Raw genomic sequence first — 144,179 nt, 5'->3', positions numbered from 1 at the left:
GCACGTCCCTTCCTAAGAAGGGCCTAAGCAAATTGGGTAAGTAGAAAAACGGATGGATTCCCATCATTTTTTCCCCAATTCCAATCTTGAGCACTGGAAAAAAAAAAAAAAAAAAAAAAAAAAAAAAAAAAGCCTTTTCCTTTTGGCCAGTTGCTCTGGTAGAACTAAGCATTAGTATACATTCTCCGTAGAACTAAGCATTTATCCCGGGATGTTCAGTTTTTCGACACTGTATAAGCCTTCCTGCTCTCACTTCCCTCCGTTTTTCATTTCTTTTCCTCCTAAGACACCCGTGAAAAACTTAAGAAACCTCCTGGTCAATAACTTTCTTCAGACAGCGTCAATGATATCACAGCAACCCAGACTTATTTAACTTTTTCTTTAAAACAGCTAACACAGATTCTGTATCATTCTCACGCAGACCAGTCCCCAGCTTGATCATCTGAATTGAATTTGTTTTATATTAAACAGATTTTCTTATCATTTTTATTACAGCAGATGAAAAAAGCGCTCACTCTTTTGCTGGCTTTCCATCAGGCACCCTGATTCCCTGTCTTTATTTGCTTTCTGCAGAATTCTCCCATCTCTTTTGGTTCAAGTTCGACTGGCAAAACGCTTTTCACTGGTTACTACACTTAGCTGCTATACATCTTTGTTTCTTAAGATAACTGTTTTCATATTTTACAATAGAACGTTGCCATGATCTATTTTGTAAGGTCTAGAAAAAAGACCCCCCCTTCCCACAGCCCCCACCCCACCCAGAAAAAAAAAAAAAAAAAAAAAAAAGATGCTTAGTCCTTTAACATAAAATACTTATTCATTTGGCTGGATGGAGGAAGTTAAACACGGTTTATATTCTATCCATGTAGACTGCACTCAGGAAAAGTTTATGTAAAATTCTGCTGACAAATGCAGAATCCAGCTTGCCTGCTCTAGGAAGCGGAACAGACCCACAGCGGACACGAGAATGTACTGTCAGAACAATTAGGAAATAAAATCTATCGTGATCTAAGTTACTGACAACTGTCAAATTAATTCACTTTGTTCTTATTCAGCTTGGAGGAAACGGGCACAGAAATTACTCATTTACCCTAAGTACATCTCTGTCACCTTCTTCTCATCTCCAACATGATTCTCATTTTCAGATTGACCTCAGTGTCAACTGTGAGTCTATGTTAAGTGTCATGCACCAAGTGTCAGAGGCAACTGTGCTCTGACCAACACTACCCGTGCTGGACAAGCTATGGAGAGCAGAAGTATTTCTGTAGTGGTCCTAGGAGAACCCCAGTTCCTTCGGATGCAGCTCTTCTTAGAACACTAAGGAAAATCTATTCCTCAAAGGCTGCATCTCTGTTAGATGCTGGGATGGAGCAAGAATGTAGTTTTACAATAAAACTCCAGTAATCACATTTATTCCATCCAGTTGCAGTTTCACAGAGGATTAGTGCTACATGAATGAATGTTCTCTCTAAAGAAACAGAAATTAAAGATCTGTTTCAGGTGCAAGATCAATGTATTGCAACCCCGAAAGGGGATATAAAAACCCAAACTAATCACCTGTTCTTCGGATAGATTTGAATCAAAGTTTGCAGGCGTTTTTGTCCAATGGCTCCAAACGAATCTAGTCCAAAGCTCCTAGATGCTGGAACCACATGATGAATATGTAAGGCCTTTAGCCTTAGCTGCTTTGATCTACTGATCTTCTCCAATTGGACTACATTGCTTGTTGCTATACCTCCAAGGGAACACAACACAGTTTGGATAAATTCACAGTCTAGAAAGAGCTCCAGCAGGAACATGGGTCTCCCTTGCTACCATCATCACAGAAGGTGTGGCAGCCACAGGGCCACTTCATTCATTCACTCACAGAGCACCAATAACAAATACTCCTTGCTGTAATATTCATTTGTTGCAAAACTACATTCTTGCTCCATCTCCACACCTAATATAGATGCAGCCTTCGATGAATAGACTTTCTTCAGTGTTCCAGTAAAAGTCATTGCTTATTAAGTTTAACTGCCTTTGAAAAAATAATACTCGGAGGTCTGTACAATTGGCAGCACAGGGGTTGACCCATATATCATCAAGGGTCTGTCTGGAACGGTACGAGCTGGTAATAGTTTTGTTTCAGATGTGTTTCAGCTATGCCCATTGCCTACCACAGAAGCAGGAGAAAATGCCTCTTTACTGTTCTACATGTCCAACGCTCCATTTGAATTCTTCTTGAAGTTAGGGCTTCCAACAATCCAAACCAGATGCCCAGCCTCCCAATCTAATGCATGAGCAGAGGGGCTCTCTGAAACACCAGTACAGACTAGGTGAGAAATACCTTGAAAGCAGCCCTGTGGAGAAGGACGTGGGGGTACTGGTCGATGAGAAGCTCAACAGGAGCCAGCAATATGCACTTGCAACCCAGAAATCCAACTGTATCCTGGGCTGCATCAAAAGCAGAGTGGCCAGCAGGGCGAGAGAGGTGATTCTCCCCCTCTGCTCTGCCCTCCAGAGTCCGGGGGATGGAATAGCAGGGCTCCCAGCACAAGAGAGACCCGGACCTGCACTTGGTCCAGAGCAGAGCCACAAAAATGATCATCAGAGGTATGGAGTACCTCTCCTATGAAGACAGGCTGAGGATAGACTCAGGTAAGGAAGAGATTTTTACTGTGAGGGTGAGGAGACACTGGAAGAGGTCGCCCAAAGAAGCTGTGGATGCCCCATTCCTGGAAGTGTCCAAGGCTAGGACAGATGGGGCATTGAGCAACCTCGTCTGGTGGGAGGTGTTCCTGCCCATGGCAGGGGGGTTGGAACTTGATGATCTTTAAGATTCCTTCCATCCCAAACCGGTCTATGATTCTATATGCTAGGGAATAGCCCTTTGGCCAGTTTGCCTCAGATGTCCTGGCTGTGTTGCCTCCCAGCTTTTTTGCAACCACAGCCTCCTCACTGGCAGGGCAATGTGAAAAAAAAAATAAAAAAGCTGAGCACCTGTGCCAGGGACACCCAGGGAGGACACTGATACAGCCGGCCACACAGACAACCACAGACAAGGCGCTGCTTGCAACAGCACCCACACACAGGCCTCACGTAACACACAGGCACAGACAGCCGAGTCCCCTCCTGCCCTGGGGCTGGCAGAGACAGCAGGTCACTGCTGCAGGCACACACACGGCACTCTCGGGGTTCACAAGCACATACACACCCGCACACCTGGCCCTGAGAGTCCTTTCACATGCCCTCAGATTCCCCATGCCTCTGCCTGCTCCTCGTCCCCATGGGCCTCCCCTCCAGGTCTGCCACGGAGCTCCCCTAGCTAGGAGGGAGCTATGGGGACGTGGGCTGAGACACAGACTTCTGCCCTGGAAATGCGCGCAACTGGCAGCGATGAGCATCATGACGGGAAGCCACACTTAAGACAGCGCAGGCATAGCAATGGGAGCCTTGGAAAGAGCTCTCCTTTCAACCCACATTCCTCTTTCAAAGCAGAGATCCAGCTTATGCGTACTCAAGTCTAGGGTGGATGAAGTGACACAAGCAGTCTGTTTGGGAAGAGCCCCGGTGCTCTTTATTTTCCATTCAGGGGTGGAAAGCGGGAGAGCTTCCCAGCCCCTTTGCTCAGAGCTCCGCTGCTGCCGCCGTCGCCATTCCCAGCACCTTCCCCTCCACTGCGGTACCAGCATCTAGCGCTAGGGAGTCAAAAGAAAAAAGAGGATGAGCAGGTTGTGTACAGGCTGAACACAGAGAAATACTGCAGGCTTAGCTCGGGCCGTGCACGTAGGGGTCTGCTTCCCAGGAAGCTTCAAGGCTGCCGAGAAGTGAGACAGATGCCTCGTGCCCGAGCTCACGACAGGGTCCCCAGGGGTGCAGCTCACCAGCCTGGGGCTGGGTCAGGTGGAGCGGAGGACCCTGGGTATTCTGCACAGGTATTCCCCCTCAGGGCAAGGTGTCCTGGCGTCAGCGCTCTCCAAAGGAAGGACAGCCTCTCGGCTTTGGAAAGGGGAGAGGCAGCCATCCAGGGGACCCCTCTGTTTTCAGACAGGACTTTCACATCCCACATGGGAAAGCCTGTTCTGGGTGCCCAGCCGCTCCCCGTCAGGTGTCAGGGAGCTCCAGTCCCAAAGTCTCCAGAGTCTCCAAAGCCTGCGTCCGTCTCGGGAGGGGTGTCGGAGACGTGCCCTCTTTCTCCCAGTGCTGCCCCCAGGGGAAGGATGGGCCTTGCAGCAGCGGGAAGCACCATCCCTTTTTGGAGATACTTACCGGGGGAGCTGCTGCTGCTGCTGCTCTTGCCGCAGCCGGTTTGCCTCCGCAACATTTCTGAATACACTTTGTTGATGGCGATGCGGCTCCAACCTTTCCAAAACTTGGAGTGCTCGTGGGGAAAGGCGGCTGCAACAACAGGAGAAAGGGATCCCTCAGCCTCTGTCAGACACCCCTTCTGCCTCTCCCCTCATCCATGTTATACATTAGTTTTGGTAGAAATCATTCCCGACACATCGTGGGTAAGGTAGATCGAATTTCTATTTATTTGAGCAACTCAGCAAGCAGCGATAAGTAAAACAGCGCTGGGCGGCCGGGGAGTCTCCTGCTCCGCCAACGGCGCGCACCTAAGCCCGCCAGAGTCTCCATTTATAGCCTAGTAGTTCCGGGTTTAGTGGCACATCCTGGTGTCTTCTTACGACTGCGAGGCCTGTTGCTAGGGGGTCTTCGTCAGTCCTCTGGTGGTCGTGGGGATGAAGATCGTTGTCTTCCTCTGCGTCGGGGTCGTGACTTTGCTGCTGATATGTGTGTTCTCATGTGAGGGGGAATGCCATTTTGCCCTTTTTTGGAGCTGGTTTCTACTGCAATTGTTAACTTAACAGGAAATTCCTATACTTGTTTTTTTCCTTCAACAGGACATTGGGGGTATAAGCAGTTAACCATTGAAAACCTTCCCATCAGCAATATTTAATGAACAAACAAGGCTTTACCCATTACAATCCAGACCCTGCACCCATGCGGTGCCACGTGCACCCACCCTTTCAACCTGTGGTGAGTTTTAGGCCTTGGCGGTAACCAAGGTCATGCCCGCTTTAGGAGGAATCAAAGGGTGTCACAGGCAACCCCAGGACTCAGGGACCAGGCTCCTGGACATGTCCTGACATCACTCAAGAGCTACTCCAGTGCCCCACGACGGGAACGGAGCCGGCACACACTTACTCAGGCTGGAGTCTCTCCAGCTTGCCTGCTGCTCCCAACTCCTCTGCTGGGGCAGGGTTCTCAGCCTTCCTCCACCTCTTCCTGACCTTGCTCCTGGGCTGGGCTGGAGGATGGGGAGTCCGAGCATGTTGGCTGTTGAATCGCTGCAAGGAGAAGTCCCTCTCATCAAACAGGACTGGACGTACAGCTGCTCTTTCCCAGAGGACCTCTTGAAAGGACCCTGCAGCAGGACCTGCGAACCAGGCGACTCGGCGCTGCCAGCCCACGTCTGGCTGCTGCTTTTATCCCTCACTTTCTGCTGACAACCTCTCCCTCACAGGGAGGAGCAGCAAAAGCCCTGACCTGCGGCCTCGTGCCCGTCCTGCTCCCACCACCCTGGGACCTGCCGCCCTCGGAGCCCGGGCAGAGAGGATCGCCGCTGTTCTCAGCGGTGTTGATCACTGCCAGTACCTGGGGTATCTGTTGGTCCTCCCCCTCAGACCAGGCTTCCCATGCAGCCATGGCTGCCTGGGCTTGCTCTTGTAGCTTTTGGTACGTGGGCCATGAGCTGTCTGTTTGGTCCCACTGTGAAGACAGGTTCCAGACATCCTGGAGGAAAAAAACAAAAAAAACAAAAAAAACAACAAAACAAACACAACAGCAGACAGGATTGGTCTCAGCTGTCCCTCAGGCCTAACCCACACTCCTGCCCCCTCGCCTCAGCCGGTCTGTCAGCAGTGCTTCGACCCTCAAGGATGAGGGGCCCTGAAGCTAGGCCAGGCTCCTCAACTCGTGACAAACACAGCTGAACAGCCCGCGGTGACCAAAGCCCTCTGCCATCAACGACTCAGAAAGGCCTTGCTCCTTTTCCATGGCCCCTGGTCAAAATGAAGTGGCTCATGGCAACACGGGAGGCAGTAAGAGGCAGGGAAGGTGTGCGGGACGCCACCTTCCGTCTCCTGAGGAAGAGATGAAGGAGGTAACAAATGTGAAGACGAACGCATCCCAAGGGACCTGCTCGGGATCGCTCCACACAGAGGCTTTTGTACAGGCCCAAACAGCACAGTCATTGCAGCAAGGCAGAGCAGGTACCTGCAGCGCTCTCCTGGAGGCTTCAGGAGCAGGGAGCGCAGTGGTGGTGGACTTGGCTTGAGGAGCTGTTTCCTGCCTGTCTGCCTTCTTCGTCCCGGGGGAGCTGCCTGGACACGGGGGGAGCACGCTGCAAACAGACGCCGGGAGGAGGCTGCATGAGCCCAGGGAAATTCGGTCTCCAGTCCGCGCTCGCAAGCTGCGTCAGCCTCTGCAGCAGACGGCACTTCCGCAGCGAGCGGGCATATTGGACTGGCCGTGTTCACTTCAGCGGAGACAGAGAGAGCCAAACGCGAAGCTGTGGCACCACCTGCCTTCAGGAAGGCTCGGGATGCCCGTATCCAGGCCCTTTTTGGTGGAAGAAGGAGGGGAGCGGTGTCTTGTGCAAGGACAGGATCCGAGAGACACCATTATGGCCCACCCGGGCTTTACTTCAGCTTCTCCTCTGTGGCCCTGAAACACGGTGCGCTTATGGGTGGAAAACAGGTTATCGCTGGGGAGCCAGCGGAGCCATTGGAGAAAGCCGTCAGGTAAGGAGGCCAGTCATGCCATCTCCCTACCTCAGCACTCTCTTGTGCCTGCCACAACGTTTGGGATAGCGTTTGAAAAAAATGCCTGAAAGAAACTTTTCCATCTGGTATCACAGCTCCTTAGGCTGGAAGAAACAGCAGGGGAGATGGGGCCACGGCAATCCTAAGACACGGTGAGACATGTTAGAATGAAGGCAGGGGACGTTTGCTCCCACAGACAAGAAGATGGGCTCTGCTGCAATGTGGGGGGGCTCCTGAAGGGAGAAGAGCTTCTGCAACAAGGCTCTGCGTTCAGCTCCCCCAAGGATCGGGGCCCTGCTGGAAAATGAAGCTGGTGTGCCAGTCTCAGGCAAACGTGCTGCACGCTTGCCATCCGTTGAGAGAGCGGCCTCCGCTGGGACGTGTGTCAGGAGCCACCCTGCGGCTGGTGGGTCCAAAGGGGACATCTCTCCAGTGTGGCTGCAAGGGGCTCCTTCCTCCTTTCCCCCAGGGGTCTCACCTGGTAGAAGGCTTCTTCTCCACATCTTGCTGCCTTGTGCCTGGCTCCCAGCTTGTCAGGATGGGGAGGGAAAGCTACTTCCTCCTCTGCAGCAGGTTGCCAGGATGGCACTCTGAAACTAGGAAAGGAGGAAGCTCTTCCGAGCAGCTGCGTGGGCACTGCCTTTTAACCTGGTTCAAGTCAGCCAGCACGGGACAGGGACCACCCCCAGACAGCAGGGACCTGTTCCCTTACCTCTTCTGATCCTGCGCTCTCCTGCAGCTTCCTCCTGCGAGGTGGTGGAAACTTTGGCCTCCGGCCTTCTCCTCACAGTCAGATGAAACCTGGAAAACAAACGATGACACGGGCTTGAAGAAGGCTGGCCTCCTACCCGTTGCAGCTTGCTGGCAGTAATCCTCCTGGTGTCGCACAAGGCATGGCATCCCTTTTCCGTCATGTCCATGCATGGGGTTTGTTGTCAGTCTTCCCGCAGCACCACAGAAGGTAGCCTAAATTCCCCTCCACATGCAGGCAATTCTCTCTGACGGGAATCGCGGCAGCACGGGCACAAGAATGGCAGAATATGGAGGCTGTACAGTAACACTGCCAGGCTTTTTGCAGGGGCAAGCATCCAGACGCTCAGAAGAAACTCTCTTTGCTCGTGGAGAGAGCAGCTAAGGGGGCAAGCGTGGGGAAAGGCATTTGACTGGCCTGCCATGTTCGGGCTGGCCAATAGCAGTCAGATTGCTCACCCTTTGCTAGGATTCCCAAAGAAATGGAAGTAGCCCCCAAAACCTCACCAACTTACGCTGTGGAGCAGTGCAACCAGGCCCGCGGCGCTCTCCGGACGTTTGACGCAGTCTAGATAAGACTTCACGCACAGAAAACCATCTTCGCGTGGCAGAACTCCAATGTCCCTGACGGCAAAGGGGACGTGCTCCTTGTTCCTCACGAGGAAGCAGTACAAGAGGATGGTCTCTTGCACGCAGTTCTTCGCCACGTGCAGCGGGAAGGAGGTGGCTCGCGATAGCTGCACGTACTTCAGCGGCTCAATCTTGACACCATCTGCAAGGAGAAGCAACATCCTCAGCGACACGGCAAGCCCAAGTTGCTTGCAACATTCAGAACAAGTTCCCAGAGAAAGGGTCGCTAAGAGAAAGAGCTCCTGGGGCACGGTTTCTTTTGGGGGAACTCAAGCTGTACCCTGACCGTTGGAGACAATCCTCTACTTCTCCCAGGCCTTTCCAAAGAGCAGGGAGAACAAACCGTTCCGGACATGGGGCAGGAAGAGGGGGGCTGCTGCCTTCTCACCAGGGAGGAGCTCAGTGGGACAGTAGATCTCCTCCAGCCACAACTCATCGATGTCCAGCTGGAAGAAAGGTCTTCGAACCAAGAGCAGCCCTTCTTTGCCATGGAACTGCTCTCGGACAACACCAAAGGTCCCGAGTCCCGCAACCCAAACGCCCTGCACACAGAAAAGACAGAAAGGCCGATGAGGGAGTTCTTGAGAGACGGGAAAAGGGATGGCTGTCAGAGCAGGGGGACACTGCTCTGTGCCCTGCCCACTCCTGAGGGACAATGGGGCAAGGTGGGGCACTTTGGAAAGCTTTGCAAAAGAGCCGCATCCTCAGTTTCTTTCGTCTCCCCCCTCACAGCATTTGCCAACATCCCTTGGCTAGAGAAGCGCCCAGAGGTTTCCAGCACACGGATTAGACCTGGCACTGATTCCCAGCAATTGTCCTAGGCACGGACCCAGGATATTCCCCCCTCTCTCTGCTCGCCCTCCCCACTCAGACCGCAGGGAAGAGGGAAGCCCTAGGGTGTGCCAAACACCTGAGAGGCAGAGCACATCTGGCCTTGGTTTCTCTCCCAGCTGGCCAAGAAGCTGCTCCGGGCACCCTGGGCAGTCTCAGTGCACCGCCATGCTGCTCGGGCAGGGATTGCCTCATGCAGGGCCCACGACACCGGCCCACCTTATCCCGCTTCAGCTCTTTCGGAATGTAGTCGCATACAGCATCCCAGATAGCCTCAGTCCCTGGAAAGCAAGGAAAAGACACCTCAGGCTCCAGGCCAGCCAGCTCACAACCTCTTGGCAAGCACCTCACCCAGGCGATGACACATGCAGGCATACACAAGCACCCCAGAAAAACACCACGCACGCATTCCTGGGACATTCCTGAGAGGCCTGTGGGAGCTGCAGGCCACACCTAACAAATTTGACTAACAAATACTTCAGCCCCCCTTTTCTAGGCAGTCCGGTAAAGTCTATCTGCCAATACTCTCCAGGCGCCTGCCCCTCAGCAGTGGAGTTTTGCATGTTTATCGGATTATTTCTCCAACATATGTCACACCTTTCGGTGACCGACCTAATAGTCTCCACCATAGTCCTGCGTATAAATGACTTCTTTAAATGCTTTAGCAAATGTTCTGTTGCCCCAGCGCACAGCATTATGCTCCTCCTTCACTAGACCATTTGTAAGGGAAGAGGGTACCACTGCTGGACCTGATAGGTACCTACCTGTCGGGCACCACAGCCCTGCGCAGCTTCCACGGTGTCTCACGGGCAGGGGCCAACAATTTCTGAAAGACTGCCCTTGTACTTAAAAAGCAGCGGTCTTCGCTCAGGGGCTCTTCAGGCCGGGGATCGGGGTCCTCTCCGAGAATCGCTCGGTGCTGCCTGAGGTTCCGCCATCCCAGGAACCGTCGAGGCTCTCCCAGGAAACAGTCCTCGAGAAGAGCTCCGAGACCCCAGCCGGGGCTAAAGGGCCAGTCTCCCCCTGACTGGGGCTGCCCACGGCCTGTCCCCAGGCCAGGGGAACCGCCCCAAGGTACACAACACGCCACGGCACGACGCAGGGCCGGGCAGCGGCTGCCCTCACGCTGCCGGGGCTCTGGGAGCCACCCCTCACAGCCTCTGCCTCCCCTCAGTGCTTCCCGCTCCTCCCTCCCGCTCCTCCCTCAGGGCTCGCCTCTCCTCAGCCCGGGCTCCGATTGGCTGCCAGAGCCGCCAGGCAAACGGAGCCCCACCCCCTGCCGGCTGGCTGGGGCTCGCTGCCATGGCAACCGTGCAACCGCCTGACCAGGCAGGGCGGGCGCCGCCATCTTAGGAGTCGTGGGCGGGCTGGGGGCGTCTCGGGGCCTGAGGGGGGGACCTGGCCTGTGTGCCCGGGGCGCCCCTGCCCGCCCCTGCCCGCCCCTGCCTTTGCTCGCTCCCTGTGCCTCACCACCTCGTCTTCCCTTTTCTTTGCGGTGTCGAACGCCCGAGAAGCCCGACAGGCTCAGGAAGGCGGCCATTCAGTTGCACAAGAAGCAATAGGGCCGGATGCTCCTGGAATGCTACTTGTTGCAGCTTTGTGCCTGGGTATCACTGTGAGATCAGGCTAACAGGATGAAGGCTTTGTTCCTCGTCCCTTCTGTTGAGAGAGGGGTTTTGCCTCTCGGCAGAAGCTATCCCCAGGCTCTCGGCATATTTAAGCAAACTAAATGCAGCTACAGCCTCTTCTTTGTCTGAGACCGGATCGCAGCTGATGAGGAAGTAACGGGACCAGCAAACCCTTTCTGGCTGCAGCAGCTTGGGCCCGGCTGCCCTGGCCCTGGGGCAGGAGGAGCTGCCTGAAGACCCCCAGGGATGGCACGGAGGGGCTGCGGGCCTCCCGGGGGCTGTCTTGTGCCTTGGATGTCCCATCTGTGGGGCTGAGCCCTCTGTGCCCCCAGGAGCTGCTGTGCCCTTCAGAGGGGCTGGGGCTGTGGTGGCAGTGCCCAGAGCCCTGCAGCAGCCTGCTCCGGACACTGCCCTGGGGCCAGCCCGGCCTGAGCTGCTGGACTGCGCTGGGCAGAGGGCAGGGAGGTGGGCATGTTAGCGTTCATGAAAACACATAATCCACAAAGTGATTATACGAAGGTGCTTTATTAGGCGCCGCAAGTTAGGGGCAAGCCTGCCCAAATCTAACTTTGTCCGATTTGTTCACTCAGTTCTCTTTTATCTCCTAAAATATTACATATGCATTAGGTTTCACAACTCATCTATGCATATTCATTTCCTAGCTCCGCCTAGCCCCGCTTCGTATGCTAATTATCTTATCAGTCCTTCTGCGCTTGCGTATTACTCTCGGGTGGTCGTCGGGATGAAGTAAGATGTCTTATTGTTAGCGTTCATGAAAACACATAATCCACAAAGTGATTACATGAAGGTGCTTTATTAGGCGCCGGAAGTTAGGGGCAAGCCTGCCCAAATCTAACTTCGTTTGATTTGTTCTCTTAGCTCTCTTTTATCTCCTAAGATACTACATATGCATTAGGTTTCACAACTCATCTATGCATATTCATTTCCTAACTCCGCCTAGCCTCGCTTCGTATGCTAGTTATCTTATCAGTCCTTCTGCGCTTGCGTACTACTCTCTGGTGGTCGTCCGGGTGGTCGTCGGGATGAAGTAAGATGTCTTATCAGAGTTGAACTTTTTAACCTTTCCTTCTCACGCATGCTCTCTGAGCCCTTGGTCTCAGTCCAAACCGCAAGGTTGGTTTGATCCAGTTCCCAGGGTCCAAGAAGCCCCAGTTATCCAGATGTCTTGCAAATTGAGCATTCTTTTAATCCTCCTTACTCCTCATCATGAATTGGTGCATTCTCATGTTACCCTTGCACATATCTCATATGTACCCTTGCACCTTTCTTCCAAGCGCAGCCTCGGAACAGTACATCGCAAATGTAACATATTAAACAATATTGTATTATTTCTTCTTCTATTACTAACATTTCCCCCCTTTGAAAGCATTTCACTCCTTTCGAGGAGTGGTTTTCTGCTAGGGGAAATGACCCAGGTGTGAAGAAGTGTGTGTGCCAGGTGAGGGAGGGAACCCCAGGGATCCCTTCAGGCTGTTTCCCAGCAGGTTCCCCTGCAGCCCCAGGGCCATGGGCAGGGAGCCTGGTGGGGGGCAGAGCAAGGGAGGCCTTGGGCTGGGCCTCTGCTGCTGAGCTGGGCCGGGCTCCTGGGCCCAAGGGGAGCTCCTGGCAAGCGGGCAGCGCTGCAGAGAGCCAGCTCTGCCCAGGAGCAGCTCCTCTGCCCAGCGCAGCAGGGCTGGGGGCACTGCCTGCAGCTGGCACGGGTAGGGGAGAGAAGGGAGAGGGAGGTTACCAGCTGAGTGGAATATGAGAATACTGAGAGCTGAGAGGAGGAGAAATCTTCATAGCACATAACAGGGTAAGCCTCCTTCTGCAGTGCAGTGCACAGGAGTATCAGGGAAGATTTCCAGACCCAGAACTTCCCACAGAAGATCTGGCTGGTTGCACTTGGTATCTCTTTAGTGTGGAGAAGCACAAGCTCCATTGCTAAGGTTCCCTGCTGCAGGGTGAACGTGCAGGCCTCCGAGGGCTCCCTTGTTGCAGGCCAGCTGCAGGCTGTGAATCCTGGGGTGCAGGCAGGGGTGCCCGGGGCTGTGGTGCAGAGCAGGGTCCCTGCTGTGCCCCAGGGGCTGTGTGCCGGGGCAGGGCCTCTGCCGCCTGCCAGGCTCAGCACTCAGCCTGCCCGGGGAGCTGCCCAGGGCGCTGCGCGGAGAAGCTGCGGGTGGAAGGAGCCCCCCCGGCAGGGCAGGGTCCTGCTGCTGGCGGGAGGCTGCTGCCTGGGGCAGCCTGCTCACAGCTCCATTGTACGACAAGGGCATTTCCCAAGCAATTTTTTCTAAGCAAACAAGGTCAAAATAGGGATTTTCTGCCCTCTTTTCAATTGCCTACTCTACTGGACAGGAGGGGAAGCAGGAAGAAGTGGAAGAGGAGCTGTGAGTTTGAGCACATTGCTGAGACTCCTGAACTGTAACTCTGAGGATCAGTATGTTTGTGAGCTGCCCCAAATGTACCTTCAGCCTCTCCTCTTCATATTGAAAGCGACAGCATCAACTTTGCTGAACCCAGCAGGGCTTTCTGACAGGTCCTTTTGCACCTGCAAAGATGCACATGCACCTAGGCAGTCTCTTGCATACAGGCAGGTTTCTGAAGGGCAACGATTACTGCACACAGATTTGGTTGAGGCTGTGAGCAGAAACAGGAATAAGACATGAGACAGGGAAACAACTCCCAGAAATAAAACCTTCAGGCATCAGGGATATGATCAAGGAATGAGGGGAAAGTTAATCAGAAATCCTGTCAGAGGGAGAATTCATCAGAAAACTCCATATTTTTTCCATTCAGTGCAGACCCCTTCCTCTGAACATGCCCCCTTGCCTCCTCTCCCACCCAGAAAACCCTCTGCCCTCACGCCCATGGGTCCAAGGCATGGGGCATGTCTTCTGCAGCCAGAGCTCCAGCAGAGCAGAGGTGCATCTCTCCAGCCATGCGCCCATTTCCACCTGTGCTGCAACTGCAGAGGGGGTCAGCTGCCTGGGGGTCGTGGGCAATGCAGTTTTTGAGGCTGGGGATGTTAGCGTTCATGAAGACACATAATCCACAAAGTGATTATATGAAGGTGCTTTATTAGGCGCCGGAAGTTAGGGGCATGCCTGCCCAAATCTAACTTCGTCTGATTTGTTCTCTTAGTTCTCTTTTATCCCCTAAGATATTACATATGCATTAGGTTTCACAACTCATCTATGCATATTCATTTCCTAGCTCCGCCTAGCCTTGCTTCGTATGCTAGTTATCTTATCAGTCCTTCTGCGCTTGCGTATTACTCTCTGGTGGTCGTCCGGGTGGTCGTCGGGATGAAGTAAGATGTCTTCATCAGAGTTGAACTTTTTAACCTTTCCTTTTCACGCATGCTCTCTGAGCCCTCGGTCTCAGTCCAAACCGCAAGGTTGGTTTGATCCAGTTCCCAGGGTCCAAGAGGCCCCAGTTATCCAGATGTCTTGCAAACTGAGCGTTCTTTTAATCCTCCTTACTCCTCAGCATGAATTGGTGCATTCTCATGTTACCCTTGCACATATATTTTGTATCTTCCAAGCGCAGCCTCGGAACAGTACATCGCAAATGTAACATATTAAACAATATTGTATTATTTCTTCTTCTATTACTAACATTTCCCCCCTTTGAAAGCATTTCACTCCTTTCGAGGAGGGCAAATGCTTTCACTAACTAACTAAAATATTTTACACTCAGTGCTCACCAATAATATAATCACGGAAAATTACATCATTAAGAATCAAGGAAATTACAAAGATTAGGATTGTCACAACATTTCATAAGTCCACCACTTCTGCTTTATGTTACGTTCACCCTTCTGGTTGGGTTCACTTGATCTGAAACTGATCTTGTCTATTCGGTTTTCATTCCATTTCACCTCCTGGGTTCCTCAGATTCTTTCTCTGAAATCCAAAGTTGTTAGATGCCGGTGGAGGATATTGAGGATGTGGTTCCATTTGCCGAGCAATAGTTTGCATCACTGTCCGGTTCCAGGTTGTCTTCCTTAGAACCAGACTTTTCAGCATTATAAATGTTAACCAAATTAGTACCCCTACAATCACCAATATAATTATTGTCTCCAGTAAGGACTTAACCCAATTACTAATATTCCATCCACTAAAAATGTTATCCAACCAGCTTGTTGTCATATCTTTCTCTTCCTGTTCTGCATCTTGTTCCACTCGAGCCAGTTGTTCTATGTCATGTTCTACATCAATAGTCACATTTGGAATGTGGATGCAGCAATGATCAATACGATCTTTTAGAAATCCACATACTCCATGTTCCTTTAATAACAGTGTATCTAATGCTAATCGATTCTGTAGCACCATTTTAGCTGTAGCTTGTAGTTGGATATTAAGGTCTCTAAAGCCTTCTTTCGTGGCTCTCGTGCGCCTACTCACTTGTCCTGTAAGTTTATAAATCATTTCCCTATTTCGATAAGTAGCTACCTTTGCAAATAGAGATTCTAATGCCCAATTGAATTTTACTCCATCCGAGGGTTCATGCCATATATCTTCATCTGCCCCTTCTTCTAAACTTCTTTTTGCCCTACTAATTTGTAGGGTTTCCAACTTTCCCTTAAAAGGAGACTTTTTCCATATTGGACGCAGTGTGGGGAGGGAGTCCTAGAGTTATTTCTTTTACTTCCCCATCTATCGGTGGGTGTGTAGTCCAAGTTCCATTACTGGCTGCCCATACAAATTGTCCTGGACTTTGTATGGTACTATAGCTACAATCCACTGCGACTTGACTAGCCTGGCTATTTCTTTCCGAATTGTACTTAATTCCTCGGCAAGCACATCCTGCCCTAAGAGCTATCAATACCGGAAGTAAGTGCTCAACATCTTCATTATTGCTGTCGCAAGTATATTTCTTCTCACAAGTCCACCAAGCTACCTTTGTTGACTCTTGTCTACCACTCCTATCAACCCGGCTTACTGTATAAAACTGATCAGTTCCATTCTGCTTTCCCTGCCATTTAATACACCATGATGTATTCCCTCCATACTGGAATTTCTGCAATAAACTTACTGTCCAATCACTATCCCACCCTTTCATTCCTTTTGGCTTATTTTTCTCTTGACATTCCCAAACAATCTTTTCTCTAACTCCTTCTACTACACGTAGTTCGTCGTAATGACACTGTCCCACATTCTTAAATCTGCCTATCGTTATGAAATGATAGTTCTTCTTTTCACATTCAGACCTCGATGTTGGGGGGCTCAGTTTCCTGTAGTATTGTGTAACATTTATCCTCTCTAAAACTTTCACTTCTTTACATTGAATTGTTTCATTTCCTTTTACTTGGGGCAGTGGGAGGTGGTTATACCCCACTCAAGCGGGTCCCCTGTTGCTTTTGGAATGGGCATACAAGCAGTAATTCTATCAGTTCCTTTCATTATGGCAAAATCTTTAATCAATCCTACCAGTAAATTCTCTGATGGTTGCCTGTGTGGGATCTGTACCACTTGTGTCCATGGCACCTGGCCCTCTCTTTTTCTTCTAGATCCTTTTCAGTGGGCTACCAATATTCCTTTATCCAATTTCAGATATACCAATATTTCTCTTATCCCGTAATCTGTGCTATTTTCACGTGTTACCATGCACCGGTAGTTTCCTTTGTTGACTTTAGTAACACTAAACAGGGTTCAGGTGGTAGCTCCTCTCAGTTGTTGGCCCAATTCTATGGGTTTACTTACGTACGCCTTCCCCTTCCATCCAGCCTTCAGTCCTGTATTGTCCCTGGTTGTGTCTACATATATTTCCTGGCTCTGTCTGGAGTCATTTATTTTTCCCCACACCACCTGTAGAGAGCTAATTGTTATTGGTTTATCGTTGTGCATTCCACATTCCAAAGTAACATTTTCTCCTCTGAATATTTCCTCTTTCTTATATTTTTCTGGTATTTCTAGGAACTCAATTACAAGGTATTTACACAAAACAATTACTGTTATCGATACTGTTGTTAAGAACCCCAACATCGTATGGTTATACGCGCCTCATCTGTAGTTTTGTATCTCCGATTGCTCGCACTGACCAAAATTCGGGAACCTTTTTCACCCGAGTATAATGAATCCAAGCATCCACCCCTTCTACCTTTACAGCTGTAAAAGTAGTCAATAATACTTGATAAGGTCCGGCCCACCGTTCTCTCAGGGGTTCTTCATTCCAGTTTTTAATGTACACTCGGTCACCTGGCTGAATGTCGTGGATAGGATTTTCCAGTGCCAACGGTCGCTTCCACACCAGAACACTTTGAAGTTGAGCTAAAGTTTTACCAAGAGACAATACATAATTATAAACATCCTGGTTCCCTGTTATATGCATGTTAGGATTTGGTTCTGGGGATTCATAAGGCTTTCCATACATTATCTCGTATGGGCTTACTGACATTCCACTCCTTGGCTTTATCCTTATTCTCAGTAAAGCTATAGGGAAAGCTTGTGGCCATTGTATTTTGGCTTCCTGGCAGATTTTACTGATCTGTCCCTTTAGAGTTTGGTTCATCCTTTCTACCTGTCCCCTAGATTGGGGTCTCCATGCAGTATGTAAATTCCAAGAAATTCCTAATAGTCGACTTACGTCTTTAACCACAGATGAAACAAAGTGCGGACCCCTATCCGAGGATATTCCTAATGGTACCCCAAACCTCGGAATGATTTCCCGCAGTAACCATTTTACTGTCTCTTTAGCTTGATTGGTGCGACAGGGAAGGGCTTCCGGCCATCCGGAAAAGGTGTCAACCCCTACTAACAAATACCTATATCCCCCGGTCCTAGGTAACTCTACAAAATCAACTTGCCAGTAATCTCCTGGTTCTATTCCTACTCTAACTCTTCCCATTTCAGCATGTTTTCTTGCTACTGGATTATTTTTCAGACAAATCTCACACTTTGACATTACTGATTTTGCCATTGTTAACATGTGTGTAGAGATGATGCTACGTTTTAAAAATGTTACCATTGCCTCTGCACCCCAGTGACATTCATTATGTCTCATCTGAAGTATTTCTCGCATCACCAAGGGGGGTATTACTACCTGGCCCATAGCAGTTACATACCATCCATCAGAGCTCTTTCGGGCCTTTAGGAGATTTGCTAATTTCTCATCCTCTGGTGAATATCTTGGTTCCTTGGGAAGATTAAGACAAGTGGGGCCTACCTTGAGTGGTACCAAAGCCATTACATTCCACACCTCCCGAGCAATTTGTCGAGCTGCTCGATCTGCCAGCCGATTCCCTTCTGATATTTTTGAGGTTCCTCCTTGATGAGCTTTACAGTGCATAATAGCCACTTGGTTTGGTTTTTGTACCGCATTTATCAAATTTAACACCTCCTCTTGATATCTTATATTGGCTCCTTGTGAGGACAACAGCCCTCTTTCTTTCCATAATGCTCCATGAACATGGACTACTCCAAAAGCATACTTTGAATCTGTCCAAATATTTACCATCTTCCCTTTACTCAGTTCCAGTGCTCGAGTCAGGGCTATCAGTTCCGCTCGCTGTGCTGATGTTCCAGGTGGTAAAGGTTTTGCTTCGATCACTGTCTTCAGGGTTGTTACTGCATACCCTGCATATCGTGTTCCGTTCTCCACAAAACTACTACCATCAGTAAGAAGTTCCCAGTCATACCTTTCAAGGGGTACATCCTTCAAATCCTCGCGGCTCGCATGGGTATGTTCAATTATTTCCACACAGTTGTGTTCCAACGGTCCTTCTTCTGGAACAGTTCCTAGAAATACTGCTGAATTTAACAGGTTAGTCGTTTTCAAGGTTACGTCATCTTGTTCAGTTAGTATTGCCTGATATTTCATCATTCGGCTGGGTGATAACCAGTGGCCCCCCTTTTGTTCTAAAACAGTTGTTACCATATGTGGTACAAAAACTTCAATATGTTTTCCCATTTGAAGGCAAATAATTTTCTACTATCTTTATCAAGAGGTATGCAAAAGAAGGCATCCTTTAAATCTATCACAGTAAACCATTTATATATCTCTCTCACAGATGTTAACAATGTGTAAGGATTAGCCACTACCGGGTAAATGTCCGTTGTTATTTCATTTATTGCTCTAAGATCTCGTACCAATCTATATTCGCCATTCCGCTTCTTTACTGGAAAAATTGGAGTATTGTATTCCGATTTACATTCTTCCAAAATCTGATATTTGAGAAATTTGTCAATAATTTTCACTGTCCCCTGCCTAGCTTCTATCTTAAGTGGATATTGTTTGATTCGAACAGGTTTGGCTCTTTCCTATAATTCCACCTTTACCAGTTGTGCCAGTTTCGACTTCCCTGGTACATCTGTTTCCCATACTGTTGGTATAACTGCATTTTCTACTTCTCTTGGAATATTAACAAAGGGTTTATCTTTGATCATTAGGATTTGTCCTACTTTGGACTCAGGTACCTTCATTATTAATTCTCCATCCTCAAAGGTTATTGTTGCATCTAATTTAGCTAATAGATCTCGTCCCAAGAGTGGAATCGGGCATTCTGGTACATACAAAAAATCATAGTTTAGTTCCTTACCCCCAAAACGCAAATCAAGGGGTTATAAGAATGGCCGTTCCTCCTCCTTCCCTGTGGCTCCAATTATTGTAGTTGTCTTAGTTCCTAATCGTCCTTTTAAACTATTTAACACTGAATATGTTGTTCCTATTACATTTACAGACTAATTAACACAGAGAAAGAAGCTCCTGTAACCAACAACAACAAAAAATTCAAGCCTCTCTCTTCGTTTCCTAGCTTTATTTCAACTAGTGGACCTGCTAGGGTAGATGCCCCAGGTCCCCGTCATTTCTGACTGTTGTAAGTTTATCCTGCAGCCTAAGACAAATTCTTTCTGATATCAGGGGCCGATTGCCCTAGAAAGAGGCTAGCCAATTGCCTCTGTTTGTTTTCTGAAGCCAGGTCCAAATTTTCTGTCTTTTTTTTTTTTTCCATTGCATTTCAAAGTTGGTCCAAAAATTCAAAAATTCCATAGGGTTTTCTTTTGGACCTTGTTGGAACAGATTCTCAATTCCTAATTTAAACAGATTTTGGTATTTACATAATTTCCGGGGTGGTAAGGGTCTCAGTGGGGAGGGGGGGGGTCGGTCAGGGGAATGCAATGGTTGAAAGTTCCCTGAGCGGTCCCGTTGGCAATCTGAGCTCACACATGAACTCAGGTTGTTTTAAGAGTTAGCTGCTTTTCTGTTTCCATGACAAATCTCTCCCGGACCCATCATGGTCCCTCTGCCCCAGAGGGCTCACACCGTGATTTCGAGATCTCAGCCTCGGGTTGAGGCGGAACTATTAACATTCCTACATCCTCTTCCCCTGCTCATTCAACTTCAAAGAGCTCTGTTAAATACTACATGCCACACAACCTTTAACACCTTCAACAACCCTTTTAACACTTCCTTTATCTTCCTCCAGCCTGTACTTTTCTAATGCCAACACCAAAGGCTCAGTCAGGGGCCAACTTAATTCCATACCTTTTCCCTCCAAGATGCTGAAACAACATACCAGTATACAACATTTCATCCTATTTTCCTTCTCTCCTCACAAACAACATTAATTGCAAGACACTGTTATAGTCGATTGACCCATAAAGTGGCCATTTAGTTTATACAGTGGCCACCATTGATTGCAATACTTAGTGGAAATCCTCTTGCTTTCCGCGCCCCCCCCACTCCCCGTTCCGACAATATCCTTGCAATGTGCCAATATACACCCAAGGAGGCTTTCTTTAAAACGTCTTTGTTTTGGATATTACCCATTTCCTTGATTTCCCATTCCCTTTTATTTATTTATATTAATTACTGTCCCTTGTTACAATTTCCACGCAAACCTTTTTATTGCAGGTTTTTACTGTGTTTTCCTAATCTTCTCAAATGTCCCAATTCTCTAGGATTAGACTCCACATACAAACTTCACTATTTCAGATTATTAATGAGCCCCGTTCCAATCATAAATCCACAGGACTTCGGAAAAACACCTGAAGCACTCAGCCTTCCGTCTTCTAGACAAACAATACCACCTTTTCCACAAAATTTACATTTCAGCAAGGCCGAATTTCAAGCCGAATGCTAATTTTTCTCATGCACTTTGTTAGTAAGCCTACACAAAACAAGGAATCACTCCTGTGTATCCATCAAGACGGGGGTTTAAAAGGTATTGAGGCCTAAATAAATTCGCTCTCCCCCTTCTTACCAAATTCCCAGGGCTCAAGCCCGAACCACCAAAGAAGTGACTCTCCGTTCTACCGCTTTGATAATCAGTCAGCCCCCTTCCCCTGATACTTGGGAAACCGACCAAACACCACCGCAAATATACCGAAACTTTTAAACTGTTACTTAGATAATGCTCCCACCTTCCTCCTTGTCACACTCAAAACATTTAAGAACGAAATAGGATTGCAAGATGCACCGCCGGGCCCGTATATTGGGCACCACCAATCAACATTTGGATAAAGCAGCACTTCTTTTCGGTCTGTCATGCGCTTCGTTCGTCTCCGGCTGCTCCCCTCGCGGAGAATACGGAACCGCGGATCGGAACTCCGCACTCGCTTCGCAGCGATGCTGCGTCTCACTCACAACACAATCACGCAATCACACAGAGAGGCCCCTTGCACTTCTTGCTCACAAAATAACATTAATTGTAAGATAGCATTGTACTGTAAGGTTCCGTTTTCTGGCCAACTTTCTTGATCTTCTAGTTCGTACTGTGGCCACCAAACATTACAGTAATCAACCAGTTTACCCTTTCGTAACTCCTGCCCGAAACACCCCTCCTTCCAGTGTGCTAGTAAACAGCCCAAAGGGGAGGATCGCGGAACTGAAGCATTACCGCCCAGAATACTTTTAAGTTTTTCCATTATCAGCTATAGCTTTTACCGAACCGAACCAGATGCTGAGCCTGCAGCAAAACCAGACCACTGATGCCGAACCTGCAGCGCTTTCGCGACTGTCTGACGGACGGCGCCTAGGCTTACCACGGGAATTCCCTAGCCCAACCGTCCGTGGCTTTCGCCGCGTCTGACCGGCAGGCTCCCAGACCAGATCGGTACCGATTACCAGAAAGCACCTTTTTCTTACCCTTTCAGAGGTACGTTGTGAGCAGCGGGGGTCGGTCGCGGCCGATGGCTCCCCGAGAAACTCCTCGGTGCCGGCTGGAGCGTGATCAGTTCGCGAGCCGCCTCAGCAGTGAACACGAGGTCCCATCTGGGTCGCCAAAATGTTAGCGTTCATGAAAACACATGATCCACAGAGTGATTATATGAAGGTGCTTTATTAGGCGCCGAAAGTTAGGGGCATGCCTGCCCAAATCTAACTTCGTCTGATTTGTTCTCTTAGTTCTCTTTTATCTCCTAAGATACTACATATGCATTAGGTTTCACAACTCATCTATGCATATTCATTTCCTAGCTCCACCTAGCCTCGCTTCGTATGCTAGTTATCTTATCAGTCCTTCTGCGCTTGCGTACTACTCTCTGGTGGTCGTCCGGGTGGTCATCGGGATGAAGTAAGATGTCTTCATCAGAGTTGAACTTTTTAACCTTTCCTTCTCACGCATGCTCTCTGAGCCCTTGGTCTCAGTCCAAACCGCAAGGTTGGTTTGATCCAGTTCCCAGGGTCCAAGAAGCCCCAGTTATCCAGATGTCTTGCAAATTGAGCATTCTTCTAATCCGCCTTACAACTCATCATGAATCGGTGCATTCTCTCATGTTACCCTTACACATATATTTTGTATCTTCCAAGCGCAGCCTCGGAACAGTACATCGCAAATGTAACATATTAAACAATATTGTATTATTTCTTCTTCTATTACTAACACAGGGAGGTGGGAATGGTTCTCTTCTCCCAAGCCCCACGTGACAAGACAAGAGCAAAAACCCTTAAGTTGCGCCAGGGGAGGTTTAGGTTGGTTATTAGGAAAAATTTCTTCACCAAAAGGGTTGCTCTGGTGGGTTTATGTGGCAAGGTTTTGGTAGCAGGGGGCCATAGGGGTGGCTTCTGTAAGAAGAATCTAGAAGCTGCCCCATGTCAGATAAAGGCCCTGCTGCTGACCAGAGCCGAGCCAATAACCTATGTTGTTTGCACCTCTGTGAGAGCATATTTAAGGAAGTGGGAAAAAAATAACAAAAAAGGCTGCTTCACAGGGAGAGAGAGAGGAGTGAGAAACAGCCTTGCAGGCACTTACATCAGCGAAGAAGGAGGGGGACAGGTGCTCCGGGTGCCAGAGCAGAAGTCCCCTGCAGCATGAGAAGAGGCCCCTGGTGGAGCAGGCTGTCCCCCTGCAGCCCATGGGTCCCACACGGAGCAGATCTCCACGCTGCAGCCCCCCCGTGGAGGAGCCCCCGGTGGAGCAGGTGGATGTGGCCTGGAGGAGGCTGCGGCCCATGGAGAGCCCCCGCAGGAGCAGGCCCCGGGCCGGAGCTGCAGCCCGTGGACAGGAGCCCATGCAGGAGCAGGGGGGCTGGGGGGAGCTGCCGCCCACCCGTGGGGGACCCGTGCTGGAGCAGTTTGCTCCTGGGGGATGGATGGACCCCGTGGTACGGAGCCATGTGGGAGCTGTTCTTGAAGAGCTGCTGCCTGCGGGCAGCCCCCGCAGGCTCAGTTCGGGAAGGACGGCATCCCGTGGGAGGGACCCCACGTGGAGCAGGGGCAGGGGGCTATCTCCCCGTCCTTATCTCAACCCTTGAGCCCTTTGCATCGCATTTGCTCCCCCTTTCTCTTTGAGGAAGGGGAGTGAGAGAGTGGCCGTGGTGGAACTCGGCTGCCCACCCGATTAAAACCACCGCAGCTGCAAAGTACTGGAAAATTTTTCAGAAGAAACAAGGTGTTTAACAAGGAAAAATATAGTTTCCTTTTTAAGGCTTCCTGGATAATTGGGCTTATTTCATATTCCCAACTCGGAGGAAGAGAATTGTTGAGTTCACCTTCTTTTTTCTTACACGGAAATAAAAAGTCAACGGCTCTGGAAGTAAGGGGAACGTATCACAATCAAGCTCCTTTTGTCTGTAATCCTTGCTGAAGGACAAGATTTATCCCACACCTTCCACGGATGTATGGTAGCAGAGAATCATTTTTGAACTACTCTAATTCAAGTCAACTTGGGGATAGTGGCACTTCTCTAATTGTTTCTGAGACATACGCATTAGCAACAGAGAGTGTTCTGTTGTCATTGCAAGGCGCCTACGGTGATGACTTCAGAAACAGAACTGAGTGATGTCACCATGGCAATTTGGGAGCAGCTGCCTCTGTGCAAGTTTAGCTAGGAGGGACAGAGAAGCGTGCTGGATGTGATGAAACCACGTGAGGATTTGTGGATCCCACCTTGAGGTGCACAGAGAGGGCCCATGCCCTTCTGTAAGTGGTTTGATGCTTGGCTGAGGCAAAAAATGTGTTTTTATTGTGAATGCTTCGTTTTAGTATTCTGTAGTTTGTGTAAAGTCCTTTCACAAGCATTACGTTTGGTACTTTTGCTCAGTGATGTAGCTGCACAGAGTGACAGATGCAATGTATGGGTGAGGGCCTCTGCACGTTCTCTTTTTCCTACACACCATCAACAAATAAGGGTGGACAAATAAGAGTGTGCTGTGCTCCTGCCATACGCCTCAAGTACTAAAGCATAAACAAGAGACTTAAAAGTACCCCTGTCACATTAAAATTCAGGACAGCAATGTACTTCATCAAATGGGCTGACCTGTTGAGCGTCTCAGGATGTGGTGTATGAAGATGCACTCCATCTGCTTCCAGATTAGCACTTGCAGTGAGCAAGCTGCCTGACCTTAACATTTTTCATTTCATTTTTCACCTCAGTTTTGCTGGTTCTCCGTGATTCATTCTTGGTCTAGAAAGAAAAAACCAAAAAAAAACAAAAAACAAAAAAGTGAACTCAGATCAAAATAAAAGGATTTCCTTCTCATTAATTACATGTTCTTAACTTGACAGATTTGGTTATTGACTAAGAAGGCAAATATCTGGCCAGATATGGCCAAATATCTGGCCAAATGAAACAAGCAGCTAGCTTGCTGGAGACATTGTCTGGGAAACAGTGAAAACACTTGCAGACAAAAACATATCAAAGGACTAACGCTTTGAGCTTAATTCTAAGCAAACATCATAAACTCAAAACTCTTGTTTGTCTTCCTAACAGGCTGGTATAGTAACATGTCACATTGGATGACTTTGCAGCATAGATGTCAGGAATGCAGCTTGGGATCACCTCCTTCTACTTAGAGTTTAGTTTGAAGGGATGAGCAAGTAATTTTTCCTGGGTTGATGGAAATCTGTTCTAAAGTCTGTTTTCTAACACTCTCATAGATACTTCTCTGTCCATCGCTCTGTCCTGCCAACTCTGCTGTGAGTGTGAAGTTGTGGCAAGAGGGATTTCCTCTTCCTAATTTGACCTGGTGGACACCAACTTTCCTACTAAATTGCCGATGTTGCTGAGGAGGCAGCAGTATCAAAGCCCTGTTGATGAAGATATAACAAGCTTGGGGAGGCTTTGGCATTTCTGTACAATGCTGCTCCCTGATTGTGACCCAAGACTCAGATTCTGAATGAAGCAAAGCAAGCTAGAAGAAAACTGTATGTCCTGGTAATTTTTTATTTTGTTTTATTTTATATTTTCATTCTTCACCTGTAAGAAAATCTAAATCTTTAAACCATTTGTTTGAAACCACGGTTTTATGGAAATGATTTTGGGTGTGCTCCTTCACCTTCTTTGGAACCTGTTTAACCTCGCTTCACTTATAGGAGACCTATGCTCAAATTTATGCTTACCGTGATAAAGCAGTATCCTTTTGGTATTCTTTTCTTTGATGATTGCACGTGAGGCTGAAAAGAGTTTTCAGTATGATTCTTCTTTTCCTTTGCAGTCTCCAAAACTCTGTATTATAGCTGATCTTCATCTCTGATCTGAAAAGCTTCACAGGCCAGAAGAGAATTGAGATGAAGAAGGAAATAGAGAATGCTGATGAATATTTCCAATTACCACCCGTAAGTTTTGTGAAAGACTCAGGTGCATTTCTGTAGTGGTAGAAAGTTAATAAAATCATGATCGTGCACTTGAAGGCAAGTAATGGTATAAAAATGAAGAATGCAAGGCCCTGGTTAAAGACAATCTTTAGGCTGCTTCCAGATCAACACTTTATTTGCTTATTCCGCAACCTCATCTCCACTTGCTTAGAAGCTGTGAAGATTGGAAGTACACTCAGTGTTTTTCATCCACTCTGTGTAAAATTATAAGAATTTTCACTGGCTATAAAAGCAAAAAAGACAAACAGACCCTCCTCTGGGGCTTCAGAATGCTCCTAAGATCACCCAGACTGGATAAGTAGAGATGCTCCACTATAGGTGCATATAGATGCACTACAGATGCTGGCAGAGATGCTCTAGCGTAGACGTGACGCACTTTGACAGCATCTTTTCTCTGACAGCAACTTACGTCTTGGTTCTTCACATCAAACCAGAGCAGTTTCTTTGCCTTCACAACCTGCAGACTGACCTCTCGTGTGTACCTGTGGTGGATTGAAGGTAATGCTTGTAATGTTTCTAACACACCCTGATGCTGTATTCACTTTAACTTTTAGAAAAGAGAGCAAGAAGCTTCACAGCAGTTTCTTAGGTGCCTGTCTGTCTGTCTATCTATCTGTCAATCTATCTACCTATATGCATATTTATTTAATTATTTATTTACTTATTTAAAGACATCTTTTGTTCACTAACATGAATCCTCTGACTGTTACTAATGTACGGCACATACCGTGACAGTATAATAGTGTATAAATACCCTTCATCTCATCCTTGCTATTGTTACTGTATTTTAAAAATAATTGTGCACATAATTACCCGCTTTTACCCTGTTTTAAAAAAATACCTACTTACTCGATTATAAAATCCTATAAAAAGGGGTGAACTCAAAAGGAAAGAGAAGCCAATTTTCATTACATTTCTAAACTAAACAGCTAATCCTGATAGATTCACTCCCTTTCAAATAGAACACTCAAGAAATAAAACAGTAAAAATTCACATAATACTTCTTTTATAACAAGATTGCATTGCACAATAGTTCTTTGCCTAACCCTGCAGTTACCCCACAGGCACTGCAATTGCTTACTTGGTCTTCTCCTTTACTTGTTTTCAAGGTTTACTTTTCTAACCAATCCTTAATGTTACAACATTGGATTTATTTACCTCCTTCGATATCAAGAGAATAAAGCATTTGCTTCAGAGGACAGCACTTTGATGCTTTATGGGGCTAATGACCAACGTTCTCAAAGCACTTTTCATCCGTGATTTAGATATTTCTCCATCTTTCCGTCTTCCTTTAGAACTCTTAATTGAAGTATTAGGTGAAGAAGAACACTGAAACCAGCTGAAGCCATAGCAGACATAGTAAGGACATGCTTCTGTTAGGAAGTAATTCAGAGTGATTCCATGGTGTATTTTAGACGGATTTACTCTGGTCCTCTGGACTAAGCATCCCCAAGGGCTATTTCAAAGCTCTCTGAATGATCTGTCATTATCTCTTACACTGTAGTCTCCATTAGGAAAGGGTAAACATTCATTGCCCATGTGGAAAGGAACTGCTCAGTTAGTTGTTCCTAACCAAAATCTCTTGACTGTGTTCTATTTACAGAAGCCACTTGGCTAGCCAAGCTAAATCATTGAAAATGGAAGTAGTGGAACTACTTCAAAACCGTGCTTCTGCTTCTAAGCAAAACTGCACTGTAGGTGGGGACACAGCAAGAGGACGTGTCCAAGGCAGGGTGGAATTGAAAGTCACCTGTCTGAGCCACAGAAAGAAGTCAGCGATTCCCAGTTTGAGACTCTTGCTTGACTAGTGACCCAGCAGCTGCAACGCTTATGATTACCGCTGATGGATTCCCATGAATCAGGCAGTGATATAAGCTACGAGAATGACTGAAGCGATTTGAAGTGACGGTTCTCCCTCTTCGGCATTCAAGTTTGTGAAAGAAAGGGGAAGAGAGGAGAAGAAGAGAGGAGAGGAGGAGAAGAGAGGACAAGAGGGGAGGGAAGGGGAGGGAAGGGGAGGGAAGGGGAGGGGAGGGGAGGGGAGGGGAGGGCAGGGCAGGGCAGGGGAGGGGAGGGCAGGGGAGGGGAGGGCCGTGTAGGGGAGTATAGGGGAGCGTAGGGGAGAGGAGTGTAGGGAGGGGTAGTATAGGGGAATATAGGGGAGTGTAGGGGAGGGTATTGTAGGGGAGGGGAGTGTAGGGGAGAGGAGTATAGGGGAGGGGAGCGTAGGGGAGTATTGGGGAGTGTAGGGGAGGGGAGTGTAGGGCAGGGGAGTGTAAGGGGGGGGAGGGGAGGGGAGGGGAGTGTAGGGGAGGGGAGGGGAGGGAAGGGAGGTGGAAGGAATGGGAGGGGCGGGGGGTGCTACCCTAAATAAAATGGCCAAATAAATGACATTTTGGATCTGGAGCCAAATATTTATGTTGCCATTCATTCCACAACCTGATTTATCACTGCAATGTGCGTATTGCACAGTGCCATTAAAGGTTTGGCATGCACAGAGGGGGCTGAGTATTTTCAGAAATAACTTTCCTTAATAACTGAATCAAGACTTCTGCTGTAATGCAAAAGATCAGGCAATTGATTAACATAGGGATGGCAGCTGAGCAGGGGAAACATCTTCAAAACTTCCAAACATTTCCTTTATACAGAACTACAGCTCCTTCTTCTCTGCTCACCGGTTATGAAAGTTTCTCTCACCTGCTTAGTAAGCAGAAGCAGTAAAATGGGATTTAGAGGATCCGGCTAGAGCAGAAGCGCCACTTAGAGGAAGCAATCAATTTATAGGTAGTGCAGTGTTTGAAGAGAGTTTAAGCGGCTTTCCAAGGAACATATACTAGTGCAAAGCAACCGATTTATCTGACTCTCCAATGAAAGAAAAGGAAGTGCAAAGCAGCAAGTGCTTGGGAGAGGGAAAAAGAGGTGCATCTCAGCTGTCTGGGGGGAAGAAGGCAGTCAGCTCTTAACAGATTATTTGCCATCTGATTTGTTTCTCAAAGGCGTAACATTTAGTTAAGACAGTGGCAGTTTACTACCTGTGGTGCTGATAGAGGTTAAACAAAAGACACAAGGGCAGCAAAATCCCTCACTCGCTTCTCACACAAGGACAAAACTGTTATGGGAGAGAAATGCAGGTTACTTTCTCAAATCTCACAGCACTTTTTGACACCATTGGCTACGGGTTACCTCTTAAGTATTTGAAGATTTCAGTAGGGCTGACTGATTTAGATGTGGATAGGTTTAAATCACACTTGTCAATGTGCTATTAATGTCGAACCACAGCCATTTCTTCCCTAGACCTCTTAATATGCTAGGCAGTCCCAGGAAGCGTAAAACTTTGACCCGTGCTCTCCAGCATTTGCGTACTGCACTTTCTGTAGGTTCCTTATTCTCTAATCAGAATTCTGACAATCTCCTCAACAGCATACAGATACAAAATGCACAGACCCAGTGTTGTGGTTTAACCCGGCTGGCAGCTAAACACCACACAGCCGTTCGCTCACCCTCCCCCCTCCCTCTCTGGGATGGGGGAGAGAAACGGGAAAGTGAAGCCGGTGAGTTGAGATAAAGACAGTTTATTAAGACAGGAATATAATAATAACAATAATAATAATAATAGGGATAATGATAATAGTATTAATAATAATAATGTGTAAGAAAACAAGTGATGCACAATGCAATTGCTCACCACCCGCTGACCGATGCCCAGCCTTTCCCCGAGCAGCCGGCCCCCCACCCCGGCCAGCCACCCCTATATATTGTTCAGCATGACGCCAGATGGTATGGAATACCCCTTTGGCCAGTTTGGGTCAGCTGTCCTGGCTCTGTCCCCTCCCAGCTCCTGCTGCACCCCCAGCCTGCTCGCTGGCAGGACAGAGCGAGAAGCCGAAAAGTCCTTGGCCTGGTGTAAACACTGCTCTGCAACAATTAAAACATCAGCATGTTATCAGCGCTCTTCTCATCCTAATCCAAAACATAGCACCCTACCAGCTAGAATGAGGAAAAATTAACTCTGTCCTAACTGGAACCAGGACACCCAGATAAAACAGGCTCCCATCCGCTTGTATGATTGTCAGACATGCATTCTTTTATATTAACTGCTCTTTTCTTACTCCCTTCAGATGAAACATAAATAACTTCAGCTGACTTCTAAACTCTACAGACAGCTCTGGTGGTGCTGTGTGATGGAATGTGATTTTTCCTTACAAGCCACCAATTATTTCCATGTCTTTTCTGGACCTTGGGATCTCTTTTGGGAGCTACATTACTCAGAGAAATACAAGAAGGCTGAGATCACCACTGCCTCAACATAATGCAAAGTTTAAGGCCTTTAGGACAGCCAGTTTGCAAATGAATGCAGCCCCATCTTCTCAGCATTTTGAGACAGACGACTACCCAACACTGAACTGTCTCAAGGTTTCAAACTGAGACAGCTTTGTAGAAATAATAGAAAAATTTCATTACAATTGGCCTAGCATGGAATTTATTCTTAAAAAGTTTGGTAGAATATACTTGTAGACTTCAAAACTAGTACATCATCATTTGAGCACTCCTTCGTCTACACGATCTTCTCCAGAAATACCAAACTTTTAGTCCTGGTAGTTAGAGCTAATCAGTCATATTAGCTAATCAAATTCCCTGATCAGTCACTTGAAGTCTGTTGATGACATCTGTTCTGAGCTCTACAGCATTGGTCAGCTACTGACTTGCGGAAGTCAGACTCTATCTAGAACCTCACAATGGTTATAAAGCAGGTCTGTTTATTCGGCGCTGCGCACCCACGCCGGGCACAAGGGGGATAGCTCCACCTAACTTGCGCACCAACAGTTGCAGGGAGTCCTATCTGGAGCTTTCTCTGGACTCGCCGCGGATAGATAGACTTCAGAGCTTAAGATGTTACTTTGATTTCCATTTTCCCTTGTTCCAAAGAAACTTTTGCATCCAATTTTTCCGGCACGTCCCTTCCTAAGAAGGGCCTAAGCAAATTGGGTAAGTAGAAAAACGGATGGATTCCCATCATTTTTTCCCCAATTCCAATCTTGAGCACTGAGAAAAAAAAAAAAAAAAAAAAAAAAGCCTTTTCCTTTTGGCCAGTTGCTCTGGTAGAACTAAGCATTAGTATACATTCTCCGTAGAACTAAGCATTTATCCCGGGATGTTCAGTTTTTCGACACTGTATAAGCCTTCCTGCTCTCACTCCCCTCCGTTTTTCATTTCTTTTCCTCCTAAGACACCCGTGAAAAACTTAAGAAACCTCCTGGTCAATAACTTTCTTCAGACAGCGTCAATGATATCACAGCAACCCAGACTTATTTAACTTTTTCTTTAAAACAGCTAACACAGATTCTGTATCATTCTCACGCAGACCAGTCCCCAGCTTGATCATCTGAATTGAATTTGTTTTATATTAAACAGATTTTCTTATCATTTTTATTACAGCAGATGAAAAAAGCGCTCACGCTTTTGCTGGCTTTCCATCAGGCACCCTGATTCCCTGTCTTTATTTGCTTTCTGCAGAATTCTCCCATCTCTTTTGGTTCAAGTTCGACTGGCAAAACGCTTTTCACTGGTTACTACACTTAGCTGCTATACATCTTTGTTTCTTAAGATAACTGTTTTCATATTTTACAATAGAACGTTGCCATGATCTATTTTGTAAGGTCTAGAAAAAAGACCCCCCCTTCCCACAGCCCCCACCCCACCCAGAAAAAAAAAAAAAAAAAAAAAAGATGCTTAGTCCTTTAACATAAAATACTTATTCATTTGGCTGGATGGAGGAAGTTAAACACAGTTTATATTCTATCCATGTAGACTGCACTCAGGAAAAGTTTATGTAAAATTCTGCTGACAAATGCAGAATCCAGCTTGCCTGCTCTAGGAAGCGGAACAGACCCACAGCGGACACGAGAATGTACTGTCAGAACAATTAGGAAATAAAATCTATTGTGATCTAAGTTACTGACAACTGTCAAATTAATTCACTTTGTTCTTATTCAGCTTGGAGGAAACGGGCACAGAAATTACTCATTTACCCTAAGTACATCTCTGTCACCTTCTTCTCATCTCCAACACGATTCTCATTTTCAGATTGACCTCAGTGTCAACTGTGAGTCTATGTTAAGTGTCATGCACCAAGTGTCAGAGGCAACTGTGCTCTGACCAACACTACCCGTGCTGGACAAGCTATGGAGAGCAGAAGTATTTCTGTAGTGGTCCTAGGAGAACCCCAGTTCCTTCGGATGCAGCTCTTCTTAGAACACTAAGGAAAATCTATTCCTCAAAGGCTGCATCTCTGTTAGATGCTGGGATGGAGCAAGAATGTAGTTTTACAATAAAACTCCAGTAATCACATTTATTCCATCCAGTTGCAGTTTCACAGAGGATTAGTGCTACATGAATGAATGTTCTCTCTAAAGAAACAGAAATTAAAGATCTGTTTCAGGTGCAAGATCAATGTATTGCAACCCCGAAAGGGGATATAAAAACCCAAACTAATCACCTGTTCTTCGGATAGATTTGAATCAAAGTTTGCAGGCGTTTTTGTCCAATGGCTCCAAACGAATCTAGTCCAAAGCTCCTAGATGCTGGAACCACATGATGAATATGTAAGGCCTTTAGCCTTAGCTGCTTTGATCTACTGATCTTCTCCAATTGGACTACATTGCTTGTTGCTATACCTCCAAGGGAACACAACACAGTTTGGATAAATTCACAGTCTAGAAAGAGCTCCAGCAGGAACATGGGTCTCCCTTGCTACCATCATCACAGAAGGTGTGGCAGCCACAGGGCCACTTCATTCATTCACTCACAGAGCACCAATAACAAATACTCCTTGCTGTAATATTCATTTGTTGCAAAACTACATTCTTGCTCCATCTCCACACCTAATATAGATGCAGCCTTCGATGAATAGACTTTCTTCAGTGTTCCAGTAAAAGTCATTGCTTATTAAGTTTAACTGCCTTTGAAAAAATAATACTCGGAGGTCTGTACAATTGGCAGCACAGGGGTTGACCCATATATCATCAAGGGTCTGTCTGGAACGGTACGAGCTGGTAATAGTTTTGTTTCAGATGTGTTTCAGCTATGCCCATTGCCTACCACAGAAGCAGGAGAAAATGCCTCTTTACTGTTCTACATGTCCAACGCTCCATTTGAATTCTTCTTGAAGTTAGGGCTTCCAACAATCCAAACCAGATGCCCAGCCTCCCAATCTAATGCATGAGCAGAGGGGCTCTCTGAAACACCAGTACAGACTAGGTGAGAAATACCTTGAAAGCAGCCCTGTGGAGAAGGACGTGGGGGTACTGGTCGATGAGAAGCTCAACAGGAGCCAGCAATATGCACTTGCAACCCAGAAATCCAACTGTATCCTGGGCTGCATCAAAAGCAGAGTGGCCAGCAGGGCGAGAGAGGTGATTCTCCCCCTCTGCTCTGCCCTCCAGAGTCCGGGGGATGGAATAGCAGGGCTCCCAGCACAAGAGAGACCCGGACCTGCACTTGGTCCAGAGCAGAGCCACAAAAATGATCATCAGAGGTATGGAGTACCTCTCCTATGAAGACAGGCTGAGGATAGACTCAGGTAAGGAAGAGATTTTTACTGTGAGGGTGAGGAGACACTGGAAGAGGTCGCCCAAAGAAGCTGTGGATGCCCCATTCCTGGAAGTGTCCAAGGCTAGGACAGATGGGGCATTGAGCAACCTCGTCTGGTGGGAGGTGTTCCTGCCCATGGCAGGGGGGTTGGAACTTGATGATCTTTAAGATTCCTTCCATCCCAAACCGGTCTATGATTCTATATGCTAGGGAATAGCCCTTTGGCCAGTTTGCCTCAGATGTCCTGGCTGTGTTGCCTCCCAGCTTTTTTGCAACCACAGCCTCCTCACTGGCAGGGCAATGTGAAAAAAAATAAAAAAAAAAACGGAAAAGGCCTTAAAACTGTGCAAGCCCTTCTCAGCAATAACTAAAACAATGGAGTGAAGCCAGGATTGCTCTGATAGCATTCTTCATGATCCAGTACAGACCGATACCACCCAGCATGGTCCTGCACGGCCGCTGGAACCCAGCCCAGTGCCCAGGGTCCCCAGCCCAGGGGGTTGGTCTCCGCCCAGGCCGGTCTGCGCCCAGGCTCAGGGACACCGCCGCCAGTTTCCCCTTTGCAGGTTCAAGCAGTAACGAAGCTGAGCACCTGTGCCAGGGACACCCAGGGAGGACACTGATACAGCCGGCCACACAGACAACCACAGACAAGGCGCTGCTTGCAACAGCACCCACACACAGGCCTCACGTAACACACAGGCACAGACAGCCGAGTCCCCTCCTGCCCTGGGGCTGGCAGAGACAGCAGGTCACTGCTGCAGGCACACACACGGCACTCTCGGGGTTCACAAGCACATACACACCCGCACACCTGGCCCTGAGAGTCCTTTCACATGCCCTCAGATTCCCCATGCCTCTGCCTGCTCCTCGTCCCCATGGGCCTCCCCTCCAGGTCTGCCACGGAGCTCCCCTAGCTAGGAGGGAGCTATGGGGACGTGGGCTGAGACACAGACTTCTGCACTGGAAATGCGCGCAACTGGCAGCGATGAGCATCATGACGGGAAGCCACACTTAAGACAGCGCAGGCATAGCAATGGGAGCCTTGGAAAGAGCTCTCCTTTCAACCCACATTCCTCTTTCAAAGCAGAGATCCAGCTTATGCGTACTCAAGTCTAGGGTGGATGAAGTGACACAAGCAGTCTGTTTGGGAAGAGCCCCGGTGCTCTTTATTTTCCATTCAGGGGTGGAAAGCGGGAGAGCTTCCCAGCCCCTTTGCTCAGAGCTCCGCTGCTGCCGCCGTCGCCATTCCCAGCACCTTCCCCTCCACTGCGGTACCAGCATCTAGCGCTAGGGAGTCAAAAGAAAAAAGAGGATGAGCAGGTTGTGTACAGGCTGAACACAGAGAAATACTGCAGGCTTAGCTCGGGCCGTGCACGTAGGGGTCTGCTTCCCAGGAAGCTTCAAGGCTGCCGAGAAGTGAGACAGATGCCTCGTGCCCGAGCTCACGACAGGGTCCCCAGGGGTGCAGCTCACCAGCCTGGGGCTGGGTCAGGTGGAGCGGAGGACCCTGGGTATTCTGCACAGGTATTCCCCCTCAGGGCAAGGTGTCCTGGCGTCAGCGCTCTCCAAAGGAAGGACAGCCTCTCGGCTTTGGAAAGGGGAGAGGCAGCCATCCAGGGGACCCCTCTGTTTTCAGACAGGACTTTCACATCCCACATGGGAAAGCCTGTTCTGGGTGCCCAGCCGCTCCCCGTCAGGTGTCAGGGAGCTCCAGTCCCAAAGTCTCCAGAGTCTCCAAAGCCTGCGTCCGTCTCGGGAGGGGTGTCGGAGACGTGCCCTCTTTCTCCCAGTGCTGCCCCCAGGGGAAGGATGGGCCTTGCAGCAGCGGGAAGCACCATCCCTTTTTGGAGATACTTACCGGGGGAGCTGCTGCTGCTGCTGCTCTTGCCGCAGCCGGTTTGCCTCCGCAACATTTCTGAATACACTTTGTTGATGGCGATGCGGCTCCAACCTTTCCAAAACTTGGAGTGCTCGTGGGGAAAGGCGGCTGCAACAACAGGAGAAAGGGATCCCTCAGCCTCTGTCAGACACCCCTTCTGCCTCTCCCCTCATCCATGTTATACATTAGTTTTGGTAGAAATCATTCCCGACACATCGTGGGTAAGGTAGATCGAATTTCTATTTATTTGAGCAACTCAGCAAGCAGCGATAAGTAAAACAGCGCTGGGCGGCCGGGGAGTCTCCTGCTCTGCCAACGGCGCGCACCTAAGCCCGCCAGAGTCTCCATTTATAGCCTAGTAGTTCCGGGTTTAGTGGCACATCCTGGTGTCTTCTTACGACTGCGAGGCCTGTTGCTACGGGGTCTTCGTCAGTCCTCTGGTGGTCGTGGGGATGAAGATCGTTGTCTTCCTCTGCGTCGGGGTCGTGACTTTGCTGCTGATATGTGTGTTCTCATGTGAGGGGGAATGCCATTTTGCCCTTTTTTGGAGCTGGTTTCTACTGCAATTGTTAACTTAACAGGGGATTCCTATACTTGTTTTTTTCCTTCAACAGGACATTGGGGGTATAAGCAGTTAACCATTGAAAACCTTCCCATCAGCAATATTTAATGAACAAACAAGGCTTTACCCATTACAATCCAGACCCTGCACCCATGCGGTGCCACGTGCACCCACCCTTTCAACCTGTGGTGAGTTTTAGGCCTTGGCGGTAACCAAGGTCATGCCCGCTTTAGGAGGAATCAAAGGGTGTCACAGGCAACCCCAGGACTCAGGGACCAGGCTCCTGGACATGTCCTGACATCACTCAAGAGCTACTCCAGTGCCCCACGACGGGAACGGAGCCGGCACACACTTACTCAGGCTGGAGTCTCTCCAGCTTGCCTGCTGCTCCCAACTCCTCTGCTGGGGCAGGGTTCTCAGCCTTCCTCCACCTCTTCCTGACCTTGCTCCTGGGCTGGGCTGGAGGATGGGGAGTCCGAGCATGTTGGCTGTTGAATCGCTGCAAGGAGAAGTCCCTCTCATCAAACAGGACTGGACGTACAGCTGCTCTTTCCCAGAGGACCTCTTGAAAGGACCCTGCAGCAGGACCTGCGAACCAGGCGACTCGGCGCTGCCAGCCCACGTCTGGCTGCTGCTTTTATCCCTCACTTTCTGCTGACAACCTCTCCCTCACAGGGAGGAGCAGCAAAAGCCCTGACCTGCGGCCTCGTGCCCGTCCTGCTCCCACCACCCTGGGACCTGCCGCCCTCGGAGCCCGGGCAGAGAGGATCGCCGCTGTTCTCAGCGGTGTTGATCACTGCCAGTACCTGGGGTATCTGTTGGTCCTCCCCCTCAGACCAGGCTTCCCATGCAGCCATGGCTGCCTGGGCTTGCTCTTGTAGCTTTTGGTACGTGGGCCATGAGCTGTCTGTTTGGTCCCACTGTGAAGACAGGTTCCAGACATCCTGGAGGGAAAAAAAAAAAAACAAAAAAAACAACAAAACAAACACAACAGCAGACAGGATTGGTCTCAGCTGTCCCTCAGGCCTAACCCACACTCCTGCCCCCTCGCCTCAGCCGGTCTGTCAGCAGTGCTTCGACCCTCAAGGATGAGGGGCCCTGAAGCTAGGCCAGGCTCCTCAACTCGTGACAAACACAGCTGAACAGCCCGCGGTGACCAAAGCCCTCTGCCATCAACGACTCAGAAAGGCCTTGCTCCTTTTCCATGGCCCCTGGTCAAAATGAAGTGGCTCATGGCAACACGGGAGGCAGTAAGAGGCAGGGAAGGTGTGCGGGACGCCACCTTCCGTCTCCTGAGGAAGAGATGAAGGAGGTAACAAATGTGAAGACGAACGCATCCCAAGGGACCTGCTCGGGATCGCTCCACACAGAGGCTTTTGTACAGGCCCAAACAGCACAGTCATTGCAGCAAGGCAGAGCAGGTACCTGCAGCGCTCTCCTGGAGGCTTCAGGAGCAGGGAGCGCAGTGGTGGTGGACTTGGCTTGAGGAGCTGTTTCCTGCCTGTCTGCCTTCTTCGTCCCGGGGGAGCTGCCTGGACACGGGGGGAGCACGCTGCAAACAGACGCCGGGAGGAGGCTGCATGAGCCCAGGGAAATTCGGTCTCCAGTCCGCGCTCGCAAGCTGCGTCAGCCTCTGCAGCAGACGGCACTTCCGCAGCGAGCGGGCATATTGGACTGGCCGTGTTCACTTCAGCGGAGACAGAGAGAGCCAAACGCGAAGCTGTGGCACCACCTGCCTTCAGGAAGGCTCGGGATGCCCGTATCCAGGCCCTTTTTGGTGGAAGAAGGAGGGGAGCGGTGTCTTGTGCAAGGACAGGATCCGAGAGACACCATTATGGCCCACCCGGGCTTTACTTCAGCTTCTCCTCTGTGGCCCTGAAACACGGTGCGCTTATGGGTGGAAAACAGGTTATCGCTGGGGAGCCAGCGGAGCCATTGGAGAAAGCCGTCAGGTAAGGAGGCCAGTCATGCCATCTCCCTACCTCAGCACTCTCTTGTGCCTGCCACAACGTTTGGGATAGCGTTTGAAAAAAATGCCTGAAAGAAACTTTTCCATCTGGTATCACAGCTCCTTAGGCTGGAAGAAACAGCAGGGGAGATGGGGCCACGGCAATCCTAAGACACGGTGAGACATGTTAGAATGAAGGCAGGGGACGTTTGCTCCCACAGACAAGAAGATGGGCTCTGCTGCAATGTGGGGGGGCTCCTGAAGGGAGAAGAGCTTCTGCAACAAGGCTCTGCGTTCAGCTCCCCCAAGGATCGGGGCCCTGCTGGAAAATGAAGCTGGTGTGCCAGTCTCAGGCAAACGTGCTGCACGCTTGCCATCCGTTGAGAGAGCGGCCTCCGCTGGGACGTGTGTCAGGAGCCACCCTGCGGCTGGTGGGTCCAAAGGGGACATCTCTCCAGTGTGGCTGCAAGGGGCTCCTTCCTCCTTTCCCCCAGGGGTCTCACCTGGTAGAAGGCTTCTTCTCCACATCTTGCTGCCTTGTGCCTGGCTCCCAGCTTGTCAGGATGGGGAGGGAAAGCTACTTCCTCCTCTGCAGCAGGTTGCCAGGATGGCACTCTGAAACTAGGAAAGGAGGAAGCTCTTCCGAGCAGCTGCGTGGGCACTGCCTTTTAACCTGGTTCAAGTCAGCCAGCACGGGACAGGGACCACCCCCAGACAGCAGGGACCTGTTCCCTTACCTCTTCTGATCCTGCGCTCTCCTGCAGCTTCCTCCTGCGAGGTGGTGGAAACTTTGGCCTCCGGCCTTCTCCTCACAGTCAGATGAAACCTGGAAAACAAACGATGACACGGGCTTGAAGAAGGCTGGCCTCCTACCCGTTGCAGCTTGCTGGCAGTAATCCTCCTGGTGTCGCACAAGGCATGGCATCCCTTTTCCGTCATGTCCATGCATGGGGTTTGTTGTCAGTCTTCCCGCAGCACCACAGAAGGTAGCCTAAATTCCCCTCCACATGCAGGCAATTCTCTCTGACGGGAATCGCGGCAGCACGGGCACAAGAATGGCAGAATATGGAGGCTGTACAGTAACACTGCCAGGCTTTTTGCAGGGGCAAGCATCCAGACGCTCAGAAGAAACTCTCTTTGCTCGTGGAGAGAGCAGCTAAGGGGGCAAGCGTGGGGAAAGGCATTTGACTGGCCTGCCATGTCCGGGCTGGCCAATAGCAGTCAGGTTGCTCACCCTTTGCTAGGATTCCCAAAGAAATGGAAGTAGCCCCCAAAACCTCACCAACTTACGCTGTGGAGCAGTGCAACCAGGCCCGCGGCGCTCTCCGGACGTTTGACGCAGTCTAGATAAGACTTCACGCACAGAAAACCATCTTCGCGTGGCAGAACTCCAATGTCCCTGACGGCAAAGGGGACGTGCTCCTTGTTCCTCACGAGGAAGCAGTACAAGAGGATGGTCTCTTGCACGCAGTTCTTCGCCACGTGCAGCGGGAAGGAGGTGGCTCGCGATAGCTGCACGTACTTCAGCGGCTCAATCTTGACACCATCTGCAAGGAGAAGCAACATCCTCAGCGACACGGCAAGCCCAAGTTGCTTGCAACATTCAGAACAAGTTCCCAGAGAAAGGGTCGCTAAGAGAAAGAGCTCCTGGGGCACGGTTTCTTTTGGGGGAACTCAAGCTGTACCCTGACCGTTGGAGACAATCCTCTACTTCTCCCAGGCCTTTCCAAAGAGCAGGGAGAACAAACCGTTCCGGACATGGGGCAGGAAGAGGGGGGCTGCTGCCTTCTCACCAGGGAGGAGCTCAGTGGGACAGTAGATCTCCTCCAGCCACAACTCATCGATGTCCAGCTGGAAGAAAGGTCTTCGAACCAAGAGCAGCCCTTCTTTGCCATGGAACTGCTCTCGGACAACACCAAAGGTCCCGAGTCCCGCAACCCAAACGCCCTGCACACAGAAAAGACAGAAAGGCCGATGAGGGAGTTCTTGAGAGACGGGAAAAGGGATGGCTGTCAGAGCAGGGGGACACTGCTCTGTGCCCTGCCCACTCCTGAGGGACAATGGGGCAAGGTGGGGCACTTTGGAAAGCTTTGCAAAAGAGCCGCATCCTCAGTTTCTTTCGTCTCCCCCCTCACAGCATTTGCCAACATCCCTTGGCTAGAGAAGCGCCCAGAGGTTTCCAGCACACGGATTAGACCTGGCACTGATTCCCAGCAATTGTCCTAGGCACGGACCCAGGATATTCCCCCCTCTCTCTGCTCGCCCTCCCCACTCAGACCGCAGGGAAGAGGGAAGCCCTAGGGTGTGCCAAACACCTGAGAGGCAGAGCACATCTGGCCTTGGTTTCTCTCCCAGCTGGCCAAGAAGCTGCTCCGGGCACCCTGGGCAGTCTCAGTGCACCGCCATGCTGCTCGGGCAGGGATTGCCTCATGCAGGGCCCACGACACCGGCCCACCTTATCCCGCTTCAGCTCTTTCGGAATGTAGTCGCATACAGCATCCCAGATAGCCTCAGTCCCTGGAAAGCAAGGAAAAGACACCTCAGGCTCCAGGCCAGCCAGCTCACAACCTCTTGGCAAGCACCTCACCCAGGCGATGACACATGCAGGCATACACAAGCACCCCAGAAAAACACCACGCACGCATTCCTGGGACATTCCTGAGAGGCCTGTGGGAGCTGCAGGCCACACCTAACAAATTTGACTAACAAATACTTCAGCCCCCCTTTTCTAGGCAGTCCGGTAAAGTCTATCTGCCAATACTCTCCAGGCGCCTGCCCCTCAGCAGTGGAGTTTTGCATGTTTATCGGATTATTTCTCCAACATATGTCACACCTTTCGGTGACCGACCTAATAGTCTCCACCATAGTCCTGCGTATAAATGACTTCTTTAAATGCTTTAGCAAATGTTCTGTTGCCCCAGCGCACAGCATTATGCTCCTCCTTCACTAGACCATTTGTAAGGGAAGAGGGTACCACTGCTGGACCTGATAGGTACCTACCTGTCGGGCACCACAGCCCTGCGCAGCTTCCACGGTGTCTCACGGGCAGGGGCCAACAATTTCTGAAAGACTGCCCTTGTACTTAAAAAGCAGCGGTCTTCGCTCAGGGGCTCTTCAGGCCGGGGATCGGGGTCCTCTCCGAGAATCGCTCGGTGCTGCCTGAGGTTCCGCCATCCCAGGAACCGTCGAGGCTCTCCCAGGAAACAGTCCTCGAGAAGAGCTCCGAGACCCCAGCCGGGGCTAAAGGGCCAGTCTCCCCCTGACTGGGGCTGCCCACGGCCTGTCCCCAGGCCAGGGGAACCGCCCCAAGGTACACAACACGCCACGGCACGACGCAGGGCCGGGCAGCGGCTGCCCTCACGCTGCCGGGGCTCTGGGAGCCACCCCTCACAGCCTCTGCCTCCCCTCAGTGCTTCCCGCTCCTCCCTCCCGCTCCTCCCTCAGGGCTCGCCTCTCCTCAGCCCGGGCTCCGATTGGCTGCCAGAGCCGCCAGGCAAACGGAGCCCCACCCCCTGCCGGCTGGCTGGGGCTCGCTGCCATGGCAACCGTGCAACCGCCTGACCAGGCAGGGCGGGCGCCGCCATCTTAGGAGTCGTGGGCGGGCTGGGGGCGTCTCGGGGCCTGAGGGGGGGACCTGGCCTGTGTGCCCGGGGCGCCCCTGCCCGCCCCTGCCTTTGCTCGCTCCCTGTGCCTCACCACCTCGTCTTCCCTTTTCTTTGCGGTGTCGAACGCCCGAGAAGCCCGACAGGCTCAGGAAGGCGGCCATTCAGTTGCACAAGAAGCAATAGGGCCGGATGCTCCTGGAATGCTACTTGTTGCAGCTTTGTGCCTGGGTATCACTGTGAGATCAGGCTAACAGGATGAAGGCTTTGTTCCTCGTCCCTTCTGTTGAGAGAGGGGTTTTGCCTCTCGGCAGAAGCTATCCCCAGGCTCTCGGCATATTTAAGCAAACTAAATGCAGCTACAGCCTCTTCTTTGTCTGAGACCGGATCGCAGCTGATGAGGAAGTAACGGGACCAGCAAACCCTTTCTGGCTGCAGCAGCTTGGGCCCGGCTGCCCTGGCCCTGGGGCAGGAGGAGCTGCCTGAAGACCCCCAGGGATGGCACGGAGGGGCTGCGGGCCTCCCGGGGGCTGTCTTGTGCCTTGGATGTCCCATCTGTGGGGCTGAGCCCTCTGTGCCCCCAGGAGCTGCTGTGCCCTTCAGAGGGGCTGGGGCTGTGGTGGCAGTGCCCAGAGCCCTGCAGCAGCCTGCTCCGGACACTGCCCTGGGGCCAGCCCAGCATGAGCTGCTGGACTGCGCTGGGCAGAGGGCAGGGAGGTGGGCATGTTAGCGTTCATGAAAACACATAATCCACAAAGTGATTATACGAAGGTGCTTTATTAGGCGCCGCAAGTTAGGGGCAAGCCTGCCCAAATCTAACTTTGTCCGATTTGTTCACTCAGTTCTCTTTTATCTCCTAAGATACTACATATGCATTAGGTTTCACAACTCATCTATGCATATTCATTTCCTAACTCCGCCTAGCCTCGCTTCGTATGCTAATTATTTTATCAGTCCTTCTGCGCTTGCGTACTACTCTCTGGTGGTCGTCCGGGTGGTCGTCGGGATGAAGTAAGATGTCTTCATCGGAGTTGAACTTTTTAACCTTTCCTTTTCACGCATGCTCTCTGAGCCCTTGGTCTCAGTCCAACAAGTCTCAACCGCGGTCTCAACCGCGGTCTCAACCGCAAGGTTGGTTTGATCCAGTTCCCAGGGTCCAAGAAGCCCCAGTTATCCAGATGTCTTGCAAATTGAGCATTCTTTTAATCCTCCTTACTCCTCATCATGAATTGGTGCATTCTCATGTTACCCTTGCACATATCTCATATGTACCCTTGCACCTTTCTTCCAAGCGCAGCCTCGGAACAGTACATCGCAAATGTAACATATTAAACAATATTGTATTATTTCTTCTTCTATTACTAACATTTCCCCCCTTTGAAAGCATTTCACTCCTTTCGAGGAGTGGTTTTCTGCTAGGGGAAATGACCCAGGTGTGAAGAAGTGTGTGTGCCAGGTGAGGGAGGGAACCCCAGGGATCCCTTCAGGCTGTTTCCCAGCAGGTTCCCCTGCAGCCCCAGGGCCATGGGCAGGGAGCCTGGTGGGGGGCAGAGCAAGGGAGGCCTTGGGCTGGGCCTCTGCTGCTGAGCTGGGCCGGGCTCCTGGGCCCAAGGGGAGCTCCTGGCAAGCGGGCAGCGCTGCAGAGAGCCAGCTCTGCCCAGGAGCAGCTCCTCTGCCCAGCGCAGCAGGGCTGGGGGCACTGCCTGCAGCTGGCACGGGTAGGGGAGAGAAGGGAGAGGGAGGTTACCGGCTGAGTGGAATATGAGAATACTGAGAGCTGAGAGGAGGAGAAATCTTCATAGCACATAACAGGGTAAGCCTCCTTCTGCAGTGCAGTGCACAGGAGTATCAGGGAAGATTTCCAGACCCAGAACTTCCCACAGAAGATCTGGCTGGTTGCACTTGGTATTTCTTTAGTGTGGAGAAGCACAAGCTCCATTGCTAAGGTTCCCTGCTGCAGGGTGAACGTGCAGGCCTCCGAGGGCTCCCTTGTTGCAGGCCAGCTGCAGGCTGTGAATCCTGGGGTGCAGGCAGGGGTGCCCGGGGCTGTGGTGCAGAGCAGGGTCCCTGCTGTGCCCCAGGGGCTGTGTGCCGGGGCAGGGCCTCTGCCGCCTGCCAGGCTCAGCACTCAGCCTGCCCGGGGAGCTGCCCAGGGCGCTGCGCGGAGAAGCTGCGGGTGGAAGGAGCCCCCCCGGCAGGGCAGGGTCCTGCTGCTGGCGGGAGGCTGCTGCCTGGGGCAGCCTGCTCACAGCTCCATTGTACGACAAGGGCATTTCCCAAGCAATTTTTTCTAAGCAAACAAGGTCAAAATAGGGATTTTCTGCCCTCTTTTCAATTGCCTACTCTACTGGACAGGAGGGGAAGCAGGAAGAAGTGGAAGAGGAGCTGTGAGTTTGAGCACATTGCTGAGACTCCTGAACTGTAACTCTGAGGATCAGTATGTTTGTGAGCTGCCCCAAATGTACCTTCAGCCTCTCCTCTTCATATTGAAAGCGACAGCATCAACTTTGCTGAACCCAGCAGGGCTTTCTGACAGGTCCTTTTGCACCTGCAAAGATGCACATGCACCTAGGCAGTCTCTTGCATACAGGCAGGTTTCTGAAGGGCAACGATTACTGCACACAGATTTGGTTGAGGCTGTGAGCAGAAACAGGAATAAGACATGAGACAGGGAAACAACTCCCAGAAATAAAACCTTCAGGCATCAGGGATATGATCAAGGAATGAGGGGAAAGTTAATCAGAAATCTTGTCAGAGGGAGAATTCATCAGAAAACTCCATATTTTTTCCATTCAGTGCAGACCCCTTCCTCTGAACATGCCCCCTTGCCTCCTCTCCCACCCAGAAAACCCTCTGCCCTCACGCCCATGGGTCCAAGGCATGGGGCATGTCTTCTGCAGCCAGAGCTCCAGCAGAGCAGAGGTGCATCTCTCCAGCCATGCGCCCATTTCCACCTGTGCTGCAACTGCAGAGGGGGTCAGCTGCCTGGGGGTCGTGGGCAATGCAGTTTTTGAGGCTGGGGATGTTAGCGTTCATGAAGACACATAATCCACAAAGTGATTATATGAAGGTGCTTTATTAGGCGCCGGAAGTTAGGGGCATGCCTGCCCAAATCTAACTTCGTCTGATTTGTTCTCTTAGTTCTCTTTTATCCCCTAAGATATTACATATGCATTAGGTTTCACAACTCATCTATGCATATTCATTTCCTAGCTCCGCCTAGCCTCGCTTCGTATGCTAGTTATCTTATCAGTCCTTCTGCGCTTGCGTACTACTCTCTGGTGGTCGTCCGGGTGGTCGTCGGGATGAAGTAAGATGTCTTCATCAGAGTTGAACTTTTTAACCTTTCCTTCTCACGCATGCTCTCTGAGCCCTTGGTCTCAGTCCAAACCGCAAGGTTGGTTTGATCCAGTTCCCAGAGTCCAAGAAGCCCCAGTTATCCAGATGTCTTGCAAATTGAGCATTCTTCTAATCCGCCTTACAACTCATCATGAATCGGTGCATTCTCTCATGTTACCCTTACACATATATTTTGTATCTTCCAAGCGCAGCCTCGGAACAGTACATCGCAAATGTAACATATTAAACAATATTGTATTATTTCTTCTTCTATTACTAACACAGGGAGGTGGGAATGGTTCTCTTCTCCCAAGCCCCACGTGACAAGACAAGAGCAAAAACCCTTAAGTTGCGCCAGGGGAGGTTTAGGTTGGTTATTAGGAAAAATTTCTTCACCAAAAGGGTTGCTCTGGTGGGTTTATGTGGCAAGGTTTTGGTAGCAGGGGGCCATAGGGGTGGCTTCTGTAAGAAGAATCTAGAAGCTGCCCCATGTCAGATAAAGGCCCTGCTGCTGACCAGAGCCGAGCCAATAACCTATGTTGTTTGCACCTCTGTGAGAGCATATTTAAGGAAGTGGGAAAAAAATAACAAAAAAGGCTGCTTCACAGGGAGAGAGAGAGGAGTGAGAAACAGCCTTGCAGGCACTTACATCAGCGAAGAAGGAGGGGGACAGGTGCTCCGGGTGCCAGAGCAGAAGTCCCCTGCAGCATGAGAAGAGGCCCCTGGTGGAGCAGGCTGTCCCCCTGCAGCCCATGGGTCCCACACGGAGCAGATCTCCACGCTGCAGCCCCCCCGTGGAGGAGCCCCCGGTGGAGCAGGTGGATGTGGCCTGGAGGAGGCTGCGGCCCATGGAGAGCCCCCGCAGGAGCAGGCCCCGGGCCGGAGCTGCAGCCCGTGGACAGGAGCCCATGCAGGAGCAGGGGGGCTGGGGGGAGCTGCCGCCCACCCGTGGGGGACCCGTGCTGGAGCAGTTTGCTCCTGGGGGATGGATGGACCCCGTGGTACGGAGCCATGTGGGAGCTGTTCTTGAAGAGCTGCTGCCTGCGGGCAGCCCCCGCAGGCTCAGTTCGGGAAGGACGGCATCCCGTGGGAGGGACCCCACGTGGAGCAGGGGCAGGGGGCTATCTCCCCGTCCTTATCTCAACCCTTGAGCCCTTTGCATCGCATTTGCTCCCCCTTTCTCTTTGAGGAAGGGGAGTGAGAGAGTGGCCGTGGTGGAACTCGGCTGCCCACCCGATTAAAACCACCGCAGCTGCAAAGTACTGGAAAATTTTTCAGAAGAAACAAGGTGTTTAACAAGGAAAAATATAGTTTCCTTTTTAAGGCTTCCTGGATAATTGGGCTTATTTCATATTCCCAACTCGGAGGAAGAGAATTGTTGAGTTCACCTTCTTTTTTCTTACACGGAAATAAAAAGTCAACAGCTCTGGAAGTAAGGGGAACGTATCACAATCAAGCTCCTTTTGTCTGTAATCCTTGCTGAAGGACAAGATTTATCCCACACCTTCCACGGATGTATGGTAGCAGAGAATCATTTTTGAACTACTCTAATTCAAGTCAACTTGGGGATAGTGGCACTTCTCTAATTGTTTCTGAGACATACGCATTAGCAACAGAGAGTGTTCTGTTGTCATTGCAAGGCGCCTACGGTGATGACTTCAGAAACAGAACTGAGTGATGTCACCATGGCAATTTGGGAGCAGCTGCCTCTGTGCAAGTTTAGCTAGGAGGGACAGAGAAGCGTGCTGGATGTGATGAAACCACGTGAGGATTTGTGGATCCCACCTTGAGGTGCACAGAGAGGGCCCATGCCCTTCTGTAAGTGGTTTGATGCTTGGCTGAGGCAAAAAATGTGTTTTTATTGTGAATGCTTCGTTTTAGTATTCTGTAGTTTGTGTAAAGTCCTTTCACAAGCATTACGTTTGGTACTTTTGCTCAGTGATGTAGCTGCACAGAGTGACAGATGCAATGTATGGGTGAGGGCCTCTGCACGTTCTCTTTTTCCTACACACCATCAACAAATAAGGGTGGACAAATAAGAGTGTGCTGTGCTCCTGCCATACGCCTCAAGTACTAAAGCATAAACAAGAGACTTAAAAGTACCCCTGTCACATTAAAATTCAGGACAGCAATGTACTTCATCAAATGGGCTGACCTGTTGAGCGTCTCAGGATGTGGTGTATGAAGATGCACTCCATCTGCTTCCAGATTAGCACTTGCAGTGAGCAAGCTGCCTGACCTTAACATTTTTCATTTCATTTTTCACCTCAGTTTTGCTGGTTCTCCGTGATTCATTCTTGGTCTAGAAAGAAAAAACCAAAAAAAAACAAAAAACAAAAAAGTGAACTCAGATCAAAATAAAAGGATTTCCTTCTCATTAATTACATGTTCTTAACTTGACAGATTTGGTTATTGACTAAGAAGGCAAATATCTGGCCAGATATGGCCAAATATCTGGCCAAATGAAACAAGCAGCTAGCTTGCTGGAGACATTGTCTGGGAAACAGTGAAAACACTTGCAGACAAAAACATATCAAAGGACTAACGCTTTGAGCTTAATTCTAAGCAAACATCATAAACTCAAAACTCTTGTTTGTCTTCCTAACAGGCTGGTATAGTAACATGTCACATTGGATGACTTTGCAGCATAGATGTCAGGAATGCAGCTTGGGATCACCTCCTTCTACTTAGAGTTTAGTTTGAAGGGATGAGCAAGTAATTTTTCCTGGGTTGATGGAAATCTGTTCTAAAGTCTGTTTTCTAACACTCTCATAGATACTTCTCTGTCCATCGCTCTGTCCTGCCAACTCTGCTGTGAGTGTGAAGTTGTGGCAAGAGGGATTTCCTCTTCCTAATTTGACCTGGTGGACACCAACTTTCCTACTAAATTGCCGATGTTGCTGAGGAGGCAGCAGTATCAAAGCCCTGTTGATGAAGATATAACAAGCTTGGGGAGGCTTTGGCATTTCTGTACAATGCTGCTCCCTGATTGTGACCCAAGACTCAGATTCTGAATGAAGCAAAGCAAGCTAGAAGAAAACTGTATGTCCTGGTAATTTTTTATTTTGTTTTATTTTATATTTTCATTCTTCACCTGTAAGAAAATCTAAATCTTTAAACCATTTGTTTGAAACCACGGTTTTATGGAAATGATTTTGGGTGTGCTCCTTCACCTTCTTTGGAACCTGTTTAACCTCGCTTCACTTATAGGAGACCTATGCTCAAATTTATGCTTACCGTGATAAAGCAGTATCCTTTTGGTATTCTTTTCTTTGATGATTGCACGTGAGGCTGAAAAGAGTTTTCAGTATGATTCTTCTTTTCCTTTGCAGTCTCCAAAACTCTGTATTATAGCTGATCTTCATCTCTGATCTGAAAAGCTTCACAGGCCAGAAGAGAATTGAGATGAAGAAGGAAATAGAGAATGCTGATGAATATTTCCAATTACCACCCGTAAGTTTTGTGAAAGACTCAGGTGCATTTCTGTAGTGGTAGAAAGTTAATAAAATCATGATCGTGCACTTGAAGGCAAGTAATGGTATAAAAATGAAGAATGCAAGGCCCTGGTTAAAGACAATCTTTAGGCTGCTTCCAGATCAACACTTTATTTGCTTATTCCGCAACCTCATCTCCACTTGCTTAGAAGCTGTGAAGATTGGAAGTACACTCAGTGTTTTTCATCCACTCTGTGTAAAATTATAAGAATTTTCACTGGCTATAAAAGCAAAAAAGACAAACAGACCCTCCTCTGGGGCTTCAGAATGCTCCTAAGATCACCCAGACTGGATAAGTAGAGATGCTCCACTATAGGTGCATATAGATGCACTACAGATGCTGGCAGAGATGCTCTAGCGTAGACGTGACGCACTTTGACAGCATCTTTTCTCTGACAGCAACTTACGTCTTGGTTCTTCACATCAAACCAGAGCAGTTTCTTTGCCTTCACAACCTGCAGACTGACCTCTCGTGTGTACCTGTGGTGGATTGAAGGTAATGCTTGTAATGTTTCTAACACACCCTGATGCTGTATTCACTTTAACTTTTAGAAAAGAGAGCAAGAAGCTTCACAGCAGTTTCTTAGGTGCCTGTCTGTCTGTCTATCTATCTGTCAATCTATCTACCTATATGCATATTTATTTAATTATTTATTTACTTATTTAAAGACATCTTTTGTTCACTAACATGAATCCTCTGACTGTTACTAATGTACGGCACATACCGTGACAGTATAATAGTGTATAAATACCCTTCATCTCATCCTTGCTATTGTTACTGTATTTTAAAAATAATTGTGCACATAATTACCCGCTTTTACCCTGTTTTAAAAAAATACCTACTTACTCGATTATAAAATCCTATAAAAAGGGGTGAACTCAAAAGGAAAGAGAAGCCAATTTTCATTACATTTCTAAACTAAACAGCTAATCCTGATAGATTCACTCCCTTTCAAATAGAACACTCAAGAAATAAAACAGTAAAAATTCACATAATACTTCTTTTATAACAAGATTGCATTGCACAATAGTTCTTTGCCTAACCCTGCAGTTACCCCACAGGCACTGCAATTGCTTACTTGGTCTTCTCCTTTACTTGTTTTCAAGGTTTACTTTTCTAACCAATCCTTAATGTTACAACATTGGATTTATTTACCTCCTTCGATATCAAGAGAATAAAGCATTTGCTTCAGAGGACAGCACTTTGATGCTTTATGGGGCTAATGACCAACGTTCTCAAAGCACTTTTCATCCGTGATTTAGATATTTCTCCATCTTTCCGTCTTCCTTTAGAACTCTTAATTGAAGTATTAGGTGAAGAAGAACACTGAAACCAGCTGAAGCCATAGCAGACATAGTAAGGACATGCTTCTGTTAGGAAGTAATTCAGAGTGATTCCATGGTGTATTTTAGACGGATTTACTCTGGTCCTCTGGACTAAGCATCCCCAAGGGCTATTTCAAAGCTCTCTGAATGATCTGTCATTATCTCTTACACTGTAGTCTCCATTAGGAAAGGGTAAACATTCATTGCCCATGTGGAAAGGAACTGCTCAGTTAGTTGTTCCTAACCAAAATCTCTTGACTGTGTTCTATTTACAGAAGCCACTTGGCTAGCCAAGCTAAATCATTGAAAATGGAAGTAGTGGAACTACTTCAAAACCGTGCTTCTGCTTCTAAGCAAAACTGCACTGTAGGTGGGGACACAGCAAGAGGACGTGTCCAAGGCAGGGTGGAATTGAAAGTCACCTGTCTGAGCCACAGAAAGAAGTCAGCGATTCCCAGTTTGAGACTCTTGCTTGACTAGTGACCCAGCAGCTGCAACGCTTATGATTACCGCTGATGGATTCCCATGAATCAGGCAGTGATATAAGCTACGAGAATGACTGAAGCGATTTGAAGTGACGGTTCTCCCTCTTCGGCATTCAAGTTTGTGAAAGAAAGGGGAAGAGAGGAGAAGAAGAGAGGAGAGGAGGAGAAGAGAGGACAAGAGGGGAGGGAAGGGGAGGGAAGGGGAGGGGAGGGGAGGGGAGGGGAGGGGAGGGGAGGGCAGGGCAGGGCAGGGGAGGGGAGGGCAGGGGAGGGGAGGGCCGTGTAGGGGAGTATAGGGGAGCGTAGGGGAGAGGAGTGTAGGGAGGGGTAGTATAGGGGAATATAGGGGAGTGTAGGGGAGGGTATTGTAGGGGAGGGGAGTGTAGGGGAGAGGAGTATAGGGGAGGGGAGCGTAGGGGAGTATTGGGGAGTGTAGGGGAGGGGAGTGTAGGGCAGGGGAGTGTAAGGGGGGGGAGGGGAGGGGAGGGGAGTGTAGGGGAGGGGAGGGGAGGGAAGGGAGGTGGAAGGAATGGGAGGGGCGGGGGGTGCTACCCTAAATAAAATGGCCAAATAAATGACATTTTGGATCTGGAGCCAAATATTTATGTTGCCATTCATTCCACAACCTGATTTATCACTGCAATGTGCGTATTGCACAGTGCCATTAAAGGTTTGGCATGCACAGAGGGGGCTGAGTATTTTCAGAAATAACTTTCCTTAATAACTGAATCAAGACTTCTGCTGTAATGCAAAAGATCAGGCAATTGATTAACATAGGGATGGCAGCTGAGCAGGGGAAACATCTTCAAAACTTCCAAACATTTCCTTTATACAGAACTACAGCTCCTTCTTCTCTGCTCACCGGTTATGAAAGTTTCTCTCACCTGCTTAGTAAGCAGAAGCAGTAAAATGGGATTTAGAGGATCCGGCTAGAGCAGAAGCGCCACTTAGAGGAAGCAATCAATTTATAGGTAGTGCAGTGTTTGAAGAGAGTTTAAGCGGCTTTCCAAGGAACATATACTAGTGCAAAGCAACCGATTTATCTGACTCTCCAATGAAAGAAAAGGAAGTGCAAAGCAGCAAGTGCTTGGGAGAGGGAAAAAGAGGTGCATCTCAGCTGTCTGGGGGGAAGAAGGCAGTCAGCTCTTAACAGATTATTTGCCATCTGATTTGTTTCTCAAAGGCGTAACATTTAGTTAAGACAGTGGCAGTTTACTACCTGTGGTGCTGATAGAGGTTAAACAAAAGACACAAGGGCAGCAAAATCCCTCACTCGCTTCTCACACAAGGACAAAACTGTTATGGGAGAGAAATGCAGGTTACTTTCTCAAATCTCACAGCACTTTTTGACACCATTGGCTACGGGTTACCTCTTAAGTATTTGAAGATTTCAGTAGGGCTGACTGATTTAGATGTGGATAGGTTTAAATCACACTTGTCAATGTGCTATTAATGTCGAACCACAGCCATTTCTTCCCTAGACCTCTTAATATGCTAGGCAGTCCCAGGAAGCGTAAAACTTTGACCCGTGCTCTCCAGCATTTGCGTACTGCACTTTCTGTAGGTTCCTTATTCTCTAATCAGAATTCTGACAATCTCCTCAACAGCATACAGATACAAAATGCACAGACCCAGTGTTGTGGTTTAACCCGGCTGGCAGCTAAACACCACACAGCCGTTCGCTCACCCTCCCCCCTCCCTCTCTGGGATGGGGGAGAGAAACGGGAAAGTGAAGCCGGTGAGTTGAGATAAAGACAGTTTATTAAGACAGGAATATAATAATAACAATAATAATAATAATAGGGATAATGATAATAGTATTAATAATAATAATGTGTAAGAAAACAAGTGATGCACAATGCAATTGCTCACCACCCGCTGACCGATGCCCAGCCTTTCCCCGAGCAGCCGGCCCCCCACCCCGGCCAGCCACCCCTATATATTGTTCAGCATGACGCCAGATGGTATGGAATACCCCTTTGGCCAGTTTGGGTCAGCTGTCCTGGCTCTGTCCCCTCCCAGCTCCTGCTGCACCCCCAGCCTGCTCGCTGGCAGGACAGAGCGAGAAGCCGAAAAGTCCTTGGCCTGGTGTAAACACTGCTCTGCAACAATTAAAACATCAGCATGTTATCAGCGCTCTTCTCATCCTAATCCAAAACATAGCACCCTACCAGCTAGAATGAGGAAAAATTAACTCTGTCCTAACTGGAACCAGGACACCCAGATAAAACAGGCTCCCATCCGCTTGTATGATTGTCAGACATGCATTCTTTTATATTAACTGCTCTTTTCTTACTCCCTTCAGATGAAACATAAATAACTTCAGCTGACTTCTAAACTCTACAGACAGCTCTGGTGGTGCTGTGTGATGGAATGTGATTTTTCCTTACAAGCCACCAATTATTTCCATGTCTTTTCTGGACCTTGGGATCTCTTTTGGGAGCTACATTACTCAGAGAAATACAAGAAGGCTGAGATCACCACTGCCTCAACATAATGCAAAGTTTAAGGCCTTTAGGACAGCCAGTTTGCAAATGAATGCAGCCCCATCTTCTCAGCATTTTGAGACAGACGACTACCCAACACTGAACTGTCTCAAGGTTTCAAACTGAGACAGCTTTGTAGAAATAATAGAAAAATTTCATTACAATTGGCCTAGCATGGAATTTATTCTTAAAAAGTTTGGTAGAATATACTTGTAGACTTCAAAACTAGTACATCATCATTTGAGCACTCCTTCGTCTACACGATCTTCTCCAGAAATACCAAACTTTTAGTCCTGGTAGTTAGAGCTAATCAGTCATATTAGCTAATCAAATTCCCTGATCAGTCACTTGAAGTCTGTTGATGACATCTGTTCTGAGCTCTACAGCATTGGTCAGCTACTGACTTGCGGAAGTCAGACTCTATCTAGAACCTCACAATGGTTATAAAGCAGGTCTGTTTATTCGGCGCTGCGCACCCACGCCGGGCACAAGGGGGATAGCTCCACCTAACTTGCGCACCAACAGTTGCAGGGAGTCCTATCTGGAGCTTTCTCTGGACTCGCCGCGGATAGATAGACTTCAGAGCTTAAGATGTTACTTTGATTTCCATTTTCCCTTGTTCCAAAGAAACTTTTGCATCCAATTTTTCCGGCACGTCCCTTCCTAAGAAGGGCCTAAGCAAATTGGGTAAGTAGAAAAACGGATGGATTCCCATCATTTTTTCCCCAATTCCAATCTTGAGCACTGGAAAAAAAAAAAAAAAAAAAAAAAAAAAAAAAAAAAAAGCCTTTTCCTTTTGGCCAGTTGCTCTGGTAGAACTAAGCATTAGTATACATTCTCCGTAGAACTAAGCATTTATCCCGGGATGTTCAGTTTTTCGACACTGTATAAGCCTTCCTGCTCTCACTTCCCTCCGTTTTTCATTTCTTTTCCTCCTAAGACACCCGTGAAAAACTTAAGAAACCTCCTGGTCAATAACTTTCTTCAGACAGCGTCAATGATATCACAGCAACCCAGACTTATTTAACTTTTTCTTTAAAACAGCTAACACAGATTCTGTATCATTCTCACGCAGACCAGTCCCCAGCTTGATCATCTGAATTGAATTTGTTTTATATTAAACAGATTTTCTTATCATTTTTATTACAGCAGATGAAAAAAGCGCTCACTCTTTTGCTGGCTTTCCATCAGGCACCCTGATTCCCTGTCTTTATTTGCTTTCTGCAGAATTCTCCCATCTCTTTTGGTTCAAGTTCGACTGGCAAAACGCTTTTCACTGGTTACTACACTTAGCTGCTATACATCTTTGTTTCTTAAGATAACTGTTTTCATATTTTACAATAGAACGTTGCCATGATCTATTTTGTAAGGTCTAGAAAAAAGACCCCCCCTTCCCACAGCCCCCACCCCACCCAGAAAAAAAAAAAAAAAAAAAAAAAGATGCTTAGTCCTTTAACATAAAATACTTATTCATTTGGCTGGATGGAGGAAGTTAAACACAGTTTATATTCTATCCATGTAGACTGCACTCAGGAAAAGTTTATGTAAAATTCTGCTGACAAATGCAGAATCCAGCTTGCCTGCTCTAGGAAGCGGAACAGACCCACAGCGGACACGAGAATGTACTGTCAGAACAATTAGGAAATAAAATCTATCGTGATCTAAGTTACTGACAACTGTCAAATTAATTCACTTTGTTCTTATTCAGCTTGGAGGAAACGGGCACAGAAATTACTCATTTACCCTAAGTACATCTCTGTCACCTTCTTCTCATCTCCAACACGATTCTCATTTTCAGATTGACCTCAGTGTCAACTGTGAGTCTATGTTAAGTGTCATGCACCAAGTGTCAGAGGCAACTGTGCTCTGACCAACACTACCCGTGCTGGACAAGCTATGGAGAGCAGAAGTATTTCTGTAGTGGTCCTAGGAGAACCCCAGTTCCTTCGGATGCAGCTCTTCTTAGAACACTAAGGAAAATCTATTCCTCAAAGGCTGCATCTCTGTTAGATGCTGGGATGGAGCAAGAATGTAGTTTTACAATAAAACTCCAGTAATCACATTTACTCCATCCAGTTGCAGTTTCACAGAGGATTAGTGCTACATGAATGAATGTTCTCTCTAAAGAAACAGAAATTAAAGATCTGTTTCAGGTGCAAGATCAATGTATTGCAACCCCGAAAGGGGATATAAAAACCCAAACTAATCACCTGTTCTTCGGATAGATTTGAATCAAAGTTTGCAGGCGTTTTTGTCCAATGGCTCCAAACGAATCTAGTCCAAAGCTCCTAGATGCTGGAACCACATGATGAATATGTAAGGCCTTTAGCCTTAGCTGCTTTGATCTACTGATCTTCTCCAATTGGACTACATTGCTTGTTGCTATACCTCCAAGGGAACACAACACAGTTTGGATAAATTCACAGTCTAGAAAGAGCTCCAGCAGGAACATGGGTCTCCCTTGCTACCATCATCACAGAAGGTGTGGCAGCCACAGGGCCACTTCATTCATTCACTCACAGAGCACCAATAACAAATACTCCTTGCTGTAATATTCATTTGTTGCAAAACTACATTCTTGCTCCATCTCCACACCTAATATAGATGCAGCCTTCGATGAATAGACTTTCTTCAGTGTTCCAGTAAAAGTCATTGCTTATTAAGTTTAACTGCCTTTGAAAAAATAATACTCGGAGGTCTGTACAATTGGCAGCACAGGGGTTGACCCATATATCATCAAGGGTCTGTCTGGAACGGTACGAGCTGGTAATAGTTTTGTTTCAGATGTGTTTCAGCTATGCCCATTGCCTACCACAGAAGCAGGAGAAAATGCCTCTTTACTGTTCTACATGTCCAACGCTCCATTTGAATTCTTCTTGAAGTTAGGGCTTCCAACAATCCAAACCAGATGCCCAGCCTCCCAATCTAATGCATGAGCAGAGGGGCTCTCTGAAACACCAGTACAGACTAGGTGAGAAATACCTTGAAAGCAGCCCTGTGGAGAAGGACGTGGGGGTACTGGTCGATGAGAAGCTCAACAGGAGCCAGCAATATGCACTTGCAACCCAGAAATCCAACTGTATCCTGGGCTGCATCAAAAGCAGAGTGGCCAGCAGGGCGAGAGAGGTGATTCTCCCCCTCTGCTCTGCCCTCCAGAGTCCGGGGGATGGAATAGCAGGGCTCCCAGCACAAGAGAGACCCGGACCTGCACTTGGTCCAGAGCAGAGCCACAAAAATGATCATCAGAGGTATGGAGTACCTCTCCTATGAAGACAGGCTGAGGATAGACTCAGGTAAGGAAGAGATTTTTACTGTGAGGGTGAGGAGACACTGGAAGAGGTCGCCCAAAGAAGCTGTGGATGCCCCATTCCTGGAAGTGTCCAAGGCTAGGACAGATGGGGCATTGAGCAACCTCGTCTGGTGGGAGGTGTTCCTGCCCATGGCAGGGGGGTTGGAACTTGATGATCTTTAAGATTCCTTCCATCCCAAACCGGTCTATGATTCTATATGCTAGGGAATAGCCCTTTGGCCAGTTTGCCTCAGATGTCCTGGCTGTGTTGCCTCCCAGCTTTTTTGCAACCACAGCCTCCTCACTGGCAGGGCAATGTGAAAAAAAAAATAAAAAAGCTGAGCACCTGTGCCAGGGACACCCAGGGAGGACACTGATACAGCCGGCCACACAGACAACCACAGACAAGGCGCTGCTTGCAACAGCACCCACACACAGGCCTCACGTAACACACAGGCACAGACAGCCGAGTCCCCTCCTGCCCTGGGGCTGGCAGAGACAGCAGGTCACTGCTGCAGGCACACACACGGCACTCTCGGGGTTCACAAGCACATACACACCCGCACACCTGGCCCTGAGAGTCCTTTCACATGCCCTCAGATTCCCCATGCCTCTGCCTGCTCCTCGTCCCCATGGGCCTCCCCTCCAGGTCTGCCACGGAGCTCCCCTAGCTAGGAGGGAGCTATGGGGACGTGGGCTGAGACACAGACTTCTGCCCTGGAAATGCGCGCAACTGGCAGCGATGAGCATCATGACGGGAAGCCACACTTAAGACAGCGCAGGCATAGCAATGGGAGCCTTGGAAAGAGCTCTCCTTTCAACCCACATTCCTCTTTCAAAGCAGAGATCCAGCTTATGCGTACTCAAGTCTAGGGTGGATGAAGTGACACAAGCAGTCTGTTTGGGAAGAGCCCCGGTGCTCTTTATTTTCCATTCAGGGGTGGAAAGCGGGAGAGCTTCCCAGCCCCTTTGCTCAGAGCTCCGCTGCTGCCGCCGTCGCCATTCCCAGCACCTTCCCCTCCACTGCGGTACCAGCATCTAGCGCTAGGGAGTCAAAAGAAAAAAGAGGATGAGCAGGTTGTGTACAGGCTGAACACAGAGAAATACTGCAGGCTTAGCTCGGGCCGTGCACGTAGGGGTCTGCTTCCCAGGAAGCTTCAAGGCTGCCGAGAAGTGAGACAGATGCCTCGTGCCCGAGCTCACGACAGGGTCCCCAGGGGTGCAGCTCACCAGCCTGGGGCTGGGTCAGGTGGAGCGGAGGACCCTGGGTATTCTGCACAGGTATTCCCCCTCAGGGCAAGGTGTCCTGGCGTCAGCGCTCTCCAAAGGAAGGACAGCCTCTCGGCTTTGGAAAGGGGAGAGGCAGCCATCCAGGGGACCCCTCTGTTTTCAGACAGGACTTTCACATCCCACATGGGAAAGCCTGTTCTGGGTGCCCAGCCGCTCCCCGTCAGGTGTCAGGGAGCTCCAGTCCCAAAGTCTCCAGAGTCTCCAAAGCCTGCGTCCGTCTCGGGAGGGGTGTCGGAGACGTGCCCTCTTTCTCCCAGTGCTGCCCCCAGGGGAAGGATGGGCCTTGCAGCAGCGGGAAGCACCATCCCTTTTTGGAGATACTTACCGGGGGAGCTGCTGCTGCTGCTGCTCTTGCCGCAGCCGGTTTGCCTCCGCAACATTTCTGAATACACTTTGTTGATGGCGATGCGGCTCCAACCTTTCCAAAACTTGGAGTGCTCGTGGGGAAAGGCGGCTGCAACAACAGGAGAAAGGGATCCCTCAGCCTCTGTCAGACACCCCTTCTGCCTCTCCCCTCATCCATGTTATACATTAGTTTTGGTAGAAATCATTCCCGACACATCGTGGGTAAGGTAGATCGAATTTCTATTTATTTGAGCAACTCAGCAAGCAGCGATAAGTAAAACAGCGCTGGGCGGCCGGGGAGTCTCCTGCTCCGCCAACGGCGCGCACCTAAGCCCGCCAGAGTCTCCATTTATAGCCTAGTAGTTCCGGGTTTAGTGGCACATCCTGGTGTCTTCTTACGACTGCGAGGCCTGTTGCTAGGGGGTCTTCGTCAGTCCTCTGGTGGTCGTGGGGATGAAGATCGTTGTCTTCCTCTGCGTCGGGGTCGTGACTTTGCTGCTGATATGTGTGTTCTCATGTGAGGGGGAATGCCATTTTGCCCTTTTTTGGAGCTGGTTTCTACTGCAATTGTTAACTTAACAGGAAATTCCTATACTTGTTTTTTTCCTTCAACAGGACATTGGGGGTATAAGCAGTTAACCATTGAAAACCTTCCCATCAGCAATATTTAATGAACAAACAAGGCTTTACCCATTACAATCCAGACCCTGCACCCATGCGGTGCCACGTGCACCCACCCTTTCAACCTGTGGTGAGTTTTAGGCCTTGGCGGTAACCAAGGTCATGCCCGCTTTAGGAGGAATCAAAGGGTGTCACAGGCAACCCCAGGACTCGGGGACCAGGCTCCTGGACATGTCCTGACATCACTCAAGAGCTACTCCAGTGCCCCACGACGGGAACGGAGCCGGCACACACTTACTCAGGCTGGAGTCTCTCCAGCTTGCCTGCTGCTCCCAACTCCTCTGCTGGGGCAGGGTTCTCAGCCTTCCTCCACCTCTTCCTGACCTTGCTCCTGGGCTGGGCTGGAGGATGGGGAGTCCGAGCATGTTGGCTGTTGAATCGCTGCAAGGAGAAGTCCCTCTCATCAAACAGGACTGGACGTACAGCTGCTCTTTCCCAGAGGACCTCTTGAAAGGACCCTGCAGCAGGACCTGCGAACCAGGCGACTCGGCGCTGCCAGCCCACGTCTGGCTGCTGCTTTTATCCCTCACTTTCTGCTGACAACCTCTCCCTCACAGGGAGGAGCAGCAAAAGCCCTGACCTGCGGCCTCGTGCCCGTCCTGCTCCCACCACCCTGGGACCTGCCGCCCTCGGAGCCCGGGCAGAGAGGATCGCCGCTGTTCTCAGCGGTGTTGATCACTGCCAGTACCTGGGGTATCTGTTGGTCCTCCCCCTCAGACCAGGCTTCCCATGCAGCCATGGCTGCCTGGGCTTGCTCTTGTAGCTTTTGGTACGTGGGCCATGAGCTGTCTGTTTGGTCCCACTGTGAAGACAGGTTCCAGACATCCTGGAGGAAAAAAACAAAAAAAACAAAAAAAACAACAAAACAAACACAACAGCAGACAGGATTGGTCTCAGCTGTCCCTCAGGCCTAACCCACACTCCTGCCCCCTCGCCTCAGCCGGTCTGTCAGCAGTGCTTCGACCCTCAAGGATGAGGGGCCCTGAAGCTAGGCCAGGCTCCTCAACTCGTGACAAACACAGCTGAACAGCCCGCGGTGACCAAAGCCCTCTGCCATCAACGACTCAGAAAGGCCTTGCTCCTTTTCCATGGCCCCTGGTCAAAATGAAGTGGCTCATGGCAACACGGGAGGCAGTAAGAGGCAGGGAAGGTGTGCGGGACGCCACCTTCCGTCTCCTGAGGAAGAGATGAAGGAGGTAACAAATGTGAAGACGAACGCATCCCAAGGGACCTGCTCGGGATCGCTCCACACAGAGGCTTTTGTACAGGCCCAAACAGCACAGTCATTGCAGCAAGGCAGAGCAGGTACCTGCAGCGCTCTCCTGGAGGCTTCAGGAGCAGGGAGCGCAGTGGTGGTGGACTTGGCTTGAGGAGCTGTTTCCTGCCTGTCTGCCTTCTTCGTCCCGGGGGAGCTGCCTGGACACAGGGGGAGCACGCTGCAAACAGACGCCGGGAGGAGGCTGCATGAGCCCAGGGAAATTCGGTCTCCAGTCCGCGCTCGCAAGCTGCGTCAGCCTCTGCAGCAGACGGCACTTCCGCAGCGAGCGGGCATATTGGACTGGCCGTGTTCACTTCAGCGGAGACAGAGAGAGCCAAACGCGAAGCTGTGGCACCACCTGCCTTCAGGAAGGCTCGGGATGCCCGTATCCAGGCCCTTTTTGGTGGAAGAAGGAGGGGAGCGGTGTCTTGTGCAAGGACAGGATCCGAGAGACACCATTATGGCCCACCCGGGCTTTACTTCAGCTTCTCCTCTGTGGCCCTGAAACACGGTGCGCTTATGGGTGGAAAACAGGTTATCGCTGGGGAGCCAGCGGAGCCATTGGAGAAAGCCGTCAGGTAAGGAGGCCAGTCATGCCATCTCCCTACCTCAGCACTCTCTTGTGCCTGCCACAACGTTTGGGATAGCGTTTGAAAAAAATGCCTGAAAGAAACTTTTCCATCTGGTATCACAGCTCCTTAGGCTGGAAGAAACAGCAGGGGAGATGGGGCCACGGCAATCCTAAGACACGGTGAGACATGTTAGAATGAAGGCAGGGGACGTTTGCTCCCACAGACAAGAAGATGGGCTCTGCTGCAATGTGGGGGGGCTCCTGAAGGGAGAAGAGCTTCTGCAACAAGGCTCTGCGTTCAGCTCCCCCAAGGATCGGGGCCCTGCTGGAAAATGAAGCTGGTGTGCCAGTCTCAGGCAAACGTGCTGCACGCTTGCCATCCGTTGAGAGAGCGGCCTCCGCTGGGACGTGTGTCAGGAGCCACCCTGCGGCTGGTGGGTCCAAAGGGGACATCTCTCCAGTGTGGCTGCAAGGGGCTCCTTCCTCCTTTCCCCCAGGGGTCTCACCTGGTAGAAGGCTTCTTCTCCACATCTTGCTGCCTTGTGCCTGGCTCCCAGCTTGTCAGGATGGGGAGGGAAAGCTACTTCCTCCTCTGCAGCAGGTTGCCAGGATGGCACTCTGAAACTAGGAAAGGAGGAAGCTCTTCCGAGCAGCTGCGTGGGCACTGCCTTTTAACCTGGTTCAAGTCAGCCAGCACGGGACAGGGACCACCCCCAGACAGCAGGGACCTGTTCCCTTACCTCTTCTGATCCTGCGCTCTCCTGCAGCTTCCTCCTGCGAGGTGGTGGAAACTTTGGCCTCCGGCCTTCTCCTCACAGTCAGATGAAACCTGGAAAACAAACGATGACACGGGCTTGAAGAAGGCTGGCCTCCTACCCGTTGCAGCTTGCTGGCAGTAATCCTCCTGGTGTCGCACAAGGCATGGCATCCCTTTTCCGTCATGTCCATGCATGGGGTTTGTTGTCAGTCTTCCCGCAGCACCACAGAAGGTAGCCTAAATTCCCCTCCACATGCAGGCAATTCTCTCTGACGGGAATCGCGGCAGCACGGGCACAAGAATGGCAGAATATGGAGGCTGTACAGTAACACTGCCAGGCTTTTTGCAGGGGCAAGCATCCAGACGCTCAGAAGAAACTCTCTTTGCTCGTGGAGAGAGCAGCTAAGGGGGCAAGCGTGGGGAAAGGCATTTGACTGGCCTGCCATGTCCGGGCTGGCCAATAGCAGTCAGGTTGCTCACCCTTTGCTAGGATTCCCAAAGAAATGGAAGTAGCCCCCAAAACCTCACCAACTTACGCTGTGGAGCAGTGCAACCAGGCCCGCGGCGCTCTCCGGACGTTTGACGCAGTCTAGATAAGACTTCACGCACAGAAAACCATCTTCGCGTGGCAGAACTCCAATGTCCCTGACGGCAAAGGGGACGTGCTCCTTGTTCCTCACGAGGAAGCAGTACAAGAGGATGGTCTCTTGCACGCAGTTCTTCGCCACGTGCAGCGGGAAGGAGGTGGCTCGCGATAGCTGCACGTACTTCAGCGGCTCAATCTTGACACCATCTGCAAGGAGAAGCAACATCCTCAGCGACACGGCAAGCCCAAGTTGCTTGCAACATTCAGAACAAGTTCCCAGAGAAAGGGTCGCTAAGAGAAAGAGCTCCTGGGGCACGGTTTCTTTTGGGGGAACTCAAGCTGTACCCTGACCGTTGGAGACAATCCTCTACTTCTCCCAGGCCTTTCCAAAGAGCAGGGAGAACAAACCGTTCCGGACATGGGGCAGGAAGAGGGGGGCTGCTGCCTTCTCACCAGGGAGGAGCTCAGTGGGACAGTAGATCTCCTCCAGCCACAACTCATCGATGTCCAGCTGGAAGAAAGGTCTTCGAACCAAGAGCAGCCCTTCTTTGCCATGGAACTGCTCTCGGACAACACCAAAGGTCCCGAGTCCCGCAACCCAAACGCCCTGCACACAGAAAAGACAGAAAGGCCGATGAGGGAGTTCTTGAGAGACGGGAAAAGGGATGGCTGTCAGAGCAGGGGGACACTGCTCTGTGCCCTGCCCACTCCTGAGGGACAATGGGGCAAGGTGGGGCACTTTGGAAAGCTTTGCAAAAGAGCCGCATCCTCTGTTTCTTTCGTCACTCCCCTCACAGGATTTGCCAACATCCCTTGGCTAGAGAAGCGCCCGGAGGTTTCCAGCACACGGATTAGGCCTGCGACTGACTCCCAGCAATTGTCCTAGGCACGGACCCAGGATATTCCCCCCTCTCTCTGCTCGCCCTCCCCACTCAGACCGCAGGGAAGAGGGAAGCCCTAGGGTGTGCCAAACACCTGAGAGGCAGAGCACATCTGGCCTTGGTTTCTCTCCCAGCTGGCCAAGAAGCTGCTCCGGGCACCCTGGGCAGTCTCAGTGCACCGCCATGCTGCTCGGGCAGGGATTGCCTCATGCAGGGCCCACGACACCGGCCCACCTTATCCCGCTTCAGCTCTTTCGGAATGTAGTCGCATACAGCATCCCAGATAGCCTCAGTCCCTGGAAAGCAAGGAAAAGACACCTCAGGCTCCAGGCCAGCCAGCTCACAACCTCTTGGCAAGCACCTCACCCAGGCGATGACACATGCAGGCATACACAAGCACCCCAGAAAAACACCACGCACGCATTCCTGGGACATTCCTGAGAGGCCTGTGGGAGCTGCAGGCCACACCTAACAAATTTGACTAACAAATACTTCAGCCCCCCTTTTCTAGGCAGTCCGGTAAAGTCTATCTGCCAATACTCTCCAGGCGCCTGCCCCTCAGCAGTGGAGTTTTGCATGTTTATCGGATTATTTCTCCAACATATGTCACACCTTTCGGTGACCGACCTAATAGTCTCCACCATAGTCCTGCGTATAAATGACTTCTTTAAATGCTTTAGCAAATGTTCTGTTGCCCCAGCGCACAGCATTATGCTCCTCCTTCACTAGACCATTTGTAAGGGAAGAGGGTACCACTGCTGGACCTGATAGGTACCTACCTGTCGGGCACCACAGCCCTGCGCAGCTTCCACGGTGTCTCACGGGCAGGGGCCAACAATTTCTGAAAGACTGCCCTTGTACTTAAAAAGCAGCGGTCTTCGCTCAGGGGCTCTTCAGGCCGGGGATCGGGGTCCTCTCCGAGAATCGCTCGGTGCTGCCTGAGGTTCCGCCATCCCAGGAACCGTCGAGGCTCTCCCAGGAAACAGTCCTCGAGAAGAGCTCCGAGACCCCAGCCGGGGCTAAAGGGCCAGTCTCCCCCTGACTGGGGCTGCCCACGGCCTGTCCCCAGGCCAGGGGAACCGCCCCAAGGTACACAACACGCCACGGCACGACGCAGGGCCGGGCAGCGGCTGCCCTCACGCTGCCGGGGCTCTGGGAGCCACCCCTCACAGCCTCTGCCTCCCCTCAGTGCTTCCCGCTCCTCCCTCCCGCTCCTCCCTCAGGGCTCGCCTCTCCTCAGCCCGGGCTCCGATTGGCTGCCAGAGCCGCCAGGCAAACGGAGCCCCACCCCCTGCCGGCTGGCTCGGGCTCGCTGCCATGGCAACCGTGCAACCGCCTGACCAGGCAGGGCGGGCGCCGCCATCTTAGGAGTCGTGGGCGGGCTGGGGGCGTCTCGGGGCCTGAGGGGGGGACCTGGCCTGTGTGCCCGGGGCGCCCCTGCCCGCCCCTGCCCGCCCCTGCCTTTGCTCGCTCCCTGTGCCTCACCACCTCGTCTTCCCTTTTCTTTGCGGTGTCGAACGCCCGAGAAGCCCGACAGGCTCAGGAAGGCGGCCATTCAGTTGCACAAGAAGCAATAGGGCCGGATGCTCCTGGAATGCTACTTGTTGCAGCTTTGTGCCTGGGTATCACTGTGAGATCAGGCTAACAGGATGAAGGCTTTGTTCCTCGTCCCTTCTGTTGAGAGAGGGGTTTTGCCTCTCGGCAGAAGCTATCCCCAGGCTCTCGGCATATTTAAGCAAACTAAATGCAGCTACAGCCTCTTCTTTGTCTGAGACCGGATCGCAGCTGATGAGGAAGTAACGGGACCAGCAAACCCTTTCTGGCTGCAGCAGCTTGGGCCCGGCTGCCCTGGCCCTGGGGCAGGAGGAGCTGCCTGAAGACCCCCAGGGATGGCACGGAGGGGCTGCGGGCCTCCCGGGGGCTGTCTTGTGCCTTGGATGTCCCATCTGTGGGGCTGAGCCCTCTGTGCCCCCAGGAGCTGCTGTGCCCTTCAGAGGGGCTGGGGCTGTGGTGGCAGTGCCCAGAGCCCTGCAGCAGCCTGCTCCGGACACTGCCCTGGGGCCAGCCCAGCCTGAGCTGCTGGACTGCGCTGGGCAGAGGGCAGGGAGGTGGGCATGTTAGCGTTCATGAAAACACATAATCCACAAAGTGATTATACGAAGGTGCTTTATTAGGCGCCGCAAGTTAGGGGCAAGCCTGCCCAAATCTAACTTTGTCCGATTTGTTCACTCAGTTCTCTTTTATCTCCTAAAATATTACATATGCATTAGGTTTCACAACTCATCTATGCATATTCATTTCCTAGCTCCGCCTAGCCCCGCTTCGTATGCTTCGTATCTTATCAGTCCTTCTGCGCTTGCGTATTACTCTCGGGTGGTCGTCGGGATGAAGTAAGATGTCTTATTGTTAGCGTTCATGAAAACACATAATCCACAAAGTGATTACATGAAGGTGCTTTATTAGGCGCCGGAAGTTAGGGGCAAGCCTGCCCAAATCTAACTTCGTTTGATTTGTTCTCTTAGCTCTCTTTTATCTCCTAAGATACTACATATGCATTAGGTTTCACAACTCATCTATGCATATTCATTTCCTAACTCCGCCTAGCCTCGCTTCGTATGCTAGTTATCTTATCAGTCCTTCTGCGCTTGCGTACTACTCTCTGGTGGTCGTCCGGGTGGTCGTCGGGATGAAGTAAGATGTCTTATCAGAGTTGAACTTTTTAACCTTTCCTTCTCACGCATGCTCTCTGAGCCCTTGGTCTCAGTCCAAACCGCAAGGTTGGTTTGATCCAGTTCCCAGGGTCCAAGAAGCCCCAGTTATCCAGATGTCTTGCAAATTGAGCATTCTTTTAATCCTCCTTACTCCTCATCATGAATTGGTGCATTCTCATGTTACCCTTGCACATATCTCATATGTACCCTTGCACCTTTCTTCCAAGCGCAGCCTCGGAACAGTACATCGCAAATGTAACATATTAAACAATATTGTATTATTTCTTCTTCTATTACTAACATTTCCCCCCTTTGAAAGCATTTCACTCCTTTCGAGGAGTGGTTTTCTGCTAGGGGAAATGACCCAGGTGTGAAGAAGTGTGTGTGCCAGGTGAGGGAGGGAACCCCAGGGATCCCTTCAGGCTGTTTCCCAGCAGGTTCCCCTGCAGCCCCAGGGCCATGGGCAGGGAGCCTGGTGGGGGGCAGAGCAAGGGAGGCCTTGGGCTGGGCCTCTGCTGCTGAGCTGGGCCGGGCTCCTGGGCCCAAGGGGAGCTCCTGGCAAGCGGGCAGCGCTGCAGAGAGCCAGCTCTGCCCAGGAGCAGCTCCTCTGCCCAGCGCAGCAGGGCTGGGGGCACTGCCTGCAGCTGGCACGGGTAGGGGAGAGAAGGGAGAGGGAGGTTACCGGCTGAGTGGAATATGAGAATACTGAGAGCTGAGAGGAGGAGAAATCTTCATAGCACATAACAGGGTAAGCCTCCTTCTGCAGTGCAGTGCACAGGAGTATCAGGGAAGATTTCCAGACCCAGAACTTCCCACAGAAGATCTGGCTGGTTGCACTTGGTATTTCTTTAGTGTGGAGAAGCACAAGCTCCATTGCTAAGGTTCCCTGCTGCAGGGTGAACGTGCAGGCCTCCGAGGGCTCCCTTGTTGCAGGCCAGCTGCAGGCTGTGAATCCTGGGGTGCAGGCAGGGGTGCCCGGGGCTGTGGTGCAGAGCAGGGTCCCTGCTGTGCCCCAGGGGCTGTGTGCCGGGGCAGGGCCTCTGCCGCCTGCCAGGCTCAGCACTCAGCCTGCCCGGGGAGCTGCCCAGGGCGCTGCGCGGAGAAGCTGCGGGTGGAAGGAGCCCCCCCGGCAGGGCAGGGTCCTGCTGCTGGCGGGAGGCTGCTGCCTGGGGCAGCCTGCTCACAGCTCCATTGTACGACAAGGGCATTTCCCAAGCAATTTTTTCTAAGCAAACAAGGTCAAAATAGGGATTTTCTGCCCTCTTTTCAATTGCCTACTCTACTGGACAGGAGGGGAAGCAGGAAGAAGTGGAAGAGGAGCTGTGAGTTTGAGCACATTGCTGAGACTCCTGAACTGTAACTCTGAGGATCAGTATGTTTGTGAGCTGCCCCAAATGTACCTTCAGCCTCTCCTCTTCATATTGAAAGCGACAGCATCAACTTTGCTGAACCCAGCAGGGCTTTCTGACAGGTCCTTTTGCACCTGCAAAGATGCACATGCACCTAGGCAGTCTCTTGCATACAGGCAGGTTTCTGAAGGGCAACGATTACTGCACACAGATTTGGTTGAGGCTGTGAGCAGAAACAGGAATAAGACATGAGACAGGGAAACAACTCCCAGAAATAAAACCTTCAGGCATCAGGGATATGATCAAGGAATGAGGGGAAAGTTAATCAGAAATCTTGTCAGAGGGAGAATTCATCAGAAAACTCCATATTTTTTCCATTCAGTGCAGACCCCTTCCTCTGAACATGCCCCCTTGCCTCCTCTCCCACCCAGAAAACCCTCTGCCCTCACGCCCATGGGTCCAAGGCATGGGGCATGTCTTCTGCAGCCAGAGCTCCAGCAGAGCAGAGGTGCATCTCTCCAGCCATGCGCCCATTTCCACCTGTGCTGCAACTGCAGAGGGGGTCAGCTGCCTGGGGGTCGTGGGCAATGCAGTTTTTGAGGCTGGGGATGTTAGCGTTCATGAAGACACATAATCCACAAAGTGATTATATGAAGGTGCTTTATTAGGCGCCGGAAGTTAGGGGCATGCCTGCCCAAATCTAACTTCGTCTGATTTGTTCTCTTAGTTCTCTTTTATCCCCTAAGATATTACATATGCATTAGGTTTCACAACTCATCTATGCATATTCATTTCCTAGCTCCGCCTAGCCTTGCTTCGTATGCTAGTTATCTTATCAGTCCTTCTGCGCTTGCGTATTACTCTCTGGTGGTCGTCCGGGTGGTCGTCGGGATGAAGTAAGATGTCTTCATCAGAGTTGAACTTTTTAACCTTTCCTTTTCACGCATGCTCTCTGAGCCCTCGGTCTCAGTCCAAACCGCAAGGTTGGTTTGATCCAGTTCCCAGGGTCCAAGAGGCCCCAGTTATCCAGATGTCTTGCAAACTGAGCGTTCTTTTAATCCTCCTTACTCCTCAGCATGAATTGGTGCATTCTCATGTTACCCTTGCACATATATTTTGTATCTTCCAAGCGCAGCCTCGGAACAGTACATCGCAAATGTAACATATTAAACAATATTGTATTATTTCTTCTTCTATTACTAACATTTCCCCCCTTTGAAAGCATTTCACTCCTTTCGAGGAGGGCAAATGCTTTCACTAACTAACTAAAATATTTTACACTCAGTGCTCACCAATAATATAATCACGGAAAATTACATCATTAAGAATCAAGGAAATTACAAAGATTAGGACTGTCACAACATTTCATAAGTCCACCACTTCTGCTTTATGTTACGTTCACCCTTCTGGTTGGGTTCACTTGATCTGAAACTGATCTTGTCTATTCGGTTTTCATTCCATTTCACCTCCTGGGTTCCTCAGATTCTTTCTCTGAAATCCAAAGTTGTTAGATGCCGGTGGAGGATATTGAGGATGTGGTTCCATTTGCCGAGCAATAGTTTGCATCACTGTCCGGTTCCAGGTTGTCTTCCTTAGAACCAGACTTTTCAGCATTATAAATGTTAACCAAATTAGTACCCCTACAATCACCAATATAATTATTGTCTCCAGTAAGGACTTAACCCAATTACTAATATTCCATCCACTAAAAATGTTATCCAACCAGCTTGTTGTCATATCTTTCTCTTCCTGTTCTGCATCTTGTTCCACTCGAGCCAGTTGTTCTATGTCATGTTCTACATCAATAGTCACATTTGGAATGTGGATGCAGCAATGATCAATACGATCTTTTAGAAATCCACATACTCCATGTTCCTTTAATAACAGTGTATCTAATGCTAATCGATTCTGTAGCACCATTTTAGCTGTAGCTTGTAGTTGGATATTAAGGTCTCTAAAGCCTTCTTTCGTGGCTCTCGTGCGCCTACTCACTTGTCCTGTAAGTTTATAAATCATTTCCCTATTTCGATAAGTAGCTACCTTTGCAAATAGAGATTCTAATGCCCAATTGAATTTTACTCCATCCGAGGGTTCATGCCATATATCTTCATCTGCCCCTTCTTCTAAACTTCTTTTTGCCCTACTAATTTGTAGGGTTTCCAACTTTCCCTTAAAAGGAGACTTTTTCCATATTGGACGCAGTGTGGGGAGGGAGTCCTAGAGTTATTTCTTTTACTTCCCCATCTATCGGTGGGTGTGTAGTCCAAGTTCCATTACTGGCTGCCCATACAAATTGTCCTGGACTTTGTATGGTACTATAGCTACAATCCACTGCGACTTGACTAGCCTGGCTGTTTCTTTCCGAATTGTACTTAATTCCTCGGCAAGCACATCCTGCCCTAAGAGCTATCAATACCGGAAGTAAGTGCTCAACATCTTCATTATTGCTGTCGCAAGTATATTTCTTCTCACAAGTCCACCAAGCTACCTTTGTTGACTCTTGTCTACCACTCCTATCAACCCGGCTTACTGTATAAAACTGATCAGTTCCATTCTGCTTTCCCTGCCATTTAATACACCATGATGTATTCCCTCCATACTGGAATTTCTGCAATAAACTTACTGTCCAATCACTATCCCACCCTTTCATTCCTTTTGGCTTATTTTTCTCTTGACATTCCCAAACAATCTTTTCTCTAACTCCTTCTACTACACGTAGTTCGTCGTAATGACACTGTCCCACATTCTTAAATCTGCCTATCGTTATGAAATGATAGTTCTTCTTTTCACATTCAGACCTCGATGTTGGGGGGCTCAGTTTCCTGTAGTATTGTGTAACATTTATCCTCTCTAAAACTTTCACTTCTTTACATTGAATTGTTTCATTTCCTTTTACTTGGGGCAGTGGGAGGTGGTTATACCCCACTCAAGCGGGTCCCCTGTTGCTTTTGGAATGGGCATACAAGCAGTAATTCTATCAGTTCCTTTCATTATGGCAAAATCTTTAATCAATCCTACCAGTAAATTCTCTGATGGTTGCCTGTGTGGGATCTGTACCACTTGTGTCCATGGCACCTGGCCCTCTCTTTTTCTTCTAGATCCTTTTCAGTGGGCTACCAATATTCCTTTATCCAATTTCGGATATACCAATATTTCTCTTATCCCGTAATCTGTGCTATTTTCACGTGTTACCATGCACCGGTAGTTTCCTTTGTTGACTTTAGTAACACTAAACAGGGTTCAGGTGGTAGCTCCTCTCAGTTGTTGGCCCAATTCTATGGGTTTACTTACGTACGCCTTCCCCTTCCATCCAGCCTTCAGTCCTGTATTGTCCCTGGTTGTGTCTACGTATATTTCCTGGCTCTGTCTGGAGTCATTTATTTTTCCCCACACCACCTGTAGAGAGCTAATTGTTATTGGTTTATCGTTGTGCATTCCACATTCCAAAGTAACATTTTCTCCTCTGAATATTTCCTCTTTCTTATATTTTTCTGGTATTTCTAGGAACTCAATTACAAGGTATTTACACAAAACAATTACTGTTATCGATACTGTTGTTAAGAACCCCAACATCGTATGGTTATACGCGCCTCATCTGTAGTTTTGTATCTCCGATTGCTCGCACTGACCAAAATTCGGGAACCTTTTTCACCCGAGTATAATGAATCCAAGCATCCACCCCTTCTACCTTTACAGCTGTAAAAGTAGTCAATAATACTTGATAAGGTCCGGCCCACCGTTCTCTCAGGGGTTCTTCATTCCAGTTTTTAATGTACACTCGGTCACCTGGCTGAATGTCGTGGATAGGATTTTCCAGTGCCAACGGTCGCTTCCACACCAGAACACTTTGAAGTTGAGCTAAAGTTTTACCAAGAGACAATACATAATTATAAACATCCTGGTTCCCTGTTATATGCATGTTAGGATTTGGTTCTGGGGATTCATAAGGCTTTCCATACATTATCTCGTATGGGCTTACTGACATTCCACTCCTTGGCTTTATCCTTATTCTCAGTAAAGCTATAGGGAAAGCTTGTGGCCATTGTATTTTGGCTTCCTGGCAGATTTTACTGATCTGTCCCTTTAGAGTTTGGTTCATCCTTTCTACCTGTCCCCTAGATTGGGGTCTCCATGCAGTATGTAAATTCCAAGAAATTCCTAATAGTCGACTTACGTCTTTAACCACAGATGAAACAAAGTGCGGCCCCCTATCCGAGGATATTCCTAATGGTACCCCAAACCTCGGAATGATTTCCCGCAGTAACCATTTTACTGTCTCTTTAGCTTGATTGGTGCGACAGGGAAGGGCTTCCGGCCATCCGGAAAAGGTGTCAACCCCTACTAACAAATACCTATATCCCCCGGTCCTAGGTAACTCTACAAAATCAACTTGCCAGTAATCTCCTGGTTCTATTCCTACTCTAACTCTTCCCATTTCAGCATGTTTTCTTGCTACTGGATTATTTTTCAGACAAATCTCACACTTTGACATTACTGATTTTGCCATTGTTAACATGTGTGTAGAGATGATGCTACGTTTTAAAAATGTTACCATTGCCTCTGCACCCCAGTGACATTCATTATGTCTCGTCTGAAGTATTTCTCGCATCACCAAGGGGGGTATTACTACCTGGCCCATAGCAGTTACATACCATCCATCAGAGTTCTTTCGGGCCTTTAGGAGATTTGCTAATTTCTCATCCTCTGGTGAATATCTTGGTTCCTTGGGAAGATTAAGACAAGTGGGGCCTACCTTGAGTGGTACCAAAGCCATTACATTCCACACCTCCCGAGCAATTTGTCGAGCTGCTCGATCTGCCAGCCGATTCCCTTCTGATATTTTTGAGGTTCCTCCTTGATGAGCTTTACAGTGCATAATAGCCACTTGGTTTGGTTTTTGTACCGCATTTATCAAATTTAACACCTCCTCTTGATATCTTATATTGGCTCCTTGTGAGGACAACAGCCCTCTTTCTTTCCATAATGCTCCATGAACATGGACTACTCCAAAAGCATACTTTGAATCTGTCCAAATATTTACCATCTTCCCTTTACTCAGTTCCAGTGCTCGAGTCAGGGCTATCAGTTCCGCTCGCTGTGCTGATGTTCCAGGTGGTAAAGGTTTTGCTTCGATCACTGTCTTCAGGGTTGTTACTGCATACCCTGCATATCGTGTTCCGTTCTCCACAAAACTACTACCATCAGTAAGAAGTTCCCAGTCATACCTTTCAAGGGGTACATCCTTCAAATCCTCGCGGCTCGCATGGGTATGTTCAATTATTTCCACACAGTTGTGTTCCAACGGTCCTTCTTCTGGAACAGTTCCTAGAAATACTGCTGAATTTAACAGGTTAGTCGTTTTCAAGGTTACGTCATCTTGTTCAGTTAGTATTGCCTGATATTTCATCATTCGGCTGGGTGATAACCAGTGGCCCCCCTTTTGTTCTAAAACAGTTGTTACCATATGTGGTACAAAAACTTCAATATGTTTTCCCATTTGAAGGCAAATAATTTTCTACTATCTTTATCAAGAGGTATGCAAAAGAAGGCATCCTTTAAATCTATCACAGTAAACCATTTATATATCTCTCTCACAGATGTTAACAATGTGTAAGGATTAGCCACTACCGGGTAAATGTCCGTTGTTATTTCATTTATTGCTCTAAGATCTCGTACCAATCTATATTCGCCATTCCGCTTCTTTACTGGAAAAATTGGAGTATTGTATTCCGATTTACATTCTTCCAAAATCTGATATTTGAGAAATTTGTCAATAATTTTCACTGTCCCCTGCCTAGCTTCTATCTTAAGTGGATATTGTTTGATTCGAACAGGTTTGGCTCTTTCCTATAATTCCACCTTTACCAGTTGTGCCAGTTTCGACTTCCCTGGTACATCTGTTTCCCATACTGTTGGTATAACTGCATTTTCTACTTCTCTTGGAATATTAACAAAGGGTTTATCTTTGATCATTAGGATTTGTCCTACTTTGGACTCAGGTACCTTCATTATTAATTCTCCATCCTCAAAGGTTATTGTTGCATCTAATTTAGCTAATAGATCTCGTCCCAAGAGTGGAATCGGGCATTCTGGTACATACAAAAAATCATAGTTTAGTTCCTTACCCCCAAAACGCAAATCAAGGGGTTGTAAGAATGGCCGTTCCTCCTCCTTCCCTGTGGCTCCAATTATTGTAGTTGTCTTAGTTCCTAATCGTCCTTTTAAACTATTTAACACTGAATATGTTGTTCCTATTACATTTACAGACTAATTAACACAGAGAAAGAAGCTCCTGTAACCAACAACAACAAAAAATTCAAGCCTCTCTCTTCGTTTCCTAGCTTTATTTCAACTAGTGGACCTGCTAGGGTAGATGCCCCAGGTCCCCGTCATTTCTGACTGTTGTAAGTTTATCCTGCAGCCTAAGACAAATTCTTTCTGATATCAGGGGCCGATTGCCCTAGAAAGAGGCTAGCCAATTGCCTCTGTTTGTTTTCTGAAGCCAGGTCCAAATTTTCTGTCTTTTTTTTTTTTCCATTGCATTTCAAAGTTGGTCCAAAAATTCAAAAATTCCATAGGGTTTTCTTTTGGACCTTGTTGGAACAGATTCTCAATTCCTAATTTAAACAGATTTTGGTATTTACATAATTTCCGGGGTGGTAAGGGTCTCAGTGGGGAGGGGGGGGTCGGTCAGGGGAATGCAATGGTTGAAAGTTCCCTGAGCGGTCCCGTTGGCAATCTGAGCTCACACATGAACTCAGGTTGTTTTAAGAGTTAGCTGCTTTTCTGTTTCCATGACAAATCTCTCCCGGACCCATCATGGTCCCTCTGCCCCAGAGGGCTCACACCGTGATTTCGAGATCTCAGCCTCGGGTTGAGGCGGAACTATTAACATTCCTACATCCTCTTCCCCTGCTCATTCAACTTCAAAGAGCTCTGTTAAATACTACATGCCACACAACCTTTAACACCTTCAACAACCCTTTTAACACTTCCTTTATCTTCCTCCAGCCTGTACTTTTCTAATGCCAACACCAAAGGCTCAGTCAGGGGCCAACTTAATTCCATACCTTTTCCCTCCAAGATGCTGAAACAACATACCAGTATACAACATTTCATCCTATTTTCCTTCTCTCCTCACAAACAACATTAATTGCAAGACACTGTTATAGTCGATTGACCCATAAAGTGGCCATTTAGTTTATACAGTGGCCACCATTGATTGCAATACTTAGTGGAAATCCTCTTGCTTTCCGCGCCCCCCCCACTCCCCGTTCCGACAATATCCTTGCAATGTGCCAATATACACCCAAGGAGGCTTTCTTTAAAACGTCTTTGTTTTGGATATTACCCATTTCCTTGATTTCCCATTCCCTTTTATTTATTTATATTAATTACTGTCCCTTGTTACAATTTCCACGCAAACCTTTTTATTGCAGGTTTTTACTGTGTTTTCCTAATCTTCTCAAATGTCCCAATTCTCTAGGATTAGACTCCACATACAAACTTCACTATTTCAGATTATTAATGAGCCCCGTTCCAATCATAAATCCACAGGACTTCGGAAAAACACCTGAAGCACTCAGCCTTCCGTCTTCTAGACAAACAATACCACCTTTTCCACAAAATTTACATTTCAGCAAGGCCGAATTTCAAGCCGAATGCTAATTTTTCTCATGCACTTTGTTAGTAAGCCTACACAAAACAAGGAATCACTCCTGTGTATCCATCAAGACGGGGGTTTAAAAGGTATTGAGGCCTAAATAAATTCGCTCTCCCCCTTCTTACCAAATTCCCAGGGCTCAAGCCCGAACCACCAAAGAAGTGACTCTCCGTTCTACCGCTTTGATAATCAGTCAGCCCCCCTCCCCCGATACTTGGGAAACCGACCAAACACCACCGCGAATATACCGAAACTTTTAAACTGTTACTTAGATAATGCTCCCACCTTCCTCCTTGTCACACTCAAAACATTTAAGAACGAAATAGGATTACAAGATGCACCGTCGGGCCCGTATATTGGGCACCACCAATCAACATTTGGATAAAACAGCACTTCTTTTCGGTCTGTCATGCCCTTCGTTCGTCTCCGGCCGCTCCCCTCGCGGAGAATACGGAACCGCGGATCGGAACTCCGCACTCGCTTCGCAGCGATGCTGCGTCTCACTCACAACACAATCACGCAATCACACAGAGAGGCCCCTTGCACTCTCGCTCACAAAATAACATTAATTGTAAGATAGCATTGTACTGTAAGGTTCCGTTTTCTGGCCAACTTTCTTGATCTTCTAGTTCATACTGTGGCCACCAAACATTACAGTAATCAACCAGTTTACCCTTTCGTAACTCCTGCCCGAAACACCCCTCCTTCCAGTGTGCTAGTAAACAGCCCAAAGGGGAGGATCGCGGTACTGAAGCATTACCGCCCAGAATACTTTTAAGTTTTTCCATTATCAGCTATAGCTTTTACCGAACCGAACCAGATGTTGAGCCTGCAGCAAAACCAGACCACTGATGCCGAACCTGCAGCGCTTTCGTGACTGTCTGACGGACGGCGCCTAGGCTTACCACGGGAATTCCCTAGCCCAACCGTCCGTGGCTTTCGCCGCGTCTGACCGGCAGGCTCCCAGACCAGATCGGTACCGATTACCAGAAAGCACCTTTTTCTTACCCTTTCAGAGGTACGTTGTGAGCAGCGGGGGTCGGTCGCGGCCGATGGCTCCCCGAGAAACTCCTCGGTGCCGGCTGGAGCGTGATCAGTTCGCGAGCCGCCTCAGCAGTGAACACGAGGTCCCATCTGGGTCGCCAAAATGTTAGCGTTCATGAAAACACATGATCCACAGAGTGATTATATGAAGGTGCTTTATTAGGCGCCGAAAGTTAGGGGCATGCCTGCCCAAATCTAACTTCGTCTGATTTGTTCTCTTAGTTCTCTTTTATCCCCTAAGATATTACATATGCATTAGGTTTCACAACTCATCTATGCATATTCATTTCCTAGCTCCGCCTAGCCTCGCTTCGTATGCTAGTTATCTTATCAGTCCTTCTGCGCTTGCGTACTACTCTCTGGTGGTCGTCCGGGTGGTCGTCGGGATGAAGTAAGATGTCTTCATCAGAGTTGAACTTTTTAACCTTTCCTTCTCACGCATGCTCTCTGAGCCCTCGGTCTCAGTCCAAACCGCAAGGTTGGTTTGATCCAGTTCCCAGAGTCCAAGAAGCCCCAGTTATCCAGATGTCTTGCAAATTGAGCATTCTTCTAATCCGCCTTACAACTCATCATGAATCGGTGCATTCTCTCATGTTACCCTTACACATATATTTTGTATCTTCCAAGCGCAGCCTCGGAACAGTACATCGCAAATGTAACATATTAAACAATATTGTATTATTTCTTCTTCTATTACTAACACAGGGAGGTGGGAATGGTTCTCTTCTCCCAAGCCCCACGTGACAAGACAAGAGCAAAAACCCTTAAGTTGCGCCAGGGGAGGTTTAGGTTGGTTATTAGGAAAAATTTCTTCACCAAAAGGGTTGCTCTGGTGGGTTTATGTGGCAAGGTTTTGGTAGCAGGGGGCCATAGGGGTGGCTTCTGTAAGAAGAATCTAGAAGCTGCCCCATGTCAGATAAAGGCCCTGCTGCTGACCAGAGCCGAGCCAATAACCTATGTTGTTTGCACCTCTGTGAGAGCATATTTAAGGAAGTGGGAAAAAAATAACAAAAAAGGCTGCTTCACAGGGAGAGAGAGAGGAGTGAGAAACAGCCTTGCAGGCACTTACATCAGCGAAGAAGGAGGGGGACAGGTGCTCCGGGTGCCAGAGCAGAAGTCCCCTGCAGCATGAGAAGAGGCCCCTGGTGGAGCAGGCTGTCCCCCTGCAGCCCATGGGTCCCACACGGAGCAGATCTCCACGCTGCAGCCCCCCCGTGGAGGAGCCCCCGGTGGAGCAGGTGGATGTGGCCTGGAGGAGGCTGCGGCCCATGGAGAGCCCCCGCAGGAGCAGGCCCCGGGCCGGAGCTGCAGCCCGTGGACAGGAGCCCATGCAGGAGCAGGGGGGCTGGGGGGAGCTGCCGCCCACCCGTGGGGGACCCGTGCTGGAGCAGTTTGCTCCTGGGGGATGGATGGACCCCGTGGTACGGAGCCATGTGGGAGCTGTTCTTGAAGAGCTGCTGCCTGCGGGCAGCCCCCGCAGGCTCAGTTCGGGAAGGACGGCATCCCGTGGGAGGGACCCCACGTGGAGCAGGGGCAGGGGGCTATCTCCCCGTCCTTATCTCAACCCTTGAGCCCTTTGCATCGCATTTGCTCCCCCTTTCTCTTTGAGGAAGGGGAGTGAGAGAGTGGCCGTGGTGGAACTCGGCTGCCCACCCGATTAAAACCACCGCAGCTGCAAAGTACTGGAAAATTTTTCAGAAGAAACAAGGTGTTTAACAAGGAAAAATATAGTTTCCTTTTTAAGGCTTCCTGGATAATTGGGCTTATTTCATATTCCCAACTCGGAGGAAGAGAATTGTTGAGTTCACCTTCTTTTTTCTTACACGGAAATAAAAAGTCAACAGCTCTGGAAGTAAGGGGAACGTATCACAATCAAGCTCCTTTTGTCTGTAATCCTTGCTGAAGGACAAGATTTATCCCACACCTTCCACGGATGTATGGTAGCAGAGAATCATTTTTGAACTACTCTAATTCAAGTCAACTTGGGGATAGTGGCACTTCTCTAATTGTTTCTGAGACATACGCATTAGCAACAGAGAGTGTTCTGTTGTCATTGCAAGGCGCCTACGGTGATGACTTCAGAAACAGAACTGAGTGATGTCACCATGGCAATTTGGGAGCAGCTGCCTCTGTGCAAGTTTAGCTAGGAGGGACAGAGAAGCGTGCTGGATGTGATGAAACCACGTGAGGATTTGTGGATCCCACCTTGAGGTGCACAGAGAGGGCCCATGCCCTTCTGTAAGTGGTTTGATGCTTGGCTGAGGCAAAAAATGTGTTTTTATTGTGAATGCTTCGTTTTAGTATTCTGTAGTTTGTGTAAAGTCCTTTCACAAGCATTACGTTTGGTACTTTTGCTCAGTGATGTAGCTGCACAGAGTGACAGATGCAATGTATGGGTGAGGGCCTCTGCACGTTCTCTTTTTCCTACACACCATCAACAAATAAGGGTGGACAAATAAGAGTGTGCTGTGCTCCTGCCATACGCCTCAAGTACTAAAGCATAAACAAGAGACTTAAAAGTACCCCTGTCACATTAAAATTCAGGACAGCAATGTACTTCATCAAATGGGCTGACCTGTTGAGCGTCTCAGGATGTGGTGTATGAAGATGCACTCCATCTGCTTCCAGATTAGCACTTGCAGTGAGCAAGCTGCCTGACCTTAACATTTTTCATTTCATTTTTCACCTCAGTTTTGCTGGTTCTCCGTGATTCATTCTTGGTCTAGAAAGAAAAAACCAAAAAAAAACAAAAAACAAAAAAGTGAACTCAGATCAAAATAAAAGGATTTCCTTCTCATTAATTACATGTTCTTAACTTGACAGATTTGGTTATTGACTAAGAAGGCAAATATCTGGCCAGATATGGCCAAATATCTGGCCAAATGAAACAAGCAGCTAGCTTGCTGGAGACATTGTCTGGGAAACAGTGAAAACACTTGCAGACAAAAACATATCAAAGGACTAACGCTTTGAGCTTAATTCTAAGCAAACATCATAAACTCAAAACTCTTGTTTGTCTTCCTAACAGGCTGGTATAGTAACATGTCACATTGGATGACTTTGCAGCATAGATGTCAGGAATGCAGCTTGGGATCACCTCCTTCTACTTAGAGTTTAGTTTGAAGGGATGAGCAAGTAATTTTTCCTGGGTTGATGGAAATCTGTTCTAAAGTCTGTTTTCTAACACTCTCATAGATACTTCTCTGTCCATCGCTCTGTCCTGCCAACTCTGCTGTGAGTGTGAAGTTGTGGCAAGAGGGATTTCCTCTTCCTAATTTGACCTGGTGGACACCAACTTTCCTACTAAATTGCCGATGTTGCTGAGGAGGCAGCAGTATCAAAGCCCTGTTGATGAAGATATAACAAGCTTGGGGAGGCTTTGGCATTTCTGTACAATGCTGCTCCCTGATTGTGACCCAAGACTCAGATTCTGAATGAAGCAAAGCAAGCTAGAAGAAAACTGTATGTCCTGGTAATTTTTTATTTTGTTTTATTTTATATTTTCATTCTTCACCTGTAAGAAAATCTAAATCTTTAAACCATTTGTTTGAAACCACGGTTTTATGGAAATGATTTTGGGTGTGCTCCTTCACCTTCTTTGGAACCTGTTTAACCTCGCTTCACTTATAGGAGACCTATGCTCAAATTTATGCTTACCGTGATAAAGCAGTATCCTTTTGGTATTCTTTTCTTTGATGATTGCACGTGAGGCTGAAAAGAGTTTTCAGTATGATTCTTCTTTTCCTTTGCAGTCTCCAAAACTCTGTATTATAGCTGATCTTCATCTCTGATCTGAAAAGCTTCACAGGCCAGAAGAGAATTGAGATGAAGAAGGAAATAGAGAATGCTGATGAATATTTCCAATTACCACCCGTAAGTTTTGTGAAAGACTCAGGTGCATTTCTGTAGTGGTAGAAAGTTAATAAAATCATGATCATGCACTTGAAGGCAAGTAATGGTATAAAAATGAAGAATGCAAGGCCCTGGTTAAAGACAATCTTTAGGCTGCTTCCAGATCAACACTTTATTTGCTTATTCCGCAACCTCATCTCCACTTGCTTAGAAGCTGTGAAGATTGGAAGTACACTCAGTGTTTTTCATCCACTCTGTGTAAAATTATAAGAATTTTCACTGGCTATAAAAGCAAAAAAGACAAACAGACCCTCCTCTGGGGCTTCAGAATGCTCCTAAGATCACCCAGACTGGATAAGTAGAGATGCTCCACTATAGGTGCATATAGATGCACTACAGATGCTGGCAGAGATGCTCTAGCGTAGACGTGACGCACTTTGACAGCATCTTTTCTCTGACAGCAACTTACGTCTTGGTTCTTCACATCAAACCAGAGCAGTTTCTTTGCCTTCACAACCTGCAGACTGACCTCTCGTGTGTACCTGTGGTGGATTGAAGGTAATGCTTGTAATGTTTCTAACACACCCTGATGCTGTATTCACTTTAACTTTTAGAAAAGAGAGCAAGAAGCTTCACAGCAGTTTCTTAGGTGCCTGTCTGTCTGTCTATCTATCTGTCAATCTATCTACCTATATGCATATTTATTTAATTATTTATTTACTTATTTAAAGACATCTTTTGTTCACTAACATGAATCCTCTGACTGTTACTAATGTACGGCACATACCGTGACAGTATAATAGTGTATAAATACCCTTCATCTCATCCTTGCTATTGTTACTGTATTTTAAAAATAATTGTGCACATAATTACCCGCTTTTACCCTGTTTTAAAAAAATACCTACTTACTCGATTATAAAATCCTATAAAAAGGGGTGAACTCAAAAGGAAAGAGAAGCCAATTTTCATTACATTTCTAAACTAAACAGCTAATCCTGATAGATTCACTCCCTTTCAAATAGAACACTCAAGAAATAAAACAGTAAAAATTCACATAATACTTCTTTTATAACAAGATTGCATTGCACAATAGTTCTTTGCCTAACCCTGCAGTTACCCCACAGGCACTGCAATTGCTTACTTGGTCTTCTCCTTTACTTGTTTTCAAGGTTTACTTTTCTAACCAATCCTTAATGTTACAACATTGGATTTATTTACCTCCTTCGATATCAAGAGAATAAAGCATTTGCTTCAGAGGACAGCACTTTGATGCTTTATGGGGCTAATGACCAACGTTCTCAAAGCACTTTTCATCCGTGATTTAGATATTTCTCCATCTTTCCGTCTTCCTTTAGAACTCTTAATTGAAGTATTAGGTGAAGAAGAACACTGAAACCAGCTGAAGCCATAGCAGACATAGTAAGGACATGCTTCTGTTAGGAAGTAATTCAGAGTGATTCCATGGTGTATTTTAGACGGATTTACTCTGGTCCTCTGGACTAAGCATCCCCAAGGGCTATTTCAAAGCTCTCTGAATGATCTGTCATTATCTCTTACACTGTAGTCTCCATTAGGAAAGGGTAAACATTCATTGCCCATGTGGAAAGGAACTGCTCAGTTAGTTGTTTCTAACCAAAATCTCTTGACTGTGTTCTATTTACAGAAGCCACTTGGCTAGCCAAGCTAAATCATTGAAAATGGAAGTAGTGGAACTACTTCAAAACCGTGCTTCTGCTTCTAAGCAAAACTGCACTGTAGGTGGGGACACAGCAAGAGGACGTGTCCAAGGCAGGGTGGAATTGAAAGTCACCTGTCTGAGCCACAGAAAGAAGTCAGCGATTCCCAGTTTGAGACTCTTGCTTGACTAGTGACCCAGCAGCTGCAACGCTTATGATTACCGCTGATGGATTCCCATGAATCAGGCAGTGATATAAGCTACGAGAATGACTGAAGTGATTTGAAGTGACGGTTCTCCCTCTTCGGCATTCAAGTTTGTGAAAGAAAGGGGAAGAGAGGAGAAGAAGAGAGGAGAGGAGGAGAAGAGAGGACAAGAGGGGAGGGAAGGGGAGGGAAGGGGAGGGGAGGGGAGGGGAGGGGAGGGCAGGGCAGGGGAGGGGAGGGCAGGGGAGGGGAGGGGAGGGCCGTGTAGGGGAGTATAGGGGAGCGTAGGGGAGAGGAGTGTAGGGAGGGGTAGTATAGGGGAATATAGGGGAGTGTAGGGGAGGGTATTGTAGGGGAGGGGAGTGTAGGGGAGAGGAGTATAGGGGAGGGGAGCGTAGGGGAGTATTGGGGAGTGTAGGGGAGGGGAGTGTAGGGCAGGGGAGTGTAAGGGGGGGGGAGGGGAGGGGAGGGGAGTGTAGGGGAGGGGAGGGGAGGGAAGGGAGGTGGAAGGAATGGGAGGGGCGGGGGGTGCTACCCTAAATAAAATGGCCAAATAAATGACATTTTGGATCTGGAGCCAAATATTTATGTTGCCATTCATTCCACAACCTGATTTATCACTGCAATGTGCGTATTGCACAGTGCCATTAAAGGTTTGGCATGCACAGAGGGGGCTGAGTATTTTCAGAAATAACTTTCCTTAATAACTGAATCAAGACTTCTGCTGTAATGCAAAAGATCAGGCAATTGATTAACATAGGGATGGCAGCTGAGCAGGGGAAACATCTTCAAAACTTCCAAACATTTCCTTTATACAGAACTACAGCTCCTTCTTCTCTGCTCACCGGTTATGAAAGTTTCTCTCACCTGCTTAGTAAGCAGAAGCAGTAAAATGGGATTTAGAGGATCCGGCTAGAGCAGAAGCGCCACTTAGAGGAAGCAATCAATTTATAGGTAGTGCAGTGTTTGAAGAGAGTTTAAGCGGCTTTCCAAGGAACATATACTAGTGCAAAGCAACCGATTTATCTGACTCTCCAATGAAAGAAAAGGAAGTGCAAAGCAGCAAGTGCTTGGGAGAGGGAAAAAGAGGTGCATCTCAGCTGTCTGGGGGGAAGAAGGCAGTCAGCTCTTAACAGATTATTTGCCATCTGATTTGTTTCTCAAAGGCGTAACATTTAGTTAAGACAGTGGCAGTTTACTACCTGTGGTGCTGATAGAGGTTAAACAAAAGACACAAGGGCAGCAAAATCCCTCACTCGCTTCTCACACAAGGACAAAACTGTTATGGGAGAGAAATGCAGGTTACTTTCTCAAATCTCACAGCACTTTTTGACACCATTGGCTACGGGTTACCTCTTAAGTATTTGAAGATTTCAGTAGGGCTGACTGATTTAGATGTGGATAGGTTTAAATCACACTTGTCAATGTGCTATTAATGTCGAACCACAGCCATTTCTTCCCTAGACCTCTTAATATGCTAGGCAGTCCCAGGAAGCGTAAAACTTTGACCCGTGCTCTCCAGCATTTGCGTACTGCACTTTCTGTAGGTTCCTTATTCTCTAATCAGAATTCTGACAATCTCCTCAACAGCATACAGATACAAAATGCACAGACCCAGTGTTGTGGTTTAACCCGGCTGGCAGCTAAACACCACACAGCCGTTCGCTCACCCTCCCCCCTCCCTCTCTGGGATGGGGGAGAGAAACGGGAAAGTGAAGCCGGTGAGTTGAGATAAAGACAGTTTATTAAGACAGGAATATAATAATAACAATAATAATAATAATAGGGATAATGATAATAGTATTAATAATAATAATGTGTAAGAAAACAAGTGATGCACAATGCAATTGCTCACCACCCGCTGACCGATGCCCAGCCTTTCCCCGAGCAGCCGGCCCCCCACCCCGGCCAGCCACCCCTATATATTGTTCAGCATGACGTCAGATGGTATGGAATACCCCTTTGGCCAGTTTGGGTCAGCTGTCCTGGGTCTGTCCCCTCCCAGCTCCTGCTGCACCCCCAGCCTGCTCGCTGGCAGGACAGAGCGAGAAGCCGAAAAGTCCTTGGCCTGGTGTAAACACTGCTCTGCAACAATTAAAACATCAGCATGTTATCAGCGCTCTTCTCATCCTAATCCAAAACATAGCACCCTACCAGCTAGAATGAGGAAAAATTAACTCTGTCCTAACTGGAACCAGGACACCCAGATAAAACAGGCTCCCATCCGCTTGTATGATTGTCAGACATGCATTCTTTTATATTAACTGCTCTTTTCTTACTCCCTTCAGATGAAACATAAATAACTTCAGCTGACTTCTAAACTCTACAGACAGCTCTGGTGGTGCTGTGTGATGGAATGTGATTTTTCCTTACAAGCCACCAATTATTTCCATGTCTTTTCTGGACCTTGGGATCTCTTTTGGGAGCTACATTACTCAGAGAAATACAAGAAGGCTGAGATCACCACTGCCTCAACATAATGCAAAGTTTAAGGCCTTTAGGACAGCCAGTTTGCAAATGAATGCAGCCCCATCTTCTCAGCATTTTGAGACAGACGACTACCCAACACTGAACTGTCTCAAGGTTTCAAACTGAGACAGCTTTGTAGAAATAATAGAAAAATTTCATTACAATTGGCCTAGCATGGAATTTATTCTTAAAAAGTTTGGTAGAATATACTTGTAGACTTCAAAACTAGTACATCATCATTTGAGCACTCCTTCGTCTACACGATCTTCTCCAGAAATACCAAACTTTTAGTCCTGGTAGTTAGAGCTAATCAGTCATATTAGCTAATCAAATTCCCTGATCAGTCACTTGAAGTCTGTTGATGACATCTGTTCTGAGCTCTACAGCATTGGTCAGCTACTGACTTGCGGAAGTCAGACTCTATCTAGAACCTCACAATGGTTATAAAGCAGGTCTGTTTATTCGGCGCTGCGCACCCACGCCGGGCACAAGGGGGATAGCTCCACCTAACTTGCGCACCAACAGTTGCAGGGAGTCCTATCTGGAGCTTTCTCTGGACTCGCCGCGGATAGATAGACTTCAGAGCTTAAGATGTTACTTTGATTTCCATTTTCCCTTGTTCCAAAGAAACTTTTGCATCCAATTTTTCCGGCACGTCCCTTCCTAAGAAGGGCCTAAGCAAATTGGGTAAGTAGAAAAACGGATGGATTCCCATCATTTTTTCCCCAATTCCAATCTTGAGCACTGAGAAAAAAAAAAAAAAAAAAAAAAAAGCCTTTTCCTTTTGGCCAGTTGCTCTGGTAGAACTAAGCATTAGTATACATTCTCCGTAGAACTAAGCATTTATCCCGGGATGTTCAGTTTTTCGACACTGTATAAGCCTTCCTGCTCTCACTCCCCTCCGTTTTTCATTTCTTTTCCTCCTAAGACACCCGTGAAAAACTTAAGAAACCTCCTGGTCAATAACTTTCTTCAGACAGCGTCAATGATATCACAGCAACCCAGACTTATTTAACTTTTTCTTTAAAACAGCTAACACAGATTCTGTATCATTCTCACGCAGACCAGTCCCCAGCTTGATCATCTGAATTGAATTTGTTTTATATTAAACAGATTTTCTTATCATTTTTATTACAGCAGATGAAAAAAGCGCTCACGCTTTTGCTGGCTTTCCATCACATCTGATTGACTGAGGCACCCTGATTCCCTGTCTTTATTTGCTTTCTGCAGAATTCTCCCATCTCTTTTGGTTCAAGTTCGACTGGCAAAACGCTTTTCACTGGTTACTACACTTAGCTGCTATACATCTTTGTTTCTTAAGATAACTGTTTTCATATTTTACAATAGAACGTTGCCATGATCTATTTTGTAAGGTCTAGAAAAAAGACCCCCCCTTCCCACAGCCCCCACCCCACCCAGAAAAAAAAAAAAAAAAAAAAAAAGATGCTTAGTCCTTTAACATAAAATACTTATTCATTTGGCTGGATGGAGGAAGTTAAACACAGTTTATATTCTATCCATGTAGACTGCACTCAGGAAAAGTTTATGTAAAATTCTGCTGACAAATGCAGAATCCAGCTTGCCTGCTCTAGGAAGCGGAACAGACCCACAGCGGACACGAGAATGTACTGTCAGAACAATTAGGAAATAAAATCTATCGTGATCTAAGTTACTGACAACTGTCAAATTAATTCACTTTGTTCTTATTCAGCTTGGAGGAAACGGGCACAGAAATTACTCATTTACCCTAAGTACATCTCTGTCACCTTCTTCTCATCTCCAACACGATTCTCATTTTCAGATTGACCTCAGTGTCAACTGTGAGTCTATGTTAAGTGTCATGCACCAAGTGTCACAGGCAACTGTGCTCTGACCAACACTACCTGTGCTGGACAAGCTATGGAGAGCAGAAGTATTTCTGTAGTGGTCCTAGGAGAACCCCAGTTCCTTCGGATGCAGCTCTTCTTAGAACACTAAGGAAAATCTATTCCTCAAAGGCTGCATCTCTGTTAGATGCTGGGATGGAGCAAGAATGTAGTTTTACAATAAAACTCCAGTAATCACATTTATTCCATCCAGTTGCAGTTTCACAGAGGATTAGTGCTACATGAATGAATGTTCTCTCTAAAGAAACAGAAATTAAAGATCTGTTTCAGGTGCAAGATCAATGTATTGCAACCCCGAAAGGGGATATAAAAACCCAAACTAATCACCTGTTCTTCGGATAGATTTGAATCAAAGTTTGCAGGCGTTTTTGTCCAATGGCTCCAAACGAATCTAGTCCAAAGCTCCTAGATGCTGGAACCACATGATGAATATGTAAGGCCTTTAGCCTTAGCTGCTTTGATCTACTGATCTTCTCCAATTGGACTACATTGCTTGTTGCTATACCTCCAAGGGAACACAACACAGTTTGGATAAATTCACAGTCTAGAAAGAGCTCCAGCAGGAACATGGGTCTCCCTTGCTACCATCATCACAGAAGGTGTGGCAGCCACAGGGCCACTTCATTCATTCACTCACAGAGCACCAATAACAAATACTCCTTGCTGTAATATTCATTTGTTGCAAAACTACATTCTTGCTCCATCTCCACACCTAATATAGATGCAGCCTTCGATGAATAGACTTTCTTCAGTGTTCCAGTAAAAGTCATTGCTTATTAAGTTTAACTGCCTTTGAAAAAATAATACTCGGAGGTCTGTACAATTGGCAGCACAGGGGTTGACCCATATATCATCAAGGGTCTGTCTGGAACGGTACGAGCTGGTAATAGTTTTGTTTCAGATGTGTTTCAGCTATGCCCATTGCCTACCACAGAAGCAGGAGAAAATGCCTCTTTACTGTTCTACATGTCCAACGCTCCATTTGAATTCTTCTTGAAGTTAGGGCTTCCAACAATCCAAACCAGATGCCCAGCCTCCCAATCTAATGCATGAGCAGAGGGGCTCTCTGAAACACCAGTACAGACTAGGTGAGAAATACCTTGAAAGCAGCCCTGTGGAGAAGGACGTGGGGGTACTGGTCGATGAGAAGCTCAACAGGAGCCAGCAATATGCACTTGCAACCCAGAAATCCAACTGTATCCTGGGCTGCATCAAAAGCAGAGTGGCCAGCAGGGCGAGAGAGGTGATTCTCCCCCTCTGCTCTGCCCTCCAGAGTCCGGGGGATGGAATAGCAGGGCTCCCAGCACAAGAGAGACCCGGACCTGCACTTGGTCCAGAGCAGAGCCACAAAAATGATCATCAGAGGTATGGAGTACCTCTCCTATGAAGACAGGCTGAGGATAGACTCAGGTAAGGAAGAGATTTTTACTGTGAGGGTGAGGAGACACTGGAAGAGGTCGCCCAAAGAAGCTGTGGATGCCCCATTCCTGGAAGTGTCCAAGGCTAGGACAGATGGGGCATTGAGCAACCTCGTCTGGTGGGAGGTGTTCCTGCCCATGGCAGGGGGGTTGGAACTTGATGATCTTTAAGATTCCTTCCATCCCAAACCGGTCTATGATTCTATATGCTAGGGAATAGCCCTTTGGCCAGTTTGCCTCAGATGTCCTGGCTGTGTTGCCTCCCAGCTTTTTTGCAACCACAGCCTCCTCACTGGCAGGGCAATGTGAAAAAAAAAATAAAAAAAAAACGGAAAAGGCCTTAAAACTGTGCAAGCCCTTCTCAGCAATAACTAAAACAATGGAGTGAAGCCAAGATTGCTCTGATAGCATTCTTCATGATCCAGTACAGACCGATACCACCCAGCATGGTCCTGCACGGCCGCTGGAACCCAGCCCAGTGCCCAGGGTCCCCAGCCCAGGGGGTTGGTCTCCGCCCAGGCCGGTCTGCGCCCAGGCTCAGGGACACCGCCGCCAGTTTCCCCTTTGCAGGTTCAAGCAGTAACGAAGCTGAGCACCTGTGCCAGGGACACCCAGGGAGGACACTGATACAGCCGGCCACACAGACAACCACAGACAAGGCGCTGCTTGCAACAGCACCCACACACAGGCCTCACGTAACACACAGGCACAGACAGCCGAGTCCCCTCCTGCCCTGGGGCTGGCAGAGACAGCAGGTCACTGCTGCAGGCACACACACGGCACTCTCGGGGTTCACAAGCACATACACACCCGCACACCTGGCCCTGAGAGTCCTTTCACATGCCCTCAGATTCCCCATGCCTCTGCCTGCTCCTCGTCCCCATGGGCCTCCCCTCCAGGTCTGCCACGGAGCTCCCCTAGCTAGGAGGGAGCTATGGGGACGTGGGCTGAGACACAGACTTCTGCCCTGGAAATGCGCGCAACTGGCAGCGATGAGCATCATGACGGGAAGCCACACTTAAGACAGCGCAGGCATAGCAATGGGAGCCTTGGAAAGAGCTCTCCTTTCAACCCACATTCCTCTTTCAAAGCAGAGATCCAGCTTATGCGTACTCAAGTCTAGGGTGGATGAAGTGACACAAGCAGTCTGTTTGGGAAGAGCCCCGGTGCTCTTTATTTTCCATTCAGGGGTGGAAAGCGGGAGAGCTTCCCAGCCCCTTTGCTCAGAGCTCCGCTGCTGCCGCCGTCGCCATTCCCAGCACCTTCCCCTCCACTGCGGTACCAGCATCTAGCGCTAGGGAGTCAAAAGAAAAAAGAGGATGAGCAGGTTGTGTACAGGCTGAACACAGAGAAATACTGCAGGCTTAGCTCGGGCCGTGCACGTAGGGGTCTGCTTCCCAGGAAGCTTCAAGGCTGCCGAGAAGTGAGACAGATGCCTCGTGCCCGAGCTCACGACAGGGTCCCCAGGGGTGCAGCTCACCAGCCTGGGGCTGGGTCAGGTGGAGCGGAGGACCCTGGGTATTCTGCACAGGTATTCCCCCTCAGGGCAAGGTGTCCTGGCGTCAGCGCTCTCCAAAGGAAGGACAGCCTCTCGGCTTTGGAAAGGGGAGAGGCAGCCATCCAGGGGACCCCTCTGTTTTCAGACAGGACTTTCACATCCCACATGGGAAAGCCTGTTCTGGGTGCCCAGCCGCTCCCCGTCAGGTGTCAGGGAGCTCCAGTCCCAAAGTCTCCAGAGTCTCCAAAGCCTGCGTCCGTCTCGGGAGGGGTGTCGGAGACGTGCCCTCTTTCTCCCAGTGCTGCCCCCAGGGGAAGGATGGGCCTTGCAGCAGCGGGAAGCACCATCCCTTTTTGGAGATACTTACCGGGGGAGCTGCTGCTGCTGCTGCTCTTGCCGCAGCCGGTTTGCCTCCGCAACATTTCTGAATACACTTTGTTGATGGCGATGCGGCTCCAACCTTTCCAAAACTTGGAGTGCTCGTGGGGAAAGGCGGCTGCAACAACAGGAGAAAGGGATCCCTCAGCCTCTGTCAGACACCCCTTCTGCCTCTCCCCTCATCCATGTTATACATTAGTTTTGGTAGAAATCATTCCCGACACATCGTGGGTAAGGTAGATCGAATTTCTATTTATTTGAGCAACTCAGCAAGCAGCGATAAGTAAAACAGCGCTGGGCGGCCGGGGAGTCTCCTGCTCCGCCAACGGCGCGCACCTAAGCCCGCCAGAGTCTCCATTTATAGCCTAGTAGTTCCGGGTTTAGTGGCACATCCTGGTGTCTTCTTACGACTGCGAGGCCTGTTGCTAGGGGGTCTTCGTCAGTCCTCTGGTGGTCGTGGGGATGAAGATCGTTGTCTTCCTCTGCGTCGGGGTCGTGACTTTGCTGCTGATATGTGTGTTCTCATGTGAGGGGGAATGCCATTTTGCCCTTTTTTGGAGCTGGTTTCTACTGCAATTGTTAACTTAACAGGAAATTCCTATACTTGTTTTTTTCCTTCAACAGGACATTGGGGGTATAAGCAGTTAACCATTGAAAACCTTCCCATCAGCAATATTTAATGAACAAACAAGGCTTTACCCATTACAATCCAGACCCTGCACCCATGCGGTGCCACGTGCACCCACCCTTTCAACCTGTGATGAGTTTTAGGCCTTGGCGGTAACCAAGGTCATGCCCGCTTTAGGAGGAATCAAAGGGTGTCACAGGCAACCCCAGGACTCAGGGACCAGGCTCCTGGACATGTCCTGACATCACTCAAGAGCTACTCCAGTGCCCCACGACGGGAACGGAGCCGGCACACACTTACTCAGGCTGGAGTCTCTCCAGCTTGCCTGCTGCTCCCAACTCCTCTGCTGGGGCAGGGTTCTCAGCCTTCCTCCACCTCTTCCTGACCTTGCTCCTGGGCTGGGCTGGAGGATGGGGAGTCCAAGCATGTTGGCTGTTGAATCGCTGCAAGGAGAAGTCCCTCTCATCAAACAGGACTGGACGTACAGCTGCTCTTTCCCAGAGGACCTCTTGAAAGGACCCTGCAGCAGGACCTGCGAACCAGGCGACTCGGCGCTGCCAGCCCACGTCTGGCTGCTGCTTTTATCCCTCACTTTCTGCTGACAACCTCTCCCTCACAGGGAGGAGCAGCAAAAGCCCTGACCTGCGGCCTCGTGCCCGTCCTGCTCCCACCACCCTGGGACCTGCCGCCCTCGGAGCCCGGGCAGAGAGGATCGCCGCTGTTCTCAGCGGTGTTGATCACTGCCAGTACCTGGGGTATCTGTTGGTCCTCCCCCTCAGACCAGGCTTCCCATGCAGCCATGGCTGCCTGGGCTTGCTCTTGTAGCTTTTGGTACGTGGGCCATGAGCTGTCTGTTTGGTCCCACTGTGAAGACAGGTTCCAGACATCCTGGAGGAAAAAAAAAAAAAAACCAAAAAAAACAACAAAACAAACACAACAGCAGACAGGATTGGTCTCAGCTGTCCCTCAGGCCTAACCCACACTCCTGCCCCCTCGCCTCAGCCGGTCTGTCAGCAGTGCTTCGACCCTCAAGGATGAGGGGCCCTGAAGCTAGGCCAGGCTCCTCAACTCGTGACAAACACAGCTGAACAGCCCGCGGTGACCAAAGCCCTCTGCCATCAACGACTCAGAAAGGCCTTGCTCCTTTTCCATGGCCCCTGGTCAAAATGAAGTGGCTCATGGCAACACGGGAGGCAGTAAGAGGCAGGGAAGGTGTGCGGGACGCCACCTTCCGTCTCCTGAGGAAGAGATGAAGGAGGTAACAAATGTGAAGACGAACGCATCCCAAGGGACCTGCTCGGGATCGCTCCACACAGAGGCTTTTGTACAGGCCCAAACAGCACAGTCATTGCAGCAAGGCAGAGCAGGTACCTGCAGCGCTCTCCTGGAGGCTTCAGGAGCAGGGAGCGCAGTGGTGGTGGACTTGGCTTGAGGAGCTGTTTCCTGCCTGTCTGCCTTCTTCGTCCCGGGGGAGCTGCCTGGACACGGGGGGAGCACGCTGCAAACAGACGCCGGGAGGAGGCTGCATGAGCCCAGGGGAATTCGGTCTCCAGTCCGCGCTCGCAAGCTGCGTCAGCCTCTGCAGCAGACGGCACTTCCGCAGCGAGCGGGCATATTGGACTGGCCGTGTTCACTTCAGCGGAGACAGAGAGAGCCAAACGCGAAGCTGTGGCACCACCTGCCTTCAGGAAGGCTCGGGATGCCCGTATCCAGGCCCTTTTTGGTGGAAGAAGGAGGGGAGCGGTGTCTTGTGCAAGGACAGGATCCGAGAGACACCATTATGGCCCACCCGGGCTTTACTTCAGCTTCTCCTCTGTGGCCCTGAAACACGGTGCGCTTATGGGTGGAAAACAGGTTATCGCTGGGGAGCCAGCGGAGCCATTGGAGAAAGCCGTCAGGTAAGGAGGCCAGTCATGCCATCTCCCTACCTCAGCACTCTCTTGTGCCTGCCACAACGTTTGGGATAGCGTTTGAAAAAAATGCCTGAAAGAAACTTTTCCATCTGGTATCACAGCTCCTTAGGCTGGAAGAAACAGCAGGGGAGATGGGGCCACGGCAATCCTAAGACACGGTGAGACATGTTAGAATGAAGGCAGGGGACGTTTGCTCCCACAGACAAGAAGATGGGCTCTGCTGCAATGTGGGGGGGCTCCTGAAGGGAGAAGAGCTTCTGCAACAAGGCTCTGCGTTCAGCTCCCCCAAGGATCGGGGCCCTGCTGGAAAATGAAGCTGGTGTGCCAGTCTCAGGCAAACGTGCTGCACGCTTGCCATCCGTTGAGAGAGCGGCCTCCGCTGGGACGTGTGTCAGGAGCCACCCTGCGGCTGGTGGGTCCAAAGGGGACATCTCTCCAGTGTGGCTGCAAGGGGCTCCTTCCTCCTTTCCCCCAGGGGTCTCACCTGGTAGAAGGCTTCTTCTCCACATCTTGCTGCCTTGTGCCTGGCTCCCAGCTTGTCAGGATGGGGAGGGAAAGCTACTTCCTCCTCTGCAGCAGGTTGCCAGGATGGCACTCTGAAACTAGGAAAGGAGGAAGCTCTTCCGAGCAGCTGCGTGGGCACTGCCTTTTAACCTGGTTCAAGTCAGCCAGCACGGGACAGGGACCACCCCCAGACAGCAGGGACCTGTTCCCTTACCTCTTCTGATCCTGCGCTCTCCTGCAGCTTCCTCCTGCGAGGTGGTGGAAACTTTGGCCTCCGGCCTTCTCCTCACAGTCAGATGAAACCTGGAAAACAAACGATGACACGGGCTTGAAGAAGGCTGGCCTCCTACCCGTTGCAGCTTGCTGGCAGTAATCCTCCTGGTGTCGCACAAGGCATGGCATCCCTTTTCCGTCATGTCCATGCATGGGGTTTGTTGTCAGTCTTCCCGCAGCACCACAGAAGGTAGCCTAAATTCCCCTCCACATGCAGGCAATTCTCTCTGACGGGAATCGCGGCAGCACGGGCACAAGAATGGCAGAATATGGAGGCTGTACAGTAACACTGCCAGGCTTTTTGCAGGGGCAAGCATCCAGACGCTCAGAAGAAACTCTCTTTGCTCGTGGAGAGAGCAGCTAAGGGGGCAAGCGTGGGGAAAGGCATTTGACTGGCCTGCCATGTTCGGGCTGGCCAATAGCAGTCAGATTGCTCACCCTTTGCTAGGATTCCCAAAGAAATGGAAGTAGCCCCCAAAACCTCACCAACTTACGCTGTGGAGCAGTGCAACCAGGCCCGCGGCGCTCTCCGGACGTTTGACGCAGTCTAGATAAGACTTCACGCACAGAAAACCATCTTCGCGTGGCAGAACTCCAATGTCCCTGACGGCAAAGGGGACGTGCTCCTTGTTCCTCACGAGGAAGCAGTACAAGAGGATGGTCTCTTGCACGCAGTTCTTCGCCACGTGCAGCGGGAAGGAGGTGGCTCGCGATAGCTGCACGTACTTCAGCGGCTCAATCTTGACACCATCTGCAAGGAGAAGCAACATCCTCAGCGACACGGCAAGCCCAAGTTGCTTGCAACATTCAGAACAAGTTCCCAGAGAAAGGGTCGCTAAGAGAAAGAGCTCCTGGGGCACGGTTTCTTTTGGGGGAACTCAAGCTGTACCCTGACCGTTGGAGACAATCCTCTACTTCTCCCAGGCCTTTCCAAAGAGCAGGGAGAACAAACCGTTCCGGACATGGGGCAGGAAGAGGGGGGCTGCTGCCTTCTCACCAGGGAGGAGCTCAGTGGGACAGTAGATCTCCTCCAGCCACAACTCATCGATGTCCAGCTGGAAGAAAGGTCTTCGAACCAAGAGCAGCCCTTCTTTGCCATGGAACTGCTCTCGGACAACACCAAAGGTCCCGAGTCCCGCAACCCAAACGCCCTGCACACAGAAAAGACAGAAAGGCCGATGAGGGAGTTCTTGAGAGACGGGAAAAGGGATGGCTGTCAGAGCAGGGGGACACTGCTCTGTGCCCTGCCCACTCCTGAGGGACAATGGGGCAAGGTGGGGCACTTTGGAAAGCTTTGCAAAAGAGCCGCATCCTCAGTTTCTTTCGTCTCCCCCCTCACAGCATTTGCCAACATCCCTTGGCTAGAGAAGCGCCCAGAGGTTTCCAGCACACGGATTAGACCTGGCACTGATTCCCAGCAATTGTCCTAGGCACGGACCCAGGATATTCCCCCCTCTCTCTGCTCGCCCTCCCCACTCAGACCGCAGGGAAGAGGGAAGCCCTAGGGTGTGCCAAACACCTGAGAGGCAGAGCACATCTGGCCTTGGTTTCTCTCCCAGCTGGCCAAGAAGCTGCTCCGGGCACCCTGGGCAGTCTCAGTGCACCGCCATGCTGCTCGGGCAGGGATTGCCTCATGCAGGGCCCACGACACCGGCCCACCTTATCCCGCTTCAGCTCTTTCGGAATGTAGTCGCATACAGCATCCCAGATAGCCTCAGTCCCTGGAAAGCAAGGAAAAGACACCTCAGGCTCCAGGCCAGCCAGCTCACAACCTCTTGGCAAGCACCTCACCCAGGCGATGACACATGCAGGCATACACAAGCACCCCAGAAAAACACCACGCACGCATTCCTGGGACATTCCTGAGAGGCCTGTGGGAGCTGCAGGCCACACCTAACAAATTTGACTAACAAATACTTCAGCCCCCCTTTTCTAGGCAGTCCGGTAAAGTCTATCTGCCAATACTCTCCAGGCGCCTGCCCCTCAGCAGTGGAGTTTTGCATGTTTATCGGATTATTTCTCCAACATATGTCACACCTTTCGGTGACCGACCTAATAGTCTCCACCATAGTCCTGCGTATAAATGACTTCTTTAAATGCTTTAGCAAATGTTCTGTTGCCCCAGCGCACAGCATTATGCTCCTCCTTCACTAGACCATTTGTAAGGGAAGAGGGTACCACTGCTGGACCTGATAGGTACCTACCTGTCGGGCACCACAGCCCTGCGCAGCTTCCACGGTGTCTCACGGGCAGGGGCCAACAATTTCTGAAAGACTGCCCTTGTACTTAAAAAGCAGCGGTCTTCGCTCAGGGGCTCTTCAGGCCGGGGATCGGGGTCCTCTCCGAGAATCGCTCGGTGCTGCCTGAGGTTCCGCCATCCCAGGAACCGTCGAGGCTCTCCCAGGAAACAGTCCTCGAGAAGAGCTCCGAGACCCCAGCCGGGGCTAAAGGGCCAGTCTCCCCCTGACTGGGGCTGCCCACGGCCTGTCCCCAGGCCAGGGGAACCGCCCCAAGGTACACAACACGCCACGGCACGACGCAGGGCCGGGCAGCGGCTGCCCTCACGCTGCCGGGGCTCTGGGAGCCACCCCTCACAGCCTCTGCCTCCCCTCAGTGCTTCCCGCTCCTCCCTCCCGCTCCTCCCTCAGGGCTCGCCTCTCCTCAGCCCGGGCTCCGATTGGCTGCCAGAGCCGCCAGGCAAACGGAGCCCCACCCCCTGCCGGCTGGCTGGGGCTCGCTGCCATGGCAACCGTGCAACCGCCTGACCAGGCAGGGCGGGCGCCGCCATCTTAGGAGTCGTGGGCGGGCTGGGGGCGTCTCGGGGCCTGAGGGGGGGACCTGGCCTGTGTGCCCGGGGCGCCTCTGCCCGCCCCTGCCTTTGCTCGCTCCCTGTGCCTCACCACCTCGTCTTCCCTTTTCTTTGCGGTGTCGAACGCCCGAGAAGCCCGACAGGCTCAGGAAGGCGGCCAGTCACTTGCACAAGAAGCAATAGGGCCGGATGCTCCTGGAATGCTACTTGTTGCAGCTTTGTGCCTGGGTATCACTGTGAGATCAGGCTAACAGGATGAAGGCTTTGTTCCTCGTCCCTTCTGTTGAGAGAGGGGTTTTGCCTCTCGGCAGAAGCTATCCCCAGGCTCTCGGCATATTTAAGCAAACTAAATGCAGCTACAGCCTCTTCTTTGTCTGAGACCGGATCGCAGCTGATGAGGAAGTAACGGGACCAGCAAACCCTTTCTGGCTGCAGCAGCTTGGGCCCGGCTGCCCTGGCCCTGGGGCAGGAGGAGCTGCCTGAAGACCCCCAGGGATGGCACGGAGGGGCTGCGGGCCTCCCGGGGGCTGTCTTGTGCCTTGGATGTCCCATCTGTGGGGCTGAGCCCTCTGTGCCCCCAGGAGCTGCTGTGCCCTTCAGAGGGGCTGGGGCTGTGGTGGCAGTGCCCAGAGTCCTGCAGCAGCCTGCTCCGGACACTGCCCTGGGGCCAGCCCAGCCTGAGCTGCTGGACTGCGCTGGGCAGAGGGCAGGGAGGTGGGCATGTTAGCGTTCATGAAAACACATAATCCACAAAGTGATTATACGAAGGTGCTTTATTAGGCGCCGCAAGTTAGGGGCAAGCCTGCCCAAATCTAACTTTGTCCGATTTGTTCACTCAGTTCTCTTTTATCTCCTAAAATATTACATATGCATTAGGTTTCACAACTCATCTATGCATATTCATTTCCTAGCTCCGCCTAGCCCCGCTTCGTATGCTAATTATCTTATCAGTCCTTCTGCGCTTGCGTATTACTCTCGGGTGGTCGTCGGGATGAAGTAAGATGTCTTATTGTTAGCGTTCATGAAAACACATAATCCACAAAGTGATTACATGAAGGTGCTTTATTAGGCGCCGCAAGTTAGGGGCAAGCCTGCCCAAATCTAACTTCGTTTGATTTGTTCTCTTAGTTCTCTTTTATCTCCTAAGATACTACATATGCATTAGGTTTCACAACTCATCTATGCATATTCATTTCCTAACTCCGCCTAGCCTCGCTTCGTATGCTAGTTATCTTATCAGTCCTTCTGCGCTTGCGTACTACTCTCTGGTGGTCGTCCGGGTGGTCGTCGGGATGAAGTAAGATGTCTTATCAGAGTTGAACTTTTTAACCTTTCCTTCTCACGCATGCTCTCTGAGCCCTTGGTCTCAGTCCAAACCGCAAGGTTGGTTTGATCCAGTTCCCAGGGTCCAAGAAGCCCCAGTTATCCAGATGTCTTGCAAATTGAGCATTCTTTTAATCCTCCTTACTCCTCATCATGAATTGGTGCATTCTCATGTTACCCTTGCACATATCTCATATGTACCCTTGCACCTTTCTTCCAAGCGCAGCCTCGGAACAGTACATCGCAAATGTAACATATTAAACAATATTGTATTATTTCTTCTTCTATTACTAACATTTCCCCCCTTTGAAAGCATTTCACTCCTTTCGAGGAGTGGTTTTCTGCTAGGGGAAATGACCCAGGTGTGAAGAAGTGTGTGTGCCAGGTGAGGGAGGGAACCCCAGGGATCCCTTCAGGCTGTTTCCCAGCAGGTTCCCCTGCAGCCCCAGGGCCATGGGCAGGGAGCCTGGTGGGGGGCAGAGCAAGGGAGGCCTTGGGCTGGGCCTCTGCTGCTGAGCTGGGCCGGGCTCCTGGGCCCAAGGGGAGCTCCTGGCAAGCGGGCAGCGCTGCAGAGAGCCAGCTCTGCCCAGGAGCAGCTCCTCTGCCCAGCGCAGCAGGGCTGGGGGCACTGCCTGCAGCTGGCACGGGTAGGGGAGAGAAGGGAGAGGGAGGTTACCGGCTGAGTGGAATATGAGAATACTGAGAGCTGAGAGGAGGAGAAATCTTCATAGCACATAACAGGGTAAGCCTCCTTCTGCAGTGCAGTGCACAGGAGTATCAGGGAAGATTTCCAGACCCAGAACTTCCCACAGAAGATCTGGCTGGTTGCACTTGGTATTTCTTTAGTGTGGAGAAGCACAAGCTCCATTGCTAAGGTTCCCTGCTGCAGGGTGAACGTGCAGGCCTCCGAGGGCTCCCTTGTTGCAGGCCAGCTGCAGGCTGTGAATCCTGGGGTGCAGGCAGGGGTGCCCGGGGCTGTGGTGCAGAGCAGGGTCCCTGCTGTGCCCCAGGGGCTGTGTGCCGGGGCAGGGCCTCTGCCGCCTGCCAGGCTCAGCACTCAGCCTGCCCGGGGAGCTGCCCAGGGCGCTGCGCGGAGAAGCTGCGGGTGGAAGGAGCCCCCCCGGCAGGGCAGGGTCCTGCTGCTGGCGGGAGGCTGCTGCCTGGGGCAGCCTGCTCACAGCTCCATTGTACGACAAGGGCATTTCCCAAGCAATTTTTTCTAAGCAAACAAGGTCAAAATAGGGATTTTCTGCCCTCTTTTCAATTGCCTACTCTACTGGACAGGAGGGGAAGCAGGAAGAAGTGGAAGAGGAGCTGTGAGTTTGAGCACATTGCTGAGACTCCTGAACTGTAACTCTGAGGATCAGTATGTTTGTGAGCTGCCCCAAATGTACCTTCAGCCTCTCCTCTTCATATTGAAAGCGACAGCATCAACTTTGCTGAACCCAGCAGGGCTTTCTGACAGGTCCTTTTGCACCTGCAAAGATGCACATGCACCTAGGCAGTCTCTTGCATACAGGCAGGTTTCTGAAGGGCAACGATTACTGCACACAGATTTGGTTGAGGCTGTGAGCAGAAACAGGAATAAGACATGAGACAGGGAAACAACTCCCAGAAATAAAACCTTCAGGCATCAGGGATATGATCAAGGAATGAGGGGAAAGTTAATCAGAAATCTTGTCAGAGGGAGAATTCATCAGAAAACTCCATATTTTTTCCATTCAGTGCAGACCCCTTCCTCTGAACATGCCCCCTTGCCTCCTCTCCCACCCAGAAAACCCTCTGCCCTCACGCCCATGGGTCCAAGGCATGGGGCATGTCTTCTGCAGCCAGAGCTCCAGCAGAGCAGAGGTGCATCTCTCCAGCCATGCGCCCATTTCCACCTGTGCTGCAACTGCAGAGGGGGTCAGCTGCCTGGGGGTCGTGGGCAATGCAGTTTTTGAGGCTGGGGATGTTAGCGTTCATGAAGACACATAATCCACAAAGTGATTATATGAAGGTGCTTTATTAGGCGCCGGAAGTTAGGGGCATGCCTGCCCAAATCTAACTTCGTCTGATTTGTTCTCTTAGTTCTCTTTTATCCCCTAAGATATTACATATGCATTAGGTTTCACAACTCATCTATGCATATTCATTTCCTAGCTCCGCCTAGCCTTGCTTCGTATGCTAGTTATCTTATCAGTCCTTCTGCGCTTGCGTATTACTCTCTGGTGGTCGTCCGGGTGGTCGTCGGGATGAAGTAAGATGTCTTCATCAGAGTTGAACTTTTTAACCTTTCCTTTTCACGCATGCTCTCTGAGCCCTCGGTCTCAGTCCAAACCGCAAGGTTGGTTTGATCCAGTTCCCAGGGTCCAAGAGGCCCCAGTTATCCAGATGTCTTGCAAACTGAGCGTTCTTTTAATCCTCCTTACTCCTCAGCATGAATTGGTGCATTCTCATGTTACCCTTGCACATATATTTTGTATCTTCCAAGCGCAGCCTCGGAACAGTACATCGCAAATGTAACATATTAAACAATATTGTATTATTTCTTCTTCTATTACTAACATTTCCCCCCTTTGAAAGCATTTCACTCCTTTCGAGGAGGGCAAATGCTTTCACTAACTAACTAAAATATTTTACACTCAGTGCTCACCAATAATATAATCACGGAAAATTACATCATTAAGAATCAAGGAAATTACAAAGATTAGGATTGTCACAACATTTCATAAGTCCACCACTTCTGCTTTATGTTACGTTCACCCTTCTGGTTGGGTTCACTTGATCTGAAACTGATCTTGTCTATTCGGTTTTCATTCCATTTCACCTCCTGGGTTCCTCAGATTCTTTCTCTGAAATCCAAAGTTGTTAGATGCCGGTGGAGGATATTGAGGATGTGGTTCCATTTGCCGAGCAATAGTTTGCATCACTGTCCGGTTCCAGGTTGTCTTCCTTAGAACCAGACTTTTCAGCATTATAAATGTTAACCAAATTAGTACCCCTACAATCACCAATATAATTATTGTCTCCAGTAAGGACTTAACCCAATTACTAATATTCCATCCACTAAAAATGTTATCCAACCAGCTTGTTGTCATATCTTTCTCTTCCTGTTCTGCATCTTGTTCCACTCGAGCCAGTTGTTCTATGTCATGTTCTACATCAATAGTCACATTTGGAATGTGGATGCAGCAATGATCAATACGATCTTTTAGAAATCCACATACTCCATGTTCCTTTAATAACAGTGTATCTAATGCTAATCGATTCTGTAGCACCATTTTAGCTGTAGCTTGTAGTTGGATATTAAGGTCTCTAAAGCCTTCTTTCGTGGCTCTCGTGCGCCTACTCACTTGTCCTGTAAGTTTATAAATCATTTCCCTATTTCGATAAGTAGCTACCTTTGCAAATAGAGATTCTAATGCCCAATTGAATTTTACTCCATCCGAGGGTTCATGCCATATATCTTCATCTGCCCCTTCTTCTAAACTTCTTTTTGCCCTACTAATTTGTAGGGTTTCCAACTTTCCCTTAAAAGGAGACTTTTTCCATATTGGACGCAGTGTGGGGAGGGAGTCCTAGAGTTATTTCTTTTACTTCCCCATCTATCGGTGGGTGTGTAGTCCAAGTTCCATTACTGGCTGCCCATACAAATTGTCCTGGACTTTGTATGGTACTATAGCTACAATCCACTGCGACTTGACTAGCCTGGCTATTTCTTTCCGAATTGTACTTAATTCCTCAGCAAGCACATCCTGCCCTAAGAGCTATCAATACCGGAAGTAAGTGCTCAACATCTTCATTATTGCTGTCGCAAGTATATTTCTTCTCACAAGTCCACCAAGCTACCTTTGTTGACTCTTGTCTACCACTCCTATCAACCCGGCTTACTGTATAAAACTGATCAGTTCCATTCTGCTTTCCCTGCCATTTAATACACCATGATGTATTCCCTCCATACTGGAATTTCTGCAATAAACTTACTGTCCAATCACTATCCCACCCTTTCATTCCTTTTGGCTTATTTTTCTCTTGACATTCCCAAACAATCTTTTCTCTAACTCCTTCTACTACACGTAGTTCGTCGTAATGACACTGTCCCACATTCTTAAATCTGCCTATCGTTATGAAATGATAGTTCTTCTTTTCACATTCAGACCTCGATGTTGGGGGGCTCAGTTTCCTGTAGTATTGTGTAACATTTATCCTCTCTAAAACTTTCACTTCTTTACATTGAATTGTTTCATTTCCTTTTACTTGGGGCAGTGGGAGGTGGTTATACCCCACTCAAGCGGGTCCCCTGTTGCTTTTGGAATGGGCATACAAGCAGTAATTCTATCAGTTCCTTTCATTATGGCAAAATCTTTAATCAATCCTACCAGTAAATTCTCTGATGGTTGCCTGTGTGGGATCTGTACCACTTGTGTCCATGGCACCTGGCCCTCTCTTTTTCTTCTAGATCCTTTTCAGTGGGCTACCAATATTCCTTTATCCAATTTCAGATATACCAATATTTCTCTTATCCCGTAATCTGTGCTATTTTCACGTGTTACCATGCACCGGTAGTTTCCTTTGTTGACTTTAGTAACACTAAACAGGGTTCAGGTGGTAGCTCCTCTCAGTTGTTGGCCCAATTCTATGGGTTTACTTACGTACGCCTTCCCCTTCCATCCAGCCTTCAGTCCTGTATTGTCCCTGGTTGTGTCTACGTATATTTCCTGGCTCTGTCTGGAGTCATTTATTTTTCCCCACACCACCTGTAGAGAGCTAATTGTTATTGGTTTATCGTTGTGCATTCCACATTCCAAAGTAACATTTTCTCCTCTGAATATTTCCTCTTTCTTATATTTTTCTGGTATTTCTAGGAACTCAATTACAAGGTATTTACACAAAACAATTACTGTTATCGATACTGTTGTTAAGAACCCCAACATCGTATGGTTATACGCGCCTCATCTGTAGTTTTGTATCTCCGATTGCTCGCACTGACCAAAATTCGGGAACCTTTTTCACCCGAGTATAATGAATCCAAGCATCCACCCCTTCTACCTTTACAGCTGTAAAAGTAGTCAATAATACTTGATAAGGTCCGGCCCACCGTTCTCTCAGGGGTTCTTCATTCCAGTTTTTAATGTACACTCGGTCACCTGGCTGAATGTCGTGGATAGGATTTTCCAGTGCCAACGGTCGCTTCCACACCAGAACACTTTGAAGTTGAGCTAAAGTTTTACCAAGAGACAATACATAATTATAAACATCCTGGTTCCCTGTTATATGCATGTTAGGATTTGGTTCTGGGGATTCATAAGGCTTTCCATACATTATCTCGTATGGGCTTACTGACATTCCACTCCTTGGCTTTATCCTTATTCTCAGTAAAGCTATAGGGAAAGCTTGTGGCCATTGTATTTTGGCTTCCTGGCAGATTTTACTGATCTGTCCCTTTAGAGTTTGGTTCATCCTTTCTACCTGTCCCCTAGATTGGGGTCTCCATGCAGTATGTAAATTCCAAGAAATTCCTAATAGTCGACTTACGTCTTTAACCACAGATGAAACAAAGTGCGGACCCCTATCCGAGGATATTCCTAATGGTACCCCAAACCTCGGAATGATTTCCCGCAGTAACCATTTTACTGTCTCTTTAGCTTGATTGGTGCGACAGGGAAGGGCTTCCGGCCATCCGGAAAAGGTGTCAACCCCTACTAACAAATACCTATATCCCCCGGTCCTAGGTAACTCTACAAAATCAACTTGCCAGTAATCTCCTGGTTCTATTCCTACTCTAACTCTTCCCATTTCAGCATGTTTTCTTGCTACTGGATTATTTTTCAGACAAATCTCACACTTTGACATTACTGATTTTGCCATTGTTAACATGTGTGTAGAGATGATGCTACGTTTTAAAAATGTTACCATTGCCTCTGCACCCCAGTGACATTCATTATGTCTCATCTGAAGTATTTCTCGCATCACCAAGGGGGGTATTACTACCTGGCCCATAGCAGTTACATACCATCCATCAGAGTTCTTTCGGGCCTTTAGGAGATTTGCTAATTTCTCATCCTCTGGTGAATATCTTGGTTCCTTGGGAAGATTAAGACAAGTGGGGCCTACCTTGAGTGGTACCAAAGCCATTACATTCCACACCTCCCGAGCAATTTGTCGAGCTGCTCGATCTGCCAGCCGATTCCCTTCTGATATTTTTGAGGTTCCTCCTTGATGAGCTTTACAGTGCATAATAGCCACTTGGTTTGGTTTTTGTACCGCATTTATCAAATTTAACACCTCCTCTTGATATCTTATATTGGCTCCTTGTGAGGACAACAGCCCTCTTTCTTTCCATAATGCTCCATGAACATGGACTACTCCAAAAGCATACTTTGAATCTGTCCAAATATTTACCATCTTCCCTTTACTCAGTTCCAGTGCTCGAGTCAGGGCTATCAGTTCCGCTCGCTGTGCTGATGTTCCAGGTGGTAAAGGTTTTGCTTCGATCACTGTCTTCAGGGTTGTTACTGCATACCCTGCATATCGTGTTCCGTTCTCCACAAAACTACTACCATCAGTAAGAAGTTCCCAGTCATACCTTTCAAGGGGTACATCCTTCAAATCCTCGCGGCTCGCATGGGTATGTTCAATTATTTCCACACAGTTGTGTTCCAACGGTCCTTCTTCTGGAACAGTTCCTAGAAATACTGCTGAATTTAACAGGTTAGTCGTTTTCAAGGTTACGTCATCTTGTTCAGTTAGTATTGCCTGATATTTCATCATTCGGCTGGGTGATAACCAGTGGCCCCCCTTTTGTTCTAAAACAGTTGTTACCATATGTGGTACAAAAACTTCAATATGTTTTCCCATTTGAAGGCAAATAATTTTCTACTATCTTTATCAAGAGGTATGCAAAAGAAGGCATCCTTTAAATCTATCACAGTAAACCATTTATATATCTCTCTCACAGATGTTAACAATGTGTAAGGATTAGCCACTACCGGGTAAATGTCCGTTGTTATTTCATTTATTGCTCTAAGATCTCGTACCAATCTATATTCGCCATTCCGCTTCTTTACTGGAAAAATTGGAGTATTGTATTCCGATTTACATTCTTCCAAAATCTGATATTTGAGAAATTTGTCAATAATTTTCACTGTCCCCTGCCTAGCTTCTATCTTAAGTGGATATTGTTTGATTCGAACAGGTTTGGCTCTTTCCTATAATTCCACCTTTACCAGTTGTGCCAGTTTCGACTTCCCTGGTACATCTGTTTCCCATACTGTTGGTATAACTGCATTTTCTACTTCTCTTGGAATATTAACAAAGGGTTTATCTTTGATCATTAGGATTTGTCCTACTTTGGACTCAGGTACCTTCATTATTAATTCTCCATCCTCAAAGGTTATTGTTGCATCTAATTTAGCTAATAGATCTCGTCCCAAGAGTGGAATCGGGCATTCTGGTACATACAAAAAATCATAGTTTAGTTCCTTACCCCCAAAACGCAAATCAAGGGGTTGTAAGAATGGCCGTTCCTCCTCCTTCCCTGTGGCTCCAATTATTGTAGTTGTCTTAGTTCCTAATCGTCCTTTTAAACTATTTAACACTGAATATGTTGTTCCTATTACATTTACAGACTAATTAACACAGAGAAAGAAGCTCCTGTAACCAACAACAACAAAAAATTCAAGCCTCTCTCTTCGTTTCCTAGCTTTATTTCAACTAGTGGACCTGCTAGGGTAGATGCCCCAGGTCCCCGTCATTTCTGACTGTTGTAAGTTTATCCTGCAGCCTAAGACAAATTCTTTCTGATATCAGGGGCCGATTGCCCTAGAAAGAGGCTAGCCAATTGCCTCTGTTTGTTTTCTGAAGCCAGGTCCAAATTTTCTGTCTTTTTTTTTTTTCCATTGCATTTCAAAGTTGGTCCAAAAATTCAAAAATTCCATAGGGTTTTCTTTTGGACCTTGTTGGAACAGATTCTCAATTCCTAATTTAAACAGATTTTGGTATTTACATAATTTCCGGGGTGGTAAGGGTCTCAGTGGGGAGGGGGGGGTCGGTCAGGGGAATGCAATGGTTGAAAGTTCCCTGAGCGGTCCCGTTGGCAATCTGAGCTCACACATGAACTCAGGTTGTTTTAAGAGTTAGCTGCTTTTCTGTTTCCATGACAAATCTCTCCCGGACCCATCATGGTCCCTCTGCCCCAGAGGGCTCACACCGTGATTTCGAGATCTCAGCCTCGGGTTGAGGCGGAACTATTAACATTCCTACATCCTCTTCCCCTGCTCATTCAACTTCAAAGAGCTCTGTTAAATACTACATGCCACACAACCTTTAACACCTTCAACAACCCTTTTAACACTTCCTTTATCTTCCTCCAGCCTGTACTTTTCTAATGCCAACACCAAAGGCTCAGTCAGGGGCCAACTTAATTCCATACCTTTTCCCTCCAAGATGCTGAAACAACATACCAGTATACAACATTTCATCCTATTTTCCTTCTCTCCTCACAAACAACATTAATTGCAAGACACTGTTATAGTCGATTGACCCATAAAGTGGCCATTTAGTTTATATAGTGGCCACCATTGATTGCAATACTTAGTGGAAATCCTCTTGCTTTCCGCGCCCCCCCCACTCCCCGTTCCGACAATATCCTTGCAATGTGCCAATATACACCCAAGGAGGCTTTCTTTAAAACGTCTTTGTTTTGGATATTACCCATTTCCTTGATTTCCCATTCCCTTTTATTTATTTATATTAATTACTGTCCCTTGTTACAATTTCCACGCAAACCTTTTTATTGCAGGTTTTTACTGTGTTTTCCTAATCTTCTCAAATGTCCCAATTCTCTAGGATTAGACTCCACATACAAACTTCACTATTTCAGATTATTAATGAGCCCCGTTCCAATCATAAATCCACAGGACTTCGGAAAAACACCTGAAGCACTCAGCCTTCCGTCTTCTAGACAAACAATACCACCTTTTCCACAAAATTTACATTTCAGCAAGGCCGAATTTCAAGCCGAATGCTAATTTTTCTCATGCACTTTGTTAGTAAGCCTACACAAAACAAGGAATCACTCCTGTGTATCCATCAAGACGGGGGTTTAAAAGGTATTGAGGCCTAAATAAATTCGCTCTCCCCCTTCTTACCAAATTCCCAGGGCTCAAGCCCGAACCACCAAAGAAGTGACTCTCCGTTCTACCGCTTTGATAATCAGTCAGCCCCCCTCCCCCGATACTTGGGAAACCGACCAAACACCACCGCGAATATACCGAAACTTTTAAACTGTTACTTAGATAATGCTCCCACCTTCCTCCTTGTCACACTCAAAACATTTAAGAACGAAATAGGATTACAAGATGCACCGTCGGGCCCGTATATTGGGCACCACCAATCAACATTTGGATAAAACAGCACTTCTTTTCGGTCTGTCATGCCCTTCGTTCGTCTCCGGCCGCTCCCCTCGCGGAGAATACGGAACCGCGGATCGGAACTCCGCACTCGCTTCGCAGCGATGCTGCGTCTCACTCACAACACAATCACGCAATCACACAGAGAGGCCCCTTGCACTCTCGCTCACAAAATAACATTAATTGTAAGATAGCATTGTACTGTAAGGTTCCGTTTTCTGGCCAACTTTCTTGATCTTCTAGTTCATACTGTGGCCACCAAACATTACAGTAATCAACCAGTTTACCCTTTCGTAACTCCTGCCCGAAACACCCCTCCTTCCAGTGTGCTAGTAAACAGCCCAAAGGGGAGGATCGCGGTACTGAAGCATTACCGCCCAGAATACTTTTAAGTTTTTCCATTATCAGCTATAGCTTTTACCGAACCGAACCAGATGTTGAGCCTGCAGCAAAACCAGACCACTGATGCCGAACCTGCAGCGCTTTCGTGACTGTCTGACGGACGGCGCCTAGGCTTACCACGGGAATTCCCTAGCCCAACCGTCCGTGGCTTTCGCCGCGTCTGACCGGCAGGCTCCCAGACCAGATCGGTACCGATTACCAGAAAGCACCTTTTTCTTACCCTTTCAGAGGTACGTTGTGAGCAGCGGGGGTCGGTCGCGGCCGATGGCTCCCCGAGAAACTCCTCGGTGCCGGCTGGAGCGTGATCAGTTCGCGAGCCGCCTCAGCAGTGAACACGAGGTCCCATCTGGGTCGCCAAAATGTTAGCGTTCATGAAAACACATGATCCACAGAGTGATTATATGAAGGTGCTTTATTAGGCGCCGGAAGTTAGGGGCATGCCTGCCCAAATCTAACTTCGTCTGATTTGTTCTCTTAGTTCTCTTTTATCCCCTAAGATATTACATATGCATTAGGTTTCACAACTCATCTATGCATATTCATTTCCTAGCTCCGCCTAGCCTCGCTTCGTATGCTAGTTATCTTATCAGTCCTTCTGCGCTTGCGTACTACTCTCTGGTGGTCGTCCGGGTGGTCGTCGGGATGAAGTAAGATGTCTTCATCAGAGTTGAACTTTTTAACCTTTCCTTCTCACGCATGCTCTCTGAGCCCTTGGTCTCAGTCCAAACCGCAAGGTTGGTTTGATCCAGTTCCCAGAGTCCAAGAAGCCCCAGTTATCCAGATGTCTTGCAAATTGAGCATTCTTCTAATCCGCCTTACAACTCATCATGAATCGGTGCATTCTCTCATGTTACCCTTACACATATATTTTGTATCTTCCAAGCGCAGCCTCGGAACAGTACATCGCAAATGTAACATATTAAACAATATTGTATTATTTCTTCTTCTATTACTAACACAGGGAGGTGGGAATGGTTCTCTTCTCCCAAGCCCCACGTGACAAGACAAGAGCAAAAACCCTTAAGTTGCGCCAGGGGAGGTTTAGGTTGGTTATTAGGAAAAATTTCTTCACCAAAAGGGTTGCTCTGGTGGGTTTATGTGGCAAGGTTTTGGTAGCAGGGGGCCATAGGGGTGGCTTCTGTAAGAAGAATCTAGAAGCTGCCCCATGTCAGATAAAGGCCCTGCTGCTGACCAGAGCCGAGCCAATAACCTATGTTGTTTGCACCTCTGTGAGAGCATATTTAAGGAAGTGGGAAAAAAATAACAAAAAAGGCTGCTTCACAGGGAGAGAGAGAGGAGTGAGAAACAGCCTTGCAGGCACTTACATCAGCGAAGAAGGAGGGGGACAGGTGCTCCGGGTGCCAGAGCAGAAGTCCCCTGCAGCATGAGAAGAGGCCCCTGGTGGAGCAGGCTGTCCCCCTGCAGCCCATGGGTCCCACACGGAGCAGATCTCCACGCTGCAGCCCCCCCGTGGAGGAGCCCCCGGTGGAGCAGGTGGATGTGGCCTGGAGGAGGCTGCGGCCCATGGAGAGCCCCCGCAGGAGCAGGCCCCGGGCCGGAGCTGCAGCCCGTGGACAGGAGCCCATGCAGGAGCAGGGGGGCTGGGGGGAGCTGCCGCCCACCCGTGGGGGACCCGTGCTGGAGCAGTTTGCTCCTGGGGGATGGATGGACCCCGTGGTACGGAGCCATGTGGGAGCTGTTCTTGAAGAGCTGCTGCCTGCGGGCAGCCCCCGCAGGCTCAGTTCGGGAAGGACGGCATCCCGTGGGAGGGACCCCACGTGGAGCAGGGGCAGGGGGCTATCTCCCCGTCCTTATCTCAACCCTTGAGCCCTTTGCATCGCATTTGCTCCCCCTTTCTCTTTGAGGAAGGGGAGTGAGAGAGTGGCCGTGGTGGAACTCGGCTGCCCACCCGATTAAAACCACCGCAGCTGCAAAGTACTGGAAAATTTTTCAGAAGAAACAAGGTGTTTAACAAGGAAAAATATAGTTTCCTTTTTAAGGCTTCCTGGATAATTGGGCTTATTTCATATTCCCAACTCGGAGGAAGAGAATTGTTGAGTTCACCTTCTTTTTTCTTACACGGAAATAAAAAGTCAACAGCTCTGGAAGTAAGGGGAACGTATCACAATCAAGCTCCTTTTGTCTGTAATCCTTGCTGAAGGACAAGATTTATCCCACACCTTCCACGGATGTATGGTAGCAGAGAATCATTTTTGAACTACTCTAATTCAAGTCAACTTGGGGATAGTGGCACTTCTCTAATTGTTTCTGAGACATACGCATTAGCAACAGAGAGTGTTCTGTTGTCATTGCAAGGCGCCTACGGTGATGACTTCAGAAACAGAACTGAGTGATGTCACCATGGCAATTTGGGAGCAGCTGCCTCTGTGCAAGTTTAGCTAGGAGGGACAGAGAAGCGTGCTGGATGTGATGAAACCACGTGAGGATTTGTGGATCCCACCTTGAGGTGCACAGAGAGGGCCCATGCCCTTCTGTAAGTGGTTTGATGCTTGGCTGAGGCAAAAAATGTGTTTTTATTGTGAATGCTTCGTTTTAGTATTCTGTAGTTTGTGTAAAGTCCTTTCACAAGCATTACGTTTGGTACTTTTGCTCAGTGATGTAGCTGCACAGAGTGACAGATGCAATGTATGGGTGAGGGCCTCTGCACGTTCTCTTTTTCCTACACACCATCAACAAATAAGGGTGGACAAATAAGAGTGTGCTGTGCTCCTGCCATACGCCTCAAGTACTAAAGCATAAACAAGAGACTTAAAAGTACCCCTGTCACATTAAAATTCAGGACAGCAATGTACTTCATCAAATGGGCTGACCTGTTGAGCGTCTCAGGATGTGGTGTATGAAGATGCACTCCATCTGCTTCCAGATTAGCACTTGCAGTGAGCAAGCTGCCTGACCTTAACATTTTTCATTTCATTTTTCACCTCAGTTTTGCTGGTTCTCCGTGATTCATTCTTGGTCTAGAAAGAAAAAACCAAAAAAAAACAAAAAACAAAAAAGTGAACTCAGATCAAAATAAAAGGATTTCCTTCTCATTAATTACATGTTCTTAACTTGACAGATTTGGTTATTGACTAAGAAGGCAAATATCTGGCCAGATATGGCCAAATATCTGGCCAAATGAAACAAGCAGCTAGCTTGCTGGAGACATTGTCTGGGAAACAGTGAAAACACTTGCAGACAAAAACATATCAAAGGACTAACGCTTTGAGCTTAATTCTAAGCAAACATCATAAACTCAAAACTCTTGTTTGTCTTCCTAACAGGCTGGTATAGTAACATGTCACATTGGATGACTTTGCAGCATAGATGTCAGGAATGCAGCTTGGGATCACCTCCTTCTACTTAGAGTTTAGTTTGAAGGGATGAGCAAGTAATTTTTCCTGGGTTGATGGAAATCTGTTCTAAAGTCTGTTTTCTAACACTCTCATAGATACTTCTCTGTCCATCGCTCTGTCCTGCCAACTCTGCTGTGAGTGTGAAGTTGTGGCAAGAGGGATTTCCTCTTCCTAATTTGACCTGGTGGACACCAACTTTCCTACTAAATTGCCGATGTTGCTGAGGAGGCAGCAGTATCAAAGCCCTGTTGATGAAGATATAACAAGCTTGGGGAGGCTTTGGCATTTCTGTACAATGCTGCTCCCTGATTGTGACCCAAGACTCAGATTCTGAATGAAGCAAAGCAAGCTAGAAGAAAACTGTATGTCCTGGTAATTTTTTATTTTGTTTTATTTTATATTTTCATTCTTCACCTGTAAGAAAATCTAAATCTTTAAACCATTTGTTTGAAACCACGGTTTTATGGAAATGATTTTGGGTGTGCTCCTTCACCTTCTTTGGAACCTGTTTAACCTCGCTTCACTTATAGGAGACCTATGCTCAAATTTATGCTTACCGTGATAAAGCAGTATCCTTTTGGTATTCTTTTCTTTGATGATTGCACGTGAGGCTGAAAAGAGTTTTCAGTATGATTCTTCTTTTCCTTTGCAGTCTCCAAAACTCTGTATTATAGCTGATCTTCATCTCTGATCTGAAAAGCTTCACAGGCCAGAAGAGAATTGAGATGAAGAAGGAAATAGAGAATGCTGATGAATATTTCCAATTACCACCCGTAAGTTTTGTGAAAGACTCAGGTGCATTTCTGTAGTGGTAGAAAGTTAATAAAATCATGATCATGCACTTGAAGGCAAGTAATGGTATAAAAATGAAGAATGCAAGGCCCTGGTTAAAGACAATCTTTAGGCTGCTTCCAGATCAACACTTTATTTGCTTATTCCGCAACCTCATCTCCACTTGCTTAGAAGCTGTGAAGATTGGAAGTACACTCAGTGTTTTTCATCCACTCTGTGTAAAATTATAAGAATTTTCACTGGCTATAAAAGCAAAAAAGACAAACAGACCCTCCTCTGGGGCTTCAGAATGCTCCTAAGATCACCCAGACTGGATAAGTAGAGATGCTCCACTATAGGTGCATATAGATGCACTACAGATGCTGGCAGAGATGCTCTAGCGTAGACGTGACGCACTTTGACAGCATCTTTTCTCTGACAGCAACTTACGTCTTGGTTCTTCACATCAAACCAGAGCAGTTTCTTTGCCTTCACAACCTGCAGACTGACCTCTCGTGTGTACCTGTGGTGGATTGAAGGTAATGCTTGTAATGTTTCTAACACACCCTGATGCTGTATTCACTTTAACTTTTAGAAAAGAGAGCAAGAAGCTTCACAGCAGTTTCTTAGGTGCCTGTCTGTCTGTCTATCTATCTGTCAATCTATCTACCTATATGCATATTTATTTAATTATTTATTTACTTATTTAAAGACATCTTTTGTTCACTAACATGAATCCTCTGACTGTTACTAATGTACGGCACATACCGTGACAGTATAATAGTGTATAAATACCCTTCATCTCATCCTTGCTATTGTTACTGTATTTTAAAAATAATTGTGCACATAATTACCCGCTTTTACCCTGTTTTAAAAAAATACCTACTTACTCGATTATAAAATCCTATAAAAAGGGGTGAACTCAAAAGGAAAGAGAAGCCAATTTTCATTACATTTCTAAACTAAACAGCTAATCCTGATAGATTCACTCCCTTTCAAATAGAACACTCAAGAAATAAAACAGTAAAAATTCACATAATACTTCTTTTATAACAAGATTGCATTGCACAATAGTTCTTTGCCTAACCCTGCAGTTACCCCACAGGCACTGCAATTGCTTACTTGGTCTTCTCCTTTACTTGTTTTCAAGGTTTACTTTTCTAACCAATCCTTAATGTTACAACATTGGATTTATTTACCTCCTTCGATATCAAGAGAATAAAGCATTTGCTTCAGAGGACAGCACTTTGATGCTTTATGGGGCTAATGACCAACGTTCTCAAAGCACTTTTCATCCGTGATTTAGATATTTCTCCATCTTTCCGTCTTCCTTTAGAACTCTTAATTGAAGTATTAGGTGAAGAAGAACACTGAAACCAGCTGAAGCCATAGCAGACATAGTAAGGACATGCTTCTGTTAGGAAGTAATTCAGAGTGATTCCATGGTGTATTTTAGACGGATTTACTCTGGTCCTCTGGACTAAGCATCCCCAAGGGCTATTTCAAAGCTCTCTGAATGATCTGTCATTATCTCTTACACTGTAGTCTCCATTAGGAAAGGGTAAACATTCATTGCCCATGTGGAAAGGAACTGCTCAGTTAGTTGTTTCTAACCAAAATCTCTTGACTGTGTTCTATTTACAGAAGCCACTTGGCTAGCCAAGCTAAATCATTGAAAATGGAAGTAGTGGAACTACTTCAAAACCGTGCTTCTGCTTCTAAGCAAAACTGCACTGTAGGTGGGGACACAGCAAGAGGACGTGTCCAAGGCAGGGTGGAATTGAAAGTCACCTGTCTGAGCCACAGAAAGAAGTCAGCGATTCCCAGTTTGAGACTCTTGCTTGACTAGTGACCCAGCAGCTGCAACGCTTATGATTACCGCTGATGGATTCCCATGAATCAGGCAGTGATATAAGCTACGAGAATGACTGAAGTGATTTGAAGTGACGGTTCTCCCTCTTCGGCATTCAAGTTTGTGAAAGAAAGGGGAAGAGAGGAGAAGAAGAGAGGAGAGGAGGAGAAGAGAGGACAAGAGGGGAGGGAAGGGGAGGGAAGGGGAGGGGAGGGGAGGGGAGGGGAGGGCAGGGCAGGGGAGGGGAGGGCAGGGGAGGGGAGGGCCGTGTAGGGGAGTATAGGGGAGCGTAGGGGAGAGGAGTGTAGGGAGGGGTAGTATAGGGGAATATAGGGGAGTGTAGGGGAGGGTATTGTAGGGGAGGGGAGTGTAGGGGAGAGGAGTATAGGGGAGGGGAGCGTAGGGGAGTATTGGGGAGTGTAGGGGAGGGGAGTGTAGGGCAGGGGAGTGTAAGGGGGGGGGAGGGGAGGGGAGGGGAGTGTAGGGGAGGGGAGGGGAGGGAAGGGAGGTGGAAGGAATGGGAGGGGCGGGGGGTGCTACCCTAAATAAAATGGCCAAATAAATGACATTTTGGATCTGGAGCCAAATATTTATGTTGCCATTCATTCCACAACCTGATTTATCACTGCAATGTGCGTATTGCACAGTGCCATTAAAGGTTTGGCATGCACAGAGGGGGCTGAGTATTTTCAGAAATAACTTTCCTTAATAACTGAATCAAGACTTCTGCTGTAATGCAAAAGATCAGGCAATTGATTAACATAGGGATGGCAGCTGAGCAGGGGAAACATCTTCAAAACTTCCAAACATTTCCTTTATACAGAACTACAGCTCCTTCTTCTCTGCTCACCGGTTATGAAAGTTTCTCTCACCTGCTTAGTAAGCAGAAGCAGTAAAATGGGATTTAGAGGATCCGGCTAGAGCAGAAGCGCCACTTAGAGGAAGCAATCAATTTATAGGTAGTGCAGTGTTTGAAGAGAGTTTAAGCGGCTTTCCAAGGAACATATACTAGTGCAAAGCAACCGATTTATCTGACTCTCCAATGAAAGAAAAGGAAGTGCAAAGCAGCAAGTGCTTGGGAGAGGGAAAAAGAGGTGCATCTCAGCTGTCTGGGGGGAAGAAGGCAGTCAGCTCTTAACAGATTATTTGCCATCTGATTTGTTTCTCAAAGGCGTAACATTTAGTTAAGACAGTGGCAGTTTACTACCTGTGGTGCTGATAGAGGTTAAACAAAAGACACAAGGGCAGCAAAATCCCTCACTCGCTTCTCACACAAGGACAAAACTGTTATGGGAGAGAAATGCAGGTTACTTTCTCAAATCTCACAGCACTTTTTGACACCATTGGCTACGGGTTACCTCTTAAGTATTTGAAGATTTCAGTAGGGCTGACTGATTTAGATGTGGATAGGTTTAAATCACACTTGTCAATGTGCTATTAATGTCGAACCACAGCCATTTCTTCCCTAGACCTCTTAATATGCTAGGCAGTCCCAGGAAGCGTAAAACTTTGACCCGTGCTCTCCAGCATTTGCGTACTGCACTTTCTGTAGGTTCCTTATTCTCTAATCAGAATTCTGACAATCTCCTCAACAGCATACAGATACAAAATGCACAGACCCAGTGTTGTGGTTTAACCCGGCTGGCAGCTAAACACCACACAGCCGTTCGCTCACCCTCCCCCCTCCCTCTCTGGGATGGGGGAGAGAAACGGGAAAGTGAAGCCGGTGAGTTGAGATAAAGACAGTTTATTAAGACAGGAATATAATAATAACAATAATAATAATAATAGTGATAATGATAATAGTATTAATAATAATAATGTGTAAGAAAACAAGTGATGCACAATGCAATTGCTCACCACCCGCTGACCGATGCCCAGCCTTTCCCCGAGCAGCCGGCCCCCCACCCCGGCCAGCCACCCCTATATATTGTTCAGCATGACGTCAGATGGTATGGAATACCCCTTTGGCCAGTTTGGGTCAGCTGTCCTGGGTCTGTCCCCTCCCAGCTCCTGCTGCACCCCCAGCCTGCTCGCTGGCAGGACAGAGCGAGAAGCCGAAAAGTCCTTGGCCTGGTGTAAACACTGCTCTGCAACAATTAAAACATCAGCATGTTATCAGCGCTCTTCTCATCCTAATCCAAAACATAGCACCCTACCAGCTAGAATGAGGAAAAATTAACTCTGTCCTAACTGGAACCAGGACACCCAGATAAAACAGGCTCCCATCCGCTTGTATGATTGTCAGACATGCATTCTTTTATATTAACTGCTCTTTTCTTACTCCCTTCAGATGAAACATAAATAACTTCAGCTGACTTCTAAACTCTACAGACAGCTCTGGTGGTGCTGTGTGATGGAATGTGATTTTTCCTTACAAGCCACCAATTATTTCCATGTCTTTTCTGGACCTTGGGATCTCTTTTGGGAGCTACATTACTCAGAGAAATACAAGAAGGCTGAGATCACCACTGCCTCAACATAATGCAAAGTTTAAGGCCTTTAGGACAGCCAGTTTGCAAATGAATGCAGCCCCATCTTCTCAGCATTTTGAGACAGACGACTACCCAACACTGAACTGTCTCAAGGTTTCAAACTGAGACAGCTTTGTAGAAATAATAGAAAAATTTCATTACAATTGGCCTAGCATGGAATTTATTCTTAAAAAGTTTGGTAGAATATACTTGTAGACTTCAAAACTAGTACATCATCATTTGAGCACTCCTTCGTCTACACGATCTTCTCCAGAAATACCAAACTTTTAGTCCTGGTAGTTAGAGCTAATCAGTCATATTAGCTAATCAAATTCCCTGATCAGTCACTTGAAGTCTGTTGATGACATCTGTTCTGAGCTCTACAGCATTGGTCAGCTACTGACTTGCGGAAGTCAGACTCTATCTAGAACCTCACAATGGTTATAAAGCAGGTCTGTTTATTCGGCGCTGCGCACCCACGCCGGGCACAAGGGGGATAGCTCCACCTAACTTGCGCACCAACAGTTGCAGGGAGTCCTATCTGGAGCTTTCTCTGGACTCGCCGCGGATAGATAGACTTCAGAGCTTAAGATGTTACTTTGATTTCCATTTTCCCTTGTTCCAAAGAAACTTTTGCATCCAATTTTTCCGGCACGTCCCTTCCTAAGAAGGGCCTAAGCAAATTGGGTAAGTAGAAAAACGGATGGATTCCCATCATTTTTTCCCCAATTCCAATCTTGAGCACTGGAAAAAAAAAAAAAAAAAAAAAAAAAAAAAAGCCTTTTCCTTTTGGCCAGTTGCTCTGGTAGAACTAAGCATTAGTATACATTCTCCGTAGAACTAAGCATTTATCCCGGGATGTTCAGTTTTTCGACACTGTATAAGCCTTCCTGCTCTCACTTCCCTCCGTTTTTCATTTCTTTTCCTCCTAAGACACCCGTGAAAAACTTAAGAAACCTCCTGGTCAATAACTTTCTTCAGACAGCGTCAATGATATCACAGCAACCCAGACTTATTTAACTTTTTCTTTAAAACAGCTAACACAGATTCTGTATCATTCTCACGCAGACCAGTCCCCAGCTTGATCATCTGAATTGAATTTGTTTTATATTAAACAGATTTTCTTATCATTTTTATTACAGCAGATGAAAAAAGCGCTCACTCTTTTGCTGGCTTTCCATCAGGCACCCTGATTCCCTGTCTTTATTTGCTTTCTGCAGAATTCTCCCATCTCTTTTGGTTCAAGTTCGACTGGCAAAACGCTTTTCACTGGTTACTACACTTAGCTGCTATACATCTTTGTTTCTTAAGATAACTGTTTTCATATTTTACAATAGAACGTTGCCATGATCTATTTTGTAAGGTCTAGAAAAAAGACCCCCCCTTCCCACAGCCCCCACCCCACCCAGAAAAAAAAAAAAAAAAAAAAAAAGATGCTTAGTCCTTTAACATAAAATACTTATTCATTTGGCTGGATGGAGGAAGTTAAACACGGTTTATATTCTATCCATGTAGACTGCACTCAGGAAAAGTTTATGTAAAATTCTGCTGACAAATGCAGAATCCAGCTTGCCTGCTCTAGGAAGCGGAACAGACCCACAGCGGACACGAGAATGTACTGTCAGAACAATTAGGAAATAAAATCTATCGTGATCTAAGTTACTGACAACTGTCAAATTAATTCACTTTGTTCTTATTCAGCTTGGAGGAAACGGGCACAGAAATTACTCATTTACCCTAAGTACATCTCTGTCACCTTCTTCTCATCTCCAACATGATTCTCATTTTCAGATTGACCTCAGTGTCAACTGTGAGTCTATGTTAAGTGTCATGCACCAAGTGTCAGAGGCAACTGTGCTCTGACCAACACTACCCGTGCTGGACAAGCTATGGAGAGCAGAAGTATTTCTGTAGTGGTCCTAGGAGAACCCCAGTTCCTTCGGATGCAGCTCTTCTTAGAACACTAAGGAAAATCTATTCCTCAAAGGCTGCATCTCTGTTAGATGCTGGGATGGAGCAAGAATGTAGTTTTACAATAAAACTCCAGTAATCACATTTACTCCATCCAGTTGCAGTTTCACAGAGGATTAGTGCTACATGAATGAATGTTCTCTCTAAAGAAACAGAAATTAAAGATCTGTTTCAGGTGCAAGATCAATGTATTGCAACCCCGAAAGGGGATATAAAAACCCAAACTAATCACCTGTTCTTCGGATAGATTTGAATCAAAGTTTGCAGGCGTTTTTGTCCAATGGCTCCAAACGAATCTAGTCCAAAGCTCCTAGATGCTGGAACCACATGATGAATATGTAAGGCCTTTAGCCTTAGCTGCTTTGATCTACTGATCTTCTCCAATTGGACTACATTGCTTGTTGCTATACCTCCAAGGGAACACAACACAGTTTGGATAAATTCACAGTCTAGAAAGAGCTCCAGCAGGAACATGGGTCTCCCTTGCTACCATCATCACAGAAGGTGTGGCAGCCACAGGGCCACTTCATTCATTCACTCACAGAGCACCAATAACAAATACTCCTTGCTGTAATATTCATTTGTTGCAAAACTACATTCTTGCTCCATCTCCACACCTAATATAGATGCAGCCTTCGATGAATAGACTTTCTTCAGTGTTCCAGTAAAAGTCATTGCTTATTAAGTTTAACTGCCTTTGAAAAAATAATACTCGGAGGTCTGTACAATTGGCAGCACAGGGGTTGACCCATATATCATCAAGGGTCTGTCTGGAACGGTACGAGCTGGTAATAGTTTTGTTTCAGATGTGTTTCAGCTATGCCCATTGCCTACCACAGAAGCAGGAGAAAATGCCTCTTTACTGTTCTACATGTCCAACGCTCCATTTGAATTCTTCTTGAAGTTAGGGCTTCCAACAATCCAAACCAGATGCCCAGCCTCCCAATCTAATGCATGAGCAGAGGGGCTCTCTGAAACACCAGTACAGACTAGGTGAGAAATACCTTGAAAGCAGCCCTGTGGAGAAGGACGTGGGGGTACTGGTCGATGAGAAGCTCAACAGGAGCCAGCAATATGCACTTGCAACCCAGAAATCCAACTGTATCCTAGGCTGCATCAAAAGCAGAGTGGCCAGCAGGGCGAGAGAGGTGATTCTCCCCCTCTGCTCTGCCCTCCAGAGTCCGGGGGATGGAATAGCAGGGCTCCCAGCACAAGAGAGACCCGGACCTGCACTTGGTCCAGAGCAGAGCCACAAAAATGATCATCAGAGGTATGGAGTACCTCTCCTATGAAGACAGGCTGAGGATAGACTCAGGTAAGGAAGAGATTTTTACTGTGAGGGTGAGGAGACACTGGAAGAGGTCGCCCAAAGAAGCTGTGGATGCCCCATTCCTGGAAGTGTCCAAGGCTAGGACAGATGGGGCATTGAGCAACCTCGTCTGGTGGGAGGTGTTCCTGCCCATGGCAGGGGGGTTGGAACTTGATGATCTTTAAGATTCCTTCCATCCCAAACCGGTCTATGATTCTATATGCTAGGGAATAGCCCTTTGGCCAGTTTGCCTCAGATGTCCTGGCTGTGTTGCCTCCCAGCTTTTTTGCAACCACAGCCTCCTCACTGGCAGGGCAATGTGAAAAAAAAAATAAAAAAGCTGAGCACCTGTGCCAGGGACACCCAGGGAGGACACTGATACAGCCGGCCACACAGACAACCACAGACAAGGCGCTGCTTGCAACAGCACCCACACACAGGCCTCACGTAACACACAGGCACAGACAGCCGAGTCCCCTCCTGCCCTGGGGCTGGCAGAGACAGCAGGTCACTGCTGCAGGCACACACACGGCACTCTCGGGGTTCACAAGCACATACACACGCGCACACCTGGCCCTGAGAGTCCTTTCACATGCCCTCAGATTCCCCATGCCTCTGCCTGCTCCTCGTCCCCATGGGCCTCCCCTCCAGGTCTGCCACGGAGCTCCCCTAGCTAGGAGGGAGCTATGGGGACGTGGGCTGAGACACAGACTTCTGCCCTGGAAATGCGCGCAACTGGCAGCGATGAGCATCATGACGGGAAGCCACACTTAAGACAGCGCAGGCATAGCAATGGGAGCCTTGGAAAGAGCTCTCCTTTCAACCCACATTCCTCTTTCAAAGCAGAGATCCAGCTTATGCGTACTCAAGTCTAGGGTGGATGAAGTGACACAAGCAGTCTGTTTGGGAAGAGCCCCGGTGCTCTTTATTTTCCATTCAGGGGTGGAAAGCGGGAGAGCTTCCCAGCCCCTTTGCTCAGAGCTCCGCTGCTGCCGCCGTCGCCATTCCCAGCACCTTCCCCTCCACTGCGGTACCAGCATCTAGCGCTAGGGAGTCAAAAGAAAAAAGAGGATGAGCAGGTTGTGTACAGGCTGAACACAGAGAAATACTGCAGGCTTAGCTCGGGCCGTGCACGTAGGGGTCTGCTTCCCAGGAAGCTTCAAGGCTGCCGAGAAGTGAGACAGATGCCTCGTGCCCGAGCTCACGACAGGGTCCCCAGGGGTGCAGCTCACCAGCCTGGGGCTGGGTCAGGTGGAGCGGAGGACCCTGGGTATTCTGCACAGGTATTCCCCCTCAGGGCAAGGTGTCCTGGCGTCAGCGCTCTCCAAAGGAAGGACAGCCTCTCGGCTTTGGAAAGGGGAGAGGCAGCCATCCAGGGGACCCCTCTGTTTTCAGACAGGACTTTCACATCCCACATGGGAAAGCCTGTTCTGGGTGCCCAGCCGCTCCCCGTCAGGTGTCAGGGAGCTCCAGTCCCAAAGTCTCCAGAGTCTCCAAAGCCTGCGTCCGTCTCGGGAGGGGTGTCGGAGACGTGCCCTCTTTCTCCCAGTGCTGCCCCCAGGGGAAGGATGGGCCTTGCAGCAGCGGGAAGCACCATCCCTTTTTGGAGATACTTACCGGGGGAGCTGCTGCTGCTGCTGCTCTTGCCGCAGCCGGTTTGCCTCCGCAACATTTCTGAATACACTTTGTTGATGGCGATGCGGCTCCAACCTTTCCAAAACTTGGAGTGCTCGTGGGGAAAGGCGGCTGCAACAACAGGAGAAAGGGATCCCTCAGCCTCTGTCAGACACCCCTTCTGCCTCTCCCCTCATCCATGTTATACATTAGTTTTGGTAGAAATCATTCCCGACACATCGTGGGTAAGGTAGATCGAATTTCTATTTATTTGAGCAACTCAGCAAGCAGCGATAAGTAAAACAGCGCTGGGCGGCCGGGGAGTCTCCTGCTCCGCCAACGGCGCGCACCTAAGCCCGCCAGAGTCTCCATTTATAGCCTAGTAGTTCCGGGTTTAGTGGCACATCCTGGTGTCTTCTTACGACTGCGAGGCCTGTTGCTAGGGGGTCTTCGTCAGTCCTCTGGTGGTCGTGGGGATGAAGATCGTTGTCTTCCTCTGCGTCGGGGTCGTGACTTTGCTGCTGATATGTGTGTTCTCATGTGAGGGGGAATGCCATTTTGCCCTTTTTTGGAGCTGGTTTCTACTGCAATTGTTAACTTAACAGGAAATTCCTATACTTGTTTTTTTCCTTCAACAGGACATTGGGGGTATAAGCAGTTAACCATTGAAAACCTTCCCATCAGCAATATTTAATGAACAAACAAGGCTTTACCCATTACAATCCAGACCCTGCACCCATGCGGTGCCACGTGCACCCACCCTTTCAACCTGTGGTGAGTTTTAGGCCTTGGCGGTAACCAAGGTCATGCCCGCTTTAGGAGGAATCAAAGGGTGTCACAGGCAACCCCAGGACTCGGGGACCAGGCTCCTGGACATGTCCTGACATCACTCAAGAGCTACTCCAGTGCCCCACGACGGGAACGGAGCCGGCACACACTTACTCAGGCTGGAGTCTCTCCAGCTTGCCTGCTGCTCCCAACTCCTCTGCTGGGGCAGGGTTCTCAGCCTTCCTCCACCTCTTCCTGACCTTGCTCCTGGGCTGGGCTGGAGGATGGGGAGTCCGAGCATGTTGGCTGTTGAATCGCTGCAAGGAGAAGTCCCTCTCATCAAACAGGACTGGACGTACAGCTGCTCTTTCCCAGAGGACCTCTTGAAAGGACCCTGCAGCAGGACCTGCGAACCAGGCGACTCGGCGCTGCCAGCCCACGTCTGGCTGCTGCTTTTATCCCTCACTTTCTGCTGACAACCTCTCCCTCACAGGGAGGAGCAGCAAAAGCCCTGACCTGCGGCCTCGTGCCCGTCCTGCTCCCACCACCCTGGGACCTGCCGCCCTCGGAGCCCGGGCAGAGAGGATCGCCGCTGTTCTCAGCGGTGTTGATCACTGCCAGTACCTGGGGTATCTGTTGGTCCTCCCCCTCAGACCAGGCTTCCCATGCAGCCATGGCTGCCTGGGCTTGCTCTTGTAGCTTTTGGTACGTGGGCCATGAGCTGTCTGTTTGGTCCCACTGTGAAGACAGGTTCCAGACATCCTGGAGGAAAAAAAAAAAAAAACAAAAAAAACAACAAAACAAACACAACAGCAGACAGGATTGGTCTCAGCTGTCCCTCAGGCCTAACCCACACTCCTGCCCCCTCGCCTCAGCCGGTCTGTCAGCAGTGCTTCGACCCTCAAGGATGAGGGGCCCTGAAGCTAGGCCAGGCTCCTCAACTCGTGACAAACACAGCTGAACAGCCCGCGGTGACCAAAGCCCTCTGCCATCAACGACTCAGAAAGGCCTTGCTCCTTTTCCATGGCCCCTGGTCAAAATGAAGTGGCTCATGGCAACACGGGAGGCAGTAAGAGGCAGGGAAGGTGTGCGGGACGCCACCTTCCGTCTCCTGAGGAAGAGATGAAGGAGGTAACAAATGTGAAGACGAACGCATCCCAAGGGACCTGCTCGGGATCGCTCCACACAGAGGCTTTTGTACAGGCCCAAACAGCACAGTCATTGCAGCAAGGCAGAGCAGGTACCTGCAGCGCTCTCCTGGAGGCTTCAGGAGCAGGGAGCGCAGTGGTGGTGGACTTGGCTTGAGGAGCTGTTTCCTGCCTGTCTGCCTTCTTCGTCCCGGGGGAGCTGCCTGGACACGGGGGGAGCACGCTGCAAACAGACGCCGGGAGGAGGCTGCATGAGCCCAGGGGAATTCGGTCTCCAGTCCGCGCTCGCAAGCTGCGTCAGCCTCTGCAGCAGACGGCACTTCCGCAGCGAGCGGGCATATTGGACTGGCCGTGTTCACTTCAGCGGAGACAGAGAGAGCCAAACGCGAAGCTGTGGCACCACCTGCCTTCAGGAAGGCTCGGGATGCCCGTATCCAGGCCCTTTTTGGTGGAAGAAGGAGGGGAGCGGTGTCTTGTGCAAGGACAGGATCCGAGAGACACCATTATGGCCCACCCGGGCTTTACTTCAGCTTCTCCTCTGTGGCCCTGAAACACGGTGCGCTTATGGGTGGAAAACAGGTTATCGCTGGGGAGCCAGCGGAGCCATTGGAGAAAGCCGTCAGGTAAGGAGGCCAGTCATGCCATCTCCCTACCTCAGCACTCTCTTGTGCCTGCCACAACGTTTGGGATAGCGTTTGAAAAAAATGCCTGAAAGAAACTTTTCCATCTGGTATCACAGCTCCTTAGGCTGGAAGAAACAGCAGGGGAGATGGGGCCACGGCAATCCTAAGACACGGTGAGACATGTTAGAATGAAGGCAGGGGACGTTTGCTCCCACAGACAAGAAGATGGGCTCTGCTGCAATGTGGGGGGGCTCCTGAAGGGAGAAGAGCTTCTGCAACAAGGCTCTGCGTTCAGCTCCCCCAAGGATCGGGGCCCTGCTGGAAAATGAAGCTGGTGTGCCAGTCTCAGGCAAACGTGCTGCACGCTTGCCATCCGTTGAGAGAGCGGCCTCCGCTGGGACGTGTGTCAGGAGCCACCCTGCGGCTGGTGGGTCCAAAGGGGACATCTCTCCAGTGTGGCTGCAAGGGGCTCCTTCCTCCTTTCCCCCAGGGGTCTCACCTGGTAGAAGGCTTCTTCTCCACATCTTGCTGCCTTGTGCCTGGCTCCCAGCTTGTCAGGATGGGGAGGGAAAGCTACTTCCTCCTCTGCAGCAGGTTGCCAGGATGGCACTCTGAAACTAGGAAAGGAGGAAGCTCTTCCGAGCAGCTGCGTGGGCACTGCCTTTTAACCTGGTTCAAGTCAGCCAGCACGGGACAGGGACCACCCCCAGACAGCAGGGACCTGTTCCCTTACCTCTTCTGATCCTGCGCTCTCCTGCAGCTTCCTCCTGCGAGGTGGTGGAAACTTTGGCCTCCGGCCTTCTCCTCACAGTCAGATGAAACCTGGAAAACAAACGATGACACGGGCTTGAAGAAGGCTGGCCTCCTACCCGTTGCAGCTTGCTGGCAGTAATCCTCCTGGTGTCGCACAAGGCATGGCATCCCTTTTCCGTCATGTCCATGCATGGGGTTTGTTGTCAGTCTTCCCGCAGCACCACAGAAGGTAGCCTAAATTCCCCTCCACATGCAGGCAATTCTCTCTGACGGGAATCGCGGCAGCACGGGCACAAGAATGGCAGAATATGGAGGCTGTACAGTAACACTGCCAGGCTTTTTGCAGGGGCAAGCATCCAGACGCTCAGAAGAAACTCTCTTTGCTCGTGGAGAGAGCAGCTAAGGGGGCAAGCGTGGGGAAAGGCATTTGACTGGCCTGCCATGTTCGGGCTGGCCAATAGCAGTCAGGTTGCTCACCCTTTGCTAGGATTCCCAAAGAAATGGAAGTAGCCCCCAAAACCTCACCAACTTACGCTGTGGAGCAGTGCAACCAGGCCCGCGGCGCTCTCCGGACGTTTGACGCAGTCTAGATAAGACTTCACGCACAGAAAACCATCTTCGCGTGGCAGAACTCCAATGTCCCTGACGGCAAAGGGGACGTGCTCCTTGTTCCTCACGAGGAAGCAGTACAAGAGGATGGTCTCTTGCACGCAGTTCTTCGCCACGTGCAGCGGGAAGGAGGTGGCTCGCGATAGCTGCACGTACTTCAGCGGCTCAATCTTGACACCATCTGCAAGGAGAAGCAACATCCTCAGCGACACGGCAAGCCCAAGTTGCTTGCAACATTCAGAACAAGTTCCCAGAGAAAGGGTCGCTAAGAGAAAGAGCTCCTGGGGCACGGTTTCTTTTGGGGGAACTCAAGCTGTACCCTGACCGTTGGAGACAATCCTCTACTTCTCCCAGGCCTTTCCAAAGAGCAGGGAGAACAAACCGTTCCGGACATGGGGCAGGAAGAGGGGGGCTGCTGCCTTCTCACCAGGGAGGAGCTCAGTGGGACAGTAGATCTCCTCCAGCCACAACTCATCGATGTCCAGCTGGAAGAAAGGTCTTCGAACCAAGAGCAGCCCTTCTTTGCCATGGAACTGCTCTCGGACAACACCAAAGGTCCCGAGTCCCGCAACCCAAACGCCCTGCACACAGAAAAGACAGAAAGGCCGATGAGGGAGTTCTTGAGAGACGGGAAAAGGGATGGCTGTCAGAGCAGGGGGACACTGCTCTGTGCCCTGCCCACTCCTGAGGGACAATGGGGCAAGGTGGGGCACTTTGGAAAGCTTTGCAAAAGAGCCGCATCCTCAGTTTCTTTCGTCTCCCCCCTCACAGCATTTGCCAACATCCCTTGGCTAGAGAAGCGCCCAGAGGTTTCCAGCACACGGATTAGACCTGGCACTGATTCCCAGCAATTGTCCTAGGCACGGACCCAGGATATTCCCCCCTCTCTCTGCTCGCCCTCCCCACTCAGACCGCAGGGAAGAGGGAAGCCCTAGGGTGTGCCAAACACCTGAGAGGCAGAGCACATCTGGCCTTGGTTTCTCTCCCAGCTGGCCAAGAAGCTGCTCCGGGCACCCTGGGCAGTCTCAGTGCACCGCCATGCTGCTCGGGCAGGGATTGCCTCATGCAGGGCCCACGACACCGGCCCACCTTATCCCGCTTCAGCTCTTTCGGAATGTAGTCGCATACAGCATCCCAGATAGCCTCAGTCCCTGGAAAGCAAGGAAAAGACACCTCAGGCTCCAGGCCAGCCAGCTCACAACCTCTTGGCAAGCACCTCACCCAGGCGATGACACATGCAGGCATACACAAGCACCCCAGAAAAACACCACGCACGCATTCCTGGGACATTCCTGAGAGGCCTGTGGGAGCTGCAGGCCACACCTAACAAATTTGACTAACAAATACTTCAGCCCCCCTTTTCTAGGCAGTCCGGTAAAGTCTATCTGCCAATACTCTCCAGGCGCCTGCCCCTCAGCAGTGGAGTTTTGCATGTTTATCGGATTATTTCTCCAACATATGTCACACCTTTCGGTGACCGACCTAATAGTCTCCACCATAGTCCTGCGTATAAATGACTTCTTTAAATGCTTTAGCAAATGTTCTGTTGCCCCAGCGCACAGCATTATGCTCCTCCTTCACTAGACCATTTGTAAGGGAAGAGGGTACCACTGCTGGACCTGATAGGTACCTACCTGTCGGGCACCACAGCCCTGCGCAGCTTCCACGGTGTCTCACGGGCAGGGGCCAACAATTTCTGAAAGACTGCCCTTGTACTTAAAAAGCAGCGGTCTTCGCTCAGGGGCTCTTCAGGCCGGGGATCGGGGTCCTCTCCGAGAATCGCTCGGTGCTGCCTGAGGTTCCGCCATCCCAGGAACCGTCGAGGCTCTCCCAGGAAACAGTCCTCGAGAAGAGCTCCGAGACCCCAGCCGGGGCTAAAGGGCCAGTCTCCCCCTGACTGGGGCTGCCCACGGCCTGTCCCCAGGCCAGGGGAACCGCCCCAAGGTACACAACACGCCACGGCACGACGCAGGGCCGGGCAGCGGCTGCCCTCACGCTGCCGGGGCTCTGGGAGCCACCCCTCACAGCCTCTGCCTCCCCTCAGTGCTTCCCGCTCCTCCCTCCCGCTCCTCCCTCAGGGCTCGCCTCTCCTCAGCCCGGGCTCCGATTGGCTGCCAGAGCCGCCAGGCAAACGGAGCCCCACCCCCTGCCGGCTGGCTGGGGCTCGCTGCCATGGCAACCGTGCAACCGCCTGACCAGGCAGGGCGGGCGCCGCCATCTTAGGAGTCGTGGGCGGGCTGGGGGCGTCTCGGGGCCTGAGGGGGGGACCTGGCCTGTGTGCCCGGGGCGCCCCTGCCCGCCCCTGCCTTTGCTCGCTCCCTGTGCCTCACCACCTCGTCTTCCCTTTTCTTTGCGGTGTCGAACGCCCGAGAAGCCCGACAGGCTCAGGAAGGCGGCCATTCAGTTGCACAAGAAGCAATAGGGCCGGATGCTCCTGGAATGCTACTTGTTGCAGCTTTGTGCCTGGGTATCACTGTGAGATCAGGCTAACAGGATGAAGGCTTTGTTCCTCGTCCCTTCTGTTGAGAGAGGGGTTTTGCCTCTCGGCAGAAGCTATCCCCAGGCTCTCGGCATATTTAAGCAAACTAAATGCAGCTACAGCCTCTTCTTTGTCTGAGACCGGATCGCAGCTGATGAGGAAGTAACGGGACCAGCAAACCCTTTCTGGCTGCAGCAGCTTGGGCCCGGCTGCCCTGGCCCTGGGGCAGGAGGAGCTGCCTGAAGACCCCCAGGGATGGCACGGAGGGGCTGCGGGCCTCCCGGGGGCTGTCTTGTGCCTTGGATGTCCCATCTGTGGGGCTGAGCCCTCTGTGCCCCCAGGAGCTGCTGTGCCCTTCAGAGGGGCTGGGGCTGTGGTGGCAGTGCCCAGAGCCCTGCAGCAGCCTGCTCCGGACACTGCCCTGGGGCCAGCCCAGCCTGAGCTGCTGGACTGCGCTGGGCAGAGGGCAGGGAGGTGGGCATGTTAGCGTTCATGAAAACACATAATCCACAAAGTGATTATACGAAGGTGCTTTATTAGGCGCCGCAAGTTAGGGGCAAGCCTGCCCAAATCTAACTTTGTCCGATTTGTTCACTCAGTTCTCTTTTATCTCCTAAAATATTACATATGCATTAGGTTTCACAACTCATCTATGCATATTCATTTCCTAGCTCCGCCTAGCCCCGCTTCGTATGCTTCGTATCTTATCAGTCCTTCTGCGCTTGCGTATTACTCTCGGGTGGTCGTCGGGATGAAGTAAGATGTCTTATTGTTAGCGTTCATGAAAACACATAATCCACAAAGTGATTACATGAAGGTGCTTTATTAGGCGCCGGAAGTTAGGGGCAAGCCTGCCCAAATCTAACTTCGTTTGATTTGTTCTCTTAGCTCTCTTTTATCTCCTAAGATACTACATATGCATTAGGTTTCACAACTCATCTATGCATATTCATTTCCTAACTCCGCCTAGCCTCGCTTCGTATGCTAGTTATCTTATCAGTCCTTCTGCGCTTGCGTACTACTCTCTGGTGGTCGTCCGGGTGGTCGTCGGGATGAAGTAAGATGTCTTATCAGAGTTGAACTTTTTAACCTTTCCTTCTCACGCATGCTCTCTGAGCCCTTGGTCTCAGTCCAAACCGCAAGGTTGGTTTGATCCAGTTCCCAGGGTCCAAGAAGCCCCAGTTATCCAGATGTCTTGCAAATTGAGCATTCTTTTAATCCTCCTTACTCCTCATCATGAATTGGTGCATTCTCATGTTACCCTTGCACATATCTCATATGTACCCTTGCACCTTTCTTCCAAGCGCAGCCTCGGAACAGTACATCGCAAATGTAACATATTAAACAATATTGTATTATTTCTTCTTCTATTACTAACATTTCCCCCCTTTGAAAGCATTTCACTCCTTTCGAGGAGTGGTTTTCTGCTAGGGGAAATGACCCAGGTGTGAAGAAGTGTGTGTGCCAGGTGAGGGAGGGAACCCCAGGGATCCCTTCAGGCTGTTTCCCAGCAGGTTCCCCTGCAGCCCCAGGGCCATGGGCAGGGAGCCTGGTGGGGGGCAGAGCAAGGGAGGCCTTGGGCTGGGCCTCTGCTGCTGAGCTGGGCCGGGCTCCTGGGCCCAAGGGGAGCTCCTGGCAAGCGGGCAGCGCTGCAGAGAGCCAGCTCTGCCCAGGAGCAGCTCCTCTGCCCAGCGCAGCAGGGCTGGGGGCACTGCCTGCAGCTGGCACGGGTAGGGGAGAGAAGGGAGAGGGAGGTTACCGGCTGAGTGGAATATGAGAATACTGAGAGCTGAGAGGAGGAGAAATCTTCATAGCACATAACAGGGTAAGCCTCCTTCTGCAGTGCAGTGCACAGGAGTATCAGGGAAGATTTCCAGACCCAGAACTTCCCACAGAAGATCTGGCTGGTTGCACTTGGTATTTCTTTAGTGTGGAGAAGCACAAGCTCCATTGCTAAGGTTCCCTGCTGCAGGGTGAACGTGCAGGCCTCCGAGGGCTCCCTTGTTGCAGGCCAGCTGCAGGCTGTGAATCCTGGGGTGCAGGCAGGGGTGCCCGGGGCTGTGGTGCAGAGCAGGGTCCCTGCTGTGCCCCAGGGGCTGTGTGCCGGGGCAGGGCCTCTGCCGCCTGCCAGGCTCAGCACTCAGCCTGCCCGGGGAGCTGCCCAGGGCGCTGCGCGGAGAAGCTGCGGGTGGAAGGAGCCCCCCCGGCAGGGCAGGGTCCTGCTGCTGGCGGGAGGCTGCTGCCTGGGGCAGCCTGCTCACAGCTCCATTGTACGACAAGGGCATTTCCCAAGCAATTTTTTCTAAGCAAACAAGGTCAAAATAGGGATTTTCTGCCCTCTTTTCAATTGCCTACTCTACTGGACAGGAGGGGAAGCAGGAAGAAGTGGAAGAGGAGCTGTGAGTTTGAGCACATTGCTGAGACTCCTGAACTGTAACTCTGAGGATCAGTATGTTTGTGAGCTGCCCCAAATGTACCTTCAGCCTCTCCTCTTCATATTGAAAGCGACAGCATCAACTTTGCTGAACCCAGCAGGGCTTTCTGACAGGTCCTTTTGCACCTGCAAAGATGCACATGCACCTAGGCAGTCTCTTGCATACAGGCAGGTTTCTGAAGGGCAACGATTACTGCACACAGATTTGGTTGAGGCTGTGAGCAGAAACAGGAATAAGACATGAGACAGGGAAACAACTCCCAGAAATAAAACCTTCAGGCATCAGGGATATGATCAAGGAATGAGGGGAAAGTTAATCAGAAATCTTGTCAGAGGGAGAATTCATCAGAAAACTCCATATTTTTTCCATTCAGTGCAGACCCCTTCCTCTGAACATGCCCCCTTGCCTCCTCTCCCACCCAGAAAACCCTCTGCCCTCACGCCCATGGGTCCAAGGCATGGGGCATGTCTTCTGCAGCCAGAGCTCCAGCAGAGCAGAGGTGCATCTCTCCAGCCATGCGCCCATTTCCACCTGTGCTGCAACTGCAGAGGGGGTCAGCTGCCTGGGGGTCGTGGGCAATGCAGTTTTTGAGGCTGGGGATGTTAGCGTTCATGAAGACACATAATCCACAAAGTGATTATATGAAGGTGCTTTATTAGGCGCCGGAAGTTAGGGGCATGCCTGCCCAAATCTAACTTCGTCTGATTTGTTCTCTTAGTTCTCTTTTATCCCCTAAGATATTACATATGCATTAGGTTTCACAACTCATCTATGCATATTCATTTCCTAGCTCCGCCTAGCCTTGCTTCGTATGCTAGTTATCTTATCAGTCCTTCTGCGCTTGCGTATTACTCTCTGGTGGTCGTCCGGGTGGTCGTCGGGATGAAGTAAGATGTCTTCATCAGAGTTGAACTTTTTAACCTTTCCTTTTCACGCATGCTCTCTGAGCCCTCGGTCTCAGTCCAAACCGCAAGGTTGGTTTGATCCAGTTCCCAGGGTCCAAGAGGCCCCAGTTATCCAGATGTCTTGCAAACTGAGCGTTCTTTTAATCCTCCTTACTCCTCATCATGAATTGGTGCATTCTCATGTTACCCTTGCACATATATTTTGTATCTTCCAAGCGCAGCCTCGGAACAGTACATCGCAAATGTAACATATTAAACAATATTGTATTATTTCTTCTTCTATTACTAACATTTCCCCCCTTTGAAAGCATTTCACTCCTTTCGAGGAGGGCAAATGCTTTCACTAACTAACTAAAATATTTTACACTCAGTGCTCACCAATAATATAATCACGGAAAATTACATCATTAAGAATCAAGGAAATTACAAAGATTAGGATTGTCACAACATTTCATAAGTCCACCACTTCTGCTTTATGTTACGTTCACCCTTCTGGTTGGGTTCACTTGATCTGAAACTGATCTTGTCTATTCGGTTTTCATTCCATTTCACCTCCTGGGTTCCTCAGATTCTTTCTCTGAAATCCAAAGTTGTTAGATGCCGGTGGAGGATATTGAGGATGTGGTTCCATTTGCCGAGCAATAGTTTGCATCACTGTCCGGTTCCAGGTTGTCTTCCTTAGAACCAGACTTTTCAGCATTATAAATGTTAACCAAATTAGTACCCCTACAATCACCAATATAATTATTGTCTCCAGTAAGGACTTAACCCAATTACTAATATTCCATCCACTAAAAATGTTATCCAACCAGCTTGTTGTCATATCTTTCTCTTCCTGTTCTGCATCTTGTTCCACTCGAGCCAGTTGTTCTATGTCATGTTCTACATCAATAGTCACATTTGGAATGTGGATGCAGCAATGATCAATACGATCTTTTAGAAATCCACATACTCCATGTTCCTTTAATAACAGTGTATCTAATGCTAATCGATTCTGTAGCACCATTTTAGCTGTAGCTTGTAGTTGGATATTAAGGTCTCTAAAGCCTTCTTTCGTGGCTCTCGTGCGCCTACTCACTTGTCCTGTAAGTTTATAAATCATTTCCCTATTTCGATAAGTAGCTACCTTTGCAAATAGAGATTCTAATGCCCAATTGAATTTTACTCCATCCGAGGGTTCATGCCATATATCTTCATCTGCCCCTTCTTCTAAACTTCTTTTTGCCCTACTAATTTGTAGGGTTTCCAACTTTCCCTTAAAAGGAGACTTTTTCCATATTGGACGCAGTGTGGGGAGGGAGTCCTAGAGTTATTTCTTTTACTTCCCCATCTATCGGTGGGTGTGTAGTCCAAGTTCCATTACTGGCTGCCCATACAAATTGTCCTGGACTTTGTATGGTACTATAGCTACAATCCACTGCGACTTGACTAGCCTGGCTATTTCTTTCCGAATTGTACTTAATTCCTCGGCAAGCACATCCTGCCCTAAGAGCTATCAATACCGGAAGTAAGTGCTCAACATCTTCATTATTGCTGTCGCAAGTATATTTCTTCTCACAAGTCCACCAAGCTACCTTTGTTGACTCTTGTCTACCACTCCTATCAACCCGGCTTACTGTATAAAACTGATCAGTTCCATTCTGCTTTCCCTGCCATTTAATACACCATGATGTATTCCCTCCATACTGGAATTTCTGCAATAAACTTACTGTCCAATCACTATCCCACCCTTTCATTCCTTTTGGCTTATTTTTCTCTTGACATTCCCAAACAATCTTTTCTCTAACTCCTTCTACTACACGTAGTTCGTCGTAATGACACTGTCCCACATTCTTAAATCTGCCTATCGTTATGAAATGATAGTTCTTCTTTTCACATTCAGACCTCGATGTTGGGGGGCTCAGTTTCCTGTAGTATTGTGTAACATTTATCCTCTCTAAAACTTTCACTTCTTTACATTGAATTGTTTCATTTCCTTTTACTTGGGGCAGTGGGAGGTGGTTATACCCCACTCAAGCGGGTCCCCTGTTGCTTTTGGAATGGGCATACAAGCAGTAATTCTATCAGTTCCTTTCATTATGGCAAAATCTTTAATCAATCCTACCAGTAAATTCTCTGATGGTTGCCTGTGTGGGATCTGTACCACTTGTGTCCATGGCACCTGGCCCTCTCTTTTTCTTCTAGATCCTTTTCAGTGGGCTACCAATATTCCTTTATCCAATTTCAGATATACCAATATTTCTCTTATCCCGTAATCTGTGCTGTTTTCACGTGTTACCATGCACCGGTAGTTTCCTTTGTTGACTTTAGTAACACTAAACAGGGTTCAGGTGGTAGCTCCTCTCAGTTGTTGGCCCAATTCTATGGGTTTACTTACGTACGCCTTCCCCTTCCATCCAGCCTTCAGTCCTGTATTGTCCCTGGTTGTGTCTACGTATATTTCCTGGCTCTGTCTGGAGTCATTTATTTTTCCCCACACCACCTGTAGAGAGCTAATTGTTATTGGTTTATCGTTGTGCATTCCACATTCCAAAGTAACATTTTCTCCTCTGAATATTTCCTCTTTCTTATATTTTTCTGGTATTTCTAGGAACTCAATTACAAGGTATTTACACAAAACAATTACTGTTATCGATACTGTTGTTAAGAACCCCAACATCGTATGGTTATACGCGCCTCATCTGTAGTTTTGTATCTCCGATTGCTCGCACTGACCAAAATTCGGGAACCTTTTTCACCCGAGTATAATGAATCCAAGCATCCACCCCTTCTACCTTTACAGCTGTAAAAGTAGTCAATAATACTTGATAAGGTCCGGCCCACCGTTCTCTCAGGGGTTCTTCATTCCAGTTTTTAATGTACACTCGGTCACCTGGCTGAATGTCGTGGATAGGATTTTCCAGTGCCAACGGTCGCTTCCACACCAGAACACTTTGAAGTTGAGCTAAAGTTTTACCAAGAGACAATACATAATTATAAACATCCTGGTTCCCTGTTATATGCATGTTAGGATTTGGTTCTGGGGATTCATAAGGCTTTCCATACATTATCTCGTATGGGCTTACTGACATTCCACTCCTTGGCTTTATCCTTATTCTCAGTAAAGCTATAGGGAAAGCTTGTGGCCATTGTATTTTGGCTTCCTGGCAGATTTTACTGATCTGTCCCTTTAGAGTTTGGTTCATCCTTTCTACCTGTCCCCTAGATTGGGGTCTCCATGCAGTATGTAAATTCCAAGAAATTCCTAATAGTCGACTTACGTCTTTAACCACAGATGAAACAAAGTGCGGACCCCTATCCGAGGATATTCCTAATGGTACCCCAAACCTCGGAATGATTTCCCGCAGTAACCATTTTACTGTCTCTTTAGCTTGATTGGTGCGACAGGGAAGGGCTTCCGGCCATCCGGAAAAGGTGTCAACCCCTACTAACAAATACCTATATCCCCCGGTCCTAGGTAACTCTACAAAATCAACTTGCCAGTAATCTCCTGGTTCTATTCCTACTCTAACTCTTCCCATTTCAGCATGTTTTCTTGCTACTGGATTATTTTTCAGACAAATCTCACACTTTGACATTACTGATTTTGCCATTGTTAACATGTGTGTAGAGATGATGCTACGTTTTAAAAATGTTACCATTGCCTCTGCACCCCAGTGACATTCATTATGTCTCATCTGAAGTATTTCTCGCATCACCAAGGGGGGTATTACTACCTGGCCCATAGCAGTTACATACCATCCATCAGAGTTCTTTCGGGCCTTTAGGAGATTTGCTAATTTCTCATCCTCTGGTGAATATCTTGGTTCCTTGGGAAGATTAAGACAAGTGGGGCCTACCTTGAGTGGTACCAAAGCCATTACATTCCACACCTCCCGAGCAATTTGTCGAGCTGCTCGATCTGCCAGCCGATTCCCTTCTGATATTTTTGAGGTTCCTCCTTGATGAGCTTTACAGTGCATAATAGCCACTTGGTTTGGTTTTTGTACCGCATTTATCAAATTTAACACCTCCTCTTGATATCTTATATTGGCTCCTTGTGAGGACAACAGCCCTCTTTCTTTCCATAATGCTCCATGAACATGGACTACTCCAAAAGCATACTTTGAATCTGTCCAAATATTTACCATCTTCCCTTTACTCAGTTCCAGTGCTCGAGTCAGGGCTATCAGTTCCGCTCGCTGTGCTGATGTTCCAGGTGGTAAAGGTTTTGCTTCGATCACTGTCTTCAGGGTTGTTACTGCATACCCTGCATATCGTGTTCCGTTCTCCACAAAACTACTACCATCAGTAAGAAGTTCCCAGTCATACCTTTCAAGGGGTACATCCTTCAAATCCTCGCGGCTCGCATGGGTATGTTCAATTATTTCCACACAGTTGTGTTCCAACGGTCCTTCTTCTGGAACAGTTCCTAGAAATACTGCTGAATTTAACAGGTTAGTCGTTTTCAAGGTTACGTCATCTTGTTCAGTTAGTATTGCCTGATATTTCATCATTCGGCTGGGTGATAACCAGTGGCCCCCCTTTTGTTCTAAAACAGTTGTTACCATATGTGGTACAAAAACTTCAATATGTTTTCCCATTTGAAGGCAAATAATTTTCTACTATCTTTATCAAGAGGTATGCAAAAGAAGGCATCCTTTAAATCTATCACAGTAAACCATTTATATATCTCTCTCACAGATGTTAACAATGTGTAAGGATTAGCCACTACCGGGTAAATGTCCGTTGTTATTTCATTTATTGCTCTAAGATCTCGTACCAATCTATATTCGCCATTCCGCTTCTTTACTGGAAAAATTGGAGTATTGTATTCCGATTTACATTCTTCCAAAATCTGATATTTGAGAAATTTGTCAATAATTTTCACTGTCCCCTGCCTAGCTTCTATCTTAAGTGGATATTGTTTGATTCGAACAGGTTTGGCTCTTTCCTATAATTCCACCTTTACCAGTTGTGCCAGTTTCGACTTCCCTGGTACATCTGTTTCCCATACTGTTGGTATAACTGCATTTTCTACTTCTCTTGGAATATTAACAAAGGGTTTATCTTTGATCATTAGGATTTGTCCTACTTTGGACTCAGGTACCTTCATTATTAATTCTCCATCCTCAAAGGTTATTGTTGCATCTAATTTAGCTAATAGATCTCGTCCCAAGAGTGGAATCGGGCATTCTGGTACATACAAAAAATCATAGTTTAGTTCCTTACCCCCAAAACGCAAATCAAGGGGTTATAAGAATGGCCGTTCCTCCTCCTTCCCTGTGGCTCCAATTATTGTAGTTGTCTTAGTTCCTAATCGTCCTTTTAAACTATTTAACACTGAATATGTTGTTCCTATTACATTTACAGACTAATTAACACAGAGAAAGAAGCTCCTGTAACCAACAACAACAAAAAATTCAAGCCTCTCTCTTCGTTTCCTAGCTTTATTTCAACTAGTGGACCTGCTAGGGTAGATGCCCCAGGTCCCCGTCATTTCTGACTGTTGTAAGTTTATCCTGCAGCCTAAGACAAATTCTTTCTGATATCAGGGGCCGATTGCCCTAGAAAGAGGCTAGCCAATTGCCTCTGTTTGTTTTCTGAAGCCAGGTCCAAATTTTCTGTCTTTTTTTTTTTTTCCATTGCATTTCAAAGTTGGTCCAAAAATTCAAAAATTCCATAGGGTTTTCTTTTGGACCTTGTTGGAACAGATTCTCAATTCCTAATTTAAACAGATTTTGGTATTTACATAATTTCCGGGGTGGTAAGGGTCTCAGTGGGGAGGGGGGGGGTCGGTCAGGGGAATGCAATGGTTGAAAGTTCCCTGAGCGGTCCCGTTGGCAATCTGAGCTCACACATGAACTCAGGTTGTTTTAAGAGTTAGCTGCTTTTCTGTTTCCATGACAAATCTCTCCCGGACCCATCATGGTCCCTCTGCCCCAGAGGGCTCACACCGTGATTTCGAGATCTCAGCCTCGGGTTGAGGCGGAACTATTAACATTCCTACATCCTCTTCCCCTGCTCATTCAACTTCAAAGAGCTCTGTTAAATACTACATGCCACACAACCTTTAACACCTTCAACAACCCTTTTAACACTTCCTTTATCTTCCTCCAGCCTGTACTTTTCTAATGCCAACACCAAAGGCTCAGTCAGGGGCCAACTTAATTCCATACCTTTTCCCTCCAAGATGCTGAAACAACATACCAGTATACAACATTTCATCCTATTTTCCTTCTCTCCTCACAAACAACATTAATTGCAAGACACTGTTATAGTCGATTGACCCATAAAGTGGCCATTTAGTTTATACAGTGGCCACCATTGATTGCAATACTTAGTGGAAATCCTCTTGCTTTCCGCGCCCCCCCCACTCCCCGTTCCGACAATATCCTTGCAATGTGCCAATATACACCCAAGGAGGCTTTCTTTAAAACGTCTTTGTTTTGGATATTATCCATTTCCTTGATTTCCCATTCCCTTTTATTTATTTATATTAATTACTGTCCCTTGTTACAATTTCCACGCAAACCTTTTTATTGCAGGTTTTTACTGTGTTTTCCTAATCTTCTCAAATGTCCCAATTCTCTAGGATTAGACTCCACATACAAACTTCACTATTTCAGATTATTAATGAGCCCCGTTCCAATCATAAATCCACAGGACTTCGGAAAAACACCTGAAGCACTCAGCCTTCCGTCTTCTAGACAAACAATACCACCTTTTCCACAAAATTTACATTTCAGCAAGGCCGAATTTCAAGCCGAATGCTAATTTTTCTCATGCACTTTGTTAGTAAGCCTACACAAAACAAGGAATCACTCCTGTGTATCCATCAAGACGGGGGTTTAAAAGGTATTGAGGCCTAAATAAATTCGCTCTCCCCCTTCTTACCAAATTCCCAGGGCTCAAGCCCGAACCACCAAAGAAGTGACTCTCCGTTCTACCGCTTTGATAATCAGTCAGCCCCCCTCCCCCGATACTTGGGAAACCGACCAAACACCACCGCGAATATACCGAAACTTTTAAACTGTTACTTAGATAATGCTCCCACCTTCCTCCTTGTCACACTCAAAACATTTAAGAACGAAATAGGATTGCAAGATGCACCGCCGGGCCCGTGTATTGGGCACCACCAATCAACATTTGGATAAAGCAGCACTTCTTTTCGGTCTGTCATGCGCTTCGTTCGTCTCCGGCCGCTCCCCTCGCGGAGAATACGGAACCGCGGATCGGAACTCCGCACTCGCTTCGCAGCGATGCTGCGTCTCACTCACAACACAATCACGCAATCACACAGAGAGGCCCCTTGCACTCTCGCTCACAAAATAACATTAATTGTAAGATAGCATTGTACTGTAAGGTTCCGTTTTCTGGCCAACTTTCTTGATCTTCTAGTTCGTACTGTGGCCACCAAACATTACAGTAATCAACCAGTTTACCCTTTCGTAACTCCTGCCCGAAACACCCCTCCTTCCAGTGTGCTAGTAAACAGCCCAAAGGGGAGGATCGCGGTACTGAAGCATTACCGCCCAGAATACTTTTAAGTTTTTCCATTATCAGCTATAGCTTTTACCGAACCGAACCAGATGTTGAGCCTGCAGCAAAACCAGACCACTGATGCCGAACCTGCAGCGCTTTCGTGACTGTCTGACGGACGGCTCCTAGGCCTACCACGGGAATTCCCTAGCCCAACCGTCCGTGGCTTTCGCCGCGTCTGACCGGCAGGCTCCCAGACCAGATCGGTACCGATTACCAGAAAGCACCTTTTTCTTACCCTTTCAGAGGTACGTTGTGAGCAGCGGGGGTCGGTCGCGGCCGATGGCTCCCCGAGAAACTCCTCGGTGCCGGCTGGAGCGTGATCAGTTCGCGAGCCGCCTCAGCAGTGAACACGAGGTCCCATCTGGGTCGCCAAAATGTTAGCGTTCATGAAAACACATGATCCACAGAGTGATTATATGAAGGTGCTTTATTAGGCGCCGAAAGTTAGGGGCATGCCTGCCCAAATCTAACTTCGTCTGATTTGTTCTCTTAGTTCTCTTTTATCCCCTAAGATATTACATATGCATTAGGTTTCACAACTCATCTATGCATATTCATTTCCTAACTCCGCCTAGCCTCGCTTCGTATGCTAGTTATCTTATCAGTCCTTCTGCGCTTGCGTACTACTCTCTGGTGGTCGTCCGGGTGGTCGTCGGGATGAAGTAAGATGTCTTCATCAGAGTTGAACTTTTTAACCTTTCCTTCTCACGCATGCTCTCTGAGCCCTTGGTCTCAGTCCAAACCGCAAGGTTGGTTTGATCCAGTTCCCAGAGTCCAAGAAGCCCCAGTTATCCAGATGTCTTGCAAATTGAGCATTCTTCTAATCCGCCTTACAACTCATCATGAATCGGTGCATTCTCTCATGTTACCCTTACACATATATTTTGTATCTTCCAAGCGCAGCCTCGGAACAGTACATCGCAAATGTAACATATTAAACAATATTGTATTATTTCTTCTTCTATTACTAACACAGGGAGGTGGGAATGGTTCTCTTCTCCCAAGCCCCACGTGACAAGACAAGAGCAAAAACCCTTAAGTTGCGCCAGGGGAGGTTTAGGTTGGTTATTAGGAAAAATTTCTTCACCAAAAGGGTTGCTCTGGTGGGTTTATGTGGCAAGGTTTTGGTAGCAGGGGGCCATAGGGGTGGCTTCTGTAAGAAGAATCTAGAAGCTGCCCCATGTCAGATAAAGGCCCTGCTGCTGACCAGAGCCGAGCCAATAACCTATGTTGTTTGCACCTCTGTGAGAGCATATTTAAGGAAGTGGGAAAAAAATAACAAAAAAGGCTGCTTCACAGGGAGAGAGAGAGGAGTGAGAAACAGCCTTGCAGGCACTTACATCAGCGAAGAAGGAGGGGGACAGGTGCTCCGGGTGCCAGAGCAGAAGTCCCCTGCAGCATGAGAAGAGGCCCCTGGTGGAGCAGGCTGTCCCCCTGCAGCCCATGGGTCCCACACGGAGCAGATCTCCACGCTGCAGCCCCCCCGTGGAGGAGCCCCCGGTGGAGCAGGTGGATGTGGCCTGGAGGAGGCTGCGGCCCATGGAGAGCCCCCGCAGGAGCAGGCCCCGGGCCGGAGCTGCAGCCCGTGGACAGGAGCCCATGCAGGAGCAGGGGGGCTGGGGGGAGCTGCCGCCCACCCGTGGGGGACCCGTGCTGGAGCAGTTTGCTCCTGGGGGATGGATGGACCCCGTGGTACGGAGCCATGTGGGAGCTGTTCTTGAAGAGCTGCTGCCTGCGGGCAGCCCCCGCAGGCTCAGTTCGGGAAGGACGGCATCCCGTGGGAGGGACCCCACGTGGAGCAGGGGCAGGGGGCTATCTCCCCGTCCTTATCTCAACCCTTGAGCCCTTTGCATCGCATTTGCTCCCCCTTTCTCTTTGAGGAAGGGGAGTGAGAGAGTGGCCGTGGTGGAACTCGGCTGCCCACCCGATTAAAACCACCGCAGCTGCAAAGTACTGGAAAATTTTTCAGAAGAAACAAGGTGTTTAACAAGGAAAAATATAGTTTCCTTTTTAAGGCTTCCTGGATAATTGGGCTTATTTCATATTCCCAACTCGGAGGAAGAGAATTGTTGAGTTCACCTTCTTTTTTCTTACACGGAAATAAAAAGTCAACAGCTCTGGAAGTAAGGGGAACGTATCACAATCAAGCTCCTTTTGTCTGTAATCCTTGCTGAAGGACAAGATTTATCCCACACCTTCCACGGATGTATGGTAGCAGAGAATCATTTTTGAACTACTCTAATTCAAGTCAACTTGGGGATAGTGGCACTTCTCTAATTGTTTCTGAGACATACGCATTAGCAACAGAGAGTGTTCTGTTGTCATTGCAAGGCGCCTACGGTGATGACTTCAGAAACAGAACTGAGTGATGTCACCATGGCAATTTGGGAGCAGCTGCCTCTGTGCAAGTTTAGCTAGGAGGGACAGAGAAGCGTGCTGGATGTGATGAAACCACGTGAGGATTTGTGGATCCCACCTTGAGGTGCACAGAGAGGGCCCATGCCCTTCTGTAAGTGGTTTGATGCTTGGCTGAGGCAAAAAATGTGTTTTTATTGTGAATGCTTCGTTTTAGTATTCTGTAGTTTGTGTAAAGTCCTTTCACAAGCATTACGTTTGGTACTTTTGCTCAGTGATGTAGCTGCACAGAGTGACAGATGCAATGTATGGGTGAGGGCCTCTGCACGTTCTCTTTTTCCTACACACCATCAACAAATAAGGGTGGACAAATAAGAGTGTGCTGTGCTCCTGCCATACGCCTCAAGTACTAAAGCATAAACAAGAGACTTAAAAGTACCCCTGTCACATTAAAATTCAGGACAGCAATGTACTTCATCAAATGGGCTGACCTGTTGAGCGTCTCAGGATGTGGTGTATGAAGATGCACTCCATCTGCTTCCAGATTAGCACTTGCAGTGAGCAAGCTGCCTGACCTTAACATTTTTCATTTCATTTTTCACCTCAGTTTTGCTGGTTCTCCGTGATTCATTCTTGGTCTAGAAAGAAAAAACCAAAAAAAAACAAAAAACAAAAAAGTGAACTCAGATCAAAATAAAAGGATTTCCTTCTCATTAATTACATGTTCTTAACTTGACAGATTTGGTTATTGACTAAGAAGGCAAATATCTGGCCAGATATGGCCAAATATCTGGCCAAATGAAACAAGCAGCTAGCTTGCTGGAGACATTGTCTGGGAAACAGTGAAAACACTTGCAGACAAAAACATATCAAAGGACTAACGCTTTGAGCTTAATTCTAAACAAACATCATAAACTCAAAACTCTTGTTTGTCTTCCTAACAGGCTGGTATAGTAACATGTCACATTGGATGACTTTGCAGCATAGATGTCAGGAATGCAGCTTGGGATCACCTCCTTCTACTTAGAGTTTAGTTTGAAGGGATGAGCAAGTAATTTTTCCTGGGTTGATGGAAATCTGTTCTAAAGTCTGTTTTCTAACACTCTCATAGATACTTCTCTGTCCATCGCTCTGTCCTGCCAACTCTGCTGTGAGTGTGAAGTTGTGGCAAGAGGGATTTCCTCTTCCTAATTTGACCTGGTGGACACCAACTTTCCTACTAAATTGCCGATGTTGCTGAGGAGGCAGCAGTATCAAAGCCCTGTTGATGAAGATATAACAAGCTTGGGGAGGCTTTGGCATTTCTGTACAATGCTGCTCCCTGATTGTGACCCAAGACTCAGATTCTGAATGAAGCAAAGCAAGCTAGAAGAAAACTGTATGTCCTGGTAATTTTTTATTTTGTTTTATTTTATATTTTCATTCTTCACCTGTAAGAAAATCTAAATCTTTAAACCATTTGTTTGAAACCACGGTTTTATGGAAATGATTTTGGGTGTGCTCCTTCACCTTCTTTGGAACCTGTTTAACCTCGCTTCACTTATAGGAGACCTATGCTCAAATTTATGCTTACCGTGATAAAGCAGTATCCTTTTGGTATTCTTTTCTTTGATGATTGCACGTGAGGCTGAAAAGAGTTTTCAGTATGATTCTTCTTTTCCTTTGCAGTCTCCAAAACTCTGTATTATAGCTGATCTTCATCTCTGATCTGAAAAGCTTCACAGGCCAGAAGAGAATTGAGATGAAGAAGGAAATAGAGAATGCTGATGAATATTTCCAATTACCACCCGTAAGTTTTGTGAAAGACTCAGGTGCATTTCTGTAGTGGTAGAAAGTTAATAAAATCATGATCATGCACTTGAAGGCAAGTAATGGTATAAAAATGAAGAATGCAAGGCCCTGGTTAAAGACAATCTTTAGGCTGCTTCCAGATCAACACTTTATTTGCTTATTCCGCAACCTCATCTCCACTTGCTTAGAAGCTGTGAAGATTGGAAGTACACTCAGTGTTTTTCATCCACTCTGTGTAAAATTATAAGAATTTTCACTGGCTATAAAAGCAAAAAAGACAAACAGACCCTCCTCTGGGGCTTCAGAATGCTCCTAAGATCACCCAGACTGGATAAGTAGAGATGCTCCACTATAGGTGCATATAGATGCACTACAGATGCTGGCAGAGATGCTCTAGCGTAGACGTGACGCACTTTGACAGCATCTTTTCTCTGACAGCAACTTACGTCTTGGTTCTTCACATCAAACCAGAGCAGTTTCTTTGCCTTCACAACCTGCAGACTGACCTCTCGTGTGTACCTGTGGTGGATTGAAGGTAATGCTTGTAATGTTTCTAACACACCCTGATGCTGTATTCACTTTAACTTTTAGAAAAGAGAGCAAGAAGCTTCACAGCAGTTTCTTAGGTGCCTGTCTGTCTGTCTATCTATCTGTCAATCTATCTACCTATATGCATATTTATTTAATTATTTATTTACTTATTTAAAGACATCTTTTGTTCACTAACATGAATCCTCTGACTGTTACTAATGTACGGCACATACCGTGACAGTATAATAGTGTATAAATACCCTTCATCTCATCCTTGCTATTGTTACTGTATTTTAAAAATAATTGTGCACATAATTACCCGCTTTTACCCTGTTTTAAAAAAATACCTACTTACTCGATTATAAAATCCTATAAAAAGGGGTGAACTCAAAAGGAAAGAGAAGCCAATTTTCATTACATTTCTAAACTAAACAGCTAATCCTGATAGATTCACTCCCTTTCAAATAGAACACTCAAGAAATAAAACAGTAAAAATTCACATAATACTTCTTTTATAACAAGATTGCATTGCACAATAGTTCTTTGCCTAACCCTGCAGTTACCCCACAGGCACTGCAATTGCTTACTTGGTCTTCTCCTTTACTTGTTTTCAAGGTTTACTTTTCTAACCAATCCTTAATGTTACAACATTGGATTTATTTACCTCCTTCGATATCAAGAGAATAAAGCATTTGCTTCAGAGGACAGCACTTTGATGCTTTATGGGGCTAATGACCAACGTTCTCAAAGCACTTTTCATCCGTGATTTAGATATTTCTCCATCTTTCCGTCTTCCTTTAGAACTCTTAATTGAAGTATTAGGTGAAGAAGAACACTGAAACCAGCTGAAGCCATAGCAGACATAGTAAGGACATGCTTCTGTTAGGAAGTAATTCAGAGTGATTCCATGGTGTATTTTAGACGGATTTACTCTGGTCCTCTGGACTAAGCATCCCCAAGGGCTATTTCAAAGCTCTCTGAATGATCTGTCATTATCTCTTACACTGTAGTCTCCATTAGGAAAGGGTAAACATTCATTGCCCATGTGGAAAGGAACTGCTCAGTTAGTTGTTTCTAACCAAAATCTCTTGACTGTGTTCTATTTACAGAAGCCACTTGGCTAGCCAAGCTAAATCATTGAAAATGGAAGTAGTGGAACTACTTCAAAACCGTGCTTCTGCTTCTAAGCAAAACTGCACTGTAGGTGGGGACACAGCAAGAGGACGTGTCCAAGGCAGGGTGGAATTGAAAGTCACCTGTCTGAGCCACAGAAAGAAGTCAGCGATTCCCAGTTTGAGACTCTTGCTTGACTAGTGACCCAGCAGCTGCAACGCTTATGATTACCGCTGATGGATTCCCATGAATCAGGCAGTGATATAAGCTACGAGAATGACTGAAGCGATTTGAAGTGACGGTTCTCCCTCTTCGGCATTCAAGTTTGTGAAAGAAAGGGGAAGAGAGGAGAAGAAGAGAGGAGAGGAGGAGAAGAGAGGACAAGAGGGGAGGGAAGGGGAGGGAAGGGGAGGGGAGGGGAGGGGAGGGGAGGGCAGGGCAGGGCAGGGGAGGGGAGGGCAGGGGAGGGGAGGGCCGTGTAGGGGAGTATAGGGGAGCGTAGGGGAGAGGAGTGTAGGGAGGGGTAGTATAGGGGAATATAGGGGAGTGTAGGGGAGGGTATTGTAGGGGAGGGGAGTGTAGGGGAGAGGAGTATAGGGGAGGGGAGCGTAGGGGAGTATTGGGGAGTGTAGGGGAGGGGAGTGTAGGGCAGGGGAGTGTAAGGGGGGGGGAGGGGAGGGGAGGGGAGTGTAGGGGAGGGGAGGGGAGGGAAGGGAGGTGGAAGGAATGGGAGGGGCGGGGGGTGCTACCCTAAATAAAATGGCCAAATAAATGACATTTTGGATCTGGAGCCAAATATTTATGTTGCCATTCATTCCACAACCTGATTTATCACTGCAATGTGCGTATTGCACAGTGCCATTAAAGGTTTGGCATGCACAGAGGGGGCTGAGTATTTTCAGAAATAACTTTCCTTAATAACTGAATCAAGACTTCTGCTGTAATGCAAAAGATCAGGCAATTGATTAACATAGGGATGGCAGCTGAGCAGGGGAAACATCTTCAAAACTTCCAAACATTTCCTTTATACAGAACTACAGCTCCTTCTTCTCTGCTCACCGGTTATGAAAGTTTCTCTCACCTGCTTAGTAAGCAGAAGCAGTAAAATGGGATTTAGAGGATCCGGCTAGAGCAGAAGCGCCACTTAGAGGAAGCAATCAATTTATAGGTAGTGCAGTGTTTGAAGAGAGTTTAAGCGGCTTTCCAAGGAACATATACTAGTGCAAAGCAACCGATTTATCTGACTCTCCAATGAAAGAAAAGGAAGTGCAAAGCAGCAAGTGCTTGGGAGAGGGAAAAAGAGGTGCATCTCAGCTGTCTGGGGGGAAGAAGGCAGTCAGCTCTTAACAGATTATTTGCCATCTGATTTGTTTCTCAAAGGCGTAACATTTAGTTAAGACAGTGGCAGTTTACTACCTGTGGTGCTGATAGAGGTTAAACAAAAGACACAAGGGCAGCAAAATCCCTCACTCGCTTCTCACACAAGGACAAAACTGTTATGGGAGAGAAATGCAGGTTACTTTCTCAAATCTCACAGCACTTTTTGACACCATTGGCTACGGGTTACCTCTTAAGTATTTGAAGATTTCAGTAGGGCTGACTGATTTAGATGTGGATAGGTTTAAATCACACTTGTCAATGTGCTATTAATGTCGAACCACAGCCATTTCTTCCCTAGACCTCTTAATATGCTAGGCAGTCCCAGGAAGCGTAAAACTTTGACCCGTGCTCTCCAGCATTTGCGTACTGCACTTTCTGTAGGTTCCTTATTCTCTAATCAGAATTCTGACAATCTCCTCAACAGCATACAGATACAAAATGCACAGACCCAGTGTTGTGGTTTAACCCGGCTGGCAGCTAAACACCACACAGCCGTTCGCTCACCCTCCCCCCTCCCTCTCTGGGATGGGGGAGAGAAACGGGAAAGTGAAGCCGGTGAGTTGAGATAAAGACAGTTTATTAAGACAGGAATATAATAATAACAATAATAATAATAATAGTGATAATGATAATAGTATTAATAATAATAATGTGTAAGAAAACAAGTGATGCACAATGCAATTGCTCACCACCCGCTGACCGATGCCCAGCCTTTCCCCGAGCAGCCGGCCCCCCACCCCGGCCAGCCACCCCTATATATTGTTCAGCATGACGTCAGATGGTATGGAATACCCCTTTGGCCAGTTTGGGTCAGCTGTCCTGGCTCTGTCCCCTCCCAGCTCCTGCTGCACCCCCAGCCTGCTCGCTGGCAGGACAGAGCGAGAAGCCGAAAAGTCCTTGGCCTGGTGTAAACACTGCTCTGCAACAATTAAAACATCAGCATGTTATCAGCGCTCTTCTCATCCT

Source organism: Anser anser, assembly GCF_964211835.1.
Source record: "Anser anser genome assembly, contig: HAP1_SCAFFOLD_43, whole genome shotgun sequence".
NCBI classification, from domain to species: Eukaryota; Metazoa; Chordata; class Aves; order Anseriformes; family Anatidae; genus Anser; species Anser anser.
Note: the sequence above shows the minus strand (reverse complement) of the source record.